This window comes from Oncorhynchus tshawytscha, linkage group LG33, assembly GCF_018296145.1.
Source record: "Oncorhynchus tshawytscha isolate Ot180627B linkage group LG33, Otsh_v2.0, whole genome shotgun sequence".
Classification (NCBI taxonomy): Eukaryota; Metazoa; Chordata; class Actinopteri; order Salmoniformes; family Salmonidae; genus Oncorhynchus; species Oncorhynchus tshawytscha.
Window position 1 is genome coordinate 1,255,038 of NC_056461.1, and position 144,179 is coordinate 1,399,216.

Here is a 144,179-nt window from a genome sequence, read left to right on the forward strand (position 1 = left end):
TTCACATATAATTCCAGAAAATGATGTCATGACTTTAGAAGCTTCTGATAGGCTAATTGACATAATTTGAGTCAATTGGAGGTGTACCAGTGTATGTATTTCAAGGCCTACCTTCAAACTCAGTGCCTCTTTGCTTGACATCATGGGAAAATCAAAAGAAATCAGCCAAGACCTCAGAAAAAACATTGTAGACCTTCACAAGTCTGGTTCATCCTTGGGAGCAATTTCCGAATGCCTGCAGGTACCACATTCATTTGTACAAACAATAGTACGCAGGTATAAACACCATGGGACCACGCAGCCGTCATACCGCTCAGGAAGGTGACGCGTTCTGTCTCCCAGAGATTAACGTACTTTGGTGCGGAAAATGCAAATCAAGCCCAGAACAACAGCAAAGGACCTTGTGAAGATACTGGAGGAAACAGGTACAAAAGTATCTCTATCCACAGTAAAAACGAGTCCTATATCGACATAACCTGAAAGGCCACTCAGCAAGGAGAAGCCACTGCTCCAAAACCGCAATAAAAAAGCCAGACTATGGTTTGCAGCTGCACATGGGGACAAAGGCCGTACTTTTTGGAGAAATGTCCTCTGGTCTGATGAAACAAAAATAGAACTGTTTGACCATAATGACTATTGTTATGTTTGGATGAAAAAGGGGGAGGTTTGCAAGCCGAAGAACACCATCCCAACCGTGAAGCATGGGGGTGGCAGCATCATGTGGTGGGGGTGCTTTGCTGCAGGAGGGACCGGTGCACTTCACAAAATAGATGGCATCATGAGGTAGGAAAATTACGTGGATATATTGAAGCAACATCTCAAGACATCAGTCAGGAAGTTAAAGCTTGGTCGCAAATGGGTCTTCCAAATGGACAATGACCCCAAGCATACTTCAAAAGTTGTGGCAAAATGGCTTAATGACAACAAAGTCAAGGTGGCCATCACAAAGCCCTGACCTCAATTCTATAGAAAATGAATGGGTAGAACTGAATAAGCGTGTGTGAGCAAGGAGGTCTACAAACCTGACTCAGTTACACCAGCTCTGTCAGGAGGAATGGGCCAAAATTCACCCTACTTATTGTGGAAAGGTTGTGGAAGGCTACCCGAAACGTTTGACCCAAGTTAAACAATATAAAGGCAATGCTACCAAATACTAATTGAGTCTGTAAACTTCTGACCCACTGTGAATCTTCTGTTTACCACCCTTACCTTGTCACAACACAACTGATTGGCTCAAAGGCATTAAGAAGGAAAGAAATTTCACAAATGAACTTTTTAACAAGGCACACCTGTTAATTGAAATGCATTCCAGGGGACCAGCTCATCAAATCGAATCAAACGTATTTATATAGCCCTTCGTACATCAGCTGATATCTCAAAGTGCTGTACAGAAACCCAGCCTAAAACCCCAAATAGCAACGCAGCTGTAGAAGCACAGCTCATAAAGCTGTTTGAGAGAGTGTCAAGAGTGAGCAAACAGGTGGAGTGCTGATCTACCCTAATCTGAGACAGGTCGGTTTATGCCATTGCTTATGGACTGGCTAATGATAGTAGAGTGAATACGAGTCAAAGGTCAGTTTCCACCAAGGTTTGTGTGTGCCATAATTGACTTCCTCATAAGGTGTGTGTTTAATTTTTGTCTGTCATGACAACAATTAAGTTGGCCTCTAGAGTGGCGCAGCGGTTTAAGGCCCTGCATCTCAGTGCTAGAGGCGTCACATACACCCTGGTTCGAATCCAGGCTGTATCACAACCGGCCGTGATTGGAAGTCCCATAGGGCGGTGCATAGTTGGCCCTGCATAGTCCGGGTTTGGCCAGTGTAGACAAGAATTTGTTCTTAACTGACTTGCCTAGTTAAATAAAGCAGCACCAGTGGCCTCTCTTGAACTATATTCACTCCTGTGAAGTGAACGTTTATCCCTCCTGTCCTTTTTGTGATCTCACACCGTGTTTTGAGATAGTGTTTTTTTACCACACCTGAACCACCAATTGCCCCACCATGTCCCCAAAGCCAGAGACCCAGTGCCTCACCCACCAAGCGCCACCTAGTCACCCTCATCTGCTGCCATGGCAACTAGTCATTGGCTGAGTCCATGTTAGGGTTGATATCCTAGGGGACTGCAGGCTTGACGCTCTCTGGTGTGTCCCTCCTGCGGGTTCCACCAGGGACTCAACACATCTGTGGTAACCCATCAGGGAGCTCCGTGACTGGGCAGACTCTCTCCTATACCTTCCACAATCAGGCTCCAGCTAGTAGAGGGTTGGCCTGAGCTGTTGTTTTTTAATTAATCTTTATTTATCTGGGCTAGTTAGTTAAGAACAAATTCTTATTTACAAGGCCTAGGAACAGTGGGTTCCACATAACTGCCTTGTTCATGAACAGAACGACAGATTTTACCTTCTCAGCTCAGGGATTCGATCCAACAACCTTTCGTTTACTGGCCAAATGCTCTAACCACTAGGCTACCTGCCATTGTTGTAGCTAGTTCCTCATCTGAGCTCTCCTGGACACTGTTTCTGTCTCTCTCACTTTGTCTTTTTTTTCTCCATTACTGCCTCCCTCTACCATTCCACCTTATCTTCCTTTCCCCTCTTTTTTTCACATATCTCTGTTACTCATGGGACCACATGGGAAATATACTTTAAATTTACTCTCAATTTCTCACTTCTTTTAGTTTTTTTGTTTGTTTGTTTGTTTCTTTCTTTGTTTGTTTGTTTGTTTGTTTGTTTCTCTGTCTCTCTCTCTCATATATTCATTCATTCTCCCCCCCCGTCTGTCTTTGTTAGTTTCCCCTTAGTTTGTGTTGGGGGGCCGCAGCGGAGAGAGATGGAGGCAAGGCAAAGCCCTTGCCTGCCAGTCTTCAATCCGCTCTCGCCCTTTGCACCATGCTGATCCCCCCGGCCTTTCCAGTATTTCCCACCCACCCCACTATACCTGTTCCCCGCTGGTCCCCTTGGATCCCGCCGCTCGCTCCCATTTCACTGTTGCCCATAGCTTGGCAGCTCCTCTCTCTCCCCACCCCGTTAACACTACTCAGTCACACACACATTTTTATTTTTTTCCCTCTTATTTTCTTTTATCGCCAGTGCGATCGTCATTGATTGACCCACTCCCTATCTCCACCTCTTCCTCTCTCTCCTTCTCTTTTTCCTCATTTACACCTCAATAGATAAATTCCTTCTCCTCCCTCTCTGCCTTCACCTGTCTCTCGTTTCTCCAGCCCATGCCCTGTTATATGGTGTGGCGCAGTTATTACTTAGAATTAATGTATAGGCCCCTTTTTAGATGTATAAATGATCCCTCCCTCCCTCCCTCCCTCCCTCCCTCCCTCCCTCCCTCCCTCCCTCCCTCCCTCCCTCCCTCCCTCCCCCTCCCTCCCTCCCTCCCTCCCTCCCTCCCTCAGGAAACTCTTCAGACAGTCCCCAAGTTCTGCTTCCCCTTCAGTATGGACAGGTACGTTTGTTCTAAAGCACACACATACACTTACGCACACACTCCCCTCTTGTCGTTTGTAATGCTGCACAACCGTTTTTTGGGGAGTTTAAGGTCCAAGCCCCCCCCCCTCATCACACACACAGACACCACCCTCTAGGGTAGTCTTGTCTCTTTACCGTGTGATTCCCCAAACCCAGCTGGTGACTAGGCTCTCTCCTGTTCCCCCACTTTAAAATTATGATTACATCCTTTTTGTGTAAGAGCTGTTTGAAAAAAATGCCTGGAATATCAGTGTAACGTCACACGGCAGTCTGATTATTATAGACCAATGATTGTTCATCTGTTATATTAGTATTTCTGGATTTACTTCCTACTTGATAGAAATGAGCAAAAGTGAGAGAAATTGTGCCATCACTGGCTGCAAGGCAGCAAATGTTTCTTTGCACTTTTTCCCTCCAATCAACCTGATTTGGCGAGAAAAGTTCACTTTGCGTTTGACTGCATTGCAAATCAGGCTATATACACACGTTGATTTGCCATCAACTTGATCCTCCATCCCATCCCTCTTGTACCCGGCAGCGACAGCAACCATTGAAGAAGTAAGTGTCTAGATAGTTATTCTTCTATTATTAAAAGTAAAGGACATGCTATTCACATTATGTTTTGAACGTTCTTCAGAAGACTGATGCCCAACTGAAAGTTCTTCTCACGATTGGCGCTGATGTTGATTGTCAAAAGTGTGTTTTGGAATCACAATGACCGGGAGGCATATAATTAATAGGAAAACCTTTTGTCATCATTGTGATGTTGCCAGATTGACCAGCTAGTTAAGATTGAGGGGACTGCATTACATTTTAGCTAGCTAATGTTAGCATTGCTAGCTATTTTGGATGAACTCAGCATAGCTGGCTAGCTAGCTAACGTTAGATATGTCAATGCTTCATTGATAACCTGATGATTTACCGTTGCAGTCACTTAGTTCATTATTTATGTAATTAACCAACTTATCAATATTTAATGGGGGGGTGGTGGTGGTGGCTACCCAACCCTCTTGGACAGCCAAGTCTTTGTAATTTACTGAATAACTATGTTTACGTCACCACATTCTATAAGGCAAAAGGTGTAAGAGGGCAGTGAATATGTAAAAGGTGTCTAGTAAATTAGATATATTGCATCTCATATTTTGTTTGTCCATTCCTCTCTGCAGACAAGACACCAAATCCACACTGACCATTGTCAACCCCATTGTCTCTCAGTACCCCCCTCGCATGCAACCATGGCATCATCCTGGATTTCACCCTCTCCTTCGACCACCACATACAAAACCTAATTCTTCCACCTCCACAACATCTCCAGATGTCCTCCATCTCTGGGCTTGGGACTAAAACCCTCATTCATGCATTCATCTGCTCACAAGTAGACTTACTGTAACACTCTTCTCTCTGGCATCAACACAAGCTCCCTCTATAATGGTTCAAAACCCTGCAGCCCGACTCCTCACCCACACTAAGTCCTGGCAGCACATCACCCCTGTCCTATTGCTTTTCCCACAGACTGTAGCGGTTAAACCCGAAAACCAATTAGTAGGAGTTGTCAATGGGTAGGGCCTATGTTTATCTGTGTTCGACTGTGTGAGTGTTTGAAGACACCTAGTGGGTGTAGGAGCAGTGGTCACCAACCATCCTCCTGGAGATCTATTCAACACGTTGTTGGTGGAAAGCTAAGTGTAATTGTGTGTGTGCAACACTGTAACTCTTCTACTTTTTCTGTCGGGATGAGATTACAGTTGTGTATAGTAATGTCAGTGTTCAAGAAAGCTGGTGATAACAATGTACATAAAAGCACTTTATACCATCGATGACTACTCTGTTGCTGCCCTGTACCTCCTATCCGATTAGGTTTAGCTGACACCCTCTTACTTTCACCACCATCTGTTTTCCTCTCAGCCTTCCAGAGCTTGAGCACAACAAGAACTTGAAATATACTTACATGCCACGATCTGTTTATTATGTAAATCACTGGGGAGAATTTATGAAGAATGGTGTATTGTGTTTGGCCTCTGAGATGCAGAAGCCTATAGTCTGCCCTGTAGATAATCATTGTGTTCTGCAATGAATATATGGCAGACAGGGTATAGGCCAGGATGGTCCCCCACTCAAATAGGCTGATCTGGTCCTGCATCTTCTGGTGACCTATAGAAAACAGTACAACAACAATGGAACAAATTAAGATGCCTGATGTATTTTGATGACAAAACAAAGTAGCCTATACACCTACGGAAGTTTGTGAAGAAGTACTATAGTTCATCAAGAGAATTTCTCAGTCTGATGGCTCACGAGACTTGACTCAACAGCTACACAGTAACTTGCCCTATTCTGCTAGCCTGACGGAGAGGTGGTTATTTTCAAACTCAAAGTTTTCACATTTTACACATGTACAGAGGCTCCATTTACATTTGAGTCATTTAGCAGACGCGCTTATTCAGAGTCTATTGTCCTAGTTTCAGGGTAAAGCTGGTTCCACTATTGTTGTGCCAGGACAGCGAAGAGCTTTGACTGGGCTGAGCAGGAGGTGCCATCCTGTAAGGTTGGGAGGGCCACGAGACCAAAGGTCTTGGGGTGTAGGGTTTGAGCATACCCTGAAGGTAGGGAGGGGCAGTTCCTCTTGCTGCTCTGTAGGCAAGTACCATGCTCTTGTAGTGGATCCAAGCTTCTACTGGAAGCCAGTGGAGTGTGGATTCTCCACACAGAGTGAACACTTCTCCGTGCTAGTGTAGTCCCTGAGTGCTATCGCCATCTACAGGAGGTATAATAAACCACACACATTGACAGGGAGGCAGCGAGGGGGATGAAAGCGGTGTGTGTGAAGCAGTTTAACATTTCCTCCTGTGTCTGTCTCTCTCGACACTCGCTCATGTTGAGAAACATTGTTTATACTGCCAATGACCGGGCGGGGCTTGGCTATCATCTCCACACACACACACACACACACACACACACACACACACACACACACACACACACTGACCCAGCCTTTGGTGACACGAGAGCATGACACACACTGCCCATTATTCCGACCTCTTAGACATGGGGGAGAGGGGCTGTCCGCTAGGCTTCTACAGTCCCTTCAGAAAACATTCACATCCATTGACTTTTTTCACATTTACAGCCTACATTTAAAATGTATTACATTTGGATGTTTTGTCACTGGCCTACACAAAATACCACACAATGTCAAAGGGAAATTGTTTTTTGGCATTTTTACAAATTAATTTAAAATGAATATCTGAAATGTCTTGAGTCAATATTTATTCAACCCCTTTTGTTATGGGAAGCTAAATGCTTTCCTGGGTGAATAAATTCAACTAGCTCCAGTAGGCAAATCCTTTTGAGTGTGAAAAGTATTACTGTATTGCATTATATTGTATTATATGGCCCGGAATTATGCACTTTGTTCAAACCATGATAAAGCAGACGAGAACGTGCGGTAAATAGAAATGCCGCCAACAGAGAGGGCCGCCTCGCTTCGAATCCTTAGGAAACTTTGAAGGATTATTTTATTTTTATGTATTATTTCTTACGTTGTTAGCCCAGAAAATCTTAAGTGTTATTACATACAGCCAGGAAGAACTATTGGGAAAGGGGGATACCTAGTCAGTTGTACAACTGAATGCATTTAACTGAAATGTGTCTTGTGCATTTAACCCAACCCCTCTGAATCAGATAGGAGCGAGGGGCTGCTATAATTGACATCCACATCTTCGGCACCCGGGGAACAGTGGGTTAACTGCCTTGCTCGGGCAGAACGACAGATTTTTACCTTGCCTGCTCGGGGATTGAAATGAGCAACTTTTCGGTTACTGGCCCAAAGCTCTAACCACTAGGGTACCTGCCGACCTATTGGATATCAGAGCGGTGTCAACTTACCAGCACTACGACCAGGAATACGACTTTCCCGAAGCGGATCCGTTTTCCGCACCACCCAGGGCATTTGAACTGATTCCAGAGACAGAACTAAAGCAACGCCGCCGAAGAAGAGGGTGTCAGAGCGGTCTTCTAATCAGACTTCGGATGCACGCACACCACCCACCGCTTCCGAGTATATTACTCGCTTATGTCCAGTCCGTAGATAACAAAGTAGCCGAAATCAGGGCAAGGGTTGCTTTCCAGAGAGACATCAGGGATTGTAACATACTCTGTTTCACAGAAACATGGCTCTCTTGGGATATGCTGTCGGAGTCGGTACAGCCACCTGGATTCTCAGTGCATCGCACCGACAGGAATAAACATCTCTTTGGGAAGAAGAAGGGTGGGGTGTATGTTTCATGATTAACGACTCATGGTGTAATTGTAACAACATACAGGAACTCAAGTCCTTTTGTTCACCTGACCTAGAATTCCTCAGAATCAATTGCTGACTGTATTATCTCCCAAGCAAATTCTCTTTGGCTATTGTCACAGCCGTGTATGTCCCCCTCAAGCCGATACATTATTTTGACAGTTTTGGAAACTTTAGAGTGTTCTCTATCCTAATCTGACAATCATATGTATATTCTGGACCTGAGAAATAGGCAGTTTCATTTGGGTACGTTTTTCATCCAAACATCAAAATACTGCCCCCTACACTCAACAGGTTAAACAGCCATCACTAGCAGTGAAGCTGCTGCCTACATACAGACTTGAAATCATTGGCCACTTTAATAAATGGAACACTAGTCACTTTAATTTTGCCATTTAATAGTTTTTACATTTCTTGTATTACTCATCTCATATTTATATACTGTATTCTATACTATTGTATCTTAGCCTGTGCCGCTCTGACATTGCTCATCCATATATTTATATTTATATATTCTTATGCCATTCCTTTACTTAGATATGTATGTTAGGTATTTGTTGTGGAATTGTTAGATAGAAGCAAAAGCATTTTGGAACTAGATGCTCAAGCATTTCGCTACACTCACAATAACATCTGCTAACCATGTGTATGTGACCAATAAAATGTCATTTGATTTGTATCTGGTGCAGCACATGCGGCCTACAAAGTTACAAATATAGGTTAGCGAATGTTATTTACATTTTCTTGTGTAGAATTGTCTATTTGTATAATTAGTAGGCTGACGCATATATACCTTTCATAATATTTCCACTAATGTTATTAGCCTACCTTCTCTCTCTCTTTTGTTGCTTCATTCCTTCCTCGCTTTGAACAGTTAAATAAGTTTGGTCTTTATCTTCATTCTAATGACATCCTTGAATAATAGTAGAGATGTAGATGCAGATGCAGTAGTAGGAGTAGATGTAGATGTAGATGTAGTAGTAGGAGTAGATGTAGTAGTAGGAGTAGATGTAGATGTAGTAGTAGGAGTAGATGTACATGTAGGAGTAGATGTAGATGTAGGAGTAGATGTCGATGTAGTAGTAGGAGTAGATGCAGATGTGTAGGAGTAGATGTAGTAGTAGTAGGAGTAGATGTAGATGTAGTAGTAGTAGTAGGAGTAGATGTAGTAGTAGGAGTAGATGTAGGAGTAGATGTAGGAGTAGATGCAGATGTAGATGTAGGAGTAGATGTAGATGTAGGAGTAGATGTAGATGTAGTAGTAGGAGTAGATGTAGTAGTAGGAGTAGATGTAGTAGTAGGAGTAGATGCAGATGTAGTAGTAGGAGTAGATGTAGGAGTAGATGCAGATGTAGTAGTAGGAGTAGATGTAGATGTAGTAGTAGGAGTAGATGTAGATGTAGTAGTAGGAGTAGATGCAGATGTAGGAGTAGATGCAGTAGTAGATGTAGTAGTAGGAGTAGATGTAGGAGTAGATGTAGTAGTAGGAGTAGATGCAGATGTAGTAGTAGGAGTAGATGCAGATGTAGTAGTAGGAGTAGATGTAGGAGTAGATGTAGATGTAGTAGTAGGAGTAGATGCAGATGTAGTAGTAGGAGTAGATGTAGTAGTAGTAGGAGTAGATGTAGTAGTAGGAGTAGATGTAGATGTAGGAGTAGATGCAGATGTAGTAGTAGGAGTAGATGTAGATGTAGTAGTAGGAGTAGATGTAGTAGTAGGAGTAGATGTAGATGTAGGAGTAGATGCAGATGTAGTAGTAGGAGTAGATGTAGATGTAGATGTAGTAGTAGGAGTAGATGTAGATGTAGGAGTAGATGCAGATGTAGATGTAGATGTAGTAGTAGGAGTAGATGTAGATGTAGGAGTAGATGCAGATGTAGGAGTAGATGCAGATGTAGTAGTAGGAGTAGATGCAGATGCAGAAGGCTTTCACTTCACTTCTATAGCCTAACGCCATCGTGCGCTCGCTCTTCTTTCAAACTACCCGTGAGTTCTAAAGGCTGCTTTATGAGCTTGCATCCCTCTTTGAATAGTCTACTGGTATAAGAAATGCAAAAAACAATGTTCTGCAAGCTATTCTAGTCTAGCTTTTCCTGCATGGGACTCTATTTGCCAAGGAGTGTTTTTTAAGGAGAGGCCAGTGGAGCACAGGTGCTTGCTTATTGCGCTAAAGACAGAAGCTATAATTCAGAAGCTTATTATGCATAACCCATCATTAATTAGCTAAATATAAGGCTAATACTGCATGAGAGAGAGAGGGTTGATTTAAAAGCAACGATATTTGAGTAAATAAAAAAATAAAAAATATTTACAACTAAAAAAACTAAGAGGCCTCGAAAGCCAGATGGAGAGGAGTAAATTAGACACATTCAGTCTTTATATACAGTGGGGAGAACAAGTATTTGATACACTGGCGATTTTGCAGGTTTTCCTACTTACAAAGGATGTAGAAATCTGTAATTTTTATCATAGGTACACTTCAACTGTGAGAGATGGAATCTAAAACAAAAATCCAGAAAATCACATTGTAAGATTTTTAAGTAATTAATTTGCATTTTATTGCATGACATAAGTATTTGATCACCTACCAACCAGTAAGAATTCCGGCTCTCACAGACCTGTTAGTTTTTCTTTAAGAAGCCCTCCTGTTCTCCACTCATTACCTGTATTAACTGCACCTGTTTGAACTCGTTACCTGTAGAAAAGACACCTGTCCACACACTTAATCAAACAGACTCCAACCTCTCCACAATGGCCAAGACCAGAGAGCTGTGTAAGGACATTAGGGGTAAAATTGGAAACCTGCAGAAGGCTGGGATGGGCTACAGGACAATAGGCAAGCAGCTTGGTGAGAAGGCAACAACTGTTGGCGCAATTATTAGTAGATGGAAGAAGTTCAAGATGACGGTCAATCACCCTCGGTCTGGGACTCCATGCAAGATCTCACCTCGTGGGGCATCAATGATCATAAGGAAGGTGAGGGATCAGCCCAGAACTACACGGCAGGACCTGGTCAATGACCTGAAGAGATCTGGGACCACAGTCTCAAAGAAAACCATTAGTAACACACTACGCCGTCATGGATTAAAATCCTGCAGCGCACACAAGGTCCCCCTGCTCAAGCCAGTGCATGTCCAGGCCCATCTGAAGTTTGCCAATGACCATCTGGATGATCCAGAGGAGGAATGAGAGAAGGTCATGTGGTCTGACGAGACAAAAATAGAGCTTTTTGGTCTAAACTCCACTCGCTGTGTTTGGAGGAAGAAGAAGGATGAGTAAAATCCCAAGAACACCATCCCAACCGTGAAGCGTGGAGGTGGAAACATCATTCTTTGGGGATGCTTTTCTGCAAAGGGGACAGGACGACTGCACCGTATTGAGGGGAGGATGGATGGGGCCATGTATCCCAAGATCTTGGTAAGAGATCACAGTAAGAGCATTGAAGATGGGTCGTGGCTGGGTCTTCCAGCATGACAACGATCCGAAACACACAGCCAGGGCAACTAAGGAGTGGCTCCGTAAGAAGCATCTCAAGGTCCTGGAGTGGCCTAGCCAGTCTCCAGACCTGAACCCAATAGAAAAAGTTTTCTGTACCAAATATTAAGTTCTGCTTCTCTGATGTATCAAATACTTATGTCATGCAATAAAATGCAAATTAATTACTTAAAAATCATACAATGTGATTTTCTGAATTTTGTTTTAGATTCCGTCTCTCACAGTTGAACTGTACCTATGATAAAATTTACAGACCTCTACATGCTTTGTAAGTAGGAAAATCTGTAAAATCGGCAGTGTATCAAATACTTGTTCTCCCCAGTGTATATGGTAAAAAAAAATTACCTGGTAAAATACTGGATAAATAAAACATATTACAGTAGCATAGGTGCTGCAGCAAATGTAGACCTACCTGTCACAAGAACAAAAGTTACTATGATGAGATGATAGGTCTGCATGCATTGTGAACTGCGCTCCATACTGTGATGGATTGTCTCTCTCCACCCTGAGCATTGATTCATCACGTAGAGGCCGTGGGGAAGCCAGATTTAGACATCACATATCATTTAACAGTTCCATTTCACACCATGATATTCATATCAATAATTTATTATAATTTACCGGTTTCTCACAGTTATTTATCCTGGGAAAGGGGAGTGGTTTTGGGTGATAAATCCCGGTAAATATCAGTAACCCATCATTCAACCCTATTATGGGGTATTGTGTGTAGATGGGTGCATTTTTTCTTCTATTTAATCCATTTTTAATTCAGGCTATAACACAAGAAAATGTGGAATGCATCAAGGTGTATGAATACTTTCTGTAGGCACTGTATAGTTATCTGTGTGACACACTGCCAAACCATCCAGACGGCCAGTCACTTCTGTAGGGTTTAGCACAGACACTCAGCCACCAGCCCTCCTTAATGGACTGTGTACTCTACATGTGTAAAGATGATGCTCGTGTTACTATCATTATAAATATTAGCAATATTAATGATAGCTTTTTTTAGAAAGCACTTTAAAGGGCACCACTTTGGGTTAAACTAATAGCCATGTGTGAAAATGCTTCTTTGTTTCTGTCCTGTCTTGTCAGTCTGTTTCTTTCTTTCTCCTCCTGCTCCAACTCTACTTCTGTCTTCACAATGTGCTCCTGCTCCTGTTTGGTCTTAACTGCTGATGTAAAAAGTGCTTTATGGATAAATTTGATCGATTGATTCCCCCCTTCTCTGTGTGGCGAAGTCTGTTGGTGAGCCAAATGGGCCAGAATTTCACCTTTGTGCTGACAGATATCGAGAGCAAGCAGCGGTTCGGCTTCTGCCGCTACTCCTCAGGGGCCCACAGCTGCTACTGCATCCTCAGGTGAGACCCGTGTGTGTGTGTGTGTGTGTGTGTGTGTGTGTGTGTGTGTGTGTGTGTGTGTGTGTGTGTGTGTGTGTGTGTGTGTGTGTGTGTGAGAGAGAGAGAGTGGAGAGAGCTAGAGCGTGCGTGAGAGATACTTTTTTAAAATCAGCTCACTATGCCCCTTGGGGAAAGGTAGAGACAGAGCTGCATTTCCTATTAACTGTGACAAATACTTAAGAGAATCTTACTTTCCCCAAATTATCATTCATTACAAAGAATTGGAGAAGAATTTAAGAAAAATCGATTATTTTGGGGGTGGTTGAAAAGCCAAAATGTGTGGTCTCCTGCCACAACCCGAGGAACAGCCAGTGAAAAGCTGAAACGTAACAATAGTTTTTTTTTTTTTGGTACCATGAGGCTTTTCAGTTGGCTGGCCAATAATATTGCTTTCATACATTTTTATTCTCATTACCATTGTTGTTGTAGTTGCTTTTAATGTTAATTCCATATCCACAACTATTATTATTGTTTTATTATTGCTGTTGGTCCGACCACTTTTGTTATATGTGTACTTTGACAATATAAGTAATTTAACTCGCCATGTCGGTAAAGTCTATTGAATGGAGAGAGATCCATTCTATATGCCTGGCGCACCACAAGGTACACTGTCGGCACCATTGGATGTTTTTTCAGACAACAGAAGATTGTTGTTCGGTGGGGGTCATCATAATGCAGTATACAGGTTGTTTGTAAGTCAGTTGTTATAGTTTTATCACAGTAGGAAAAATGCTTTGGTCATTTGACCTGAGCCTAGAGGGAACCGACAGCATTTCAGGCCCCAGGGCGGACAGCCACTTCAAGAACAGAGAATGTGGCCTGAGTGTGTGTGTGTTCACGACCCACATGATAGGAAGAGTGAGGAAGTGTGTATTTATGAGCATCTCATTTTATCTGTGTGTGCGCGTACAAGCGTGTATGTTTGTGTGTGTGCTCTCATGTCACACGGGGAGCAGCAGCTATAGTATCCAGTGGTTAGCCAAGTCACCAACGATTTGGGCAAAGCCCGGAAAACATTCCCGGATATACGATCACTTGGGTGCTTCGAAATCCAATCACTCTAACCTCAATGTTTTGTCTCTGACTAGTAATTCCTATGTGTACCAGAGGCCACCCCATCTCCTCTGTACTAATTTGTATCTATGTGTATTAGGGCTGACCCCAATTAGTCGATTGGTCGATTGTTTGGTCGTTAGGCTGTTGGTCGACCAAGATTATTTTAGTCGAGCTGTAACAAATATATATATATATATATATTTATATATTCGCGCCCATCTCAGTGAACTAATCCATTCTGGAGGCCTAGCCTAAAAGCCAGTTCATGCTTAATTTGAAAATGTGGTCGGAAGCTCCATCTGGAAGGTGTGGTGCAATTGCGGAGCCTCCAGGGGCATGCAGAGGCCAAATCCAGCTCTGTGCCGCATCGCCATGCACCTCCCAAATTTTGTAACAATGCGGAGGGCGGTACATCCTGTATAAACACAAACTCACTTCCTTGACAACAGCTCTGTACTGCTTCGAGAAGCGAAAGAAGTATGAATGCCCTGACTTCTGTTGAGGCCATATCACCGTAAATGCTGCATGGCCAATGCAGATGTCAGATTGACCATGCTCCCAGATACACAATGCAATTCTCTCTCCAGAATGCACTCTCTCCTGCCAATTTGTGAACATTCATTGTTTCATAACTTCATTGTGTGAATTGTTTGCGTTTGATTGTTAGTGTATATTAATTCCCCATTGCCATTGGAAAGTATTCAGCCCATTGATTTTTTCCACATTAAGTTACAGCCTTATTCTAAAATGTATTAAAACATTGTTTTACCCTCATCAATCTACACACAATACCCCATAATGACAACGCAAAAACAGGTTTTTAGAAATCTTTGCTAATTTATTAAATAAATATTACATTTCCATAAGTAACCCTTTGCTCAGAACTTTGTTGAACCACCTTTGGCAGCGATTTCAGCCTCGAGTCTTCTTAGGTATGACGCTACAAGCTTGGCATGCCTGTATTTGGGGAGTTTCTCCCATTCTTCTCTGCAGAGCTATTTTCAGGTCTCTCCAGAAATGTTAAATCGGGTTTAAGTCCGGGATCTTTCTGGGCCACTCAAGGACATTCAGAGACCTGTCCTGAAGCCACTCCTGCGTTGTCTTGGATGTGTGCTTATGGTCGTTGTTCTGTTGGAAGGTGAACCTTCGCCCCAGTCTCAAGGATCTCTCTGTACTTTGCTCCGTTCATCTTTGCCTTGATCCTGACAAGTCTCCCAGTCCCTGCCGCTGAAAAACATCCCCACAGCATGATTCTGCCACCACCATGCTTCACCGTTGGGATGGTGCCAGGATTCCTCTACCATAAAGGCCTGATTGTTAGAGTGCTGCGGAGATGGTTGTCCTTCTGGAAGGTTCTCCCATCTCCACAGAGTAACTCTGGAGCTTTGTCAGAGTGACCATCGGGTTCTTGATCACAATCCTGACCAAGGCCCTTCTCCCATGATTGTTCAGTTTGGCCAGGCAGCCAGCTTTAGAAAGAGTCTTGGTGGTTCCAAATGTCTTCCATTTTTGAATGATGAAGGCCACTGTGTTCTTGGGGACCTTCAATGCTGCAGAAATGTTTTGGTACCTTTCCCCAGATCTGTGCCTCAACACAATCCTGTCTCGGAGCTCTACGGACAATTCCTTTGACCTCATGGCTTGGTTTTTGCTCTGAAATGCACTTATATACATTTGGTTTTTGCTCTGAAATGTCATTATATACATATGCCTTTCCAAATCATGTTCAATCAATTGGATTTGGAACAGATGAACTCCAATCAAGTTCTGGAAACATCTCAAGTATAATCAATGGAAACAGGATGCACCTGGGCTCAATTTCGAGTCACGTAGCAAAGGATCTGAATGCTTATGTGAATAAGGTATTTCTGTTTTTAATTAGTAATACATTTGCAAAATTGTCAAAAAACCTGTTTTCGCTTGTCATTATTTTTTAAATCCATTTTAGAAAAAGGCTGTAATGTAACAAAATGTGTAAAAAGTCAAGTTGTCTGAATACTTTCTGAAGGCACTGTGTGTCTATATATGGAAAAAAAAGTTTTTGAGCAATCGATTGGTCGAAAAAACAATATTTTTTTTAGGTTGATTGTTCCTTTTTTTGAAGGTTCATAAAATATTAATGTTGACAAAAATCCTTACACTGTGTGAATCTGTCTCTCTCTTTCAGTTTTACTGCTATTTCTCTTTTTCTTTCTCACTTGTTTGATATCTGCCGTTCTATTTTTAGCGTCATCTCGTTTCATCCCCCCTCTCCTAATATCTTTATCTTTCTCTCTCCCCCTCTCTCCCTCTCGTCGATATCCACAGCTGTTAGATGTCTAACCAGTCTCAGATGCAGGATCAACACACAGTCAGCCCTATAAGAACAAAACTTTGAAAATACGTATTTTTGGTTGAAAAGACGTCTTTCAACCAATTTTGCTCACTGAGAGACTATCCGTTCATATCTTTTTCATGTTGATTCTTAGTGTGCTAGTTCCACAATGTACACTAGACATAACAATTCAAACCCATGCATATACAGTACCAGGTAAAAGTTTGGACACAAGTGGGCCTCCCGGGTGGCGCAGTGGTCTAAGGCGCATTGCAGTGCTAGCTGTGCCACCAGAGACTCTGGGTTTGAGCCCAGGCTCTCAACGTCTTACTTCCAGGCAAATTAAACAACTTCTTTGTGTGCTTTGAGGACAATACAGTGCCACCGACGTGGCCCGCTACCAATGACTGTGGGCTCTCCTTCTTCGTGGCCGACGTGAGTAAAACATTTAAACGTGTTAACCCTCGCAATTCTACTGCCCCCGATGGCATCCCTAGCCTCTTCCTCAGAGCATGCGCAGACCAGCTGGCTGGTGGGTTTACGGACATATTCAATCTCTCCCTATCCCAGTCTGCTGTTCCCACATGCTTCAAGATGGCCACCATTGTTCCTGTTCCCAAGAAAGCTAAGGTAACTGAACTAAATGTCTATCTCCCCATAGCACTGACTTCTGTCATCATGAAGTGCTTTGAGAGACTAATCAAGGATCATATCACCTCCATCCTACCTGGCACCCTAGACCCACTTCAATTTGCATTCCGCCCCGATAAGTCCACAGACGATGCAATCGCCATCACATTGCACACTACCCTATCCCATCTGGACAAGAGGAATACCTATTTAAGAATAATGCTCATTGACTACAGCTCAGTATTTAACACCATAGTACCCTCCAAGCTCATCAACCCTGTGCAACTTGGTCCTGGACTTCATGACGGGCCGCCCTTAGGTGGTGAAGGAAGGAAACAACATCTCCACTCCGCTGATCCTCAACACTGGAGACCCACAAGGGTGCGTTCTCAGCTCCCTCCTGTACTCCTTGTTCACCCACGACTGCGGGGCCATGCACGCCTCCAACTCAATCATCAAGTTTGCAGATGACACAACAGTGGTAGGCTTGATTACGGCTGGTTGTGAGGGCCCTTGGAGTGTGGTGTCAGGACAATAACCTCTCACTCAATGTCAGCAAAACAAAAGAGATGATTGTGGACTTCAGGAAACAGCAGAGGAAACCCCCCTACCCACATCGAAGGGACAGCATTGGAGAAGGTGGAAAGTTTTAAGTTCCTCTGTTCATATCTCTGACAATCTGAAATAGTCCACCCACACAGACAGTGTGGCGAAGAAGGCGCAACAGCACCTCTTCAACCACAGGAGGCTGAAAAATGTTTGGCTTGTCACCGAAAACCCTCAAACTTTTACAGAGCATCCTGTCGGGCAGTATCACTGCCTGGTACGGCAACTGCACCGCCCACAACCGCAAGGCTTTCCAGAGGGTAGTGCGGTCTGCACAACGCATCACCGTGGGCAAACTACCTGCCCTCCAGGTCACCTACAACACCCGATGTCACAGGAAGGCCAACAAGTTAATCGAGGACAATAACCACCCAAGCCACTGCCTGACCCCGCCTCATTCCAGAAGGCGAGGTCATTACAGGTGCATCAAAGATGGGACAGAAAGATTGAAAAACAGCTTTCGATTTCAAGGCCATCAGATTGTTTAGCAGCCACCACTAGCACAGAGAGGCGGCTACCTACCTACGGATTTGATATCATTGGCCACTTTAATAAATGGAACACTAGTCACTTTAATAACGCCACTTTAAGAATGTTTACATATCTCCCATTACTCATATCATATGTATATTATGTATACTGTATCCTTCACTATCTATTCTATACTATCTATTGCATCTTAGCCGCTCTGTCACTGTTCATCCATATATTTTATACTTTTACATTCTTATCCCACCCCTTTACTAGATTGTGTGTATTATGTTTTGTTGTGGAATATTTCGATATTACCTGTTAGATACTGCTCTACTGTCGGTTCTAGAAGCACAAGCATTTCGTTACACTCGCAAAAAACATCTGCTAACCATGTGTATGTGACCTATAAAATTAGATTTGATTTTGTTCTGGTGCAACTCATGCGGCCTAAGACATAAAGGTTAGTCAATCCGGAAAATTCTAAGTACTTTGAAAGGTTATTCAAGTGCATTCACAAAAACCCAAGTGCTATGATGAAACTGACTCTCATGAGGACCGCCACAGGAAAGGAAGACCCAGAGTTACCTCTGCTGCAGAGGATAAGTTCATTAGAGTTAACTGCACCTCAGATTTCAGCCCTAATAAATGCTTCACAGAGTTCAAGTAACAGGTCGATTTGCTGCAAAGACACCACAACTAAAGGACACCAATAATATAAAAAAAGAGACTTTATTAGGCCAGGAAACACAAGTAATGGACATTAGACCTTTGGAAATCTGTCCTTTGGTCTAACTAGTCCAAATTTGAGATTTTTGGTTCCAACCGCCGTGTCTTTGTGAGACGAAGAGCAGGTGATCTCCGCATGTCTGGTTCCCACCGTGAAGCATGGAGGGGGTGGTGTGGGGGTGTTTTGCTGGTGACACTGTCAGTGTTTTATTTCGAGTTTTAGGCACACTTAACCAGCATGAGCACCACAGCATTCTGCATTCATCAGCCATCCCATCTGGTTTGCGCTTAGTGGGACCATCATTTGTTTAGAACTGGACAATGACCCAACACACTTCCAGGCTGTGTAAGAGCTATTTGACCAAGAAGGAGAATGATGAAGTGCTGCATCAGATGACCTGACATCCACAATCACCCGGCCTCAACCTAATTGATATGCTTTGAGATGAGTTGGACCACAGAGTGAAGGAAAAGCAGCCAACAAGTGCTCAGCATATGTGGGAACTCCTTCAAGACTGTTGGAAAAGCATTCCTTATCAAGCTCGCTGAGAGAATGCCAAGAGTGTGCAAAGCTGTCAAGGCAAAGGGTGGCTACTTTGAATAATCTCAAATATAAAATGAATTTGTTAAAATCATTTGTTATTTCATAGTTTTGATGTAGAATATTGTAAAAATAAATAAAAGCCCTTGAATGAGTAGGTGTGGCCAAAACTTTTGACTGGGACTGTATGTACAGTTGAAATCGGAAGTTTCCATACACCTTAGCCAAATACATATAAAAAGGAGGCTGCGAATTTTCGCAGCTTTTTGTTAAAAATCGCGCAACATTTCAGCGTCCTGCTACTCATTCCAGGAATATAGTATATGCATATGATAAGTGTGTGTGTATAGAAAACACCCTGAAGTCTCTAAAACTGGTTAAATTGTGTCTGTGGCTAGAACATAACGTGTTTAGGAGTCAAAATCCTTCGAAAAACTGCTCACCCAAAACACAAAAATAATATCCATCCGCCAGTCAATGTATTGTCTTTGGCTGAAGAAAATACTTATCAAGCCCCTGTAAACGCCTACACGATGTCGCCAATGCTGTCATTTTGGGGCTGGTTTATCCTTGGTTTGGTGACGTATAAGCACTTCCTTTCATCGAGTACACCACAGGATGTTATGAAAGTGAAAACATGGACGATGATTTCAAGACTTGCTGCTATCGAATACAGATCGCCCGTGATCAATCTAATAGACTATTAACGTTTATTAATACCTAAAGTTGGTTTAGAAAAGTAATTTGAAGTGATTTGTAAAAGTATATAGGTAACTTTTGTCATTTTAAAAAGTGACGTTGCGTCATGTAAAGGGGCATTTTTCTGGATCAGACCGGTCGTCAGCAAATCACATTTTGGGTATACAATGACGGATTTAATCGGGAAAAAGACCCAATTGTGATGTTTATGTGACATATAGGAGTGCCAAGAAAGAAGCTTGTCAAAGGTAATGAATGTTTTATATTTTATTTCTGCGTTTTGGGTAGCGCCGGCTACCGCTAAATCTGTTGTTTTGTTGACGGTCTGGTATTCTGGGGGGTGCATGCTATCAGATAATAGCTTCTCATGCTTTCGCCGAAAAGCATTTTACAAATCTGACTTGGTGGCTAGATTCACAACGAGTGTAGCTTTAATTCACTACCTTGCATTTGTGTTTTAATGAAAGTTTGAGTTTTATCGAAAACAATAAGTGGCGCTCTAAAATATCCGCTGATTTGATCCCGCCAGAGGAACATCCTCCCTAACAAGTTTAAACTCAGTTTATCACAATTCCTGACATTTAATCCTAGTAAAAATTCCCTGTTTTAGGTTAGTCAGGATCACCACTTTATTTTAAGAATGTGAAATATCAGAATAATCGTAAAGTCATTAACTTGTTTTTCAACCACACATTTTTAAACAAACTATAGTTTTGGCAAGTCTGTTAGGACATCCACTTTGTGTATGACACAAGTAATTTTTCCAACAATTGTTTACAGACAGATTAAGTCACTGTATCACAATTCCAGTGGGTCAGAAGTTTACATTCACTAAGTTGACTGTGCCTTCAAACAGCTTGGAAAATTCCAGAAAAGTATGTCAATGGCTTTAGAAGCTTCTGATAGGCTAATTGACATCATTTGAGTCAATTTGAGGTGTACCTGTGGATGTATTTCAATGCCTACCTTCAATCTCAGTGCCTCTTTGCTTGACATCATGGGGAAATCAACAAAATCAGCCAAGACCTCAGGAAAAAATTGTAGACCTCCACAAGTCTGGTTCATCCTTGGGAGCAATTTCCAAACACCTGAAGGTACCACGTTCATTTGTACAAACTATAGTACGCAAGTAAAAACACCATGGGACCATGCATCTGTCATACTGCTCAGGAGGGAGATGTGTTCTGTCTCCTAGAGATGAACGTACTTTGGTGTGAAAAGTACAAATCAATCCCAGAACAACAGCGAAGGACCTTGTGAAGATGCTGGATGACACCGGTACAAAAGTATCTGTATCCACAGTAAAACGAGTCCTATATTATTATTTTTTTAACCTTTTTTACCTAGGCAAATCAGTTAAGAACAAATTATTATTTTCAATGACGGCCTAGGAACAGTGGTTTAACTGCCTGTTCAGGGGCAGAACGACAGATTTGTACCATGTCAGCTTTCGGTTACTAATCCAACGCTCTAACCACTAGGCTACCCTGCCGCCTCTATATTGACATAACCTGATAGGCCACTCAGCAAGGAAGAAGCCACTGCTCCAAAACCGCAATAAAAAAGCCAGACTACTGTCTGCAACTGCACATGGGGACAAAGATCGTACTTTTTGGAGAAATTTCCTCTGGTCTGATGAAACTAAAATAGAACTGTTTGGCCATAATGACTATTGGGGAGGCTTGCAAGCCGAAGAACACCATCCCAACCGTGAAGCACTGGGGTGGCAGCATCATGCTGTGGGGGTGCTTTGCTGCAGGAGGGACTGGTGCACTTCACAAAATAGATGGCTTCATGAGGATGGAAAATTATGTGGATATTTATTTATTTATTTTTATTTACTTTACCTTTATTTAACCAGGTAGGCAAGTTGAGAACAAGTTCTCATTTACAATTGCGACCTGGCCAAGATAAAGCAAAGCAGTTCGACAGATACAACGACACAGAGTTACACATGGAGTAAAACAAACATACAGTCAATAATACAGTATAAACAAGTCTATATACAATGTGAGCAAATGAGGTGAGAAGGGAGGTAAAGGCAAAAAAGGCCATGGAGGCAAAGTAAATACAATATAGCAAGTAAAACACTGGAATGGTAGTTTTGCAATGGAAGAATGTGCAAAGTAGAAATAAAAATAATGGGGTGCAAAGGAGCAAAATAAATAAATTAATTAAAATGAAATACAGTTGGGAAAGAGGTAGTTGTTTGGGCTAAATTATAGGTGGGCTATGCACAGGTGCAGTAATCTGTGAGCTGCTCTGACAGTTGGTGCTTAAAGCTAGTGAGGGAGATAAGTGTTTCCAGTTTCAGAGATTTTTGTAGTTCGTTCCAGTCATTGGCAGCAGAGAACTGGAAGGAGAGGCGGCCAAAGAAAGAATTGGTTTTGGGCGTGACTAGAGAGATATACCTGCTGGAGCGTGTGCTACAGGTGGGAGATGCTATGGTGACCAGCGAGCTGAGATAAGGGGGGACTTTACCTAGCAGGGTCTTGTAGATGACATGGAGCCAGTGGGTTTGGCGACGAGTATGAAGCGAGGGCCAGCCAACGAGAGCGTACAGGTCGCAATGGTGGGTAGTATATGGGGCTTTTGGTGACAAAACGGATTGCACTGTGATAGACTGCATCCAATCCGATATATTGAAGCAACATCTCAAGACATCAGTTAGGAAGTTTGGTCGCAAATGAGTCTTCCAAATGGACAATGACCCCAAGAATACTTCCAAAGTTGTGGCAAAATGGCTTAAAGAAAATAAAGTCAAGGTATTGGAGTGACCATCACAAAGCCCTGACCTCAATCCTGTAGAAAATTTGTGGGCAGAACTGAAAAAGTGTGTGCGAGCAAGGAGGCCTAAAAACCTGACTCAGTTACACCAGTTCTGTCAGGAGGAATGGGCCATAATTCACGCAACTTATTGTGGGAAGCTTGTGGAAGGCTACCTGAAACGTTTTACCCAAGTTAAACAATTTAAAGGTATTGCTACCAAATACTAATTCAGTGTATGTAAACTTCTGACCCGTTAGGAATGTCATGAAAGTAATAAAAGATGAAATGAATAATTCTCTCTATTATTCTGACATTTCACATTCTTAAAATAAAGTGGTGATCCTAACTGACCTAAAACAGGGAATTTTTATGAGGATTAAATGTCAGGAATTGTGAAAAACTGAGTTTAAATGTACTTGGCTAAGGTGTATGTGAACTTCCGACTTCAACTGTACAGTTGAATAATACGGTCATCGTAAATATGGATATTTTGCAACCCTACAACTGCTCATTTGGATTTGTAGCTGTAGCTTCTCTGTCTTGGAGTGTTTGTTAGATCTGATTTTCCAGAGGAAGTGTTCATTAGAATGGATTACCACTGTGGTTCTCGGTCGAGTTTATTAGACTAAAGTACTTAACCATCTGCAGACTGAATGTTCCTGTGTAGTCTTCTTCTTCATCTTCGAGAGAGAGAGAGAGTTTCAGAGTTTCGTACCTTTCAGCTCACTCTGTCGATCACGTTGGTGTAATGTAGAGTCTAACCATTTTACCGTCCGTGTACTGGTCCCAATGGTTGATTATTCAGGGTACAGCTAGAACCGCTTTACACTCCCATAGAAACCCGGCAATGTACTGGTCTCAATTTAAATGGAAACCATTTCAACATGTGGCCACAGCTCCACGTTTTCTGGTCTGATGTGAATTTCGTCACGGTCCTTTTATACACCCTGGCAGAAGGGTGGTTCCATTACATTTGGCATAATGTCTGTGCTCATGTGGGTGTGGCCACTGACTGGGTAAACTTCATATGAAAAACAATTTAAAAAACAAGGATAAGATCACATTTCATCTTCTCACAAATAGTTTCATATTTAATCACATAAGATCCACAACATTTAGATGTAAATCTGATAACTGGGAAATATACACATTGAGATACAGTTAATTTGTTATACTGTCCTTAGTTACATCTCAAATTAGTAATGAATTCAACATGATTGTTCTTTAATTCCCCCACCATTTCCCACCTTATTTGTGTCAGGAATATTGTGTCATTCTCCACTTTTGGATGTCATAGTGTTGGGAGGAATCTCCTTGTAGCAAAAGGGTTCTTTACCCTCAATCCTGCAAAGCCCAAAGGCAGAGTTTCTGCAAAGTATTTCTGACCTTCATAAAACTGTCCAACTTCATACCTCTCCCCATCTGTGGGAGAGAGAGGGCGCTGTAGAACTGGCCCACTGTAACCTGATCCTTCGGATCCTCACAGAAGGTTCATGACAGTGTTGTCAACAGAGATGGGTGACTTAAATATTGACTTGCTTTCATCATGCTGCCCACTCAAGAAAAAGCTTCAAGCTGTAACTAGTGCCTGCAACCTGGCTCAGGTCATCAGTCAATCTAACAGGGTAGTTACTAACAGCACAGGAATTAAATCATCATCATGTATTGATCACATATTTACTAATGCTGCAGAAATTTGCTTTAAAGCAGTATCAAGAAATCCAACGGATGTAGTGATTACAATATACTAGCCATTTCTAGGAAAATCAATGTTCCAAAAGGCTGGGCCTAATATAGTGTATAAGAGGTAATACACTAGTTTTTAAGTGATTCCTATGTTGTTGATGTAAATAATATTTTTTGGGTCAGTGGTGTGTAATGAAGAGCAACCAGATGCTGCACTTGACACATTTCTGAAATTGCTTATCCCAGTCACTAATAACCATGCACACATTAAGAAAATTACTGTAAAAATGGTTAAATACCTATGGTGTGATGACAAATAAGTCTGTCTGCACAACCGATTGGCAAATTGAGAAATCATGTGACTGAACTGAATAAAAAGAAGAAGAAACTACACTATGAAACAATGTTAAATTAGATTATAGTAAAAAGCTTTGGAGCACCTTCAATGAAATTTTGGGCAAAAAAGGCAAACTCAGCTCTATCATCCATTGAATCCATTGATCGGTCATTCATAACAAAATTGATATTGCCAACTATTTTACAGATTTTTTTCATTGGTAAGATTAGCAAATTTAGGCATGACATGCCAGCAACAAACACTGACATGACACACTGACATGACACATATTATGTTATTATGTTATGAAAGACAAGCATTGTAATTGTTTATTCCATAAAGTGAGTGTGGAAGAGGTGAACAAATGATTGTTTTCTATCAACAATGACAAGCCACCAGGGTCTGACATCTTAGATGGAAAATGACTGAGGATAATTGCGGGCAATACTGCCACTCCTATCAGCCATATCTTCAATTTAAGCCTACTAGAAAGTGTTTGCCCTCAGGCCTGGAGGGAAGCTAAAGTCATTCCGCTACTTAAGAATAGTAAAGCCCCCTTTACTGGCTCAAATAGCCGAATAGCCAATCAGCCTGTTACCAACACTTAGTAAAACTTTGGAAAAAAATGGTGTTTGACCAGATACAATGAGCATGATGGCACCGGAGGTGATGGCTGCTGTTTTATGGGCTCTTAACCAACCGTTCCATTGGCCTTCATCCTGAAGCCCAGGAAGTTGTCCTCAGTGTTTTGAGCCAGTGGAACCTTCCGCCTCCGTAAGTCAAGGAGGAGGGAGGCTCTGACTAACTCCTTAACTGCCACATATTCACTGTTGAGCATGTTCAACAGGTGAGTCAGCAGTGTAAATCCACTCAATATTCGGGACACCTAACCCCCCCCACCCCCCTCTTTGCCTCAGGAAGGCATTGTCACCTGTGGTGTGTGTGTTTAAGCATAGCCACTTTCTCACCACATTAACAGTTTTGTTATTCATTTCCCTTAGAGCCTTCTTTGGGATATGCACATTTGCAAGCAGATGTTGAATCTTTGCAAGGACCACCTCTCTCACAGCTTCTAGCTTCATGACCACAGGCAGAGGGGAAATGTCAATCATATCAAGCCTTGTTGAATTCTCATGGACGAGCTCCTCAACTTACTCCCCTGAGATCCAGGGAAATGGAATAGAGTGGCAGGCTATTCTGAATGGAGCTTTCTACAGGAACGGCATCTTTTCTGCAAAACATTGCGACGGGAGACCCTTTGGTGCTCCAACTCCTGAAATTTGTTGGATCCTGAGAAAGTTCCCTACATGCGAGGATTGCCCAGCGGTGGTGACAGTGACCTCCCTCACAGACTGGATCGAGGCACAGCTGCACTTTATTCAGGATATATAGTACATACACCATAGACATACATCATTTACACCCCACCCCCCCCCCACACACAAACACAGCCTCACAGACACAGCTCTGACAGATCCATCAGATTCAAATGTAGAATGGAATGAATGTGTATGTATATGCAACAAATGTTAGTGTATCGCAACGAATCACATTGATTCTATCATCAATGATGTTCAGTATCAGTTTTTATCCTAGACTTTTTATCCACTGGGGCGTTTTCAATGGAGTTTTCAAGCTTTTTGGGGGTCGCCGCCATGAATCAGAAGTGTGACTAGTAAGAAAGAAAGTGACGCCCCCTTGGCAGCCTTTTGGTTCCTGCATCTCCCCACAACCGGAAGGGGGCAACAAGCTGGCCTTTGCTGCGTCACTGGGGACCTCAGTACTCAGTCGGCCAAAACTCCGGCCCTGAACTAGGCCATGTCTGTAGGGAAGCAGTTTTACGCCGCAGCAATGATCCTCTATTTCTCCTAAGGAAGGTAGGAAGGAGCGGACAACCTAGGACGCAGCCTTTGCGGCTGAGGAGGAGAGTATGCAAAACTCTATTCTCTGTGCCTCAGCTCACTTTTGTGACATGAGAAAATGGAGGAGAGGCACTTTTTTTGCCCCTGTACAACAAGGCAGGGGAACCCTAACCATGTCCGCTCGACCGTTCTACAGGAGTACAGGTTTCCAGGGCTCATTGGGAAACTCCCTAAGCCCTTTTTAGGATTCTGAGGGGCATTTTTTTCCTTTGCATGGCGAAGATGACTGCTTTCTCATGGAGAACACTATACTTTCTGGATCTTAGGGAAAAAGGGGGAGGCACTGCATGCTCTGCTTCCTCAACTTACTCGAGTGAGCAGCTGAGGAACTTTGCTTTTGACAACCCTCCACCATGGAGCAGGGAGAAGACATCTATAGTTTGGAAGGGGATCAACTCTTACAAGAACAGCAAGTTCAAGCTGTTGGTATTGTCTTGCTAATGCATTTGAAGTGAAGTGCTGTCTTTTACCTAGTAGCCTAGTGTCACGTCCTGACCTTAGTTCCTTTTTTACGTCTCTGTTTTAGGTTGGTCAGGGCGTGAGTTGGGGTGGGCATTCTGTGTTTTGTTCTATGTTTGTATTTCTATGTGTTTGGCCTGGTATGGTTCCCAATCAGAGGCAGCTGTCAATCGTTGTCTCTGATTGAGAACCATTCTTAGGCAGCCTGGTTTCGCCCTTGAGTTGTGGGTAGTTGTTTTCTGTCTCTGTCTCTGTACAGGACTGTTTAGTTTTTGTTATTTTTGTTCTAGTGTTCAGTGTAATTAAAAGATCATGAACACCACGCTGCACCTTGGTCCTCTCCTTCTTCCACCTACGACGATCGTTACACCTAGTTAATTATTACTGTTTGAACTGTCTGATTGCTCAGTACTTGGTAATTGTTGGGTTTTTAAGAGGGAGTGGCCTTACCTGTCTTCCCTGACTATTTAAGGAGCCTTACTTGTCCCAGTGCTGAGGCGAATTGTATTGTAAAGTGTGTTTTATTCACCTCAGCAGTCAGTGCTGAGAGGTGTGTCTTTCGCTTTTGTTAGGCGTTTAGTGCTAGCACTTCAGTCTCTTATGTTTTTTCTGCGACAGCTGTAAGCGGCAATATTGTCAAGTGGTGGTGTTGTCACCATAATGAAGACTGTTGCCGAAACAAAGGCATTCTGCTGACCCTCTTTTGTGGCTTTGTTTCCCATCCCAGTTTGCCCCTCTTCCCTGTAGGTTTTACAGACACTCCCCACTCCTTGGCCCCAACCCTTATAATTTAGTGTAGACTATGCGCATGTGGAAATCTTAGTCTACGGCAGTGTTTGGAACTGTCGATCTGCAGTCAATAAGGCAATTTCATCTCAACCTATGTTGTCCCTACACTTTTTGGTGCTGATGGAGACTGCTACTCCAGCTGCTCTCTCGTTATTTGACTATATGTGTTCTCATAGTCCAAGAGCATCTTGTTGTCGCGGTGGTGGCACAGAGCTACTAATTTTTCTCTTTTGCCCGTCTCTCACCTGTTCATCTCCTCATTTGAATTCCATGCTGTCCCTGTCACTTGTCCACTCAAGCTTAACATTGTTGTCCTCTATCGCCCACCAAATCAAATTGTATTGTTCATATACACGTAATTAGCAGATGTTATTGCAGGTGTAGTGAAATGTTTGTGCTTCTAGCTTCGACAGTGCAGTAATATCTAACAAATTACACAACATATACCTAATACACACAAATCTAAGTAGTAGATAGTATAGCATACTGTATATACATATGAGATGAGTAATGCAAGATATGTAAACATTTATTTTGGGAATGGGATACCATATAATAGTATAGAAAACTGTATATACATATTAGATGAGTAATGCCAGATATGTAAACATTAAGTGACTAATATACCGTAGAATAGTATAGAATACAGTATATACATATAAGATGAGTAATGCCACAAGGTGCCCTTAGAGAGTTCCTCAAGGAACTTAACACCTTGATAAGCTCATTTCCTGTTGATGGCTCACCACTTATTGTACTGGGCGACTTTAACTTCCCGACGCTTGACTTCAATTAATTTCTTTTCACCTCTTTCTTTCCACTCTTTTCCTCTTTTGACTTCACCCTTTTCCCGTCACCTCCCACTCACAAGGCAGGCAATATGCTTGACCTCATCTTCACTAGAGGCTGTTCGCCTACTAATCTCACTGCAACCCCCCACCATGTCTCTGATCAGAACTTTGTTTCCTTTTCACTCCATCTCTCCTCCAACCCTACCCACTCAGCCCCTACCCAGATGGTCATGCGCCACTGCAATCTTTGCTCTCGCTCTCCTTCTATCCCTCTCTCCCCCTACTCTATTCTATACTATCTATCCTCTCTTCCTGCTAAATCCTTCGCCCTCCTGAATCTGCCTCTTTGACCCGACTCTCTTCCCGTCCTGCATCCTTTAACTCTCACTGTCCCCCTTCCTCCCAGCTGCCCTGACCTTCCCCTCCCGCTCTGTGGCTGAGTGACTCTCTGCATGCAAAACAGGGCTGTGGTCTGAGTGGAAATTGGGGCTGAGCGGAAATGGAGGAAAACTAAACTTCCGGAGGACCTACAGTTTCTTCCATCCACTTTATCCTCTTTAGCTTTTCTTCCTCTGTATCTGCTAATAAAGCCTCTTTCTATCATTCTACACCTCAAGCTTCCGCCTCCAACCCTGGAAACTCTTCTCCACTTTCTCCTCCCTCCTTAATCCTCCACCTCCACCACCTCCTCCTTCCATCCACCCTCGCTGCGGATGACTTTGTCAACCACTTTGAAAAAACCATGACATCCACTTCTCTTTTACTCAGCCTACTGTGTCCACTGGTCCCACTACACCTTGACCATTATTCTCCCCTCTCTCTCCAGATGAAATCCTGTGACTAGTGATGTCTGGCCCCCTGACAACCTGCCCACTCGACCCCATTCCCCCTTCTTCCTTCTCCAGGCCATCTCTGGAGACCTTTTCCAATTCCTCACTTCCCTCATCAAGTCATCCCTGACCATTGCCTGCATCCCCTCTGACTTCAAGATGGCCAGATTTGCTCCCCTCCTCAAGAAACTACAAAAACTACAGACGGTTATCCCTTTCTTTTCCTTCCAAAACAATTGAATGTGCTGTCTCTGACCAACTTACTTGTTATTTCGCTCAGAACGATCTTCTTGACCCTAACCAGTCAGTGCTCTCACTACTAGTGTTCCCCAAGTCTCGGTTCCAGGCCCTCTCCTCTTTTCTCTTCACACCAAGTCACTCTGCTCTGTCATATCCTCACATGGTCTCCTATCATTGGATGACACTCAACTACTCTTCTTCTTCCCCCTTCTGACACCCAGGTGGCAACACACATCTCTGTGTAGCTGGCAGACATCTCAGCTTGGATGTCGGCCCACCACCTCAAGCTCAACCTCAACAAGACGGAGCTGCTCTTCCTCCCAGGAAAGGCCTGCCCACTCCAAGACCTCTCCATCACAGTTGACAACTCCACGATGTCCCCCTCCAGGAGTGCAAAGACAACACCTGTCATTCACTGCAAACATCAAAGCAGTGACTCGCTTCTGCAGGTTCATGTTCTACAACATCTTTCCTCACACAGGAAGCTGCGCTGGTCCTAATCCAGGCACTTGGTATCTCCTGTTTACACTACTGCAAATCTCTGTGGGCTGGGCTCTCCGCTTGTGCCATCAAACCCCTGCAACCTTTCCAGAAATCCACAGCCTGCCTGGTGTTCAACCTTCCTAAGGTATCACATGTCACTGCGCTCCTCCGCATATTCCACTGCCTTCCAGTCGAAGCTCGCATCATCTTCAAGACCCTGGAGCAGCAAGGGGAACTGCACCTCCTTACCTTCAGCCTATGCTCAAACCCTACATCCCAACCCGAGCATTCCGTTCTGCCACATCTGGACTCTTGGCCCTCCCACCCCTACAGGAGGGCTTCTCCCACTCAGCCCAATCAAAGCTCTTCTCTTTCCTGGCACCCCAATGGTGGAACAAGCTTGCCCCTAAAGTCAGGATAGCAAATTCCCTGCCCTCCTACCTCTTTGAAGAGTATCTTAAATAAATCTCACATCGCCCCGTGTGCACAATATGTAGGCCAGTTTGTGGAGCTATTTCTTCTGCGGAGTTGTCATCAAATAAAATATTTTAAATCTACAACATTTTATAGACGTTTCATATAATTTGACGTATTTCTGACACCTAGCATTAAGAGGTCACGCACAACTAAGAACCCAATACAAAACCCCAACAAAAAATAGAGAAATTCCTGGCAAAAAATTCTGGAAATAAGTAACAATCCAATTCTCCAGACGGTTGCCTAGAGACAATCCCCCAAGAACGGGGTCTCTGGACTATAGAGTGCTCCAGCGTGTGGCTCTTTCTCTGGGGATCCTATTTGCTTGAGCTGGGGGAATTAGAGCCGATGCTAGACCTCTGGCCCACCTCCGACACAAAAAAGGCAACCATTACAACCCCATTGGTCTTCTTCAACACAGTAAAGGCTGTGGCTATCACACACATCGGCAAACATCCACCTCCACCCCCACCTCCACCTCCACCATACGTGTGCACTGATATGAAGAAATTAATTATGGGATTCAATTAGTTTCCTTCTCAATGGGTTAAGAGAGACTGAAGGAGATGGGAAAATGGTGTTTGACGATTAAGGTCAACTGATTTTGTACGTTATGTCCTTGACAGGACACACTGTGTGTGGAGTTTCCACTTGAGAGCACACACTGATCACTATACAGGCTGGGAACCTCTCATTGATAGGGTTGAGATTGGTAGTGTATGGCAGCAGCAGTACACTTCCAGGACCTGCCCTAAGGGCTGTTTTTCACTGTACAAGGGATACAGCACTTCTGCCAAGCACACACTCCTACCCAGACACACACACACACACACTGTTGAATGATTGGTTTAGGGTAGGACACGGATGTCTAGAGGCCTGGTATATTGATGGAGAACCATATCGCTGATCCCCTTGTGACCACGCTCATGCATTTTTGTCTGTTTGTGTGTCTAACAGCAGCAGACCTGGCATAATCACTTCCCTTACCTGGGCCTTTTTACAGGGTGGGAGGAGGAACATTAAAGACCGAGTAGAGCGGAAGGGCCATTCAGGGAAGCACACAGAAGTCATTCACTCCCAGCCAATTAAAATGCTTGTTGATGCATTTATGTCTTGCCTGTCCCGTCCCCCCTCGCCTACTTCCATGACTCCCAACCTCCTCAACCCCACGTCTTGACACTGAAGAAAAACCTTTCTATTTTGTCAGAGATTGGAGAAGGGGATGTTAGATCGCCGGTCGATTACCAAGGCAGTGTTGCTAATTTAACGTATGTCTGTTTTACCCCTGGAGCTTAGTCTAACTGTAAATGATACTTATCTTTTCTTTATTTGACAAATATGTCCTTACTTGAGCAATAGTTGATACACTTTTGAGAGTGCCATTTCATTATCTCCTTTGTACGGGGATTGAGATTGAACCACATGGGTTGAACCACATTTACTGGGATGAGATTGACCACATTGTTTAACCAGGCAATTGCTGTGAAGCCTCTCATCTCATGGCTGGTCATGAAAAGCTTGCCAAACTGGCAGTTGTGATTAGCCAATGAGTTATATACATTTAACAGTTTCCCAAATGTCAAGCAAGGCCCAATGCCAGGAAATCCTCCCTTATTAAATTAACATCCTTCTAAAATGGTCCATCGTAAATCCCTACTGTGGTAGAGTTGTATGATATAGAAATTTAATTCAGCTACTATACCAGGTCATGTACCATCACTTTGCAAGGAGATGTAATCACTACAGCTGACAATCTAATTAACTCTGAGGACTGGGCTTTATGAAAGCACTTGTTAGATCGGAAACATGTCTAGTTCCAGTAGCCAGGCACTTGACACCAAATAAAACCTTCAACATTTAGCCAAGTCAGCTTGTATGTGATATACGTTGCTAAGTAAACGGAGCCTGGCCGACAGTAGCACTGAGATACATCCAAATTAAATTCAGTGGGATGTTTCACACTCCCCGTTCATTCCTTTTACTACCTCTCTAATCGGCCCCAGTCTCCTCCGCTCCCAGACACCTTTAAAAAGCCCCCCTGGCTTAAGACCCTGCTGCGGTCCCTGGGGGCCCGCTACTTCGTCCAGCTGTTTTACCTGAGCCTTTCGAGTCACTCTTCTGCCTTTGTTTAACCCCTGACCCCACGAAACAATGCTTCGCCAAAAGTTCTGAGGGGCCGACGGCGAGGAAATAGAGGAAGTGTTTGGTTACAAACGAAACAGGCACTGGCGCTACGTGATAAATTGTCGTGGAGCAGGAGTGCTGCCACAGCCAGCCTATGGCACGAGGGCGTCAGGCTCGTAAATTTTTAACACGGCCCAGTCTCTCTGCCAACAGTTTTTTTAAGGGGCTTGGGAGTGGTGTCTGACGCGGATGCGGGACAGTGGAGGGCTGTTATGTCGTGTGTGAGTGTGCATCAGAAAATACAGCTTATACAGTGCCTTGCGAAAGTATTCGGCCCCCTTGAACTTTGCGACCTTTTGCCACATTTCAATCTTTTTCACATTTCAATCTTTTTGTATCCAAATCCGGCTTTAAACTTCTTCACAACAGTATCTCGGACCTGCCTGGTGTGTTCCTTGTTCTTCATGATGCTCTCTGCGCTTTTAACGGACCTCTGAGACTATCACAGTGCAGGTGCATTTATACGGAGACTTGATTACACACAGGTGGATTGTATTTATCATCATTAGTCATTTAGGTCAACATTGGATCATTCAGAGATCCTCACTGAACTTCTGGAGAGAGTTTGCTGCACTGAAAGTAAAGGGGCTGAATAATTTTGCACGCCCAATTTTTCAGTTTCAGATATGTTAAAAAAGTTTGAAATATCCAATAAATGTCGTTCCACTTCATGATTGTGTCCCACTTGTTGATTCTTCACAAAAAAATACAGTTTTATATCTTTATGTTTGAAGCCTGAAATGTGGCAAAAGGTCGCAAAGTTCAAGGGGGCCGAATACTTTCGCAAGGCACTGTACACCTGGCATACCACATGGTACCGTGTCGGTGCCATTGCACTTTAAATTGTATGCGGACAAAATGGAAACTGTAAAAATGTCTTCCACAGTTTCTCTTCCCATTGGGCAATGGCCCCGTGACATTGTGTGGTTATTATAAGAAGGCCATGAACAAACTGTATATACAGAGAGCATGACATAAATGCAGGTAACTGCTCCCTTTCTTTGGCCTTGGCTCTTTCCTTCATTTTTTCCTCCATGTCTTCCTTGACTTCTCAAGTCTCTGGAGTTCTTATTCAAAATGATTTATTATCCCTTGACATTAAATATCACTGAATTAATGCATAGCACCCTTCTCCATCTTTCCATTGACTATGAGCTGTCGTAAAAATCTGCCCCCCCCAGTACCACAATCCCCCAAGATGACTCTGTGATCTTATGAAGGACTCCCATGTCTATATGCTTGCTGGGTATGTGTGATACACTTTTTCCTTTAATCCTTTGCCACACACACATCACAATTCCCTAGAAAAAAAACGTTTCCGACTCACAAACGAGGAACAGATGTTCCTGTTCAAATCAGTCAATGAACGTCCAATAACACTGTACCTTTGATTCCCTTGCATGGCATTCTTTAACACCCTCACCCATTAAGCTTTGATTCCCTTGCATGGCATTCTTTAACACCCTCGCCCATTAAGCTTAGATTCCCTTGCATGGCATTCTTTAACACCCTCGCCCATTAAGCTTAGATTCCCTTGCATGGCATTCTTTAACACCCTCGCCCATTAAGCTTAGATTCCCTTGCATGGCATTCTTTAACACCCTCGCCCATTAAGCTTAGATTCCCTTGCATGGCATTCTTTAACACCCTCGCCCATTAAGCTTAGATTCCCTTGCATGGCATTCTTTAACACCCTCGCCCATTAAGCTTAGATTCCCTTGCATGGCATTCTTTAACACCCTCGCCCATTAAACTTAGATTCCCTTGCATGGCATTCTTTAACACCCTCTTAAACCCATTTCTTTAACACCCTCGCTTAAACTTAGATTCCCTTGCATGGCATTCTTTAACACCCTCGGCTTAGATTCCCTTGCATGGCATTCTTTAACACCCTCGCCCATTAAGCTTAGATTCCCTTGCATGGCATTCTTTAACACCCTCGCCCATTAAACTTAGCAAAACAGATGTGTCTTGAAATCTGGACGGCAAATAAAAACATACCTTTCCAGAAAAGGAAGCTAATCGCAACAAATCAAATGAAAAAAACATCTAAATGGATTTGAATCTAAATGGACTGTTGCAGGGGTTTTTCCACCTGGTGCATTGTATTATTATTGAATCGATAGGTCAGTCAGGTCTGGGGTTGTCTCTGCAGTCTCCATCCTGTATACTATCAACAAAAGCACTGTATTGCAACACAGGGAGTGTTTTGTCTGTGGCTAATGCAATTTGGTCTACTGTGGCTTAGTGGTGTTGAAATTCACTATCTAAAAAGCAAGTGAGCGTTTTTAAAAAATTGACTCTCTTAGTCTTTTCATCAGCCACACTGTGTCATTATTGAAATAATGATTGATATTTCTATGTGATTATTTGGCAAAGTTTGCTCTGTTAAAGGCAGTTAAAATGGCTCCAGATCCATGTTATACAATCTTATACATCACATTACACCCGTACCACCTCAGTGCCATCGATAGGAGGAAAACATGACTTTATTCTATTTGCTGTCTATTGACATGCTAATTAGACACTCGACCATTCTGATGACTTGGCTGTTTCTTTATTTAGTGGAACGCTTCGTCCTTGAGAGTAATTTGCACCCTTAGGATTCAAATCTAGAATCCATCCCTCCATTTTTTCCCTATTACTGTTGCTAACATTTTGATATACAGTACCAGTCAAAAGTTTGGGGACACCTACTCATTCAAGGGTTTTTCTTTATTTTTACTGTTTTCTACATTGTAACTATGAAATAAACATAAACTATGAAATAATACATATGGAATCATCTAGAAAGAAAAAAAGTATTAAACCAATCAAAAAATATTTTATATTTGAGATTCTTCAAAGTAGCCACCCTTTGCCTTGTTGATAGCTCTGCACACTCTTGGCATTCTCTCAACCAGCTTCACCTGGAATGCTTTTCCAACAGTCTTAGAGGAGTTTTTTTGACCAAAAGTTTTGCAATGTTACGAAGATGGAAAAAACATGTCTTTGAAATGTTCTTAATATATTCGTCGAAAGAGAGATCAGGGTCAGTATCTTCAAGATTAGTGAAGTACACTGTAAAATCAGAGTTACCAGTTTAATACTGCAATTTTGTGTTACAGCAGAGATGCTGTAATATATTTTACAGTACTATTTTCCTTGCTGTAAAAACACATTACACATACCTGCTGTAAGTTTCCAGGGATGCTGTAATGTTTTACAGTGAGGAAAATAGTATTGTGAAATACAGTATATCATAGCATCTCTACTGTAAAGCAAATTACAGTATTAAGTTGGCAAAGCTGTAAATGTATTGTGAAATTCTCCCTGAAATCTAACCATACATCTAACCATACATCTAACCATACATCTAACCATATATCTAACCATACATCTAACCATACATCTAACCATACATTTGTACATAAAATACATAAAAATTGGTAACAACATGAACATCATAATTGACAATAGAAGTAACAACAGTTAACACATGCAACCAAATAAGAGCATCATTACACCAATAATCCTAAAACTATTGTGGGCCTGTGTGTGGAGTGTGGGTGAGGGAGAAAAAGAGGGAGATGGAGTTAAAATTGGGATTGGGAACAATCCTAGATCTATGATCACGGGCAACTCTATTTGGGGTAAGGGGTGGTGAAACACAATATAGGGCAGGAGAGCATCCAGGAAAGAGAAGTCAACGCAGCATCAGGTGTTCCTCAAGAGGCTCCGTAACAATCCTCAGTCCTCCTCAGTACCTACAGCATACAGTGCGTTGTAAAAGTATTCATCCCCCTTGGTGTTTTTCCTATTTTGTTGCATTACAACATGTAATTTAAATATATTTTTATTTGGATTTCATGTAATGGACATACACAAAATAGTCCAAATTGTTGAAGTGAAATAAAGATAATAACATGTTTTTTAAAAATTGACAAAATAAAAAAGGGAAAAGTAGTACATGCATATGTATCCCCTTTGCTATGAAGCCCCTAAATAAGATCTGGTGCAACCATTTACCTTTAGAAGTTATATAATTAGTTAAATAAAGTGCACTTGTTTGCAATCTAAGTGTCACATGATCTGTCACATGATCTCAGTATATATACACCTGTTTTGAAAGGCCCCAGAGTCTGCAACACCACTAAGCAAGGGCCACCAACAAAGAGACCAAAGATAACCCTGAAGGAGCTGCAAAGATCCACAGCGTAGATTGGAGTAACTGTCCATAGGACCACTTTAAGCCGCACACTCCACAGAGCCTTGTTTTACGGAAGAGTGGCCAGAATAAAGCCATTGCCAAAATAAAAAAATAAGCAAACACATTTGGTGTTCGCCAAAAGGCATGTGGGAGACTCCCCAAACATTTGGAAAAATGTACTCTGGTCAGATTCAGGTACTCTAACACCTCGCATCACCCTGAGAATACCATCCCATGTTTTTCATCTACAGGGACTGGGAAACTGGTCAGAATTGAATGAATGATGGATGGTGCTAAATATAGGGAAATTCTTGAGGGTAATCTTTTTCAGTCTTCCAGAGATTTGAGACTGGGATGGAGGTTCACCTTCCAGCAGGACAATGACCCTAAGCATACTTCTAAAGCAACACTCGAGTGGTTTAACCTGTCTAGGACTGGGGTTCCGCTAGAGCCAGTGAAAGTGCAGGGCGCCAAATTCAAAACAAACAAAAATCTCATAATTAAAATTCCTCAAGCATACAAGTATTTTACAACATTTTAAAGATAAAATTCTCGTTAATCCAGCCACATTGTCTGATTTCAAAAAGGATTTACAGCGAAAACACCACAAACAATTGTTAGGTCACCACCAAGCCACAGAAAAACACAGCCATTTTTTCCAGCCAAAGAGAGGAATCACAAAAAGCAGAAATAGAGATAAAATTAATCACTAACCTTTGATGATCTTCATCAGATGACACTCATAGTACTTCATGTTACACAATACATGTATGTTTTGTTTGATAAAGTTCATATTTATATAAAAAAATCTGAGTTTACATTGGCGCGTTACGTTCAGTAGTTCTAAAACATGCGGTGATATTGCAGAGAGCCACATCAATTTACAGAAATACTCATAATAAACATTGATAAAGACACGACTATTATACATGGAACTTTAGATAAACTTCTCCTTAATGCAACTGCTGTGTCAGATTTCAAAAAATCTTTATGGAGAAAGCAAACCATGCAATAATCTGAGTACAGCCTTTAGACAACACAGCACCCAAAAAGATACCATTCAAACAGTTTTATAAACTTCAGAGTGTTTTCTATCCAATACTAACAATAATATGCATATATTAGCATCTGGGACATAGGAGGCAGTTCACTCTGGGCACGCTATTCATCCAAAAGTGAAAATGCTGCCCCCTATCCCAAAAAGGTTAAGGGGAAATATTTAAATGTATTGGAATGGCCTAGTCAAAGCCCAGATCTCAATCCAATAGAGAGTCTGTGGTATAACTTAAAGATTGCTGTACAACAGCGGAACCCATCCAACTTGAAGGAGCTGGAGCAGTTTTGCCTTGAAGAATGGGCAAAAATCCCAGTGGTTAGATGTGCCAAGCTTATAGAGACATACCCCAAGAGACTTGCAGCTGTAATTTCTGCAAAAGTTGGCTCTACAAAGTATTGACTTCGGGGGGGTGAATAGTTATGCATGCTCAAGTTCTCTGTTTTTTTGTCTTATTTCTTGTTTGTTTCACAATATATATTTTTTTGAATCTTCAAAGTGGTAGGCATGTTGTGTAAATCAAATGATACAAACCCCCCCCAAAATCTATTTTAATTCCAGGTTGTAAGGCAACAAAATAGGAAAAATGCCAAGGGGGGTGAATTCTTTCGCAAGCCACTGTATATATAATATCCAATATAGTTTATATAATCAATTGAGTCATAATTTAACAAATAAAAATGCAACTGCCAGATACTTCATACTAGGTCTGGGCAATATATAGAATTCATTTGATGTTTTTGCTCTATATTCCAAATGCCTGCATTACAGAATCCAAGTTTTTTTGTATCTTTCTTTTTATGAGCATTGACATTAGCTTGTTATCGTGGTGTTTTTGATCTCGTCTCTTTCGCTCTTTCTATGCGGGGCTCCTTCCCAATTACACCAGAGATCTGTATATAATGAGGAGATGCTCATGTCTCCGCCCTAACAATGAGAGTCATTGTTCCAAAATTGGGAAGGCTGGCAACAAGCTTAGGTTCAAAACAAGCGCATAGAAACGCATTTGGTTTATTTTGGACAAATTTTGCAGAGAGGGAAACCCCTCGCTTGGCCTCTTTCTCCCAAACCCCTCCCCCTACCACTCACAACAACAAAGATGAGAGATCACTTCTTCCTCTCTGACAAACGGTTTCAAATCGCAGTTTTGTCCAACAGAATGGGTCAAATGGACACCGAAACACATGGAGACATTATTTTACTGTAATAGAGGAGAAGTTTACTTTTTGAACCATACCCTGTTTGTTTCAACTCCAGAGCAGACACTACTAAAATGGATGTACCAATGAGCATTCATGCTGGAAAATTAATGCTCAGTTTGTCGCATGTGCATTATGGTACCATGTATCGCTAGCAGCATTTTAGTCAAATACAGATTTTTATACTAGCTGTTTGGATGATTGTGTTTTATAAAGTGCAATAAGCATTAAACAGTTATATAAGGAGTTGGCAACTCATTGACATTCTGCGAAATAAGGTAGGTCACTTGATTTCAACATCTGAACGAAGTGGACAGGCTAGCATGCTGTTCAAACAGTTGGAGATGGACAGAAAATTGTGTTCATAACAATACAACTGTTTTGCCTTGTTAGTTGAATTCAGAGCTTGTGAAATTATACCCAGAAATGTTCCCTACGCACAAAAAGCTTATTTCTCTTTTTTTTTGCACAAATTTGTTTACATCCCTGTTAGTGCGCATTTCTCCTTTGCCAAGATAATCCTTGCACAAATGCGGAGGTACCGGTCCTGCTGCTGGGTTGTTGCCCTCCTACAGCCTCCTCCACGTCTCCTGATGTTCTGGCCTGTCTCCTGGTAGCGCCTCCATGCTCTGGACACTACGCTGACTACGCTTGCCACAGCTCGCATTGATGTTCCATCCTGGATTAGTTGCACTACCTGAGCCACTTGTATGGGTTGTAGACTCTGTCTCATGCTACCACTAGAGTGAAAGCACCGCCAGCATTCAAAAGTGACCAAAACATCAGCCAGGAAGCATAGGAACTGAGACGTGGTCTGTGGTCACCACCTGCAGAACCACTCCTTTTTTGGGTTTGTCTTGCTAATTGCCTAAAATGTCCACCTGTTGTCTATTCCATTTGCACAACAGCATGTGAAATGTATTGTCAATCAGTGTTGCTTCCTAAGTGGACAGTTTGATTTCACAGAAGTGTGATTGACTTGGAGTTACATTGTGTGGTTTAAGTGTTCCCTTTATGTTTTTGAGCAGTGTATATAAATACTCTTTGTATTCCAGTTATCATTGGCCATACCTATCATAGCCCTTTTCTATCATGGGCCATTGTTGATGTTCTCCATTACATTCATGAGAAATGAGGCCAGGCCTCATTAGGAGGCAGTAGCTGTGGACAAGTTGGTGGGATGCACAGCTTGGAATAATCATCGCTCCCAACACTGATCCCCCTTGCAGAGTCAAGGATGTTTAGCGTTCATCTAGGCTAATGAAATGCAGAATACTAAAGGACCTGCGAGCGGCTCCTTGTACATAGACTCTGCACCCAGAACAGAATCGGCAGCCGTTGCGCATGCAGGTCACATACTAACCTCGTACCCTCCATACCAAAATCCCCCTCTTTTTCTCGCGGTAAAAAAATGCATTGCATATTTTAGCGTATCATTTTTTTTAATGTAGGCCCAACCAGAGCACCTTGCAGCTTTGTACATGAAAAAAAAGAACACTTCTCCCACACTGCAATAAACAGATTTAGAAGCTGGTCTATAACCGGAGTTAAAGTCCCGGGGGAGAAACTGATTCGTACTCTATGTGGCTTCAGCTTGCCATGAGAGGTTTGAGCCAGGCCTTTTCCCTAGACACAGACAAATGCGGATGGACAGAGATGTACACACACACCCTCACAACCACCATACACACAGACCTCCCTGCCCACGCCGCTCCCTGAGGTGCATGGTGGCTTCTCGCTACCGCTGAGTGACGCAGTCAAGGTGTGCTCAATCTGAAGAAGGTCGCCCAGCAGCAGCCTCATCTCTTAGTCCCCCCTCCCAGTCCTCTCTCACCCCCCTGGGACAGACAGCGTCAATGGAGAACGCTGTCAGTGGTGTAACAGGATCGCCTAGGCCCAGCCGGGCCTCCCTGGGATGGAGGGAGGGAAAGAACACAACAGGAAAGTGTAGCTGGGGATACTTTGAGTTCCGACTTTTCGGCTTGAGATCTGATCCCCCCCAGAGCTAATGCCTAGGCTTTAGCTCGAAGGGCATCTAGTGTTGAGTCACACACACTTCATGCCCATTTGGTTATACCTACATAGGAATGCAATAGACACCTGCAGGGTACTTTAGTTTTTTTGCATGTTCATTCCCAAGTGTGTTTTCCAGTAAAGCCAGCCTGTTTTTGTTTATGGTAATAGTGTAGCTGATAAGGTCTTATTGCTATCTCAGATTTGCTATTAGTTTTTTTTATGTGGGTGAACCGACAATCTGCTTGGTCTAATTAATTTAGAGGCTTTTCTGATTGGTTGCTTTCATGCCATTGACCCCTGATACCAGGGATGCACTTAATGTTCTCCAGGGTTTATCTCAATTTTAGTGGTCAAGTCAACACATTACTGGTAATCTGTACCAAGACAGGTATGAAAGTATACCAATACTGGCAGAGCATGGAAAGAGCAAGAGTGTCTGGTTTTGAACCAACCTGAAACTTTAGATGCGAGAATTTGCATCAATAGATGGGCAAAACTAATTTATTCACCATTGTTTTCAGGAATCGATAAAATCTGAAGCCACACTTTTTTTGGCATAGAATTTGAATAGAGGCATATGATCCTTGAATAATACCTGGATGAAGGCCGAAGGAGGATTAAGCACAAAGTGGTTAAGCGTGGAACGGTCATAGGAAAGGCTCGTCAAGGAGACAGTTGGTGTCAGCCATGGGATCTCAAGCGAGGGGAATGGGTGGTGATGGGGAAGGGTGGGTTGGTAAAGCCTAGTGCCAATGTCCGCTACGGTAATGAGCAAGAGAACCCCTCTTGGCGGGCACATTCAAGGCCGACTGGCAGTCGCAATTAAATGCGACGAGGAGGTGTAGCCCCGCAATCAGCCACCTCGCCAGTCTCCGAATGTAAATAAAAATGGGCCCAGTCAAATTAGCCTTGCCAGCAGCTCGCCCGTTAAACCTGTCTCCATAATGAGGGAACTGTGGCATTTCAGCACGCCTCCAATCCCATCCTGGTCTCATTCAGCGAAGCAACAAGCGCTGGTGTGTGTCTTGTCAAGATATTATAAATAGCACTGAGGACATCAACAGCTTTGCTCGCAGGACCAAGATGTGTGGCAGAGAGAGAGAGAAATAGAGGGAAATATGGTTGCTGGGTCCTATCAGACATATTTATCCTCCTCTATGTCTTGCTCAATATCCACTCTCCCATCATTTTATGTTTGTCTCTTGTTTTTCCCCACATTTTTGTCATATGCCTTCCTCATGCACCCCTCTGCTTTTTCATTCACCTTTGGCTACCTCCCTCCCCTTTCACCCTCTTCTCTCTCACACTTCTCCCCTCTCCTCCCTTTACCCCTTGCACTTACCCCTCTCTAGCCCCTGTACCTCTCTTATCTCTTTCCCCTCTCTCTCTTCTCTCCCTCGTTCACCTGGTCACCCTCATGGCCAGAGGAGAAGAGAGAGAGCACGACTCCTGTTCTGTATTCTTGACGAGCCCACCTCCTAAAGAATACCCCCTGAATGCTCATTGCTGGCCACACACACACACAAGCACAGCTGCTGTCAGATAAATGACTTGGTGAGTGAGAACCAAACCATGTAGAGGAACCACTGGAGTTGACACACCACTGCTCACTGTGTCCACTCCCCCCTTCTCTCTTGCTCTCAGATATAACTGTCTTGATGACAGCTACTTCCCCTATTATTTACATTCCATGGGATGGGGTACAAAAACATTACGGGTGCCCTTGACATATTGGTAACAGGGTAATGTACAAGATAACCAATATAAGGATGTGTGTGGATGGAATGGTGATGGAAGGCACTATACATTCATTCATAATGCATTAGACACAGCAGTCTATAGTGTTTATCTGAAATTCTCAACTATGTGTTTCTTTTCTTACAGCTATCTGCCTTGGTTTGAGGTGTTCTACAAGTTTCTCAATATCCTGGCTGACTGCACAATCAAAGGCCAGGTCAGTGTGGACAAGATGCCGCCGACATACATGGTTGCCCAGTTCCCAGCTCTTAGCCAAGTTTGCAGTATTTTTTTTTATTTCTTACATTATTTGCTCAGAATATTTTTTGCATCATTACCTACAGCTGCAAATAACTTTGGGATATTAGATCGGCGGTCACTAACCAGCATTTCGACCAGAAATTAAACTTTTCTGAATTGCATCCTTTGTCTGTACCCACAGAGGAATTTCCACTCATCCCAGTGGCTACTCCTAGATGCCGCCAATGGAGAATAGGAATACGGAGTGGGCCTTTAGTCCGACTCAGGAGGCATGCATGCCACCCACCGCTTACGAGTATATTACTCGTTAATGTTCAGTCCCTGGACATATCCTGATTCACGGAATCATGGTTCTCTCCAGATGTATTGTCCCTGTCCATACAGCCAATGGTATTCTCCGTACATCGCGGACTGGGAGAAAGTACTCTCCAGGAAAAAGAAAGGTGGAGGTGGATGTTTTATGATTAACCATTCATGGTGTGATTGTGGTAATGTATAGGAACTCAAATCCTTTTGTTCTCCGAATCTGGAATACCTCACTATGAAATACCTCCCGCATTTACTTCCCAAGATAATTATCTTCGGTCATCGTCACGGATGTGTATATTCCCCCTCAAGCAGACACTGTGATGGCTCTCAAGGAACTACAATGGACACTGGAAACCGCATATCCTGAGGCGGCATTTATTGTAGCTGGGGACTTTAATAAAGCAAATCTGAGGAAAACATTACCAAAGTTTTGTCAACACTTCACCTGCGCTAGTTGCTCATCAAGAATGTGGACCATTGCTACTCCCCCTTCCGGGACAGCTACAAGGCCCTCCCCTGCCCTCCCTTCGGCAAATCAGATCACACCTCCATTTTGCTCCTTCTTTCCTATAGGTAGAAACTTAAACAGGAAGTACCCGCGATGAGGACTGTTCAACATTGGTCTGACCAATCAGAATCTATGTTTCAAGATTATTTTGATCACGCGGACTGGGGTATATTCCAATTTTCCTCTTTAATAATGTGTCCATACTGTTTTACCCACTTCATATTTATATACTGTATTCTAGTCAAGGCTCAGCTTACAGTGTATTTGGAAAGTATCCAGACCCCTTGATGTTTTCCACATTTTGATACGTTACAGCATGATTTTAAAATGGCATAATGGCAAAGAGAAAACAGAAAACAAAACATTTTTTCAAATGTATTAAAAATAAGAAACTAACACTTTATTTACGTATGTATTCAGACCCTTTGCTATGAGACTCGAAATTGAGCTTGTTTCTGCAGCATTGAAGGTCCCCAAGAACACAGTGGCCTCCATCATTCTTAAATGGAAGAATTTTGGAACCATCAAGAATCTTCCTAGAGCTGGCCGCCCGGCCAAGCTGAGGAATTTGGGGAGAAGGGCTTTGGTCAGGGAGGTGACTAAGAACTCGATGGAGTTCCTCTGTTGAGATGGGATAACTTTTCAGGACAACCATCTCTGCAGCACTCCACCAATCAGGCCTTTATAGTAGAGTTGCCAGACTGAACCCACTCCTCAGTAAAAGGCACAAGACAGCCTGCTTGGAGTTTGCCAAAAAGCAGCTAAAGGTCTCTTAGACCATGAGAAACAAGATTCTCTGGTCTGATGAAACCAAGTTTGAACTCTTTGGCCTGAATGCCAAGTGTCACATCTAGAGGAAACCTGGCACCATTCCTACGGTGTTTTTCAGCGGCAGGGACTGGGAGACTAGTCAGGATCAAGGCAAAGATGAACGGAGCATAGTACAGAGAGATCCTTGATGAAAACCTGCTCCAGAGCGCTCTAGACGAAGATTCACCTTCCAACCAGGACAACGACCCTAAGCACACAGCCAAGACAACGCAGGAGTGACTTTGGAAGAAGTCTCTGAATTTCCTTGAGTGGCCCAGCCAAAGCCCGGACTTGATCCCGACTGAACATCTCTGGAAAGATCTGAAAACAGCTGTGCAGCGATGCTCCCCATCCAACCCAACATATCTTGAGGGAATCTGCAGAGAAGAATGGGAGAAACTTCCTAAATACAGGTGTGCTAAACTTGTAGCGTCATACCCAAGAAGACTCGAGGCTTTAATTGCTGACAAAGGTGCTTCAACAAAGTACTGAGTAAAGGTTCTGAATACTTATGTAAATGTGATATTTCAGTTTTTCGCAAATATTTGTAAAATCCTGTTTTTGCTTTGTCATTATGGGGTATTGTGTGTAGATTGATGAGGAAAAAACAACAATTGAATCCATTTTACAATAAGGCTGTAACCTAACAATGTGTAAAAAGTCAAGGGGTCTGAATACTTTCTGAAGCCACTGTATATAATTACTGCTGTAATCACCTGTTCTAATCATATACTGTCCATAATGTCTATACACGCCATCATATACTTATATATTTATTTTCCGGGCTCTGACATTGCTTGTTCTAATGTTTCTTAATTTCTTAATTCCTTTATTTATATTTTTTGCATTTGTGTGTAATGTTTTGTATTGCTAGGTATTCCTGCACTGTTGGAGCTAGGAACATAAGCATTTTCCTACACCTGCGATAACATCTGCAAAATATGTGTATAAATGTATTTGATTTGTTTTCAATTATAGTGATAATTGTGGCTCGGGTGAACCTTGTTGATGGTAATAGATCATCACAACTGTTGATGTAAAAGGGGCTTTATAAAATATATTTGATTGAGTTAGGTAGAGAGGAGATTCAGCAAATCTTAAGAGAGTGGAAGTTATTTTTTTTTTTAAAGCTTGTTTATTTTTAAATGTATAACCAAAAGGTTTTGGCTCTTGGCCTTAATCAGAGTACAGTGCCTTCAGAAAGTATTCATACCCTTTGATTTATTCCACATTTTGTTGTGTTGTGCCTGAATTCAAAATGGATTAAATATTTTTTTAAATCCCATCTACACAATACCCCATAATGAAAAATGAAAATATTTTTTGAAGTCTTTGCAAATTTATTGAGAATAAAATACTGAAATATCTCATTTACATAAGTATTCACACCCCTGATTCAATACTTTATAGAAGTGCCTTTGGCTGCGATTACAACTGTGAGTCTTTCTGGGTACGTTTCCAAGAGCATTCCACACCTGGATTGTGCAACATTTGCCCATTATTGTTTTCAAAATTCTTTATGTTCTGTCAAATCGGTTGTTGGTCATTGCTAGACAACCATTTTCAGGTGTTGCCATAGATTTTCAAGTAGATTTAAGTCAAAACTGTACTCAAACATTCACTGTCTTCTTGGTAAGGAACTTCAGTGTAAATTGGGCCTTGTATTTTAGGTTATTATCCTGGTGAAAGGTGAATTAATCTCCCAGTGTCTGGTGTAAAACACTGAACCAGGTTTTCCTCTAGAATTTTGCCTGTGCTAAGCACCATTCCATACATTTTTTGGTTCTGAAACACTTCTCGGTCCTTAACGATTACAAGCATACCCAAACATGATGCAGCCCACCACTATGATTGAAAATATGGAGAGTGGTACTCTGTGATGTGTTCTATTGGACTTGCCCGAAACGCATTACTTTGTATTCAGGACAAAAATGTAATTGCTTTGCCACATTTCTTGCATTATTACTTTAGTGCCTTGTTGCAAACAGGATTCATGTTTTAGAATACTTGTATTCCGTACAGGCTTCCTTCTTTCTTTCCCTCTGTCAATTAGGTTAGTATTTTGGAGTAAATACAATGTTGTTGATCAATCCTCAGTTTTCTTCTATCACAGCCATTAAACTCTGTAACTGTTTTAAAGTCACCATTGACCTCACGGTGAAATCCCTGAGCAGTTTCCTTGCTCTTCAGCAACTGAGTTAGGAAGGACACCTGTAACTTTTGTATTGATACACCATCCAAATTTGAATGAATAACTTCACCATGTTCAAAGGGATATTCAATATCTGCTGTTTTATTTTTACCAATCTACCGTTAGGTACCCTTCTTTGCGAGGCATTGGAAAACCTCCCTGGTCTTTGTTGTTCAATCTGTTTGAAATTTACGGCTTGACTGCAGGACCTTACAGATAATTGTATGTGTGGGGTACAGAGATTCAAAAATCATGTTAAACAGTATTGCACACAGAGTCCATGTAACTTATTACGTGACTTGTTAAGCAAATGTTTACTCCTGAACTTTTGGGGACCCCCGAGTGGCGCAGCGTTCTAAGGCACTGCATCTCAGTGCTAGAGTCGTCACTACAGACCCTGGTTTGATTCCAGGCTGTATCACAACCAACCGGGATTGGGAGTCCCATAGGGCGGCGCACAATTGGCCCGGGTTAGTGTTTGGCCGTGGTAAGCCGTCATTGTAAATAAGAATTTGTTCTTAATTGGCTTGCCTAGTTAAATAAAGTTTAAATAAAATGCATTTAAAAAGTGTTTAGGCTTGCCATAACAAAGGGTTTTAATACTTATTGACTAAAGACATTTCATCTTTTAATTTTTAATGAATATCTAAACATTAAAAAAAAATGTAATTCCACTTTGACATGGGGTATTGTTTGAAGGTCATTTTGAATTCAGGCTGTAACAACAAAATGTGGAAAAAGTCAAGGGGTATGAATACTTTTAGGTAGTTAGAGGCAGACAGAGATTTTCACTGCAGGAGACTGTCACCTTTCTTTGTCTTTGCCTGTGTTTTTGGTGGCAGCCAATCCCATCTAATATTAAGGTGGTGTCCCCTCTGTCAGAGCTGCCACCCTACTGACAAACTTCTCGCACCCACTATATTCTGGCAACAGCTTTGTTCCTCATCTTTTCTTTCCTCTTTTGAAAAGAAAAGAGATTGCTTGACATTTAACTCTCATTTCCCCTGCAACTCTGTTTACTGTAAAACTATAATAATAAAATATTCTTATTACTACTCAACATATTAACAAACATATTACTCTCTGCACACGTAGTGATACTGATGTGAAAAGTGTATTGTCCAAAAAAATACATGAATAAGACATGTCATTCAGGGTAACAATCAAGTGGAGCTTAATGGTAGGAACTCAGGTATTTTTCGGAATGCATTCAGAGCACTTTGGCAAACAGCTGTTCAGTCCTCAGCCTTGCAGTATTGTTGTTTATGTGTGTAATTCGCTGTGCTCTCAGCACCCAGACAAAGCCCTATACCTGGGAGATAGTGAACAGAGAGTATACTGAGGGATAATAATTATTCCCGACATCACACATTTGTCTAAGTAATCCATATCAGAAAGTATTTGGTTTTTGTTTACCCATTAACAGGATAAAGAGACATTTTGTTATAAACTGGGAGTATGTTGTAAAATTGGATACCATAGGCCAGGGATGAGCAACTGGCGGACTGTGGCCCTCATTTTGTAGGCCCATGGATGAATTTCCCAAAAATGTTAAATAAAGACAGAGAACTCAGTCGGAGTCTCAAGTCTTAATGTTGAGAGTTAGAATAGTAGAATAAACAAGGTGCAATTTCGGAATGTGGTTGTGTATCGGCAGTTTTCCTTTGTTATATCAGTCACTGAGTGTCACTCAATTAGCCATGTCAGCTAAAAAAAATTGATTGACAAGTTAGTCTAGCCAGCTGTAGTAATCATTGTCAAATTACCACCTGGGGTAATCATGCCAAATAATGTCCCCCAGCCAGAAAGTGTCCCCCTCTGCATCACAATGGGATTCGATACAATATTAGCGTCCGTCGCTATATCAACGGTATGATGACCTAATGTGTTGAATTTTGGTGATCATTACAGCCTTAATGACTTTCTTTTCATCTCCGCCATGTTAAACAAAGCAGATTTCCGCGATGATAAGATGAAAACAATACTTCAAACCACTTTTGGGTTCCTTGTCAACATTTCAACAACATGAAATCAATCTCTTAAACGATGCTATGTTTCGGAAATAGCAAAGAAAACCTGTAATCTGCTCGACACATTAAAGTTACTTCCCTTACAGATCACAAAGTCAGCTAATTACCTTACAGATCAGGAAGTCAGCTCATTTCCACTCCATTCATATGCAAATCCATTTGATTCATACACTGGCTTGTCTGGCTGTCATGTTTATGTTTTAACCTGCACTTCCCTTGTTTTAAAGTATTATTTCAGTAGTCCTCTATTATGATTAATTTTGTTCTATCTCACATAGCTCATTAGTACACCCCTGTGGTTGAATATATATGTACATATAGGTCCAAGGATACATCTATGAATCATGTCACATTAACAAATAACATTTATTTTCACATATTTTTGTTGTACACTAACATGGCAATCAGTCTGCAATACTTAATTATAGTGTGTGAAATAGAAAGGTGTTTGCAGTGCTAGTGTTTTTAGTTCATCTGTGTAGCTCACATTATGTACCTAGTATGATATGGCTAGCAAACTTTATTAGCAGATAATTACAACATTACAATAACAGTGGCTTTAGATGATGTAATGAGATGGAGGAGGGGATGGGATGAGTGGGCAGATTGTTGGGCAATCAGATGCAGAATGTTGTCTGGAGAGAAAGAGTTAAAGGATAAGGAGAGAGGGGAGAGGCAGAATCCAGAGATGGGTGTGGCTAGTTCTTCCTGTCACTTGTCCTTGACAGGCAGCCAGTCTCAGTCAGGGGTGGTCAGGGGTTAGTTGGAAGCCCTCTCACCACGTAAAGGTACAGGCCGATATATATACACATCATTTTTTTGTTACATTGTTTTTTTTTACACAGTTTAATAAAGGCCTTTAACTTCTTATGGGCAGGTGGGACTGTAGCGTCCCACCTGGCCAACATCCGGTGAAATTGCAGAGCGCGAAATTCAAACTACAGTATGATAAATATTTAACTCTCATAAAATCACAAGTCAGAAGTTTGCATACACCAAGTTGACTGTGCCTTTAAACAGCTTGGAAAATTGTAGAAAATTATGTCATGGCTTTAGAAGCTTCGGATAGGCTAATTGACATAATTTGAGTCAATTAGAGGTGTATCTGTGGATGTATTTCAAGGCCTACCTTCAAACTCAGTGCCTCTTTGCTTGACAACATGGGAAAATCAAAAGAAATCAACCAAGACCTCAGAAAAAAACTGTAGACCTCCATAAGTCTGCTTCATCCTTGGGAGCAATTTCAAAACGCCTGAAGCTACCACGTTCATCTGTACAAACAATAGTACGTAGTAAGTATAAACACCATGGGACCACGCAGCCGTCATACCACTCAGGAAGGAGATGCGTTCTGTCTCCTAGAGATGAACGTACATCGGTGCGAAAAGTGAAAATCAATCCCAGAACAACAGCAAAGGACCTTGTGAAGATGCTGGAGGAAACGGGTGCAAAATTATCTATATCCACAATAAAACAAGTCTTATATCTATATCTATCTTATATCTAACCTGAAATGCCGCTCAGCAAAGAAGAAGCCACTGCTCCAAAACTGCCATAGAAATGACTATGGTTTGCAACTGCACATGGGTACAAAGATCATACTTTTTGGATAAATGTCCTCTGGTCTGATGAAAGAAAAATATAACTCTTTGCTCATAATGACCATCGTTATGTTTGGAGGAAAAAGGGGGAGGCTTGCGAGCCAAAGAACACCATCCCAGGCCGTGAAGCACGGGGGTGGCAGCATCATGTTGTGGGGTGCTTTGCTACAGAAGGGACTGGTGCACTTCACAAAATAGATGGCATCATGAGGTAGGAAAGTTATGTGGACATATTGAGCAACATCTCAAGACATCAGTCAGGAAGTTAAAGCTTGGTCGCAAATGGGTCTTCCAAATGAACAATGACCACAAGCATGCTTCAAAAGTTGTGGCAAATTTGCTTAAGGACAACAAAGTCAAGGTATTGGAGTGGCCATCACGAAGCCCTGACCTCAATCCTATAGAAAATGTGTGGGCAGAGCTGAAAAAGCGTGTAAGAGCAAGGAGGCCTACAAACCTGACTCAGTTACACTGGCTCTGTCAGGAGGAATGGGCAAAAATGCACCCAACTTATTGTGGGAAGCTTGTGGAAGGATACCCAAAATGTTTGACCCAAGTTAAGCAATTTCAAGGCAATGCTACCAAATACTAATTGAGTGTATGTAAACTTCTGACCCACCGGGAATGTGAATAAAATAAAATAAAATGCTGAAATAAATTATTCTCTCTACTATTAGTCTGACATTACACATTCTTAAAATAAAGTGGTGATCCTAACTGACCTAAGAAGGGGACTTTTTACTTGGATTAATTGTCAGGAAATGTGAAAACTTATGAAAACTTTAAATGTTTAAATGTATTTAAAAGTTTAAATGTTTTTGGCTAAGGTGTATGTAAACTTCAGACTTCAACTGTTGATAACGTTAACTAAATATAACTGTCTGGCTAGATAGCTAGCTCCCACCGTACCTTCTCCGCTGTGCAATCTGGTTTCCGAGCCGGTCACGGGTGCACCTCAGCAACACTCAAGGTACTAAACGATATCATAACCGCCATCGATAAAAGACAGTACTGTGCAGCCGTCTTCATTGACCTTGCCAAGGCTTTCGACTCTGTCAATCACCATATTCTTATCGGCAGACTCAGTAGCCTCGGTTTTTCGGATGACTGCCTTGCCTGGTTCACCAATTACTTTGCAGACAGAGTTCAGTGTGTCAAATCGGAGGGCATGCTGTCCGGTCCTCTGGCAGTCTCTATGGGGGTGCCACAGGGTTCAATTCTCGGGCCGACTCTTTTCTCTGTATATATCAATGATGTTGCTCTTGCTGCGGGCGATTCCCTGATCCACCTCTACGCAGACGACACCATTCTATATACTTTCGGCCCGTCATTGGACACTGTGCTATCTAACCTCCAAACAAGCTTCAATGCCATACAACACTCCTTCCGTGGCCTCCAACTGCTCTTAAACGCTAGTAAAACCAAATGCATGCTTTTCAACCGATTGCTGCCTGCACCCGCATGCCCGACTAGCATCACCACCCTGGATGGTTCCGACCTTGAATATGTGGACATCTATAAGTACCTAGGTGTCTGGCTAGACTGCAAACTCTCCTTCCAGACTCATATCAAACATCTCCAATCGAAAATCAAATCAAGAGTCGGCTTTCTATTCCGCAACAAAGCCTCCTTCACTCACGCCGCCAAGCTTACCCTAGTAAAACTGACTATCCTCCCGATCCTCGACTTCGGCCACCTACAAAATGGCTTCCAACACTGTGGATGCAGTCTAGTGCCATCCGGCACTGCACCTTATACCACCCACCACTGCCTGTATGCCTAGTCGGCTGGCCCTACATATTCGTCGCCAGACCCACTGGCTCCAGGTCATCTACAAGTCCATGCTAGGTAAAGCTCCGCCTTATCTCAGTTCACTGGTCACGATGGCAACACCCATCCGTGGCACGCGCTCCAGCAGGTGTATCTCACTGATCATCCCTAAAGCCAACACCTCATTTGGCCGCCTTTCATTCCAGTACTCTGCTGCCTGTGACTGGAACGAATTGCAAAAATCGCTGAAGTTGGAGACTTTTATCTCCCTCACCAACTTCAAACATCAGCTATCTGAGCAGCTAACCGATCGCTGCTGCTGTACATAGTCTATTGGTAAATAGCCCACCCATTTTCACCTACCTCATCCCCATACTGTTTTTATTTATTTACTTGCTCTTTTGCACACCAATATCTCTACCTGTACATGACCATCTGATCATTTATCACTCCAGTGTTAATCTGCAAAAATTGTAATTATTCGCCTACCCCCTCATGCCTTTTGCACACATTGTATATAGACTCCCCCCTTTGTTTTCTACTGTGTTATTGACTTGTTAATTGTTTATTCCATGTGTAACTCTGTGTTGTCTGCTCTCACTGCTATGCTTTATCTTGGCCAGGTCGCAGTTGCAAATGAGAACTTGTTCTCAACTGGCCTACCTGGTTAAATAAAGGTGAAATAAAATAAAAAATAAAAAATGGCTCACATCAACACCATCCTCCCAGACACCCTGGACCCACTACAAGTCGCATACTGCCCCACCAGATCCACAAATTCAATCTCTATTGCACTCCACACTTTCCTTTCCCATCTGGAGAAAAGGAACACCTATGTGAGAATGCTGTTCATTGACTACAGCTCAGCATTCAACACCATAGTGCCCTCCAAGCTCATCACTAAGCAAAGGACTCTCTGATTAAACACCTCCCTCTGCAACTGTATCCTGGACTTCCTGATTGCCACCCTCAGGTGGTGAAGGTAGTCAACAACACATCCGCCATTCTGACCCTCAACACAGGGTGTGTGTTTAGTCCCGTACTATACTCACGACTGCGTGGCCACTCATGACTCCAACACCATCATTAAGTGGTAGGCCTGATCCCCTATGATGATGACACAGCCTACAGGGAGGAGGTCAGAGACAACAACCTCTTCCTCAATGTCAGCAACACAAAGGCACTGATTGTATACAATAGGAAATGGAGGGTGGAGCATGACCCCATCCACATCAACAGGGCTGTAGTGGAGTAGGTCGAGTCAAGTTCCTCTGTGTCTACATCACTAAGGAGTCATCATGGTCCACACTAGGGCTGTTACGGTGACCGTATTCCCGCCACACTGTCAGTCACGAATCATGATGGCAGTCAAATTCCACGTGACCATTTAGTTACGGTAAGTAGGCTTCTCCAAGCTCTGATTCTGTTGATGGTCATTAGTAGCCTAACAAACTTGCTAACTGCCTGGTAGTCAGCACTCTATTGTCACTCTAATAACTCTGACATCAATGCAAATGTAATCAAAAATTGAATCAAACATTTCATGAGAGCCCATGGGCTCATGTTGCACAACATTTCTATAAGCTATGCAATTGCGTGAGAAAACAGAGTGATGGCCTCTTAAAAATAGGAGGATCCCATCAGCTCAACGGGTGTTGAGCCTATCTGGCATTTCAAGTTTAGGGAAGACAATTTCCTCTGTATAAATGTACCTGTGGTCACGCAGGAGACTGGGTTTAAATTTCCCTACGGGGAGGAAGGAGTAGGTTGTCCTTGTAAATAAGAATGTGTTCTTAACTCACTTGCCTTGTTAAATAAATCCTATTGCTTCTAACTTCAATATGCTCTTTAAATAAATAAGACCTACAACACTTTTAACAGCACATTACTCAACACTAGTGAGACTCATGTCGCCTACGGTAGGCCTACAGTATATCGAAAAATATAATGTGACTCTCCCCTAATATTTACGTATGGATGATTGGGGGATATTTCTGTAATTCATTGATATTTATACCCATAGTAATTCGGTATGGATCCATAACTAAATAAACATCTGCATTTTTTATCATTTTCTTATTAATAAAAGCATAAAGATGCCATTATTAGTTACATTGTTTTAGTTTGAACCTGCGACTGGCACTAAAAACAGAACAGCGAGAATGTTTCACTAGTCAGCGCCATCATTCGTGCAATGCCCCTTAAAGTGTTGCCAGTGCGGCAGGGTGGGGGTCCACCCCCTCCCCCTTCCTCCTCTCCCCTTCCCAATGCGCTAGGTCAATCTTCTGTGCGCGGCTTTGCGGCCCATCCCGTGCTCCCTGCCCTCGTGCCTTGAACCTTGCGCGCTTTCAGTGGATACAGCTGGAGAACTGCAAGGCAGTCCCATTGTGTGCCACTCGGGAGCCATGACCAATATGACCAATATATATTGTCCTGCTAATAACAGGGTTAATAATACACTGCTCAAAAAAATAAAGGGAACACTAAAATAACACATCCTAGATCTGAATGAATGAAATATTCTAATTAAATACTTTTGTCTTTACATAGCTGAATGTGCTGACAACAAAATCACACAAAAATGATCAATGGAAATCAAATTTATCAACCCATGGAGGTCTGGATTTGGAGTCAAACTCAAAATTAAAGTGGAAAACCACACTACAGGCTGATCCAACTTTGATGTAATGTCCTTAAAACAAGTCAAAATGAGGCTCAGTAGTGTGTGTGGCCTCCACATGCCTGTATGACCTCCCTACAACGCCTGGGCATGCTCCTGATGAGGTGGCGGATGGTCTCCTGAGGGATCTCCCCAGACCTGGACTAAAGCATCCACCAACTCCTGGACAGACTGTGGCGCAACGTGGCGTTGGTGGATGGAGCGAGACATGATGTCCCAGATGTGCTCAATTGGATTCAGGTCTGGGAAACGGGCGGGCCAGTCCATAGCATCAATGCCTTCATCTTGCAGGAACTGCTGACACACTCCAGCCACATGAGATCTAGCATTGTCTTGCATTAGGAGGAACCCAGGGCCAACCGCACCAGCATATGGTCTCACAAGGGGTCTGAGGATCTCATCTCGGTACCTAATGGCAGTCAGGCTACCTCCGGCAAGTACATGGAGGGCTGTGCGGCCCCCCAAAGAAATGCCACCCCACACCATGACTGACCCACCGCCAAACCGGTCATGCTGGAGGATGTTGCAGGCAGCAGAACGTTCTCCACGGCGTCTCCAGACTCTGTCACGTCTGTCACGTCTGTCACATGTGCTCAGTGTGAACCTGCTTTCATCTGTGAAGAGCACAGGGCACCAGTGGCGAATTTGCCAATCTTGGTGTTCTCTGGCAAATGCCAAACGTCCTGCACGGTGTTGGGCTGTAAGCACAACCCCCACCTGTGGACGTCGGGCCCTCATACCACCCTCATGGAGTCTGTTTCTGACCTTTTGAGCAGACACATGCACATTTGTGGCCTGCTGGAGGTCATTTTGCAGGGCTCTGGCAGTGCTCCTCCTTCTCCTCCTTGCACAAAGGCGGAGGTAGCGATCCTGCAGCTGGGTTGTTGCCCTCCTACAGCCTCTTCCACGTCTCCTGATGTACTGGCCTGTCGCCTGGTAGCGCCTACATGCTCTGGACACTACGCTGACAGACACAGCAAACCTTCTTGCCACAGCTCGCATTGATGTGCCATCCTGGATGAGCTGCACTACCTGAGCCACTTGTGTGGGTTGTAGACTCCGTCACATGCTACCACTAGAGTGAAAGCACCGCCACCATTCAAAAGTGACCAAAACATCAGCCAGGAAGCATAGGAACTGAGAAGTGGTCTGTGTTCACCACCTGCAGAACCACTCCTTTATAGGGGGTGTCTTGCTAATTGCCTATAATTTCCACCTGTTGTCTATTCCATTTGCACAACAGCATGTGAAATGTATTGTCAATCAGTGTTGCTTCCTAAGTGGACAGTTTGATTTCACAGAAGTGTGATTGACTTGGAGTTACATTGTGTTGTTTAAGTGTTCCCTTTATGTTTTTGAGCAGTGTATATCTGTGAGAATATCCAAAGGGCTTTTATGTAATTCAAAATTAATAATAAAAGTAATCACTTTGTTTAAAACATAACAATATTGTGGAGATGTTGTTTTCAAACAATGTAAAATTAGCGAGAAAAAGGCCATTCTTGAACATGGGGTGAGATATTGTTACTAATTTCTAAATAAAGCCAGTTTGTTATTTAGAATTATTTCTGTTTTTAGAGGGAGAAAAAACAAAAACCTGCAGTCATCTCATGGGTCTCCCAATCAAGCCTGCCACGGGTATAGAACCAGAATCTGTAGCAACACAGCTTGTACTGCTAATCAAATGTAGACCGCATTATCTACCAAGAGAATTCTCTTCGATTATAATCACAGCCGTATATATCCCCCCCCAAGCAGACACATCGATGGCTCTGAACGAACTTTATTTAACTCTCTGCAAACTGGAAACGATTTATCCGGAGGCTGCATTCATTGTAGCTGGGGATTTTAACAAGGCTAATCTGAAAACAAGACTCCCTAAATTTTATCAGCATATCGATTGCGCAACCAGGGGTGGAAAGACCCTGGATCATTGTTACTCTAACTTCCGCGACGCATATAAGGCCCTGCCCCGCCCCCTTTCGGAAAAGCTGACCACGACTCCATTTTGTTGATCCCTGCCTACAGACAGAAACTAAAACAAGAAGCTCCCACGCTGAGGTCTGTCCAACGCTGGTCCGACCAAGCTGACTCCACACTCCAAGACTGCTTCCATCACGTGGACTGGGAGATGTTTCGTATTGCGTCAGACAACAACATTGACGAATACGCTGATTCGGTGTGCGAGTTCATTAGAACGTGCATTGAAGATGTCGTTCCCATAGCAACGATTAAAACATTCCCTAACCAGAAACCGTGGATTGATGGCAGCATTCGTGTGGAACTGAAGGCGAGAACCACTGCTTTTAATCAGGGCAAGGTGTCTGGTAACATGACTGAATACAAACAGTGCAGCTATTCCCTCCGCAAGGCTATCAAACAAGCTAAGCGCCAGTACAGAGACAAAGTAGAATCTCAATTCAACGGCTCAGACACAAGAGGCATGTGGCAGGGTCTACAGTCAATCACGGACTACAGGAAGAAACCCAGCCCAGTCACGGACCAGGATGTCTTGCTCCCAGGCAGACTAAATAACTTTTTGCCCGCTTTGAGGACAATACAGTGCCACTGACACGGCCTGCAACGAAAACATGCGGTCTCTCCTTCACTGCAGCCGAGGTGAGTAAGACATTTAAACGTGTTAACCCTCGCAAGGCTGCAGGCCCAGACGGCATCCCCAGCCGCGCCCTCAGAGCATGCGCAGACCAGCTGGCCGGTGTGTTTACGGACATATTCAACCAATCCCTATACCAGTCTGCTGTTCCCACATGCTTCAAGAGGGCCACCATTGTTCCTGTTCCCAAGAAAGCTAAGGTAACTGAGCTAAACGACAACCGCCCCGTAGCACTCACATCCGTCATCATGAAGTGCTTTGAGAGACTAGTCAAGGACCATATCACCTCCACCCTACCTGACACCCTTGACCCACTTCAATTTGCTTACCGCCCAAATAGGTCCACAGACGATGCAATCTCAACCACACTGCACACTGCCCTAACCCATCTGGACAAGAGGAATACCTATGTGAGAATGCTGTTCATCGACTACAGCTCGGCATTCAACACCATAGTACCCTCCAAGCTCGTCATCAAGCTCGAGACCCTGGGTCTCGACCCCGCCCTGTGCAACTGGGTACTGGACTTCCTGACGGGCCGCCCCCAGGTGGTGAGGGTAGGCAACAACATCTCCTCCCCGCTGATCCTCAACACTGGGGCCCCACAAGGGTGCGTTCTGAGCCCTCTCCTGTACTCCCTGTTCACCCACGACTGCGTGGCCATGCACGCCTCCAACTCAATCATCAAGTTTGCGGACGACACAACAGTGGTAGGCTTGATTACCAACAACGACGAGACGGCCTACAGGGAGGAGGTGAGGGCCCTCGGAGTGTGGTGTCAGGAAAATAACCTCACACTCAACGTCAACAAAACTAAGGAGATGATTGTGGACTTTAGGAAACAGCAGAGGGAACACCCCCCCATCCACATCGATGGAACAGTAGTGGAGAGGGTAGCAAGTTTTAAGTTCCTCGGCATACACATCACAGACAAACTGAATTGGTCCACTCACACAGACAGCATCGTGAGGAAGGCGCAGCAGCGCCTCTTCAACCTCAGGAGGCTGAAGAAATTCGGCTTGTCACCAAAAGCACTCACAAACTTCTACAGATGCACAATCGAGAGCATCCTGGCGGGCTGTATCACCGCCTGGTATGGCAACTGCACCGCCCTCAACCGTAAGGCTCTCCAGAGGGTAGTGAGGTCTGCACAACGCATCACCGGGGGCAAACTACCTGTCCTCCAGGACACCTACACCACCCGATGCTACAGGAAGGTCATAAAGATCATCAAGGACATCAACCACCCGAGCCACTGCCTGTTCACCCTGCTATCATTCAGAAGGCGAGGTCAGTACAGGTGCATCAAAGCTGGGACCGAGAGACTGAAAAACAGCTTCTATCTCAAGGCCATCAGACTGTTAAACAGCCACCACTAACATTGAGTGGCTACTGCCAACACACTGTCAATGACACTGACTCTACTCCAGCCACTTTAATCATGGGAATTGATGGGAAATGATGTAAATATATCACTAGCCACTTTAAACAATGCTACCTTATATAATGTTACTTACCCTACATTATTCATCTCATATGCATACGTAGATACTGTACTCTATATCATCGACTGCATCCTTATGTAATACATGTATCACTTGCCACTTTAACTATGCCACTTGGTTTACATACTCATCTCATATGTATATACTGTACTCGATATCATCTACTGTATCTTGCCTATGCTGCTCTGTACCATCACTCATTCATATATCCTTATGTACATATTCTTTATTCCCTTACACTGTGTATAAGACAGTAGTTTTTTGGAATTGTTAGTTAGATTACTTGTTCGTTATTACTGCATTGTCGGAACTAGAAGCACAAGCATTTCGCTACACTCGCATTAACATCTGCTAACCATGTGTATGTGACAAATAAAATTTGATTTGATTTGATTTGATATGCAGTGTCTTAGACCATTGCACCACTTAGGCGCTATATAACATGACCGGTCGGGGTGGCCTACAGTACTACAGTGAGAGAGCAAAAATAATCCTAACAAAATAAAATAATAAAAACCTTTGTGTAACAACAGTTTTAGTAAGTAATACTGAAGTCGTGCACAATTATCAGTTTCTATTTAGGTTTATGTCTCCCATTCATTGTCAGTTAGAGGAAGCATAATCAGTGCTCGAACTCCCCCTTGATACTGTATTACCTCAACTACCTCTCACCCCTGCTCATTGACTCGGTAATGGTACTCCTCATTATTGTTGTATTGTGTTACCATTTCCTTGTTTTATTTAGGAATTATTTATATTTTTATCTCTGACTGTTGAGAATCGGCTTGTATTTCACTGTAAAGTTTATACCTGTTCTTTTTGGTGCATTTGAGCAATAACATTTGATTGGATTATTTTCCGGTTTTCGGTTCAGTTCCCTGAACTGGTTCCAACACTTCAGGGCCATTGATCAAGATGCCAAAAGCCGTAGGGTCACGGAAGAAAATATATTGAAACAGGAAAACAAAAAAGGCAGTATGCTAGTTTTTTCAGTGTATGGAATGTCTATACAGTATTATTAATAATAATACATGGGACTTGAATTGCCTTTGAAAAAAAACAGAGTATAAAACAAGAATAAGACAATAGAATGAATAAAATCTACTTAACTTTGGATAGGGCTGAGTAAGAGTGGGCTAAACTGAGGGGAGTGCCAGACTGAACAGATGTGTTAATCCTATTAGCGTATGTCTTTTGTCATGAACTGTGATGGCTTAAAATACCTTAATCTCTTCAATTTGACCTTTGACCCGCCATATTTCTTTGACCCTCTTTGCATTCCTACTTCACTGTGCCTGACACAAGGGAACTTCCCAGCATACCTGAAAGTGTGAGTATCTTCGGCCTTCACCCTACAGTTTCTGGTGTACATTCACAGCACAATCGGCACCACTGACAATATCCATTTGAGCTCATTGATGACATACCAAAATACATGACTCAATCTCATCTGATTTGATATGAGAGAACTCCCAGATTCACCCCCAAGGAGTTATCATTGTAGATCAAAACCATAACAAACCACACCAATGTTACTCCACTCTTCAATACCTCATTTGATTTCCCCGAATGCTCCTGGCATCCTTGGATGGTTAGTTTGCCATTGGGGGAAATCAGAAAGACCTTGCTAGACCTCTAAGGCTGTGAGCCCTCCCCAGCTACCCATCTCCCCATCTCTGGTGGGCCTTTAGAGAGACAGGCAGAACGCGGTGAAGGGAGAGCTTATATGTTAGCTTGTCTCTCTACTTTTGATATCCACGGCGTGATGGAGACAAGAAGGGAGCCGTCAGTGCAGTGGCTTTGAACTTGCCTGGTTACCCATCCACATGACTCTGGCAAAACTCCACACCCACACTAATGTTTCTTCTCTACTAGTCTGCATATAATCACCTCCCCAATGACATCTCAAATGCGAACACATTCAAACCGCTCTGATTGGACCGATAAACCGATTGATTAGGCCAGAGCCTGAACACACGTGGGTGTTTCAGAAATAGTAATTGGCTTTGATACTCTGCTTGGTTAGAGACAATCCAATCACTGATGACTTATTTTGTACAACGCCCCTCACTTTGATGACGGCAGTCTCAGGCTGAATGTATGTAGCGATAGATAGAGCAACATAATTTAATTGTGTGCAGTATGAGTCGTCAGGCAACCTTTGAACCCCAGTAAGCAGGGGGAGGGGTCGGAGGAGGAGGAGGCTGCAGTCTTCAGAAATAATGGTTGTGAAGGATTGGAGAATGACAGACAGATAGGCTCACACATACACACACTCCTGACTTCTACCTCAGTTTATTTCACTTAAATCTCTGGTGGAATGCCTACATATTTGTTTCAAGCATTCCCAGATATAAAGAGCATAAATGTATGTTTTTCACACTATTGTATTTAATTGTATAACACTCTGATGATCTCAATGAAAAGTTTGAGTTGAAACGGGGGATGTGTCTTCCTGTTACACTCTTCACCTGTTATACTTTTGTTATACCAATAAAGGCTATTGAATTGATGTTGATGCCTTGTACTATTCATGCACAGTCATTGGTCCTCCCTTGCCTTGTTTGGTTTTTGTTGTTTTTTGGCCTTTTTTTTTGCAGAGAAACCTAACAGAATATTTTGTAGCTGTAGATGTCAATAACATGCTCCATCTGTACGCTAGTATGCTTTATGAGCGTCGAATCCTCATCTGCTGTAGCAAACTAAGCACTGTAAGAACTGTAGATTCTTCATTCCCCCCTCCTCTTCCTCCTTTCTCACTCCTCATCTCTCCATGCATATCCACTTATTAATGAAAGTGTCCTTTTTTCACAGGATTGGCTTGGTACTGTTGCATAAATGGTTGCACACCCAACTGTAATGATTCATTTGTATCCAGCATCTATCTTTGTATCCAGCATCTGCTAAAAATATCTCCTTACACATACATTGAAGGAGCCCTCCTTTGTTGTACTGTACCATACAAAGAAAAGTGTTCCATTATGGTTCTAGTAACGGTCCTAACATGGAGTCCTGAGGCATTCCTAAGTCTTCCATTATGGTTCTAGTAACGGTCCTAACATGGAGTCCTGAGGCATTCCTAAGTCTTCCATTATGGTTCTAGTAATGGTCCTAACATGGAGTCCTGAGGCATTCCTAAGTCTTCCATTATGGTTCTAGTAACGGTCCTAACATGGAGTCCTGAGGTATTCCTAAGTATTCCATTATGTGATATCCAAGCGACACAATTAAGCCCCTCCCACTCTCTCGGCACCCTTAAAGTTTATAATGTCTGATTACAGAAGCCCAGTCTAAGTTCTGTTTTTTACCCATACAGTAGTTTGGATGCTCAATAAAGCTCACAAGCCCATTGGGAATTTCTATTCTTTAGATACTACACCTGAACATGGAGTAGCAAAGATGGCGACCTGTTAGAATGTGTGGTATAAAACGTACTTTGCCTTCCATCACAATGTGGCCATGTTCTTTGAAGAATATGGGGAGAACACACTATTCCTTTTCCATATCAGTGGTTATTGAGGAATAGAAATAAGGGACACATCTCAAATGTGACCATACCTATATAGTGCACTCTATATAGTGCACTACTTTTGACCAGATCCATGGGAGAAAAGCAGAAGGTTCCTCTAATTTTTTACCAAAACAGAGAAACAACACGTGTCCTCCACCATCCCTATAAAAAGATATATGATTCATTTCAGTGAAAAAATCTTTACCTGACATGGCTGTGGAAGAGCATTCCTCAAGGTCCCCCTTGATTGTCTATGGGGGGGGGAGAGAGAGAGAAAGGTTTTATGACCACTCACATGCCTTTTTGACAGCTCTTAATATAGACCAACACCCATGTCACATGTCTGAGACAAACGCTGTTATCCTGGGGAAAGGCTGCTCTGTTGTTTGTCGGGCAGCGCAACGTCACTATTATTGACACATCTGCCAGCGTTTGACGGCGCCATCTGAATTTGATCAGTCCCGTAGGCTGGCGCTACATTCGTCCTTCCTGACAAACAAAAGGGAGCTGGATTTGTCACGCTCGTATTAAGCATCAGTGATAGGAACTGTCAAGGGGAGAAGGAGTAGGGAATTATTTTATTTTTTAAATCTTCTTACTGTAAATGAAGTTACTGGTCTAATTTACGGTGGTGTAATTCTTTTAATTTCTGGTGTAGCTTTGATGCCATGAGTAATAGCCAATTTCCTCTTGGACTTCAACCCGTGTGTGCATGCGTGCTCGGGACTGTGACTGTCGGCTTTGGTTTCCTGGGTAGATGGTTACTGACATTTTGGGTGGACAAGAAGGTAATTAATAGAGTGTTTTAGCGCGCCATCTTTTATGGATGCTTCAATAACAAAAAGCTACCCACACAACAACACACTTAGTCTGGTCTTGTAAAACCAACCACACATGCAAACAGACACAGGCATGCTGTACACACATAGACTTTCTTGTGGTCCTTATATAGTTTTACATTTGATCATCCATCAAAAGGTTTCTCAGGTGTGAGTGAATGCATCACCAAGGCAAGAGAAGAGAGAACTATTACACTTTCGGAATAATCATTACCATCTTATGAATATGAATATCAAACGTTGAGAATTAGTTTGTTGTCATTAAGTTTGATGAGAGAAGCGTTTGAACTTACTGTGCTATAGCCATATTCCTGAAATGTTAACTATATTCTCATATGTATCAAGTTGAGAGGTATAGAGCATCTTGCACCCAAGGTTATAATGTATTTTTTCTCCGATAAGAAAATGCAAGAAATAGTGACTCTGTCAATATAATGTACACTACCGTTCAAAAGTTTAGGGTCACTTAGAAATGTCCTTGTTTTTGAAAGAAAGCACATATTCTGTCCATTAAAATAACATCAAATTGATCAGAAATACAGTGTTGACATTGTTAATGATGTAAGTGACTATTGTAGCTGAAAACGACAGATCTTTTATGGAATATCTACTTTTGAACGGTAGTGCATGTTTCAAAATTAAACTTTGAAAAATAGTTATGTTCTGTGGTGTTGTGGGTGATTGTCCTGTTTTGTACTTTCTCCTTCACAGTTAACGACGTGTGTTCATGGGTCGGCGGCCATGATGTACCCCATGTATTGGCAACACGTTTACATTCCCGTCCTGCCTCAGCACCTTATAGACTACTGCTGGTGAGTAACCACAATGGTCCTCTGTAGCTCAGTTGATAGAGCATGACACTTACAACACCAGGATATTGGGTTTGAATCATGGGACCACCCATTCATAATAAATGTATGGACATAAATTGGCATACACTACATGAGCAAAAGTAAAAGAAAAAAAAAGTTGAGCATTGGTTTGGAAGCTGGAAATACACTACATTGACAAAAGTATGAGGACACATGCTCGTCGAAAACCTCATTTCAAAATCATGGGTATTAATATGGAGTTGGTCGCCACCCTTTGCTGCTATAACAACCTCCATTCTTCTGGGAAGGCTTTCCACTAGATGTTGAAACGTTTCTGCAGGGACTTGCTTCCATTCAGCCACAAGAACATTAGTGAGGTCGGGCAATTAGGCATGGCTCGCAGTCTGCGTTCCAATTCATCCCAAAGATGTTCAATTGGGTTGAGGTCAGGACTCTGTGCAGGCCAGTCAAGTTCTTCCACACCAATCTCGACAAACCACTTCTGTATGGAGCTTGCTTTGTGCACGGGGGCATTGTCATGCTGACACAGGAAAGGCCATTCCAAAAACTGTTGCCACAAAGTTGGAAGCACAGAATCATCTTGAATGCTGTAGCATTTTTACTTATCTATTTTTTACTCATCATTTTTTACTTAACACTTGTTTTTCTTAAAACTGCATTGTTGGTTAAGGGCTTGTAAGTAAGCATTTCACTGTAAGGTCTACACCTGTTGTATTTGATTTGGTGAAGCGTGATTCATCACTCTAGAGAGTCCAATAGCGGCGTGCTTCACAACAATCCAGCCGACGCTTGGCATTTTGCGCATGGTGATCTTAGGCTTGTGTGCTGCTGCTTGGCCATGGAAACCCATTTCATGAAGCTCCAGACGGACAGTTATTGTGCTGACATTGCTTCCAGAGGAGGTTTGGAACATGGTGGTGAGTGTTGCAACCGAGGAAAGACGATTTCTACCTACTATGCGCTTCAGCACTCGGCCATCCCGTTCTGAGAGATGTGTGGCCTACCACTTTGCGGCTGAACCGTTGTTGCACCTAGACGTTTCCACTTCATAATAACAGCACTTACAGTTGACCAAGGCAGTTCTACCAGAGCAGAAATTTGACGAGCTGACTTGTTGGAAAGGTGGCATCCTATGACGGCGCCACGTTGAAAGTCACTGAGCTCGTCAGTAAGGCCATTCTACTGCCAATGTTTGTCTATAGAGATTTCATGGATGCAACACTCACTACCAAGTTCCAAACTGCCTCAATTTTATCCTCAATTTTATATTTACGAATTTGAAGGACTGTCCACATACTTTTGTATATGTAGAGTATGTACCTCAATTGCCTCGTACCCCTGCTCATCACCTTTTTTTATTTCTTTTTTTCAACACCAAAAATGTTTCTTTGCATTGCTTGGAAGGGAGCATTTCACTGTTAGTCTACACCTATTGTTTACGATGCATGTGACAAATAAATAAATTACAAAATGAAATGAAGGAAGGCTGTACAGAATAAAAACACATCAATGAGTACCACTCTTCATATTTTCAACAGTGGTGGTGGCTGCATCATATTATAGGTATGCTTATAATCGGCTATGACTAAGGAGTTGGTTTTGGGATAAAAATAATCGGAATAGAGCTAAGCACAGGCAAGATCCAAAATAATACCCTGCTTCATTCTGCTTTCCAACAGACACTGCGAGACAAATTCACCTCAGCAGGACAGTAACCCTTAAACTCAAAGCCAAATCTACACTGTAGTTGCTTACCAAGATGACATTGAATGTTCCTGAGTCACTTCATTAGTTTTGACTTAAAATCAGCTTGAACGTCTATGGCAAGACTTAAAATTTACTGTATAGCAATGATCAACAACCAACTTGACAGAGCTTGAATTTTTTTTTAAGAATAATGGGCAAATATTGTACAATCCAGGTGTGCGCATAGCTCTTAGAGACTTACTCAAAAAGACTCACAGTTGTAATCACTACCATAGGTGATTCTAACATTGACTCAAGGAGTTTAATACTTGTAATCAAGATATATTAGTGTTTTTTTGTTTTGACAAATAAAATTAAAATAAAAAGATTCTGTAATGGGTGCATGTTGGTGGCAGGGAAGTCAGGCGCAGGAGAACAAACTTGGTATAAACGGAGTCGTTTAATCAGTGCTTCACAAAACTCCAAAACCAAAATGACAAAATAATAAAAAGGGGGTATAAAACCCGTCGCGGGTTTACAATCAAACAATCTCCGACAAGGACATGAGGGGGAACAGAGGGTTAAATACACAACATGTGTACATAGGATTAGAACCAGGTGTGAAGGAAGACAAGACAAAACCAATGAAAAATGGATCAGTGATGGCTAGAAGGTCGGTGACGTTGACCGCCGAACACCGCCCGAACAAGGAGAGGGACCGACTTCGGTGGAAGTCGTGACAGATCCCTCTTTTACCTTACAGAATATTTTGTGTAGATCGTTGACAAGAAATTACATTTAAATTTGTAACACAACAAAATGTGGAAAAAGCCTAGAGGGTTGAAAACTTTCAGTGGTAACAAAAATTTGGGTCATTGTCCTGTGGAAAAACAAATGATAGTCCCACTAAGCGTCAACCAGATGGGATGGAGAATCGCTGCAGAATGCTGTGGTAGACATGCTGGTTAATTGTGCCTTGAATTCTAAATACAGTGGGGCAAAAAAGTATTTAGTCAGCCACCAATTGTGCAAGTTTTCCCACTTAAAAAGATGAGAGAGGCCTATAATTTTCATCATAGGTACACTTGAACTTTTTTGCCCCACTGTAAATCAGCGACAGTGTCACCAGCAAAGCACCCCCACACCAAAACACCTCCTCCTCCATGCTTTACGGTGGGAAATACTCATGCGGAGATCATCCGTTCACCCACACCGCGTTTCACAAAGACACGGCGGCTGGAACCAACAATTTGGACTCCAGACCAAAGGACACATTTCCACCAGTCTAATGTCCATAGCTCGTGTCTCTTGGCCCAAGCAAGTCTCTTCTTATTATTGGGGTCGTTTAGTAGTGGTTTCTTTGTTCAACCATGAAGGCCTGATTCACACAGTCTCCTCTGAACAGTTGATGTTGAGATGTGTCCATTACTTGAATTCTGTGAAGCATTTATTTGGGCTGCAATCTGATGTGCAGTTAACTCTAATGAACTTATCCTCCACAGCAGAGGTAACTCTGGATTTTCCATTCCTGTGGCGGTCCTCATGAGAGCCAGCTTCATCATAGTGCTTGATGGTTTTTGTGACTGCACTTGAAGAAACTTTTAAAGTTCTTGAAATGTTCCGTATTGTCTGACCCTCATGTCTTAAAATAATCATGGACTGTCCTTTCTCTTTGCTTACTTGAGTTGTTCTTGCCATAATATGGACTTGGTATTTTACCAAATAGGCCTGTCTTCTGTATACCACCCCTACCTTGTCACAACACAACTGATTGGCTCAAACGCATTAAGAAGGAAAGAAATTCCAAAATTAACTTTCATAGTTTTGATGTCTTCACTGTTACTCTACAACATAGAAAATAGTACAAATAAAGAAAAACCCTTGAATGACCAGGTGTTCTAGAACTTTTGACCAGTAGTGTACATACGGTGACTTTCGGAAAGTATTCAGACCCCTTAACTTTTTTCATATTTTGTTACGTTACAGCCTTATTCTAAAATTATTTAAAGTGTTTTTTTTTCTCCCCTCGTCAATCTACACACAATATCCCATAATGACAAAGCAAAAAGAGTTTTTTAAAAATTTTCTTCAAATGTATAAAAAATTAAAAACAGAAATATCACATTTACATAAGTATTCAGACCCTTTACTCAGTAGTATTCAGACCCTTTACTTAGTAGTATTCAGACCCTATACTCAGCAGTATTCAGACTCTATACTCAGTAGTATTCAGACTCTATACTCAGTAGTATTCAGACCCTTTACTCAGTAGTATTCAGACCCTATACTCAGTAGTATTCAGACCCTTTACTCAGTAGTATTCAGACCCTATACTCAGTAGTATTCAGACTCTATACTCAGTAGTATTCAGACTCTATACTCAGTAGTATTCAGACCCTTTACTCAGTAGTATTCAGACCCTATACTCAGTAGTATTCAGACTCTATACTCAGTAGTATTCAGACTCTATACTCAGTAGTATTCAGACCCTTTACTCAGTAGTATTCAGACCCTATACTCAGTAGTATTCAGACTCTATACTCAGTAGTATTCAGACTCTATACTCAGTAGCATTCAGACCCTATACTCAGTAGTATTCAGACTCTATACTCAGTAGTATTCAGACCCTTTACTCAGTAGTATTCAGACCCTATACTCAGTAGTATTCAGACTCTATACTCAGTAGTATTCAGACCCTATACTCAGTAGTATTCAGACTCTATACTCAGTAGTATTCAGACTCTATACTCAGTAGTATTCAGACCCTATACTCAGTAGTATTCAGACCCTATACTCAGTAGTATTCAGACCCTTTACTCAGTAGTATTCAGACCCTATACTCAGTAGTATTCAGACTCTATACTCAGTAGTATTCAGACTCTATACTCAGTAGTATTCAGACTCTATACTCAGTAGTATTCAGACCCTTTACTCAGTAGTATTCAGACCCTATACTCAGTAGTATTCAGACTCTATACTCAGTAGTATTCAGACTCTATACTCAGTAGTATTCAGACCCTTTACTCAGTAGTATTCAGACCCTATACTCAGTAGTATTCAGACCCTATACTCAGTAGTATTCAGACTCTATACTCAGTAGTATTCAGACTATACTCAGTAGTATTCAGACCCTATACTCAGTAGTATTCAGACTCTATACTCAGTAGTATTCAGACCCTTTACTCAGTAGTATTCAGACCCTATACTCAGTAGTATTCAGACTCTATACTCAGTAGTATTCAGACCCTATACTCAGTAGTATTCAGACTCTATACTCAGTAGTATTTAGACTCTATACTCAGTAGTATTCAGACCCTTTACTCAGTAGTATTCAGACTCTATACTCAGTAGTATTCAGACCCTATACTCAGTAGTATTCAGACTCTATACTCAGTAGTATTTAGACTCTATACTCAGTAGTATTCAGACCCTTTACTCAGTAGTATTCAGACTCTATACTCAGTAGTATTCAGACTCTATACTCAGTAGTATTCAGACTCTATACTCAGTAGTATTCAGACTCTTTACTCAGTAGTATTCAGACCCTTTACTCAGTAGTATTCAGACCCTTTACTCAGTAGTATTCAGACTCTATACTCAGTAGTATTCAGACAGACCTATACCTATACTCAGTAGTATTCAGACTCTATACTCAGTAGTATTCAGACTCTATACTCAGTAGTATTCAGACTCTATACTCAGTAGTATTCAGACTCTTTACTCAGTAGTATTCAGACTCTTTACTTAGTAGTATTCAGACCCTATACTCAGCAGTATTCAGACTCTATACTCAGTAGTATTCAGACTCTATACTCAGTAGTATTCAGACTCTATACTCAGTAGTATTCAGACTCTATACTCAGTAGTATTCAGACTCTATACTCAGTAGTATTCAGACTCTATACTCAGTAGTATTCAGACTCTATACTCAGTAGTATTCAGACTCTATACTCAGTAGTATTCAGACTCTATACTCAGTAGTATTCAGACTCTATACTCAGTAGTATTCAGACTCTATACTCAGTAGTATTCAGACTCTATACTCAGTAGTATTCAGACCCTGTACTCAGTACTTTGTTGAAGCACCTTTGGCAGCTATTACAGCCTCCAGTCTTTTGGGTATGACGCTACCAGCTTGGCACACCTGTATAGGGGGAGTTTCTCCCATTCATCTCTGCAGATCCTCTCAAGCTCTGTCAGGTTGGATGGGAAGTGTCGCTGCACAGCTATTTTCAAGCCTCTCCAGAGATATTCTATCGGGTTCAAGTCCGGGCTCTGGCTCGGCCACTCAAGGAAATTCAGACACTCGTCCTGAAACCACACCTGCGTTGTCTTGGCTGTGTGCTTAGGGGCGTTGTCCTGTTGGAAGGTGAACCTTCATCCCAATCTGAGGTCCACAGTGCTCTGAAAAGCAGGTTCTTTCTGTACTTTGCTCCGTTCACATTTCCCCTGATCCTGACAGGTCCCCCAGTCCCTACCGTTGAAAAACATCCCCACAGCATGATGCTGCCACCACCATGCTTCACCTTAGGGATGGTGCCAGGTTTCCTCCAGACGTGAAACTTGGCATTCAGGCCAAAGAGTTCAATCTTGGTTTCATCAGAACAGAGAGTCCTTTAGGTGCCATTTGGTAAACTCCAAGCGGGCTGTCATTTACTGAGTAGTGGCTTCCGTTTGGCCTGATTGGTGGAGTGCTGCAGAGATGGTTGTCCTTCTGGAAGGTTCTCCCATCTCCACAGAGGACCTCTGGAGCTCTGTCAGAGTGACCATCGGTTTCTTGGTCACCTCCCAGACCAAGGCCCTTCTCCCCCAATTGCTCAGTTCGGCAGTGTGGCTCTTCTAGGAAGAGTCTTGGTGGTTCCAAACTTCAGGTGGACTCCAATCAAGTTGTAGAAACATCTCAAGGATGATCAATGGAAACAGAATGCACGTGTGCTCAATTTAGAGTCTCATAGCAAAGGGTCTGAATACTTTTGTAAATAAGGTATCTGTTTTTTATTTGTAATACATTGGCAAAATTTCTGGGGGTTTACGCCACTGATCTGTTTGTGTTTTGCAGTGCGCCCATGCCCTAACTCATTGGAGTACATTCCAGCCTAATAGAGGTAAGTTCCTAACCACAGACAGGTTTATAAACTCAACTCATAAGTATGTTTGTGTATGCATGTCTGTTTGACTGCCTGTGTGTTTGTGTGTGTGTATTCGTGTCTGCTTGACTGTGTGTGTCTGTGAATATGAGTGTGCAAGTGTCAAGCCTTCTCTTCGTGTGTCTCTCTCTCCCTGCAGAAGGTGAGGGGGATGGCCCTGGATGATGTGGTAGTCCTCAACGTAGACAACAACACCATGGAAACACCCTTTGACGACCTCCAAAGCCTGCCTAATGACGTGGTGAGACACACACACTACATAGACGTGCGCATGCACACACAGACACGCAGGGCCGTGCACGGACTTTCATATCTCAAAGTTTTTTTTTGTTTGTTGCATAGGGCTATTTATTTCTGACACAAAACACTCACTCAGTGTAGCTTTTAAGAAAGCCACACTGAACAAAACTATAAATGCAACAAGTCAAGTGTTGTTATATGAGCTGAAATAAAATATCCCAGAAATGTTCCATATGCGTAAAAAGCAAATTTTGTGCACAAATTTGTTTACATCCCTTTTCGTGAGCATTTCTCCTTTGCCAAGATAATCCAACCACCTGACAGGTGTGGCATGTCAAGAAGCTGGTTAAACAGTATGATCATTACAAAGGTGCACCTTGTGCGGGGGACAAATAAAGGCCACTCTAAAATGTACAGTTTTGTCACACAACACAATGCAACAGATGTCTCAAGTTTTGAGGGAGCGTACAATTGACATGTTGACTGCAGGAATGTCCACCATGGAATAAGCCGCCTCTAACATCATTTTAGAGAATTTGGCAGTATGTCCAACCGGCCTCACAATCGCGGACCACATACAATCATGCCAGCCCAAGACCTCCACAGGCGGCTTCTTCACCCGCGGGATCGTCTGGAGACCAGCCCACCCGGACAGCTGATGAAACTGTGGGTTTGCACAACTGAAGAATTTCTGCACTATCTGTCAGAAACCGTCTCAGGAAAGCTACCTGTGTGCTTGTCGTCCTCACCAGGATGTTGACATAACTGCAGTTAGGCCTCGTAACCGACTTCAGTGAGGAAAGGCTCAACTTTGATGGCCACTGGCACACTGGAGAAGTGTGCTCTTCACAGATGAATCCCGGTTTCAAACATACCGTGCAGATGGCAGACAGCGAGCTGTTTTCTTATGTAAACGTTGTGAACATTGTGCTCCATGTGGTGGTGGGGTGATGGTATGGGCAGGCATAAGCTACGGACAACAAACACAATTGCATTTTATCGATTGCAATTTGAATGTGAGGAGATCCTGAGGCCCATTGTTTTGCCATTCACCCGCCACCATCACCACATGTTGAAGCATGATAATGCACCGCCCCATGTCGACATGTACGACAGCGTGTTCCAGTTCCCGACAATATCCAGCTACTTCTTTTCTGCCTCTCTCTGATGCATGTATCAGCCAACCAGACTATTGATGAGAATGTAGACTAAGTCAAGTTTTATCAAATGTTAATCAAATGTTATGCTGCTGTGGCAGTACTGTTGATATTGAAACTAGGTAGCTCACTACACATACTCGACCGGTGACCACATCTCTCAAGCCATGCATGCTTGGATACTGGGCACGCGTGAGCTCTGTTTTGGGCAGATAAACAGGCGCAAGCAACGGAAGGAGTGGGTGTGGCAAACTTGACGATGTCAGACTTGCGGGAAGTGGGTTCAATATCAAAAAATCTATACAACATTTGGGGGTAAATTATGCCACTACCCAAAAGGGCACTGGAGACTGGAAGGGGTGTGTAATCTGCACAAGTAGAGACATATCTGTGCACATGCCTGCAGACACTCACATACACGGTTCTTTCCGAATTGAATTTGATTGCAGGAATTTTTGGGGCAGCCACCTAAGCATTTTTTCACCGAAGTCCAAACTGTGTAAAAAAAAAAGAGAAAAAATCATTCTAAATTAATTTCTGGGATTGAAAAACTCTTTCAGTGTAAAATTAAATGACCGAAACCAGATATAAAGTTTATAGAAAAGATAATGGACCTTTGTCTTTCAATAATATAATCTTTAACAACTAACAATCACTAAACTAAAAGCTAGACAGTGAATTGACAATTACATTTTTTTTAAATTTAGCAGTATTGATTTTGTTATTATGTTTGAGAAAATGAACACACCATTATCCATGGCACAATGAATAGAATTGCAGGATATTAGCTTCACAACAGCAAAAATGGCTCTCAACTATGTGGAACAATGTGTGTAGAATTGCAGAAATTGATTTAAAAATGCAAAAATGTCTACACCGCCAAGATGAGGGCCTCTAAAATGTTTTGCCAGGTCCGACCACACCCATTACCATGCCCACCACCTAAGCCCCATTTTCCATTTTGATCCCCCCCAAAAAACTGGATTGGTACAAAATCTAAGAGTAGAGATGTGTATGTGATTCCCATTTCAAAGCCTTGCATATCTCAATTCACACAGGCTACTATCCCATGCAGGCCAAATGTAGTATATTATAAGCAAAAATATATAATATATATATATACAGTACCAGTCAAAGGTTTGGACACACCTACTCATTCAAGGGTTTTTCTTTCTTTCTTTTTTTAAATTTTCTACATTGTAGAATAGTAGTGAAGACATCAAAACTAAGAAATAACACGTATGGAATCATGTACTAACCACAAAAGTTTTAAAACAAATCAAAATGTATTTTAGATTCTTCAAAGTTGATGACAGCTTTGCACACTCTTGGCATTCTCTCAACCAGCTTCATGAGGTAGTCATCTGGAATGCATTTCAATTAACAAGTGTGCCTTGTTGAAAGTTACATTAGAGGGCAAAAAGGGCTCTCCAATAGTAGTACCAAAACATTGAAGGACGGTTTTCTCAAAAGTGAGTTTACAAGTTTATCAACTTTCAAAGCAGAATTACCTTCTCATTGTTTCCTCAAATGCAGTGTATGATATACCATGTTCTAGCTCTGAGTCTCTACTTTTATCCTATGTAAAAAACAGAAATTCAAATGCTGCTACATAAGACCGCATCCAGGTTGTGAGTCACAAATGCTTTACAGAGTTCAAGTAACTCTCAACATCAACTGTTCAGAGGAGACTGCGTGTATCAGGCCTTCATGGTCAAATTGCTGCAAAGAAACCACTACTAAAGGATACCAATAAGAAAGAGAGACTTGCTTGGGCCAAGATACACGAGCAATGGACATTAGACTTGGTCTGATGAGTCCAAATGTGAGATTTTTGGTTCCAACCGCCACGTCTTTGTGAGACGCAGAGTAGGTGAACGGATGATCTCTGCATGTGTGATTCCCACCATGAAGCATGGAGGAGGAGGTGTGATGGTGTGGGGGTGCTTTGCTGGTGACACTGTCAGTGATTTATTTAGAATTTAAGGCACACTTAACCAGCATGTTTACCACAGCATTCTGCAGTGATAAACCATCGTAATCTGGTTTGTGCTTAGTGGGACTATCACCTCCAGGCTGTGTAAGGGATATTTGACCAAGAAGGTGAGTGATGGAGTGCTGCATCAGATGACCTGGCGTCCACAATCACACGACCTCAACCCAATTGTGATGGTTTGGGAATTAGTTTGGACTGCAGAGTGAAGGAAAAGCAGCCAACAAGTTGCCAACATATGTGGGAACTCCTTCAAGACTGTTGGAAAAGCCTTCCAGATTAAGCTGGTTGAGAGAATGTCAAGAGTGTGTAAAGCTGTCATCAAGGAAAAGGATGGCTACTTTGATTATTTTGATTAACACTTTTTTGGTTACTACATAATTCCATCCATATGTGTTATTTCATAGTTTTTATGTCTTCATTTTTATTCTACAATAAAGAAAAACCCTTGAATGTGTGGGTATCTCCAAACGTTTGACTGGTTTTGTATGTCTATTTACACACTACCATTCAAAAGCTTGTGGTCACTTAGATGTCCTTGTTTTTAAAAGAAAAGCACATTTTTTTGTCCCTTAAAATAATATGAAATTGATCAGAAATACAGTGTAGACATTGTTAATATTGTAAATGACTATTTTAGCTAGAAACGGCAGATTTTTTTATAGAATATCTACATAGATGTACAGAGGCCCATTTTCAGCAACCATCCCTCCTGTGTTCCAATGGCACATTTTGTTAGCTAATCCAAGTTGATCATTTTAATGGGCTAATTGATCATTAGAAAATCCTTTTGCAATTATATTAGCACAGCTGACAACTGTTGCCCTGATTAAAGAAGCAATAAAACTGGCCTTCTTTAGACTAGTTTTTTATCTGGAGCATCAGCATTTGTGGGTTCGATTACAAGCTCAAAATGGCCAGAAACAAAGAACTTTCTTCTGAAACTCGTCAGTCTATTCTTGTTCTGAGAAATGAAAGCTATTCTATGTGAGAAATTGCTATGAAACTGAAGATCTGGTACAGCGCTGTGTACTAATCCCTTCACAGAGCAGCACAAACTGGCCTATCCAGAATAGAAAGAGGAGTGGGAGGCCCCGGAGACCTGAATCCAATTGAGAATCTGTGGTATGACTTAAAGATACACCAGCGGAACCCACCCAACATGAAGCAGCTTTTGCAGTTTTGCTTTGAAGAATGGGCAAAATGCCCAATGGCTAGATGTGCCAAGCTTATAGAGACATATCCAAGCGACTTGCAGCCGTAATTGCTGCAAAAGGTAGCTCTACAAAGTATTAACTTTGGGGGGGGTGAATAGTTATGCCGGCTCAAGTTTTCAGTTTCTTTATCTTATTGTGCTTTTCATGCACTTATATGCATGTGTCTAAATAGGTGTCCGCATGCTTACATGACTCAATGGATGTGTGTACAGTATGTCTGTGAACTTACCCGAGCTGACTCCATGACTCAGCCAGGTGATACACGTGTGTCACATATTAGCCTAATGTAGCAGGCATAGAAAGACACCTGACCACTTCTCTTTTTCAGGGGAAATGGAAATTGAGTCGAAAATACTGTATCCCTGAAAACCAGAAACATCCACTTTATGCCAACGCCGCTAAGGTTGGTCACATATCTTCTTCATTATGAACTAAACAGCAGAACTGATCCTAGATCAGCACTCCTACGCTTTGTGGATACAGGACCAGTTCTTACACTGTTTAAAGGGGACAGTTCCTACAGTATAACTGATTTGAAGGGGGACAGTTCCTGCAGTATTACTGATATGAAGGGGGACAGTACCTGCAGTATTACCTATTTGAAGGGGGACAGTACCTACAGTATTATTGATTTGAAGGGGGACAGTTCCTATAGTATTACTGATTTGAAGGGGTACAGTTCCTACTGTATTACTGATTTGAAGGGGGACAGTTCCTACAGTATAACTGATTTGAAGGGGGACAGTACCTGCAGTATTACTGATATAAAGGGGGACAGTTCCTACAGTATAACTGATTTGAAGGGGGACAGTACCTGCAGTATTACTGATATAAAGGGGGACAGTTCCTACAGTATTACTGATTTGAAGGGTGAAAGTACCTGCAGTATTACTGATTTGAAGGGGTACAGTTCCTATAGTATTACTGATTTGAAGGGGGACCAGTACCTGCAGTATTACTGATTTGAAGGGGTACAGTTCCTATAGTATTACTGATTTGAAGGGGTACAGTTCCTATAGTATTACTGATTTGAAGGGGTACAGTTCCTATAGTATTACTGATTTGAAGGGGGACAGTACCTACAGTATAACTGATTTGAAGGGGGACAGTTCCTACAGTATAACTGATTTGAAGGGGGACAGTACCTACAGTATTACCTATTTGAAGGGGGACAGTACCTACAGTATTACTGATTTGAAGGGGGACAGTTCCTACAGTATTACTGATATGAAGAGGGACAGTTCCTACAGTATTACTGATTTGAAGGGGGACAGTACCTATAGCTTTCGGAAAAGCTGACCACGACTCCATTTTGCTGATCCCTGCCTACAGACAGAAACTAAAACAAGAAGCTCCCGCGCTGAGGTCTGTTCAACGCTGGTCCGACCAATCTGATTCCACACTCCAAGACTGCTTCCATCACGTGGACTGGGATATGTTTCGTATTGCATCAAACAACAACATTGACGAATACGCTGATTCGGTGAGTGAGTTCATTAGAACAGGCGTCGAAGATGTTGTTCCCATAACAACGATTAAAACATTCCCAAACCAGAAACCGTGGATTGATGGCAGCATTCGCGTGAAACTGAAAGCGCTAACCACTGCTTTTAATTAGGGCAAGGTGACCGGAAACATGACCGAATACAAACAGTGTAGCTATTCCCTCCGCAAGGCAATCAAACAAGGTAAGCGTCAGTATAGAGACAAAGTAGAATCTCAATTCAACGGCTCAGACACAAGAGGTATGTGGCAGGGTCTACAGTCAATCAAGGATTACAAAAAGAAAACCAGCCCCGTCACGGACCAGGATGTCTTGCTCCCAGGCAGACTAAATAACTTTTTTGCCCGCTTTGAGGACAATACAGTGCCACTGACACGCCCGCAACCAAAACATGCGGACTCTCATTCACTGCAGCCGACGTGAGGAAAACATTTAAACGTGTCAACCCTCGCAAGGCTGCAGGCCCAGACGGCATCCCCAGCGGCGCCCTCAGAACATATCCCAGTCTGTTGTTCCCACATGCTTCAAGAGGGCCACCATTGTTCCTGTTCCCAAGAAAGCTAAGGTAACTGAGCTAAACGACTACCACCCCGTAGCACTCACTTGCATCATCATGAAGTGCTTTGAGAGACTAGTCAAGGACCATATCACCTCTACCCTACCTGACACCCTAGACCCACTCCAATTTGCTTACCGCCCAAATAGGTCCACAGACGATGCAATCTCAACCACACTGCACACTGCCCTAACCCATCTGGACAAGAGGAATACCTATGTGAGAATGCTGTTCATCGACTACAGCTCGGCATTTAACACCATAGTGCCCTCCAAGCTCGTCATCAAGCTCGAGACCCTGGGTCTCGACCCCGCCCTGTGCAACTGGGTACTGGACTTCCTGACGGGCCGCCCCCAGGTGGTGAGGGTAGGCAACAACATCTCCACCCCGCTGATCCTCAACACTGGGGCCCCACAAGGGTGCGTTCTGAGCCCTCTCCTGTACTCCCTGTTCACCCACGACTGCGTGGCCACGCACGCCTCCAACTCAATCATCAAGTTTGCGGACGACACAATAGTGGTAGGCTTGATTACCAACAACGACGAGACGGCCTACAGGGAGGATTTGAGGGTCCTCGGAATGTGGTGCCAGGAAAATAACCTCACACTCAACGTCAACAAATCTAAGGAGATGATTGTGGACTTCAGGAAACAGCAGAGGGAACACCCCCCTATCCACATAGATGGAACAGTAGTGGAGAGGGTAGTAAGTTTTAAGTTACTCGGCGTACACATCACAGACAAACTGAATTGGTCCACCCACACAGACAGCATCGTGTAGAAGGCGCAACAGTGCCTCTTCAACCTCAGGAGGCTGAAGAAATTTGGCTTGTCACCAAAAGCACTCACAAACTTCTACAGATGCACAATCGAGAGCATCCTGTCGGGCTGTATCACCGCCTGGTACGGCAACTTCTCTGCCCACAACCGTAAGGCTCTCCAGAGGGTAGTGAGGTCTGCACAACGCATCACCGGGGGCAAACTACCTGCCCTCCAGGACACCTACACCACCGATGTCACAGGAAGGACATAAAGATCATCATGGACAACAACCACCCGAGCCACTGCCTGTTCACCCCGCTATCATCCAGAAGGCGAGGTCAGTACAGGTGCATCAAAGCTGGGACCGAGAGACTGAAAAACAGCTTCTATCTCAAGGCCATCAGACTGTTAAACAGCCACCACTAACATTGAGTGGCTGCTGCCAACACACTGACTCAACTCCAGCCACTTTAATAATGGGAATTGATGGGAAATGATGTAAAATATATCACTAGCCACTTTAAACATTGCTACCTAATATAATGTTTACATACCCTACATTATTCATCTCATATGTATACGTATATACTGTACTCTATATCATCTACTGCATCTTTATGTAATACATGTATCACTAGCCACTTTAACTATGCCACTTTGTTTACATACTCATCTCATATGTATATACTGTACTCAATATCATCTACTGTATCTTGCCTCTGCCGCTCTATACCATCACTCATTCATATATCTTTATGTACATATTCTTTATCCCCTTACACTTGTGTCTATAAGGTAGTAGTTTTGGAATTGTTAGCTAGATTACTTGTTGGTTATTACTGCATTGTCGGAACTAGAAGCACAAGCATTTCGCTACACTCTCATTAACATCTGCTAACCATGTGTATGTGACAAATCAAATTTGATTTGATAGTGTTTAAAGGTTAATTCAGCACATATTAAGCGTAGCTCTGGCAGTATCACTGGGGAACATCAGAGGCCACCTCACCCCAGCCTCTGCTCCTAGAAACGGCGTAAACCTTTAAGAGACTTCCATCCTATCATTACACACTCACCTCATCCTCTTATTCCCTTCTCTGTTTTTGTATTTGTTTTTCTTCATTTAACGTAAGGCTGTAATTCTGGATTTTTGGTGGGTCTTTTCATTTGTCTTGTAGTGTGTTTTGAGAAGGGGACATTACGTGTGTGTGTGTGTGTGTGTGTGTGTGTGTGTGTGTGTGTGTGTGTGTGTGTGTGTGTGTTGTGTTCTGGACAGGTAGAGGAAGTATTAAGGAAGCATTAGGAAAATGAAAGTTGTTCTACCTTCTGGACACACTGATTAACTTGAGCATTCACATTAGGATAGGATATGCTTTAATGTCCCAGACGGGAATTTTGTTTAAGACACAGTACTGCTGTATACAAAAATACACTGTACATTGAGCTTACATGTTGACATTTCAAAACCACTCTTTTCCATTTCCTCCAAATAAAAGTACTCATGCAAGCAAATGAGGGAGGAAATGACAACACCAATTAATTTGCATGTCTTATCGGTCTTGCCTCCGCTGTGGTAGAGAACAAACCCAGGTCATGGCGAATGCTGCTAAAATGCTGTATTCTTTCCTACTGTTCTTTTTCCAGTTGCAAGTTTTTTGGGGGTTTTGAGGGAGGCAAAAGTTATGCTAACAAGGTAACCAAGCGTCTTTAATAACTGGGGGAGCTCGCTGCAGGAGATAAGCGACAGGGGAAGAGAGAGAGAAGATGGAAAGAGAAAGGATTACTTCAGCCCCCCCGCACTTGCTCCCGGCTAGAGCATTAGCCTAAACGGCCGTCTCATGGAGTGTATTCATGTAGAATAACACTGTTGTTGACTTGCAGGGCGTTGCTGTGCGTATGGATGCATGAGAGGGACAAGGGAGAGAGGGGGGCCTGGGGAACGGAGTGACTAGTGGGGTCTAGATGCTACTAGAGGGGATGAGAGGCCTAAGGGCGAGAGAGACTATCTCTGGGGGTAAGGGGGAATGAAAGGAGGAAAGAGGGTTGAGATGTTGGTAGGAAAGGAGAAGGGGTATTGGGTAAAGGAATGGAGAGAGGGATAGATAAAGACACTGGTAAGGTGAAAGGGATGGATGGATGATGGGAGAAGGTATTAAGGTAGGGTGAAAGGGATGGATGGATGATGGGAGAAGGTATTAAGGTAGGTTGAAAGGGATGGATGGATGATGGGAGAAGGTATTAAGGTAGGGTGAAAGGGATGGATGGATGATGGGAGAAGGTATTAAGGTAGGGTGAAAGGGATGGATGGATGATGGGAGAAGGTATTAAGGTAGGGTGAAAGGGATGGATGGATGGATGATGGGAGTAGGTATTAAGGTAGGGTGAAAGGGATGGATGGATGATGAGAGTAGGTATTAAGGTAGGGTGAAAGAGATTGATGGGAGAAGATATTAAGGTAGGGTGAATGGGATGGATGGATGACGGGAGAAGGTATTAAGGTAGGGTGAAAGAGATTGATGGGAGAAGGTATTAAGGTAGGGTGAAAGAGATTGATGGGAGAAGGTATTAAGGTAGGGTGAAAGAGATTGATGGGAGAAGGTATTAAGGTAGGGTGAAAGGGATGGATGATGGGAGAAGCTATTAAGGTAGGGTGAAAGAGATTGATGGAGGGAGCCAAAGAGAAGGGATTGGGGTATGGATGGATTGAAATATTACCTCTAAATGCACCTCTGTTAAAGGTGAAAATGTTACACGTTGCTTATCACTCAATCACACTGTCCTCATGTAGACGTCATAAACAATAGTAAAGTGTAACTGTTTGTTTGTTTTCCCAGGTGTCCTCCTTAAAGGACCGCCTGAAGAAGGTTTCCACAACGACAGGAGACGGCGTGGCTTGAGCCTTTCTCTGAACACAGGCCGCTCTCTTTGGCAGCTACAGGAACGCACTGCAGATTGAGCCGGTGAGCCATACTGAGGGAGAACAAGAGAGAGAGGGAAGAGGGGAAGGAGGGAAGGAAGGTCTACAGTTAGGAGTGAGAGACAGAGAAATAGACAGTTTGTCTTTGTAGATGTGCTATAGAATGGTTACAGTGAGGCTTGAGAAAGAAAAACAGAGGGAGAGAGAAACACTCACACAGAGAGAAGAGTGACGTGTGTGTTTGTGTACTGTATGTATATGTGAGTGTGTCTGTGTGTGTGTGTCTGCCCACACGCTTGTGCACATGCACGCTCTGTCACTGGATAATAGCATTAGCGATGCAGATCCCCGTGACCCCCAGTGTAAAGGGAGGGAGAAGCCCCACAGGATAGTCCCCTTACGTGGGGCAGCAGTCCCCCCACCAGGGGAGACAGAGAGGGGACACACGTCCTAACAATGGCACAGCTTGTACCCCCGCACTCCGTATGGGGAAGCCGGTGCCTTCCAAGCTGTCACTGCCCTGTGGCTAACCCTCACCCCTACACTCTAAACCCCTAACCTGCACTCTCTCTGAACCAAGGACCCGTCTGCCTAGGAGACACTAGGGATTCCAAAGACTTTCCTGTGTGTGTGTGTGTGTGTGTGTGTGTGTGTGTGTGTGTGTGTGTGTGTGTGTGTGTGTGTGTGTGTGTGTGTGTGTTACCCATCAAGTACAGAAAACGATGGTGTAATTCTAGTCAGGACCCAAAATTAATCAAAGAAATGAACCGACACCCAGTATTAGGGAAATACTGTTCTCAACGTGACCATGAAGGTGGTCAGGATGTGATATAGCCTTGATTTTGCACCGGCTTTCATTTTTATAGTGTCTAGTGGGATAAAATATTCAAGGCCCTATCTTGGGAACTTTCTTACTTTCTTCCCATCTGTCTAGCTCTCTCTCAGGTCCCTGTATTTCTCTCTCTCTCTCTCTCTCTCTCTGTCTCTCTCTCTCTCTCTGTGTCTCGTGCCCATATCTCTCTCTCTCTCTCTCTCTCTGCTCTCTTGCTCTCTCTCTCTCTCTCTGAGTCTCGTTCCCATCTCTCTCTTGCTCTCTCTCTCTCTCTCTCTCTCTCTCTCTCTCTCTCTCTCTCTGAGTCTTGTGCCCATGTCTCTCTCTCGCTCTCTCTCTCTCTCTCTGTCTGAGTCTCGTGCACATCTCTCTCTCTCGCTCTCTCTGAGTCCCGTGCCCATCTCTCTCTCTCTCTCTCTCTCTCTCTCTCTCTCTCTCTCTCTCTCTCTCTCTCTCTCTCTCTCTCTCTCTCTCTCTGAGTCTCGTGCCCATGTCTCTCTCTCTCTCTCTCTCTCTCTGAGTCTCGTGCCCAGCGCTTGTTATCATTAAGTCTGAACTGCAGAACCAGTTTGATCCAGAGGGAATGTGATGTGCAGCGCTATGGACAGTGGGGATGTGGAGGGATGTGTGTGTTAGGGTTGGGTAATGTAAATCCTATCATGATTATGTACTCATAAAATATTGTGATTTACTATGGGATCGCCCCCTATTGGCCAACCCCCCCCACTCCCCCCAAAAAACAGAAAATGTCGCAGCTAAAAACCACCATATATAGCTATAGTGCAAATCACATGCAACAACTGGACGAAGTGCAGGCAAATATTTTCTAATATTCCTTCCTGGTGGAGCTTCAGTATGAAACAGGTTTGTTTGTGGGTCAATATCACTAAAAGTGTTATTTTTTGTCCTCAAGATAAATCATTCCAAATTGTATATAAAAAATATACAAGGATCCTTGTGTGTATACCTTCATGATAATAGAAGCATACTGACATAGTCTTGTACATTTTATACCTTTAGGACTATTTTATTTCAGTGGAAGGAGGCAATGTTTCAATGTCCCAGGTGCTGCTCAATCAACTTCAACAAGAACAATTAGGAATTAAATTATACATTTTTTCCTTAAATGTTATCTTATGTATAGTCATTTTATGTGAAATGCTGCACCTTTTTATAAGAACATTGGCTATTTTCTGTACATCCTCAGTCGTTGTCCACCCTGTTATATTGTGGTTACTGGCACTTTAAGAAAATATATATGGTCTACAATGACATCACAAACAGGAAATGATGTCACTTCCTTGGCAGGAAAACAACTGTGGTTAGCCTGGTGAGTATCTAGATTTCATACTATTGCATTTTCATCATATGTTGGTGATGTGGGAAAGCATAACATGTCCACCCTGTTAAAGCAACATTTAAAAGACGTTAATCAAATTTCATCATTTCAAAATATATTTGTCAAACAATTGCTTTTCAATTGGCAGACATTATCCTAGCTTCATCCCGATCACTTGGAGCATAGTTGCTGATTTTATCTCAAAATGTCCACCCTGTTATTGTCCACCCTGTTATCCATGTACACGTAACAGTGTGGACATGCACTCAACAGAGTGAATAAATGGATATCATGCAGTAATGTGTTGCAAAATGTGATCTTGTTCATAAATAGTATTACATAATTACAGGATATATAGCATGTATAGTATTTAAAAAATAAATCAATATCGATTGAATCAGGTCTTTCCGAAGGAATGGCACCTCCTCTTAGTGCAGCTGAAAGACAGCGGCAAAACAGAGAACGACGTAATGCTGACCCGGAAAGAAGGAGAGAGTATCTAGAGAAAGAGAGGCAGAAATGGAGGGAAGATAGAGAGACAGGGAAGAAGGCAGTAGCTGAACTCAGTGACAGAGTGCAGTGTGCAGAAAGGAAGAGATGGAGAGATCCTAAAAGGATACTCAGAGCCAGGGCCAAGGCTAGTGGGTTTCTGCAGTCCCAAACACCCCCTTAAACTCCTGAAAATCAGCCTGGGCCTTCAAGGTTAGAATATGCTTAAGATAAGGCATTTGCTAAACTTTCTACTAACTCTAACCGTAATCCCGAACCATAACCCATAACCCTAATCCCAATCTACTAACCGTTATCCTTAACTTTATCTCTGACTCTACCCCGAGAATCCTAACCATGCATTTAATGTGTTTTAGGCAACGCCAGCAAGGGGAACGCATTAGAAAAAAACACAGAAGAGAGAAAAGAGAGAGAGCATTTAAAATCAGACGTGGCAGAGGAGAGGGGAAAAAGAAAAAAATACAGGAAGAGGTGTGCAAGGATTAGGGGAGAACGGGCATCTGTATCTCCTCATTCAACAGTCAAAGCATTGCAGAGACGTCAGAATGTGACATCACCTATTAACAGGGCTCTTCTCTTTCACACATCTCTCATTAAAGATATCAAAACAAAATACAGAAATGCAAGGAATCAGAAGAACAAGCAAATCATTGCGAAAGTGACCTCTGTGAAGAAGTATAAACTTCAAAAGACGGTGTTGGGCTTTTCAAATAATGAGAGCAAAGGAAGGGGAAGGGGACCTGTGGGGGACCTGTGGGGGACCAGTGGGGGACCTGTGGGGGACCTGTGCTCTCTTGATGAGGAAGGGAAGCAGAACAGAAACAGATATAAAAAGGAAAGTGAAGGATTTTTTTCTCAGTGATGATGTAAGTAGTATAACGACCGGCCGCAAACAAACCATGACACGACTAAAGAACAAAATGCAGAAGAGGCTTCTGACTGACAGAATGAAAAAATCTGCACAGGAAATTCCTGCCTGACGAACTAGGTCAGTTGTCCAATACCTCCTTCTGCCACCTCAGGCCATTTTGGGTTGTTACGCCCAATGACACTGATCGTGAAACTTGTCAGTGCAAAACCCATGAGAATTTACAGTTCATGATGAATTCTCTTCACAGTCTTGGTCTTTTGTCCACCAAAAACCTTGAGGACATGGTCAAATCAAGAATGTGTGACCTGAAATCGAAGCTATGTGCTCATGGTGAATGCAATGATTGTTTCCTCACCAGTCATCCAACTCTAAAACCTCCTGGGAATGTAGAAGTTCCTCTGACACAATGGACCTTGGAGAAGATCCAAAAAGATGTCGAGAAGTGCTCCATGATAACCGTGAAGAGGGAGGTCACAATAACAGAAACTCAACTGGTCAGTCAGTTTCAAGATAGGCTCGCTAAGTTTTAGGCAACACATCTTTAATATCAAGTGGCAATACAGGGCCTATAGGGAGCTTAGGGAGAGTCTGAAGAACAATGAGTGCTTGCTGCACATTGACTTCAGCAAAAACTGTTCATGCAAATACAGTCAAGAGATCCAGTTCTTGCATTTTGGAGGATCTCACCAGCAAGCCACTCTCCACACTGGAGTGATCTACACTGTTGCAGACCATCCACCGATTGCTTTTTGCTCCATTTCACCATCACAGAGACATGATCCACCTGCCATTTGGGAACACCTTGATCTTGCCATGTTGAAGCAGAAATACCCTGAAGTCAGCTTCATTTCTTTACTGACGGGCCGGCTACACAATACAAGCAAAAAGGGAACTTCTACCTACTTCCCACAGAACCACACAAACAAGGCTTTCAAGAGGTCAACTGGAATTTCTTTGAGGCCAGCCATGGCAAGGGGGCACCAGATGGTATTGGAGATGCTCTCAAGAGATCTGCAGATAGAGCAGTGCACCATGGAAAGGATATCCCAGATACACAGGCCCTGTACAATGTCCTAAAGGGTCTTAACTCCTCTGTGGAGATGTTCTTCATTACTGAGAGTGATGTTGAGGCAAGAGCAGAGGTAACCCTCCTTCCTCCCCGTACATACATACATTGAGTATTGGTTGAGTATTGAAATGTTTAAGGTGTTTGTTACTCTTTATATCTTATCATATGCTATCATATCATATGCTAACATAACATTAAGGTGAACTGAATGACATCAACAAATTCTTCTGGCCAAGTCCAAAGGAAGATATTTGTTGGTACTTTGATGGACAGATAATTTGTCTGATGCCAGAGCCACTGGCTGTCAATAAACGCTCTTTGCAGAGGGAAAACTCCACCTGGAAGTATGTGGAAGAGCATTTGGGGTGAAAGGGGAGAGCGAGGGGGAGAGGAAGAGAGGGACAGGAATGTGTTTTAATGCTAATTCCAATGATTTTGTACCTGCAATGTATTTTTGTATTGTTGTTTTCACAATGAATATATAACTAAATAGCAGTTCCAATGTTGTTACTACATGTATTACTATGTAGATATCTCCTCAGTGTTCAGTATTCAGGTTTCAGGGTTTAATTTATGTTCTGTCCCGCTATAGTTGTCCACCCTGTTATCTTGGCATCTTTTTCAAATGAATTCAGTCACATTGTCAAATATCAAGAATTTGTGTAATGTATTTTAAAGGGTAAGACATGGCCGACACCAGAGAATTATAAACGTGGATAAAATATAACTGATACCTGTCTTAATTTAGAAAGATAAGGTGCAAATTAGATGAAGTTCAGTATAAAACCACACATTGTATACAAAATCTGTTATTTCTTTATAATTCGACCAGAACAAATGAACAGGGTTGATTATGATTATTGATTATGATTATATGATTAAAATAGTCATATGAAAGTAATTAAAGACAGGTAAGTGCATGTCTGTAACAGGGAGGACATATCTTATGGCTGATTCACTGAAAATGGGTTTATAATTACATAACTCTAAGTGCTGGAGCTTTGGCCAACATGTTTTTCTAAAAGTCTAATATTTATTTTTATAGTAAATCATAAAAGGAATACAAATTCTGAAATAAAAATGTAAAATGTTGCGTGTTCCAAATGTTATGTGATATTGACCCTTGTGTCTATCTGTGTGGCGCGCACATGACATTAATATTGTCTGTTCAATGTCTCATAAAGCTGTGATTGAGAATAGCCTAGGCCTATAGTCTGACATTTATTCTTTTTGAAAGCAGCAACTTTTGGACACCTTAGGCTATTACAATATTTGGGGAAATAGGCTACGTTTAAACAATTCTAGACAGTTTCTTCACAGGGGGAATCCATATTTATGAACAGAACACAAGAATGTTTCTTAAGTTTTGCCACAATAAATTCTAAGTTGGGTCCTCAAATATATTTTTGTAGCTATTTTTAGAACACAAGGCCAGAATATGTGTGCACATACAGTGGTGGAAAAAGTACCCAATTCTCAAACTTGAGTAAAAGTAAAGATACCTTAATATGAATCGACTCAAGCAAAAGTGAAAGTCATCCAGTAAAATACTACTTGAGTAAAAGTAAAAGTATTTGGTTTTAAATATACTTAAGTATCAAAAATACATGTAATTGCTAAAATATACTTAAGTAGCAAAAATGAATGTATAAATAATTTAAAATTCCTTATATTTAGCAAAGCAGACTCCACAATTATTAATTTAAAATGCATTGATAGCCAGGGGCACACTCCAACAAGACATCATTTACAAAGGAACCATTTGTGTTTAGTGAGTCCGCCAGGTTAGAAACAGTTGGGATGTTCTCTTGATAAGTGTGTGAATTGGAATTCAGTGTGTGAATTGTCCTGTCCTGCTATTAGGCATTTGAAATGTAATGAGTACTTTTAGGTGTCAGGAAAAATGGATGGAGTGAAAAGTACATTCTTTTCTTTAGGAATTTAGTGGAGTAAAAGTAAAAGTTGTCAAAAACAAATAGTACGGAAGCTGTACTTTTTAAAGTATTTTCACTTAAGTACTTTACACCATTGCACATATGTGACCTGATTCAGGAAAACTGTCGCAAGTCACGACTTCACAGGGGAGCTGTTTGAACATAAACATTTTTGGGCAGGAATGCCTTCTGGAACATGTGAACTTTCATGTGCCTTAATCACAAACGTGTATGCCATCTGTAAATACAAATATAATTTTTAAAATTATGAGCCTAGTTGGTTTAGCCACAGAAAAAGCAACCAACCTTCCCGCTAGCCATGATCGACTGAGATAATGAGTGGGCTGGACATGCCAAGAGATTCGTTCGGATTGGTCTGCCATGTAGCACGCTTCTGTGGCTTTTTTCAGAGATACCACGTAGTAGAACTGCATATGTGTTGCTCTCCACTTTCTGGAGGACCGAGTTTTGAAACCAGTGGAATTAGAGAATGATAGCTAAGGAGATGGAGAAATTCTGGCGTTTGATTGCAAATATGCAGATAGAGTCGAAAAGAGAACACACAGAAAGAAGGCTATTGTATAAAACACCTGTCTCCGGATTACATATTCAAACTAAGGGCAAGAGGGAGAAGCGTCCATACATGTATAGGTAACTATTTCAATGGAATGTTTATGATGTCACTGCGACAACTGTCGATAGACGTAGCTGGTAAATTTGCTTTGGCTATCTACTCCGATTTCAGAGCACGCTCACCTGATTGTGCGAGAGTGTAGAGTAACCGACAAATTGACGAACCCTGAATATGGCCAGTGCCAGTAAACGTTTGCAAAAAAGCGTATTTAAATTGTTGCCAGAAGCACAGTTGCAGTCAGCAATGCTCTGGATAACATAACAAATGCCTAGCCAGCTCTGCTAGAGTAAAATGGTCAGAGTGAGGTGTTCTCTCATTTTTGTCTGGAAGTAGCTAGCGTTAGCTAGCGTTAGCCAACGTTAGCCAGTTAGCTTGGGTGCTTGACTGCTGTTGGGTCAGAACGCTCGGATCAACCCTACTTTCCAGCCAGAGTGTCCAGTGTGCACTCTGAACGCCCCCGAGAGCAAAACGCTCTGAAATTATGATTGTCCAATCTGACAACCCTCTGAGTTTACGAACGCCTAAATTTACAGACACCGCCGTAGTATAAGCCAGCCTTTAGTCTTGAAATCTTTGGTTTTTTAATGCATCGCATCACATGTGAATCCTTAAAGAGATGGGTGGGGCTAAAACTTAAAAGGGTGTGAATGATGCTGAATGGGTTTGGACAAAGAAGAGCTCTCCAATAGGTACCAAAAGATTCAAGGGCCATTTCTCAAAAGTGAGGTTACTAGTTTATCAACTTTCAAAGCAGAATTACTTTCCCATTTGTCCTCAGCTATAGTGTATGATATACAATTTTCTAGCTCTGAGTCTCTACTTTTATCCAATGTAAAAAAGCACCATTTCAATTTTTGCTACATCAGACCGAAACGAGCCGGTCGGTCACATTATTGGTCATTCAAACTTTATTTTTACCTGGGAAATAGGATTACTGTGCGGGACGTAAAAACAAAACACACCTCAAACTTGTATCTTCAACATACCTTTAGAAAAATGCATGCAGTTTCCTCATTGAGGAGGATGTCATTCTCCCGAGGAGGATGAGCTGGCCATTAAAGTACTTAATTACTATTTTTTGGAAGGAAAACAATTGTATGCATATCATTGCATTATTTGTAATATTTTACAAATAAAATAAAAACACTGGACAGTTAACTTTTAAATATAAAGGTCTTCTCTCTGTCTCAAGGCAACATGTGTTGAATTGCAGGATATTAGCTTTAAAGATGCCACAACAACACATTGCTCTGACCCATGGCAAAATGTGTTGAATTGCAGGAAATTTACATGAAAAATTCAACATTTTGAGAGGAGGGCCTTTGAAATCTTCCTTCCCAGGGCCCGAGAATAGGTTTGTCCAGCCATGCGCTGTCGAAGTCGTGGTAAAACTCCTTCTATGCTATTTTTATGTGTTCTGATTATGGTCCCTGGTGAATTTGCTATCCCAAAAGGGGTCCTGGCCCCAAAATGTTTGAGAACCACTGGTCTAGTTCCTCTCCTGCTGTCTGTTGACTTTCACAGCATTGCCATCTAGAGGTGAAAATAGGCTCTACCACTAAATAACACTATCTTTATTGCATTTACTGTAGTTCTGTTTCCAATTCATCTTATTTGATCAAAGGTTGGGGTTGATGGCAGGATGGATATGGGTGGTGACATCTGCCCTCCTCTTTCTGTTTACCCTGTCCTTGTTCTGTATATCTTATTTTGTATTGTTCATTATTTTTTTACCTAGAACTCTGGGTCTTTCTATATCTGTCTGCTATTTTATGTTTATATAATAATTGCATACTTTTCTACAAAGTACCTATACACCTTTCCTGTGTGTGTTCAATAATTTGGGCTCCCGAGTGGCGCAGCGGTCTAAGGCACTGCATCTCAGTGCTTGAGGCATCAAACCCTGGTTCAATTTCAGGCTTTGTCACAACTGGCCATGATTGGGAGTCCCATAGGGCAACGCACAGCTGGCCCAGCATAGTCCGGCTTTGAAAATTGCAGGCCTCTCTCATCTTTTCAAGTGGGAGAACTTGCACAATTGGTGGCTGACTAAATACTTTTTTGCCCCACTGTACATGCACGATAACAGGCACACATACACACACAGAATAAGTGTGATGCAATAGAAAAAGTTAATTAATATTAATCAATGAAAGAAACATTCCGTGTATAACTGGGATAAACCTTTCTCCCTCTCTGTAGTTCATCGATGGCCGCTTGGACCTTCTGAATGCCGGTGAGGGCTTCAGGGATATTTTCGAGGATGAGATCAACATGGGAGAGTATGCAGCTGTGTTCAGCACACATTGAATACAATGATATAAAACATTTCTACTAGGTAATTTCACTTGGTCTCCAAGCACTTTAGTTAATCGTCGGGTAATGGCAGACGTTTGGTGTGCCACCATGCACGCTTACCACAAACCACAGTCGTGTTCAGTAGGCAAGAAACTGTAGTCAGCGTCTTGAAACTGAGGTAGGCTACGTCTTTGGAACAGCGTCTTGAAACTGGTCCAACAAGAATGCTCATTGACGTTCTCCGTTTTGAAATGACAAATTTTTCGAGCCTACTGACCACAAACTAGTTACTGCAGTGGGGGTGTCAATGGCCCTAATGCTAACCCATGTCCCATGACTAACCTATATAGAATGCCCACTGTGTTGAGGCATTGACCTTTCACCACAGGAGGCTGGTGGCACCTTAATTGGGGAGAACAGGCTCGTGGCAATGGCTGGAGCGGAATAAGTGTAATGTATCAAATACATCAAACACATGGTTTCCATTTGCTCCGTTACAGACATTATTTTGAGCTGGTCTCCCCTCATGAGCTGCCTGTGCCTTTCACCCCTGTGACCTCACCTCTGTGTTAACTCCACAGGCAGCGACAACAACTACCACCAGTGGCTATTCACTGTCAAGGTAGGTCTTCAAAGACGAGTGCTGCATTTGAACCCATCTTTCATGCTGTTCAAATTATACAGGGGGCGGAGCTATCTTCAACACAGTGAGGACCAAGGCTAACCCTGCCATGAAAACGGTCTATAAGTTTGTAAGTGTCCTCCTATCATGACTATTACACCATGACACTCACAAAATATTTCACTACTGTTCACTTAGTCTCATATTGATGCCACTTTAAAGGTAGACTCTACAAGGTAGACTCTACAAGACTCCCTACTTCAACAACAACAGAAACAAAATCTGTTTAGTAAACCCGTCTGTGTTTTTCCTCCAAAGGCTAAAGATCATGCCAGGATGGGGATAAAGGAAGTCAAGAGTCGGCTAAAACAAAAGGTACGTTGTGTGTTAAATTTGATCTAAATAAAATTGAAATTTTTCTTTTGCCCAAATCGCAGGCTGAATAATAACTTTACAGAACACAACTGTCACACACACACATGCACAAGCAGACACGCATGCAAACACACAGACACACGCTGCGTCAATAGGTGGAATTATTCACTCACTGATGTTTTTTTTTTTTTTTTTCACTCTTCCCTCCACTGTGTGTTCACCTTTCAAACTAACCCTCTGTTGACCTCTCAACCTGACCCTTTTTACTCCTCAAATCTCTCACTCTTTTTTTTTCTCCTTTTAATGCTCACTCCAGTGCACTCATTCACTCTCTTTTCACGCTCGCTCACTCACTCAAACTCTTTTTCCATATCTGGCCCTATTCTGTTCCTTAAATCCTTTTTGGCACTTTATTTGTTCTATTTTCACCCTCCTTTGGCCATCCACTTACCCCATACCCCTCACCTATGCCCCCTGGCACTGACCCCCTCCACTATAGCCCTGTAGGGCCTCCTCCCTCGACCTCCCCTTTCCCTCCACAGAGACCATCACCACCACTACCCCCTCTGGCCATGCCAACCTCCTCCGTCTTCTTCTTCCCCTCTCCAGGAGCTGGCAGAGAATGGATACTCCTCGACAGCAGACACAGGTGGCACAGGAGCGGGTACCGGGGAGGAAGACAATACGACCGGGTCGCCCCCCTCCACCTGCAGGAAGGACAGTGTCCGCACCTGGGATGAACGGCAGCCCATCACAGCGCACTTTGGACAGGTGGCCCGAGAGGGACGGGAGGGAGGGAAAGAAGGGGGGGGATGAGTTTCTGAGGACTCTGAGGATGTGATGTCCTCCTTATGCTACTGTGCTGTCTGTTCAATCATTCCATCTCTATCATTCACACTGTGTCACTATCACTCTGTCATTGTCATTCCATCTCTGTCATTCCATCTCTTCTGTTGCACTCATTCCTTGTCATGTTGTTTCACACGCTTTGTCTCCACTCCGCTCTTATCCGTCATTGTTCCTTTCATTCCTTTGTTCCTGCTTTTCATTTCTGCCTTGCACATGTCTTTGTTCAGTTTATCTAGTATGAAATCACATGGACATTTCTAAAAGTAATAATAATAGCATTGCTTCTCAGTTACACCACTCCACTAATTAGTGTCTATCAACCCTAAGCTGGAGTGAAGAAAGCGTAATACTATACAGTCGACCTCCAAAACATAAAGTACTATTAAAGCTATAGAAAAATACTTAAGACACCCCAAGAGAGGGGGCGGGGGGATAAAGATGATACAGGGAGGGAGAGAGAAAGGTGGTAGAGAAGAGAGATGGGAGAGGTAGAGAGAGAGAAGAGAGATGGGAGAGGTAGAGAGAGAGAAGAGAAATGGGAGAGGTAGAGAGAGAGAAGAGAAATGGGAGAGGTAGAGAGAGAGAAGAGAAATGGGAGAGGTAGAGAGAGAAGAGAAATGGGAGGGAGAGCGATGGAAGAGAGAAGTGAGACGATGTTTTTCAGCTGTTGCTCCCAGGACCATTCATCCATCCATCTCTCATTTCTCTCATTAGAACGCTGAATAATTAGGACACACACACACACGTCCTCTCTCTCTCTTATAAACATACACACACACACACATGCACACACATCAGGACAACGTTCTGGAAAGACGTTGTGATTGGCAATGGGGATACAGTGTCAATTACCTGATACGTTGTAAGAGGAAGGCCTAGCTACAACTGTTGTCATGAAGGAAGATATTGTGGTGGCTCGTTTGTGTGCATATGGTGTGCAGTTGATGTTGTTGTGTACATCATCATGTCCTTCCATTGCTATGTGTGTGTGACCCTTGAGTGTCTCTGGTGCAGCCCCTCCGAGCCCCTCCCCCTCAACCCCATCCTCCCGGCTCCAGCGCGGCGACTCGCAGCCTGTGAGTACCTCCCCCTTCTACCTCTCATCTCTGGCCTTGGCACCTGAAGTTTGTGGTTAGGAGTGTGTGTGTGCGTACGTGCGTGTGTGTGTGCAAGCTCAATGACTGGCATACTGTCTGACTATGCGCTGTGGATATGTCCCATCTTTCAGACTGTTCTCTCAGACATACAGGATGACCAGGATCACATTACATTGACTGGCGAGACTAATCCACGCACACTCATTATCCTGAAACTTTCTTCTGTTTGACTGTGTGTGTATTACCTCCTTTGAGTGTGTGGATGGCTGTCCACGTATGTTTATACCTGTGTGTGCACATGCACACCTGCGTTACTGCGTGTGGTGGGTTTGCCGTGTCCACCAACCACTGCCACACAGCTTTTTTTAACAGTTATTTAACCTCATAGCTGCTGGACGGGGATATTGGACATTTAACCAGGGTTTATTGACTGACACTATTTTATTAACAAAAACGATGGAATTCGTAAGACTTGTTCTGGCACAATACATGTTCAGCGGACCCACTTATCGTATGTGATGCCTTTTAATGTGCGTTTAGAGGCCATTCAATTACAAGTATTGGTCTACAGAGAATAGACCAGAAATAGAAAATGTAATATTACATGCCAGTGGAGTTGAGGAATGTCCTACAGATGCACTGAATAATCTTCATGCAAAACAAGTTTGAGGAACTTATTTATGAAAGAATGGGTTTTCATACCCAAAAATTGGATGGATAAGAGCAAAGGTTTTCCTAAACATTCAATATAGAAACGCAACCAAATATATAGTTTTACAAACTATGGAGAAATCCTTTTTTCACCAAAGGAGATTTTGAAAGAGGAAGTAAAATATTTTAACAGAAGTTCCTCCAACCACACTTGACGATTATTTTTGTGATATCTATTTCCCCAAAAATCATGTTAAACTATACTGAACAAAAATAGAAATGCAACATGTAACAATTTCAAGGATTTTACTGAATTACAGTTCATAGAAGGAAATTAGTCAATTGAAATACATTCACCTGTGTAATGATATATTTCACATGACTGGGAATACAGATATGCATCTGTTGGTCACAGATACCTTAAAAAAAGACCAGTCAATATCTGGTGTGACCCCCAAAAGCCTCATGCTGCGTGACACATCTCTTTTGCATAGAGTTGATCAGTTTCATAGAGTTGATTGTGGCCTGTGGAATATGGTCCCACTCCTCTTCAATGGCTGTGCAAAGTTGCTGGATTTTGGTGGGAACTGGGACACGCTGTCGTACACATCGATTCAGAGCATCCCAAACAGCTCAATGGGTGATATGTCTGGTGAGGTTGCAGTCCATGGAAGATTGAGACATTTTCACCTTCAAGAATTGTGTACAGATCCTTGTGACATGCATTTGTCATGTCTTTGGCTATGCCGGCTTAAGTGATATGACATGCTATTCTATAAAATAATTTTTCTGTAATTAATATTACCTGATTAAGCTAATCAGGTAAATAATTAACTAGAAAGTCAGGGCACCACGAAATAATGTTTATAGACCTGTTATCTTCAGAATAAACTCTTAAAAACCTAGTAATCTTTTACCTCAATAGCCGTCAATATTTAATTGTCACTTTATTTAGTCTCATCTAAAAGTTGTAAATTCTTGGTTATCTTCACGAACCCTGGCTAACAAGTTGAATCAGCAATACAAAATTTGGTTTAATTATTTATTTACTAAATATCTAACTAATCACACAGAATGACATATACACAGAATGAATCATACATTGATGGACCTGGTGAACGGAGCCGATATAGCGGCTGGTTACACAAAGAAAAGGGGGGATTTGAGTGAAAGAGCAAGAAGACTGAGGAACAAAGGGAGATGCTATGCTATCGTAAATACAGTATTTTATGCATTCTAAATTACCGCCCATTTGGAAAAGGAAAATGCAATAAATATTCACTCTGAGCTGCGCTTCGATCGGTTGGTCGTAGATGGGAGGCCGGGTTGTCCTTTGAAGAATGTCTGATGGTAGAATGGATACTTGGTAGTACAGTCATCTTGTGGTAGAACACATACTCTGTCCATCCTCTCCTAGCCCACATCCACAGTTGCTGCGCTAACGCGACGGCTAGGAGGTATCACTTCTTTAGTGAATAAGAGTTCAAACTTCATACCAAGTTGCCATGCTATATGCTCATGCTATATTCTGGCTGGTATAGTCAAAATTCATCCTTCCTGTGTGTAGGTTGTCACCTTCACATTGACATTCAATGCCAATTTCGTTAGGTCCTTGCTGATGTTGGCTTAGTTCTGTAGGTGGTGTTTGTCATTCCAACGTGGTGACTGCCAGTCCACACGTCCTTGGAACAGGTTATTATCTGAGCCCTTTTAACGTAGGACCGTCGCCCTAACGTCCTCGGAACAGAAAGTTACATTTTCATCAAGGGGCTTATATAGGATTGGAAGAGAGGGCCCTGTTATATATATAGTTTACAACCACTGTCTGTTCACATGGGCGGGGCCACTGAGTTGATAGAGTTTACTCTATGACAAACCGTTCTCTCATTAACCTCTCTAGTGTATGTGGGACGCTAGCGTACCACCTGGCCAACATCCAGTGAGATTGCAGAGCGCCAAATTCAAATACAGAAATAAAAATTCAGAAAAGGTACAACTATTTTACATAGGTTTAAAGATGAACTTCTTGTGAATCCAACCACTGTGTCAGATTTCAAAATGCTTTACGGTGAAAGCATATCTTACAATTATTTGAGAACACAGCAGACAAATCATTACAAACAGTAACCAACCAAGTAGATGAGTCAGAAATAGAGATTACATTAATCACTTACCTTTGATGATCTTCATATGGTTGCACTCAAAAGACGTTCATTTATTCAATAAAAAGTAATCCACAGGCTCAAACGCAGTCACAACAGGCAGACAATAAAATCAAAATTGTATCCGTAAAGTTCATAGAAACATGTCAAACGATGTTTATATTCAATTCTCAGATTGTTTTTAACCTAAATAATCAATAATATTTCAACTGGATAATAACGTTGTCAATATAAAAGGTAAACAAGAAAGGCACTCTCTCAGTCGCGCGCATGAAAAACTCTGTGACACGGCAGGGTGCACTCATTCAGACTGCTCTTACTCCCTCTTACTCCTGAAACAATTTCTAAAGACTGTTGACATCTAGTGGAACTGCAAATTGAGTCCTAATTCAATGGATACTGTAATGGCATTGAATAGAAAACTACAACAACAAAAAAAAACATATTTTTTCAGGTTTTCGCCTGCCAAATCAGTTCTGCTATACTCACAGATATTATTTTAACAGTTTAGGAAACTTTAGAGTGTTTTCTATCCAGATCTACTAATTTTCTGCATATCCTATCTTCTGGGCCTGAGTAGAAGGCAGTTTAATTTGGTCATGCTTTTCATCCAAAATTCCAAATGCTGCCCCCTACCCTAGAGAAGTTAAGGACAACAAGGTCAAGGTATTGGAGTGGCCATCACAAAGCCCTGACCTCAATCCCATATAAACATTTCCTTATATGGCTGTGAATGAGCTACGAATGAGCTTACGTTTTCCACGTATTCCCCAAGGTGTTTACAGCATTGTGACGTCTTTTTACGTATTTCCGTAAAAGAATAGCCGTAAGGGACCATATTTAGCAAGTGGTCACATGGTGGCTCCCACAGAAAATCTTGCGTAAAATACTGAGGTAGCCATTTTTCCAATCGCTTCTTATGAGAAACCAACATATATGTTAAAAACACCTTGAGGATTGATCCTAAACAACGTTTGCCGTGTTTCTGTCGATATTATGGAGCTAATTTGGAAAAGAGTTTGGCGTTGTAGTGGTAGCATTTTCCGGTCGATTTCTCAGCCAAGCATGATGAACAAACGGGAGCTATTTGGCCTACAAAAATAATATTTTGGGAAAAAAGGAACATTTGCTATCTAACTGGGAGTCTCCTGAGTGAAAACACCTGAAGTTCTTCAAAGGTAATCTTATTTTCGTGAAAATGTTGCCTGCTACCAGCAGAGCCTAGCATAGCATTATGCCATGATAAACTTACACAAATGTTTGTCTAGCATTGGCTGTAACGCATATTTTGAAAATCTGAGATGACAGTGTGATTAACAAAAGGCTAAGCTTGTGTTTGAATATATTTCATTTGCGATTTTCATGAATAGGAAAAGTTTCTAGGGGTATTTATGTCGGCTGCTTTATGCTAATTTGTTTGAGGCTATGATTACGCTCCCGGATCCGGGATTGCTAATCATCCGTACCAGTGATTGTCCCGGAGTTGACTTTATCGTCTCTACCTTGTGTTGAGATTCAGAGTTCCAACGACTTTAAACGTGAGCTGCAGCTCTACGTCTCCCTGGTCTGGTATGTTAACTTTGTTACCCATCATTTATGCAGTTTGTTCGAGAGGGGCGTTTCCGTCAGACTGACGCTCTCTGACCTCACTCGGGGCGTGACTTGTCACTTGTGCAAAGTTATGTAAAACTAATATTTATATTTCTGTCTGATGCACTAGAATGTTATCTATCAATACATATTTGTTTACCTTTATTTAACTAGGCAAGTCAGTATAGAAAAATGTGTTATTGTCTCTTATTTACATTGACGGCCTACCCCGGCCAAACCCGAACCCGGACGACGCTGGCCCAATTATGCGCCGCCCAATGTTGACTCCCAATCACAGCCGGTTGTGATACAGGGTCTGTAGTGACACCTCTAGCACTGAGATGCAGTGCCTTAGACCACTGCGCCACTCAGGAGCCCCTACATGCTTCTATATAGAAGGGATATGAGGTATTGATTAGAAAGACACATTATGTTGTTTAATACCTAAATGTAAGTCTTAGAGCTTCCACAGTGAAGCACATCATATTAACCAATCAGTTGTGGTGGTGTGTATTCACTCCACAATGGAGTGTTCACTCCTAGTTCTAAGGACCTTTATTAAGAAAAAGGGACATCATTCGTGGTGCAATGACGAACAAGCTAGCTCCCCCTAATACATATACACACACACACATGAACACACACACACAACTCCCCTCCATGACTCCCCATGCTCAGGATTAATTAAGCAAGCCTTTCACTTTTCACACCCCTCTCTTCCTGTCCTCCCTTTTTCCTCTCCTCACTCCCTTCCTCGCTATTGTTCCCCAGACTCTTAATAGGGCCAGCTGATGGCCACACACCCACCTACCTCCCTTTAATTACCCTGTACTTCTCCCTCTACCTACCTGAGTTTGACCCCCTGGGTACAGGCAGCTAGAAATATCAGATGACCTTTTACCTCTGACCCCTCACTCAAGCCCATGAACTCCGCTGACCCCAACTGGTCTCAGGTGGTAGCTGTAGGGTTGCGCTGTCATGACACGTCCTCCCCCATCAAAGTTTTACTGCTTATGGTTCACTACGTTTTTGTGGAATGTCTTTGGTGTTAGATCACTATATTCTTTATGTAAAGGACTTTTTATCTGTCTCTCAACTGATATTGACATACGGGCCAATGTTTATGCATGTGAATTGGCATATGAACGTTGCATATAGACTAACATATGTGGACAAGGTTTTTGTGCCTGTTTGTGTAACTTGCCTCAGGCTGGATGAGAATAGGTTGTTTGATATATATATATATATATATATATATATATATATATATATATATATATATATATATTTTGTGATATTTATTTTGGATATTCCCACAGGCCCGTCCATCCAGGCTACTGGTGGCCAAGAGACCTCGCAGCAACGTGGGCCTGGAGAGCAGCCCTGAACAGTAAGACCACCTAGCTACATAATACACACACTGAAAACACTAATCATCATCATCACTGAGCTCAACTTAAGCTACAGTCTCACCAACTCCTATACTAGAGCTCACCAACTATAACACACTGTTTTAGTTTGCATTAGTACAGGGTTCCCAGACTCCATTCCTGGATATATACTGGGTGTGCAGGCTTTTGCTCAAATCCTTGCCGTAATCTAAAATATACAGTACCAGTCAAAAGTTTGGAAACACCTACTCATTCAAGGGTTTTTCTTTGTTTTTACTATTTTCTACATTGTAGAATAATAGTGAAGACATCAAAACTATGAAATAACACATATGGGATCATGTAGTAACCAAAACAGTGTTAAATAAATCAAAATATATTTTAGGTTGTCAAAGTAGCCACCCTTTGCCTTGATGACAGCTTTGCACACTCTTGGCATTCTCTCAACAAGCTTCTTGAGTTAGACATCTGGAATGCATTTCAATTAAAAGGTGTGCCTTGTTGAAAGTTCATTTGTGGAATTTCTTTCCTTCTTAATGTGTTTGAGACAATCAGTGGTGTTGTGACAAGGTAGGGTTGGTATACAGAAGATAGCCCTATTTGGTAAAAGACCAAGTCCATATTATGGGAAGAACAGCTCAAACAAGCAAGGAGAAACGACAGTCTATCATTACTTCAAGAAATGATGCTCAGTCAATCCCGAAAATGTCAAGAACTTTGAAAGTTTCTTCAAATGCAGTCACATAGGCCTCCATACTCCATTTTGCTTGTATCAATTCCCATTTCCAAAGAGCGTCTCTTGTCCGGATACCAAAGACTCGCTGCTCCAAACATATTCAAATGTTTATGTCCTATATTGCAAAATCAACGGTGCATAGGCCTATATCTTTCTCATCAGAGTGTGCAGCTGAATGCTAGAAACACTCGGCTACTCGGTTTGTTGTTTTTGACTAAATTTGAGTATAAATACTGCACTTGTTTTTGCACGGATTCTGTAAAGACTTTAGCTTTTATCAGGTAGGACCACTATTTCGTGTCCCAGAAGTCCCGCAAACTGAGAGTTTGAAGCCTGCTTGACAAAGCCTCTAAAGTTGGCTAGCTTGCTATGAGCTGCTAGCTAAGCTGGTAGCCATCAAGCTAACTAAGATAGCTGCTTAGATCTTCCTGATTTGGGACTGCCTCTTCTCATGAGGAAGAGATGAGTGCTTCCTGCATTGTAGGAGTTATGTTTACTATGCTCTTTTCCGGGACACTGGACGACCAGATTTTCAATGCAACAACTGCCGATTTGCGGAGGACTATAGGACCGAGCTGTCTACCCTAAGCAAACAAATCTCGGCATTGCACAATTTGCTGGTGAAACCACGGCCGCCTACCTTCTCCTTCTCTACACCTCAGGCTGGACTTCGTTCTGATATGCTAAGAGTATCACAGCCATGTCACCACTCTGTGACTGACTGACCAGTGCTTCTCCCCACTTGTGGAAATTGGAACAGGGCCGACTAACTGATTCTAGCTCTGAAAGACTCTAAAAAGCAACCGATTAATTCAGGCCATGTACCATCACTGGGCCACGGCTGCAAAAGATTCAGCAGACTACTGGCATTACACATCTGGCTAAAAGACTGCTGTAACTCTTTTGGCATAACTTTCATAGACAACTTGGATACCTTTTGGCGAAAGATGCTCTACAGGAATGACAGAGTCCATCCAAATCCTCTTGGTGCCTAGACCCTGTCTACGCATTTCACCTTGAAACAATGACTTATCAGTGACTCAAGCCCTGGAAACCCCTGGGAATACAGACATGCATCTGTTGGTCACAGATACCTTAACAAATATGGGCCTCAGAATGTCCCTCAGGATCTCATCAAAACATTTTTGCGCATTTCAAATTGCCATCGATAAAATGCAATTGTGCTTGTTGTCCATAGTTTATGCCTGCCCATACCATAACCCCACTGCCACCATGGGTCACTCTGTTCACAACGTTGACATCAGCAAACCTCTTGCCCACACGATGCCATACATGTGGTCTGCAGTTATGAGGCTGGTTGTACGTACTGCTAAATTTTCTAAAACAACATTGGAGGCGGCTTAAGGTAGAGAAATTAACATAAGATTATCTGGAAACAGCTCTGGTGGACATTCCTGCAGTCAGCATGCCAATTGCACGCTTCCACAACTTGAGACATCTGTGGCATTGTTTTGTGTGACAAAACTACACATTGTACTGGCCTTTATTGTCCCCTGCACAAGTTTCACTTGTGTAATGATCATGCTGTTTAATCAGATTCTTGATATGCCACACCTGTCTGCCAAGATAATCCATCCACCTAAGGCAACATTTTCACTAACAGGGATGATTGGCACACAATTTGAGAGAAATAAAGCTTTTTGTGCATATGGAATATTTCTCTGATCTTTTATTTCAGCACATGAAACATTGGACCTACACTTTACATGTTGTGTTTATATTTTTGTTCCGCGAACATTGTCCCAGGAGTGTAGGCAGTCGAAGTAAATAACAGAATTGATGTTCCTCTAACTCCCCTGAATGCCTCTTTCAATCCTACACTGAGGCGGTTTGCACTAGTATGAAGCCCACTGTGTGCAGTTCACCCTCCACTATCAGCTCAAACATAAACATCACTGTCATGTCTACATATAATATAAATAATATGCGGTTTAGCAGACGCTTTTATACCTCTCATAAGCCTCCCAGTAAAGCAATAAAAACAATCAAGCATCCCAGAAAAGCGCTAAACATAGCCCACATTAACTTCTTGGTGACAGAGGGCAGTATTGAGTAACTTGGATGAATAAGGTGCCCAGAGTAAACTGCCTGCTACTCTGTACCAGATGCTAATATATGCATATTATTAGTAGTATTGGATAGAAAACACTCTGAAGTTTCTAAAACTGTTTGAATGATGTCTGAGTATAACAGACCTCATATGGCAGGTGAAAACCTGAGACAAATCCAACCAGGAAGTGGGAAATCTGAGGTTAGTAGTTTAATTTAAGTGATTGCCTATCCAATATGCCTATCCAATATGCTGTGTCTATGGGGCCAGATTGCACTTCCCAAGGATTCCAGCAGATGTCAACAGTCTTTAGAAAGTTGTTTGAGGATTCTATTGTGGAAGGGTATCGAATAAGAGCTGTTTCAACAAGTGGACTAGGCTGAGGCCAATCAGTTGTTTACTGTGCGGTCACGCGGGCACGCCGTTCCTTCTTTTTCCTCTGTAATGAATACGCTATTGCCCGGTTGGAATATTATTGAAGATTTATTATAAAAAGATTGATTGTTAACATCATTTGACATGTTTCTACAAACTGTAATGGAACTCTTTTGACTTTTCATCTGGATTTTGCGCTCGCACATTGTGCCTTTGAAATACTGAACTAAATGCGCGAACAAAACGGTATTTGAACATAAACATGGACGTAATCGAACAAAACAAACATTTCTTGTGGGAGTTCTGGGAGTGCATTCCGACGAAGATCAGTAAGGGAAGATTTATAATGCTATTAATGACTTCTGTTGACTCCACAATTTGGCGGGTAACTGTATGGCTTGCTTTTGTGGCTGAAGGCTGTTCTCAGATGATTGAATATTGTGCATTTGCCGTAAAGCGTTTTTGAAATCTGACACAGTGGTTGCATTAAGAAGAAGTTTATCTTTAATTCTATATAAAACATGTATCTTTCATCAAAGTTTATGATGAGTATTTCTGTTATTTGATGTGGCTTTCGCCCGAAAAGCCTTTTTGAAATCGGACACTGTGGTTGGATTAACGAGAAGTGTATCTTTAAACTGGTGTAAAATACTTGTAATGGTTGAGGAATTTTAATTTTGAGATTTCTGTTGTTTTGAATTTGGCGCCCTGCAATTTCACTGGCTGTTGGCAAGGTGGGACGCTAGCTTCCCGAACGATCCCAGAGAGGTTAACATACAGAGTATACCAAACATTAGAAACACCTTCCTAATAATGACTTGCACACAAGAGGTTCATTTGCATATATGAGATCAAGAGATTTTGTAGTGAAGTTAGTTAGTTGAAGATGTTTGCTGGTCAGCGGAGTGTACATAACATGGCGCTGACAGAGAGGTTTACACTACAGTAAATACTACAGCAATGTTCCCAAAAACACTTCAGTAAATACTACAGCAATGTTCCCAAAAACACTACAGTAAATACTACAGCAATGTTCCCAAAAACACTACAGTATACTACAGTAAATACCAAAGTATACTACACTACAGTCTGCAAAAAGACTACAGTAAATACTACAGTCCGCAAAAAACTACATTAATTACTAGTATATTATTAGTATATATTACTCTTTATTTACTACTGTATAAATACTATAGTTAACTGTAAATATATAGTATACTGCAATAAATACTACAGTACTACAGACTATTTTTAATGTGGTATATTGTTTGGGCTAAAGGAGGTTGGTTGTGGACCTTCAAATGGGCATCTTTAATTTGTCATGTCTGCTACTGCAATCATTCAGGTGAAAAACATTTGATAATCAAAATCAATTCCTATGTAGTAGGAATCATTATCATGTTTTCTGTGTCTGAGGACAGTGATTACTTACTACTGAGTCACTGGCTGCTTGCTGAGTGTTTTCTCTTTGTTGATTTAGGATTATTATCATGTTTTCTGTGTCTGAGGACAGTGATTACTTACTACTGAGTCACTGGCTGCTTGCTGAGTGTTTTCTCTTTGTTGATTTAGGATTATTATCATGTTTTCTGTGTCTGAGGACAGTGATTACTTACTACTGAGTCACTGGCTGCTTGCTGAGTGTTTTGCTACTATGTGTGCAAGATTGTAAAAGTACATTCTGAAAAAATGGGTACCATTGTCAGTTACGATTGCAATTGCTTGCCAGTGCACTTCCGGTTTGACTGAAATCAGGACCTACACTAGTCTGTGACACTTTCTTAAGCATGGTGTTAGTGGCATATTGATTAACTAGTCAGAAATTACCCAAAGTGTCGATATTTAGCTGTCTATTCACCTAGCTATATCTAGACGTACTTAAGTATTAATTGTATTTATACTAAAAGAAACCTTGGTTTGACCAGAACCAAGAATCATTAGTACTGCGCTCACCCCTAGTATTCATTCAATAACTTCAAATGTTTCCACTCTCCATGGTTTGTACGTACCTTTCTTCAGGGCTATGGTTACTTTTGATCGACAATACATTGTAAGTGTGCGTTAAGAATCAGAGCAATGCATTAAATTAAATCTCACTCACACTTGATCAAGACACTAGCAGTATTTTATTGAATCACTGAGCTTTCAAATAACAGTTGTTGCCTTACCGTAAAGGATAATCCATGATGTTTTGATCCATATCTACGTTGGAAAAATACCTTTGTGTGTCTATTTGTTGCTGATGTAGATTGTGTCCATACCCCCACCTCCCCTCCCTTCTCAAAGAGTGTTTCCTATAGAAATGTGATGATATTTTTTTTACAATTGAGCTCTTTTTTTGAGTTTGGATTGATTTTGTTGTGTTTTCTTTTCCTCATTTGTGTATCCCTCACGATTAAAAAGAGCACAGTCACACGATCACTGCCTGTCTTATTTTGATTCACTTCTTGGTAGCCCTGGTCGTTGTACTGACTTTGATTTGCTGCTTAATGTTCTGTTTAAGCTCAAATATTTTCCCCTGTTTCCACTCATCTGTCTGTTATTTAGTTGACAAAACTCTCTCAATTCAATGTAATTGAAATGGGCTCTCTCTCTCCCTTCTCTCTAGCCATGTTTCTGTCTCTCACTCTTTTTGGGATTTGCAGTGTGGTCTGGTCATTAATCCCTGAAGTCCAGGACAAGTGTAACTATTCTGGGGGTAATGGCTCTTCTAAAGCCCCTTTGTGAAACAGTCTAGCATAGTGTCTCTTGGACCATTCTCACCCCACACAGATCCTGTTGGCATGGGTCCATATCAGAAGAGCGGCAAGACCCAGATATTCAGGTATGCTATCTATAGTATATTCTTGAGTTTATACAGTACGGGTGGCATTTCCTTCGCACATCTGAACCAACAAAATTACAGGTTTTACTAAGTTCAGCAAAGCTAGGCTGATGCTAAAAGCCAAGCTAGGCTAACGCTAACTAACTTCAAAAGTCCTCGTTAAGTTGAAGTGACACTTGAGTGACCCATCGACTAAAATGTGTTGACTCAGATTTCCCTTCAGTGTTTTATTACAAGAATCTACACATTTTGACACATTTTTACAGTTTAATAAAAACAAGGTTATGTTTGTGTAGAATCCTCTACAGTGCTGTCTTTATTGGATATTTTGAATGCTTTTAATGCGAAACCTATGAACAGTCTCAATATTTGAAACGGCCAGCGTTATTGAGGCTCGAATGCCAAAACAGTGTAAACTAATGCAGATATTGAACAACCCAGCAAATAACGAGTCATATCAATTCACATTCACGTGTGAACAATGAAATACAAATGTTTAGCTTTCGCTCAGTAGTTAAAAGAACAAGGAAATATGTGCAGTCGTATTTTCTGTTTACAGTTCATATTTGTGTCACGCTTTTCTCTAAGAGATTTGATGGAACTCATGCCTGTTATTCTTCAATTGGTCTTGCTGAGATTTGATGTTTGCATTAAGAAACAGTGAAGGAAACATGTTTCATACGAGACAGTCAGAGTATGACAATGTTTGAGAATGGGACAAGAAGATAAAGGCATAGTGGAGTTTGGCTTACTTTTGTCATTTCCAGTCACATACAGTACCCTATAATTTTGGTGAAAGGAACAATTTTAAGCCAAACTCCAAATAAGGACAGATTAATTTACTGTACCATCGCAGGCTTTATCACAGATATCTACAGCACCAGTTTGAGTGCCATAAAAAAATGTATTCTAAATCAGAAACTTTCATCAAGTTATCTAGCTGCTCAGATACACGGTTGTCTTATCCTATGTTTGGAAACAAAAGTGAGCATGCCGCGTTAAGACGTCTAACCAAAATTGGGTGGAAGAGTTCTCTCTGTGAGGTACTTAAAAAGTCAACCTATAATCAAATATAAAATTATAATCAAACAACCAAAATTTGTTGATTGGGATTGTAGAATGTGACAGAACGATTTCTCGTAAGGCTTCATTTATTCTACAAAATGCATACACTGCCATTTTTGCACTGGTTGTAGAACTGTGTAACTTTGAGTGCATAGAGATACCACAATTTCACACATTGAGGATAAATGAGTCTTAGGAGCAGAGTTTTGGGGGGAGGAAACATGTCCTTACCAGGCAGTGCATCATGGGGTATATTGTTTGCTAGCAGAGACTAAAGTTAGCTGACGTTTGTAGTGGCTGTTTAAAGAACCATGGATTACAGTTTCTCTTGAACCATAGACTGTAAAATACTGAACCTCCCCTTTAAGATTGTTGCCCTACCTAGAGTAAAAATGTTTTTCAAACATGAACCAAAAAGTGTAAGGGTGGGGGTAGTGGGTGCCCACTGTTCATGTATTTCTTAAAAAAGAAAAGTCCATCCAGTCCATCTTCAACGCTCGATCGAATGGCATATGCCAGTGTTACACTGGAGCCTCCTCTGTCTATCGGAGACCAAAGGTTGTCCTTGGACCTTTGACTTCCCGCCCAGTCTTTCAATGACGTTGGAACGCCCCCACCACCAACCGGGATGCTCCTTCAGACATCCAACTCAATTCTTTACCAACCACCCCGCACTGCCCACCCCCACTTCTCCAACCTCTACTCCCTCCCCAAGATCCTCCAAACTACTCACACATAAGATTAGGGCAAACAAAACACAAAAATACGGCACCACTGGGCCAGTAACATATTCATCCAGCAGGGGGCAGCAGCTCATGTCGTCTCCCCTGTGTCTCCCTCCAGCGAGCTAGACCGACTATAGAGTCTATTGTCTCAGTGAGTCTTGCGCACCTGCCAGCAGTGCTGTGCTCTCAGATGAGCTTTTGCAGATTTTTGCGTGACGCAGCCTAGCCACATGTCCCGAGCACAGTTCTTGGATCAGATCTAGACTGATCAGATGAGTTTCCCCTCAGGGGGGACATTAAGCATGCTGTCCGTTTCCAGGCGCCCCCCGGCCACCTCCTGAGCGCTGGGGCTGTAGGATCCCCCCGACTGGCGCTTCTTGCGGGCTGTGAACACCATCAAGGTGAGGTGATGACTGCTAGCAGAGCACCAAGGCACACCAGGGGGATGGCTATCACCAGCCACGGCACCCGCTCTTTCTGGGGCTGTTACTGCAAGGAGAAAACAAGCAAGGAACCAAGGGAGAAATGTCAGTGATGAGTGACTAATTTTAAAATTACCGTAATGCTAAAAATATACATTACATATCTTAATAGTCTTCATGAATAAACCAATATAAATCCAGAGATTTGAATGAATAACTATAAATGCATTGGAAAGACAATAATATTTGTTGTTTACTAATGTTTACTAATAATTAAATATTTTTTTATTGTGTATACATAGACGATGAAATGACTTGGAAGAGGAGGAGAAGAATGAAGAAGTCAATAGTTCTTACTTTTGTATGGCAGAATGGGCCGCTGTAGCCAGGTAGGCACACACACCAGAACATATTGAGTCGATCGATACAGGATCCACCATTCCGACAGGGGTTAGACTTTATCTCTGTTTCACGCCTGAGGAGGAAAACACAATGAGGACATTTTAAACAGACAGAACAAGCATGATATTCATTTTATTTTATTTCACCTTTATTTAACCAGGTAGGCTAGTTGAGAACAAGTTCTCATTTGCAACTGCGACCTGGCCAAGATAAAGCATAGCAGTGTGAACAGACAACACAGAGTTACACATGGAGTAAACAATTAACAAGTCAATAACACAGTAGGAAAAAAAGGGGAGTCTATATACATTGTGTGCAAAAGGCATGAGGAAGTAGGCGAATAATTACAATTTTGCAGATTAACACTGGAGTGATAAATGATCAGATGGTCATGTACAGGTAGAGATATTGGTGTGCAAAAGAGCAGAAAAGTAAATAAATAAAAACAGTATGGGAATGAGGTAGGTAAAAATGGGTGGGCTATTTACCGATAGACTATGTACAGCTGCAGCGATCGGTTAGCTGCTCAGATAGCAGATGTTTGAAGTTGGTGAGGGAGATAAAAGTCTCCAACTTCAGCGATTTTTCAATTCGTTCCAGTCACAGGCAGCAGAGAACTGGAACGAAAGGCGGCCAAATGAGGTGTTGGCTTTAGGGATGATCAGTGAGATACACCTGCTGGAGCGCGTGCTACGGATGGGTGTTGCCATCGTGACCAGTGAACTGAGATAAGGCGGAGCTTTACCTAGCATGGACTTGTAGATGACCTGGAGCCAGTGGGTCTGGCGACGAATATGTAGCGAGGGCCAGCCGACTAGAGCATACAAGTCGCAGTGGTGAGTGGTATAAGGTGCTTTAGTGACAAAACGGATGGCACTGTGATAAACTGCATCCAGTTTGCTGAGTAGAGTGTTGGAAGCAATTTTGTAGATGACATCGCCGAAGTCGAGGATCGGTAGGATAGTCAGTTTTACTAGGGTAAGTTTGGCGGCGTGAGTGAAGGAGGCTTTGTTGCGGAATAGAAAGCCGACTCTTGATTTGATTTTCGATTGGAGATGTTTGATATGAGTCTGGAAGGAGAGTTTACAGTCTAGCCAGACACCTAGGTACTTATAGATGTCCACATATTCAAGGTCGGAACCATCCAGGGTGGTGATGCTGGTCAGGCGTGCGGGTGCAGGCAGCGAACGGTTGAAAAGCATGCATTTGGTTTTACTAGCGTTTAAGAGCAGTTGGAGGCCACGGAAGGAGTCCTGTATGGCATTGAAGCTCGTTTGGAGGTTAGAATAGCACAGTGTCCAAGGACGGGCCGGAAGTATATAGAATGGTGTCGTCTGCGTTGAGGTGGATCAGGGAATCGCCCGCAGCAAGAGCAACATCATTGATATATACAGAGAAAAGAGTCAGCCCGAGGATTGAACTCTGTCTGCAAAGTAATTGGTGAACCAGGCAAGGCAGTCATCCGAAAAACCGAGGCTACTGAGTCTGCCGATAAGAATATGGTGATTGACAGAGTCGAAAGCCTTGGCAAGGTCGATGATGACGGCTGCACAGTACTGTCTTTTATCGATGGCGGTTATGATATACAGTGGGGTCTGAAATGATTGACACCCTTGATAAAAATTTGTGAAAATTACTGTATAAAATAAATTATTCAAATACCTTTTGTATATTGTTGGGAAATTATTTTATTCTAATACAATTGCTCAGAGAACGAGATATTGTTTAACAAGTAATACTTTTCTTCTCTCAAAAAGGTACTGTAGTGGGTCATAATTTCCAATGCCTTTCAATACTTCACCTTTCAATGATAATGGCACTGAACCTTTTTCTAAAATGTTTTATGAGATTGGAGAACACGTTGGGAGGGATCTTAGACCATTCCTCCATACAGAATCTTCCCAGATCCTTGATATCATTTGTCTGTGCTGGAAGTGCCAATGCCGTTTTTTAAACTCCCGACGGTGCTATGGTCAGATGACATGACATGAAAATCATCTAGCAAGACAATAACCGCAAGCACTAATCAAAATCCGCAAAGAAATCAATATTTTTCTCCAGACTTTAACCCCATTGAAAACGTATGGTTTGAATTGAAGAGGGCAGTGCATTGTGGGGTATATTTTTTGATAGCGGAAACTAAAGTTTGCTGAAGTTTGTAGTGGCTGTTTAAAGAAAACCAAACCATGGAAACCATTTCCACGTACGGGAACATAAGAGCAGACAAAGGATATCAAGGATCTGGAAAGATTCTGTATGGAGGAAGGGTCTAGGATCCCTCTCAATGTGTTCTCCAACCTCATAAAACATTTTAGAAAAAGTTTCAGTGTTGTTATCCTCACAAGGAAAGGGTGCCAATAATTTTGACCACTATTTTTTAAAAGATTTTGTTAGTGCTAGCTGTGCCACTAGAGATTCTGGGTTCGAGTCCAGGCTCTGTCGCAGCCGGCCGCGACCGGGAGACCCATGGAGCGGCACACAATTGGCCAGCGTCGTCCGGGTTAGGGGAGGGTTTGGCCGGCAGGGATGTCCTTGTTCCATCGAGCACTAGCGACTCCTGTGGCGGGCCGGGCGCAGCGCACACTGACAAGGTCGCCAGGTGTACAGCGTTTCCTCCGACACATTGGTGTGCCTGGCTTCCGGGTTAAGTGGGCATTGTGTCAAGAAGCAGTGCAGCTTGGTTGGGTTTCGGGGGACACACGGCTCTCGACCTTCGCCTCTCCCGAGTCCGTACGGGAGCTGCAGCGATGAGACGAGACTGTAACTACCAATTGGATCCCACTAAATTGGGTAAAAAAAATATAAAAAATGTATGTCTTTCTCTAAGAAATTGTATTAGTATAAAATAATATGATTTCCCCATTATTTTGAGCATACAATATAGCTCAGTATGTATTATTTATTTTATAGTATTTTTTGCTAATCTTTATCAAAGGTGCCAATAATTATATTTATATATATATATATATATTCTGGTATCCATCCCTACAGTACCATACCAAGCAGTGTTTCCCAAACTGTGGTACACTGTAATGGCTGATTTGTAAACAGCTGTGTTATTTTGTGCATACAAATTTAAAATGTGTCGCTCTCTATTGAGAGGAGCTCCGAGAACTTACCTCTCCCCTGCGAAACCGGGCACACAGAAACATTTGGCCCCCCACAGCCCGTCATGGCAGATTCCATTTTCACACTGACTATCCTCTTCGCACATCAATGGCAGGTAGGTCCACCTGTGGGTAATGTACAGAATTACACCCTCTTCACAATGGTGACTCAAAGCCTTGAAAACTACCCAATGTCCACAATAGGTATTCTAGTGAAGGGTTCCTGTTCATCAAAAAATATTGAATCATGCAACTTATATTTATAATATCTGTTTTTCACTTCAATTAGGTATGCTGTATTTGATATGATAGGTTAAGCAACTCAATATAAAACTTGGTATAAAACCTAAATATGTGCTAGCTAGATACAAATGATGTGAGAATCTATTATTCCACATCAATGGTCCCTGACCACTTACTGTGACACTAATTGGTTGGCATAAAGAGGCTCCTCACTGGCAGAGTGGGCCGGCAAAGTAATCTGTGCACTCACATCCACACAGGTGCCCCCGTTTTCACAGCTGTGTTCCTCGCACTTATTCAGGTCCTCCTCGCAGGTATCACCCCCGAACCCCGGGTCACATGCGCACTTGAAACCTGCCAACTCATCAGTGCAGATGCAATAGACGCAGGGCCCGGACACGCACTCATCTGTGTGCACCTCGCACTGCACTCCCTCCCAACCCGGCTTGCATACTCAGTCAAACTTGTTAAAGAGATCCTTGCACGAAGCTCCGTTCCGGCAGTGGTCCAAATGGCATACATCAGCACTCATACAATCCGTTTGGATATCCTTGTCGCCTGTTCTGTGGAAGCGGGCAGGCTGCAGCGGGTGTTGGGCATCCACAAATGGTAGATAGACCCCAGCGACTCGCATGGCGCCCAGGCAGCCCAAGAAGCTCTCGCCGATAGCAACCTCTGCCCCTACCTCGTTGAGGAAGTGCAGGACACCCGCCTCCTCAGGGGTGCTGCTGGAGTCGGTGATGCCATCCACGGTGATAACCCAGTGGGAAGTCTCGCTGTTCGGGCATGGATATGTGCAAGCGGTGCCATCGGCCCCATGGCGCACGTCAGAGAAGGTCAGCACCTCCACACTGAGCCTCCCATGGATCTCAACAAGGATCGAGGAGTCCAGCAGTCCCATCAGCAGGAGCTTCAGAACAGCACAGTCTTCTCTGAGCGGGTGCAGAGCTCCAGGTACTTGGGTCAGCGGCAAGACCAGGGAACCCTCTGCACTGAGCTGCACTGGGTTGATCTCGAAGGTAGTGTTGGTCACACCTGAGGGTTAACAGACAGGTTAGACATTAGACAACAAAAAACTCACTATATAACGTAAACTCACTCCATTCCGTACAAATGTGCACAACCGCGACATTCAAACGAGGCTGCAAAGAAAACTAATGGGACTGTAGTGACTGTTTTGACTTCAAAATCGGGGGTGTGAACTACGTTTCTATTCAAGCGTTGATCAGCATGGCTCTATAGTATTGGAGAAAAGTTGAAAAAAACGGACCCTCTGTTACATCATGACGTGTGATGCCGTAACTTACAGCACACTTAAAGCAACTATTTCTGTCTTAAAATCTCTCTCCACCAGGTGTAGCACTTCTCTCATCATTTAAAAACAAGAAATGGACAGTGACGGGGGTAAGGGGGATACCGACTCATTTTTTCCTTCATCACTGCAAGCATCATGACTCTCAAAGCCGCTGTTCACTTCTGAAGATCACTTTAGCACCGCACTAAATGCCCGATTCAAATTCAACACAAACCTTCAAATAGGTATGTAATGACACATTATATAAACTCTTTATCGTGTTTTATTTACATTTTAGAGGCAATAAGGTGATAAATTGGACAGATCGAGTGAAAAAAATAAGTTTTCCCACACGATATCTGTCCTTCTCATGAGTTTTTCTTCCCCACCCGCCATTTTTAAAAAGACTCGACGGAGCTCATTGCCTTCTTGAATTATGCAGAAACGGGCAGCGGGAGCTCATGTCATTGATTTTGTTGGAAAGGGGAGAAATTGTGCTTTATAATGGTATTGACATTACGTTTTTGGGGCGCTAAAATAAGGTAAATTGTACAGACCAGGCGATGTACAAAAGTGAGTGAGTTTACGTTATATAATATACTAATAAACCTATCTAATATACATTTTGTGCGTGTGGGAATTGTTTCATTCATGCAAAGACAGATACACACATTTTTATTTATTTTTAAGGCTTTTGCAAGAAAGCAAATGTGAAGAAACCCTAAAGCGCTTTTCTGACAGCCAGCAGAATATTGCAGAGTACTCCCCTAGTACACTACTTGTCACCCTAGTCACACACAAGGCGACAGCACACAGTCTATGCGAAAGTCGGTGGTGATAATAGCAACAAAATAAACAAAAGAATATCACTATAAAACCCTAATCATGCATACAAACGTAATTACATACAACAGCAATTGTTAATCCAAAAATGGATTAACAATCATTTTTATTGTTAAACGTAACTCTGTAAACTGATAGTATTAGCCACCTAGCTAGCTAGTGGGCAAGTTAGCTGGTCCTGCTGTTGTTTCGTTCCCCACCCCGTCCAGTGATGCCAACTTAGCAATTTTATTTACTTTTCAGACTATCCTGGCAACTTCTATTTCAAACAGCACCTAGCAACAAATTTTGCTACTTTTAAAAATGTATTTGGAACTTTTAGCAACTTTTGAACAGTGACTCAAACACTAAAATGCATGCATTTTCCCTCTAAATGACACAAAACTATTTTCTCTGTCACACACACCTGGCTGCAAAAATACATTGTGAGTGACGTCAGCAGCAGGCGCTCAGCTCGTGCACAGGCAGCAGAAGGCCAGCAGCAATTTCAACAAATTGCAAATCATTGTACGGGTTCGACTTGCCAAACCCAATGAATATAGTTGGTCACGAATGCTTGAACTTACAACATCAATCAACATGTCTCAGTCAAAATTGTACAGCCAGAAGTACAGAAAAGAGTCGGAGTCTGTACCTGAACAAATGTAAAATCATATTTTTTGTCGAGATTGGCCAGTCAATTTGAGCAACGTTATTGTGTATTCTCCGTAATGACGTAGACTTACGTTATCACACAATGACATCACAACGTCATTTAGCAACTTTTAGCAACAAATCAACCTGCCTCTTAGTAACTAACCCTGAAAATTAGTTGGCAACACTGACCCCGTCCACCATGCACTGTCAGCACCCTAAGAAGTTTTGCTAGTCTTGAGTTATTTTCTTTCAACCTAAGAATTTGCTTAATATTTACTCACACTCATATCCGTCAGCCAGGTCCACACAATGGCCACCATTGACACGTGTCTCGCAGGTCTTCCTGGTGAAAGCAACACAAACACACAAAGTAATTCCATGTAGTAGTACACTCTCCTCCGTTCTGGCAATACTCCGCCTTTAGACCAAAACAACATTTAGTCCATTATAGCCCAGTCACACCCACTGACTTGTCTTCATTTGCTACTGACCATGTCTTTCCATTTTATTATTCATCTGAATTTTGATACAGTTGACATTATTTACATTTACTGCCTATGCCTAATGTCTGTAAATATTTCACTCTAATGTTGATAATCATAGGTCAGTATGGAATATTAAAACCTCTTAGAGCTACCCCCTACTTTTTTCAATTTACGCCTGAAGACATACCCAAATCTAACCGCCTGTAGCTCAGGCACAGAACCAAGGATATGCATATTCTTGGTACCATTTGAAAGAAATCAAATCAAATCAAATCAAATTTTATTTGTCACATACACATGGTTAGCAGATGTTAATGCGAGTGTAGCGAAATGCTTGTGCTTCTAGTTCCGACAATGCAGTAATAACGAGCAAGTAATCTAACTAACAATTCCAAAAAAACTACTGTCTTATACACAGTGTAAGGGGATAAAGAATATGTACATAAGGATATATGAATGAGTGATGGTACAGAGCAGCATAGGCAAGATACAGTAGATGATATCGAGTACAGTATATACATATGAGATAAGTATGTAAACCAAGTGGCATAGTTAAAGTGGCTAGTGATACATGTATTACATAAGGATGCAGTCGATGATATAGAGTACAGTATCAACGTATGCATATGAGATGAACAATGTAGGGTAAGTAACATTATATAAGGTAGCATTGTTTAAAGTGGCTAGTGATATATTTACATAATTTCCCATCAATTCCCATGATTAAAGTGGCTGGAGTAGAGTCAGTGTCATTGACAGTGTGTTGGCAGTAGCCACTCAATGTTAGTGGTGGCTGTTTAACAGTCTGATGGCCTTGAGATAGAAGCTGTTTTTCAGTCTCTCGGTCCCAGCTTTGATGCACCTGTACTGACCTCGCCTTCTGGATGACAGCGGGGTGAACAGGCAGTGGCTCGGGTGGTTGATGTCCTTGATGATCTTTATGGCCTTCCTGTAGCATCGGGTGGTGTAGGTGTCCTGGAGGGCAGGTAGTTTGCCCCGGTGATGCGTTGTGCAGACCTCACTACCCTCTGGAGAGCCTTACGGTTGAGGGCGGTGCAGTTGCCATACCAGGCGGTGATACAGCCCGCCAGGATGCTCTCGATGTGCATCTGTAGAAGTTTGTGAGTGCTTTTGGTGACAAGCCGAATTTCTTCAGCCTCCTGAGGTTGAAGATGGCGCTGCTGCGCCTTCCTCACGATGCTGTCTGTGTGAGTGGACCAATTCAGTTTGTCTGTGATGTGTATGCCGAGGAACTTAAAACTTGCTACCCTCTCCACTACTGTTCCATCGATGTGGATGGGGGTGTTCCCTCTGCTGTTTCCTGAAGTCCACAATCATCTCCTTAGTTTTGTTGACGTTGAGTGTGAGGTTATTTTCCTGACACCACACTCCGAGGGCCCTCACCTCCTCCCTGTAGGCCGTCTCTCGTTGTTGGTAATCAAGCCTACCACTGTTGTGTCAAACTTGATGATTGAGTTGGAGCGTGCATGGCCACGCAGTCGTGGGTGAACAGGGAGTACAGGAGGGGGCTCAGAACGCACCCTTGTGGGGCCCCAGGTTTTTTTTTTTTGGTCGCTGCATGTGATCCACTCGGTTACACTGGTTGTAAGGCAGAACTCAGGATCCGCATCGCGAAAAACATATTCTTGGTCGTACTGATGGTGAGTTGACGCTGATCTTATATTCAGTAGTTCTTGTCGGCTGTATGTAAAGAAACCTAAGATGACCTGGGGTACTAGTGTAAGAAATAACACGTAAAAAAAAAAAAAAACTGCATAGTTTCCTAGGAACGCGAAGCGAGGCGGCCATCTCTGTCGGCGCCGGACAAACGCCATCTCTGACGTTTGTGTAAATGTGAACTGAATGTAGGAGAATATAACACAATAGATCTGGTTTAGATAATACAATGAAAAAAAACATACGTTTTTTATTTTTATTGTTGTATCTTTAAAGTGAACAAGATAAAACAAACATTCAGATAGGATGATGGGGACAATTTCAGTGAAAAATACAAGAGGGCAACAGTACTTGTGCAAAGTTTCAGAATGATAACTTCCAAAATGAGTGTGCTACATGACATTTATCATGAAGTCACCCAGGTGTCCCACACAAGTAGCCCAAATGTACCCAAGTGGCCAAATTGGTGAAGTTATACATTTTGAATGGAATAACTATATACAAAATACCAAAATGGTATTCTAACACACCCCCTCAAAAAATTGAGAAAAAACAAGAAAAATAAATAGACATTTACAAAATAACACTTTCAATATTTGGAAGACCCTCAGTCCTCTACACAATATTATGCTGCTGATGCCAGGTGCCATAGCAGTCTCTTCTGCTGTAAAGCAGAGGGTCACCAAGCATGTGGTGCAGGTGATGGAGGACTTCATTTTGCAAAGAACACAGCGACGCCTCCATGCTGTGCCCTTTTGGCCCTAAGGCACATCTATGCCTGCAGAAATACATTTGGGCAGATGAACACCACTTGTGGCAGGAGCTGGATGAACCAGCTTCAGTGGGGGATGGACACCTTGGCACTGGGGGCTCCCATTCGGAGTCAGTGTCACTGTGAAAGAAAATGTTCAGTTAGAATATTTTCACATATGAGCCCTGTATAAACAAATATAATAAACAGATATATATAGAGTACAGGGAACATAAGGTTGAATATATTATTATAGACCTGCTAGATCTACTGTCTCATTTATATTATGACATTTCAGCTAGATCTACTGTCTCTATTATATTATGACAGACCAGCTAGATCTACTGTCTTTATATTACAACAGACCAGCTGTATCTACTGTCTCCATTTCACTTTGGCCATTGTTGTGGGCCTGCCCTCCCCTCAACAGCCTCAAATAGGCTATTTCATTTCACAACTAATATTTTATATTATTAATTTCAAACAACGGCATTAGCATGAGAAGAACTTACCAGTCCAAAACAATGTCCTCTCCCTTCAAAAAATATTCCTCCATTTGGGAATCGCTAAATGAATCGTCGTCGATCAATTTGTGTGTACATCTGTATATCTATACTTAGATTTAGCTTTCCCTGACTTAGTCGCCATACTGATTGATATTTAAACAGCTGAATATGCGCTTTACCAAAACAATGCTGTGCGTAACAAGCGTTGGTCCTTCCGGTATGAATCGTCAATGGCGAATGAACCTCTTTACACTGGAGGTTACTACATGGGTTGGTCTTCCAACACATAAACATTACATATTGCCGTTTACCTCAGCTCATTGGCTATCTACCCAGCTAGATTTCAAGACGATCAGTGGTCATTGGGTTAAAATACAGTCAATCAACGAAACAGCGGTCTTATCATTGGTGCACAATGATGTCATTACTTGATGTCTTCAAATCGGTTTCTTTCAGTCAATACGTCCCGCGAAATGACCCATCAGGTTTGGTTGTGTTACAAACAAACCAGTTGATTGCAATGAAACCAAACATGGCTGGAAAAGTCATGTTTTGTGTGTGTATTTACCTCTAATGTGTCGTCGAAAATAGAATGAGATGGAATTCACGACACAAGCGGTTCACAAAATGTTTCGTGTTCGGCTATAAAATTGGATTTTATCAAACAAAAGACCATTCATTGTATAACAATGAACATTAGGATTGCAAACAGAGGAAGATCGTCAAAGGTAAACAATTTATTTTATTGCAGTTTGTGATTTTGTTACGCCTGTGCTGGTTGAAATAGTTGTTTTTATGGGACTCTATCCTCAGATAATCGCATCGTATTCTTTCGCAGTAAATCATTTTTTCAATCTGACAACGCAGTTGGATTAGCAAGATTCTAGGCTTTCGAAACATGTAAGACACTTGTATTTTCATGAATGTTTAATATGACTATTTATGTAGCAATCACCGGGTTCTGTGCGCAGAGAGGTTAATATGTTAATAGGTTAATTCTCAGCATTGGTGGGGATGTACAGTTATTTAGTGTGCTGTTCCACACATCCATGTCCAGATGCACCCCGTTCAGACGCAGGTCCTGCGGACAGCCCTTGAAGTGTCCTTCCCATGCCTGCGTCTCCTTTTCCTCCCCGGGGAGACACCTACATAGGCCAGGTCTCCATTGTGCACCTCCACCTCAGGCACCTCGCTTATTCCGTAGCGCAGGCCGGTGTGCCCAAAGAACACTCGTCCATACTGGACCTCGATTTGGAGAAGTTGCTTCTTGCCCGTGGTCACGACGATGGGCAACGTCAGTGCATGGCTTTCGGTCAGGGAAGGACTCTCCCCTTGCCTACTTCTCCGTCCTCCCTGGGTCGCCTCAGCTGGAAGAGAGGGCCTTTGGGCTTCAGTGAGAGCAGGAAAAAAGGAGATACTGAAGTTGGTGCCGTGGAAGCTCCCGATGTCGTAGGCTCTGTAGCTCACAGTTTTCTTATGACGGTACATCCAGGAGGGGACCTCTGTCAGAGTGGAGATGGAGTTGTTATAGAAGGAAAGCAATACTATGGATGACAATCAAGCAGTCATGTGTACCTATTTCAAACAGGGTAAATCACAAATCTAGCAGTGAAGACAAAAATATTTGACAAAGAAAAATGCTTTGACAAACCCAACCACAGCCCTCAAACAAAATTGCAAATGTGGTTCCACTTTGCACTTTCCCACCTGGACAAAAGGAACACCTATGTGAGAATGCTGTTCATTGACTACAGCTCAACGTTTAACATCATAATGCCCACAAAGCTCATGACTAAGCTAAGGACTCTGGGACTAAACACCTCCCTCTGCAACTGGGATCCTGGATTTCCTGACAGGCAGCCCCCAGGTAGCAAGGGTTGGCAACAACACGTCTGCCACTGCAGGACCTGACTCCAGGGATGAGAAGCAGGTACGGGGAGTCAAACATTTATTCAGGAACAGACATAGAACACGACAGCACATGGGTAAACAAGGACATATGACAAACAATCCCGAAGCATTGAACAGAGCTAGGAAACAGACAGGTATATGGAAGGAAATTACACAAGCAATTGAGTCCACATGAGTCCAATCAAATCAAATTTTATTTGTCACATACACATGGTTAGCAGATGTTAATGTGAGTGTAGCGAAATGCTTGCTGACGCACGTGACGGGGAAAGGCAAGTGTGCTTATTGAAGGTGGCTTGAGTGCGTAATTTTGGGGAGTCTGGCGCCCTCGAGCACCAGAGGGAGGAAGAGCGGGAGCAGGTGTGACAGCCACACTGATCCTCAACACTGGGGCCCTTCAAGGGGTATGTACTTAGCCCCCCTCCTGTACTCCTTGTTCACCCACGACTGCGTTGCCGAACACGACTCCAACACCATCATTAAGTTCGCTGACGACACAAGAGTGATAGGCCTGATCACCGACAACGATGAGACAGCCTTCATAGATCTGTAGGATTTTTAAAATTGTAATCCCTTTTTAGATTACATTTTAAGGCAACAAAATGTGACAACTGTGCAAGGGGTGTGCACACATTTACTAGGCTCTCTATCTTCGACAGACTTGAAAGCATTTAAATCCCAGCACTTGACCACTGTATCTGTTTGTCAATAACTCATCTCTGCTCTTAGGATAACACTGAAAGAACGTATAGTGGACAGTAAATACAAGAGTGGTCCATTTGTACTCTCTGGTGTTTGTTTCTCTAACTAGAAAAAGGCAGTAGCATGGAGACTATTTGTGGATGCCTCTAGATAGCACAGTTGCTAATATAAAGATGCCTAGTTCATCATTTTAACCAGTTCCTTGAAAATCTCCATCAGCACTGTCATGCTGACAAAGGAATGCTTTACTGCTGACCTTTCCCAACCCATTAGAGATAATGATGAAGCCCCTAGACAGACCAGGCCTGCTGAGAAAATAAAGGAGCGTAAGAAAATAAGTACAAGAGGTGGAGTGTTTTCTCTCACACAGCGGGAGACCTATCCACAGGAGCAGAACTGAAGCTAAGGCTTAAACCAAACACTTAGTAAGGTGGTACAGTTAGTAAGGTGGTACAGTTAGTAAGGTGGTACAGTTAGTAAGGTGGTACAGTTAGTAAGGTGGCACAGTTAGTAAGGTGGTACAGTTAGTAAGGTGGCACAGTTAGTAAGGTGGTAAGGTGGTACAGTTAGTAAGGTGGTACAGTTAGTAAGGTGGTACAGTTAGTAAGGTGGTACAGTTAGTAAGGTGGTACAGTTAGTAAGGTGGTACAGTTAGTAAGGTGGTACAGTTAGTAAGGTGGTACAGTTAGTAAGGTGGTACAGTTAGTAAGGTGGTACAGTTAGTAAGGTGGTACAGTTAGTAAGGTGGTACAGTTAGGTACAGTTAGTAAGGTGGTACAGTTAGTAAGGTGGTACAGTTAGTAAGGTGGTACACTTAGTAAGGTGGTACAGTTAGTAAGGTGGTACAGTTAGTAAGGTGGTACAGTTAGTAAGGTGGTACAGTTAGTAAGGTGGTACAGTTAGTAAGGTGGTACAGTTAGTAAGGTGGTACAGTTAGTAAGGTGGTACAGTTAGTAAGGTGGTACAGTTAGTAAGGTGGTACAGTTAGTAAGGTGGTACTGTTAGTAAGGTGGTACACTTAGTAAGGTGGTACAGTTAGTAAGGTGGTACAGTTATTAAGGTGGTACAGTTAGTAAGGTGGTACAGTTAGTAAGGTGGTACAGTTAGTAAGGTGGTACAGTTAGTAAGGTGGTACAGTTAGTAAGATGGTACAGTTAGTAAGGTGGTACAGTTAGTAAGGTGGCACAGTTAGTAAGGTGGTACAGTTAGTAAGGTGGTACAGTTAGTAAGGTGGTACAGTTTAGTAAGGTGGTACAGTGGGTGGTACAGTTAGTAAGGTGGTACAGTTAGTAAGGTGGTACAGTTAGTAAGGTGGTACAGTTAGTAAGGTGGTACAGTTAGTAAGGTGGTACAGTTAGTAAGGTGGTACAGTTAGTAAGGTGGTACAGTTAGTAAGGTGGTACAGTTAGTAAGGTGGTACAGTTAGTAAGGTGGTACAGTTAGTAAGGTGGTACAGTTAGTAAGGTGGTACAGTTAGTAAGGTGGTACAGTTAGTAGTGGTACAGTTAGTAAGGTGGTACAGTTAGTAAGGTGGTACAGTTAGTAAGGTGGTACAGTTAGTAAGGTGGTACAGTTAGTAAGGTGGTACAGTTAGTAAGGTGGTACAGTTAGTAAGGTGGTACAGTTAGTAAGGTAACAGTTAGTAAGTGGTACAGTTAGTAAGGTGGTACAGTTAGTAAGGTGGTACAGTTAGTAAGGTGGTACAGTTAGTAAGGTGGTACAGTTAGTAAGGTGGTACAGTTAGTAAGGTGGTACAGTTAGTAAGGTGGTACAGTTAGTAAGGTGGTACAGTTAGTAAGGTGGTACAGTTAGTAAGGTGGTACAGTTAGTAAGGTGGCACAGTTAGTAAGGTGGTACAGTTAGTAAGGTGGTACAGTTAGTAAGGTGGTACAGTTAGTAAGGTGGTACAGTTAGTAAGGTGGTACAGTTAGTAAGGTGGTACAGTTAGTAAGGTGGTACAGTTAGTAAGGTGGTACAGTTAGTAAGGTGGTACAGTTAGTAAGGTGGTACAGTTAGTAAGGTGGCACAGTTAGTAAGGTGGTGGTACAGTTAGTAAGGTGGTACAGTTAGTAAGGTGGTACAGTTAGTAAGGTGGTACAGTTAGTAAGGTGGTACAGTTAGTAAGGTGGTACAGTTAGTAAGGTGGTACAGTTAGTAAGGTGGTACAGTTAGTAAGGTGGTACAGTTAGTAAGGTGGTACAGTTAGTAAGGTACAGTAAAGGTGGTACAGTTAGTAAGGTGGTACAGTTAGTAAGGTGGTACAGTTAGTAAGGTGGTACAGTTAGTAAGGTGGTACAGTTAGTAACAGGTGGCACAGTTAGTAGTAAGGTGGTACAGTTAGTACACTTAGTAGGTGGTACAGTTAGTAAGGTGGTACAGTTAGTAAGGTGGTACAGTTAGTAAGGTGGTACAGTTAGTAAGTTGGTACAGTTAGTAAGGTGGTACAGTTAGTAAGGTGGTACAGTTAGTAAGGTGGTACAGTTAGTAAGGTGGTACAGTTAGTAAGGTGGTACAGTTAGTAAAGGTACAGTTAGTAAGGTGGCACAGTTAGTAAGGTGGTACAGTTAGTAAGGTGGTACAGTTAGTAAGGTGGTACAGTTAGTAAGGTGGTACAGTTAGTAAGGTGGTACAGTTAGTAAGGTGGTACAGTTAGTAAGATGGTACAGTTAGTAAGATGGTACACTTAGTAAGGTGGTACAGTTAGAAAGGTGGTACAGTTAGTAAGGTGGTACAGTTAGTAAGGTGGTACAGTTAGTAAGATGGTACACTTAGTAAAGTGGTACACTTAGAAAGGTACACTTAGTAAAGTGGTACAGTTAGTAAGATGGTACAGTTAGAATGGTACACTTAGCAAGGTGGTAAATTTAGAAAGGTACACTTAGCAAGGTGGTACATTTAGAAAGGTGGTACAGTTAGTAAGGTGGTACAGTTAGTAAGGTGGTACAGTTAGTAAGGTGGTACAGTTAGTAAGATGGTACAGTTAGTAAGGTGGTACAGTTAGTAAGGTGGTACAGTTAGTAAGGTGGCACAGTTAGTAAGGTGGTACTGTTAGTACATGTTAGGTGGTACACTTAGTAAGGTGGTACAGTTAGTAAGGTGGTACAGTTAGTAAGGTGGTACAGTTAGTAAGGTGGTACAGTTAGTAAGGTGGTACAGTTAGTAAGGTGGTACAGTTAGTAAGGTGGTACAGTTAGTAAGGTGGTACAGTTAGTAAGGTGGTACAGTAAGGTTAGTAAGGTGGTACAGTTAGTAAGGTGGTACAGTTAGTAAGGTGGTACAGTTAGTAAGGTGGTACAGTTAGTAAGGTGGTACAGTTAGTAAGGTGGTACAGTTAGTAAGGTGGTACAGTTAGTAAGGTGGTACAGTTAGTAAGGTGGTACAGTTAGTAAGGTGGTACTGTTAGTAAGGTGGCACAGTTAGTAAGGTGGTACAGTTAGTAAGGTGGTACAGTTAGTAAGGTGGTACAGTTAGTAAGGTGGTACAGTTAGTAAGGTGGTGGTACAGTTAGTAAGGTGGTACAGTTAGTAAGGTGGTACAGTTAGTAAGGTGGTACAGTTAGTAAGGTGGTACAGTTAGTAAGGTGGTACAGTTAGTAAGGTGGTACAGTTAGTAAGGTGGTACAGTTAGTAAGGTGGTACAGTTAGTAAGGTGGTACAGTTAGTAAGGTGGTACAGTTAGTAAGGTGGTACAGTTAATAAGATACAGTTAGTAAGGTACAGTTAGTAAGGTGGTACAGTTAGTAAGGTGGTACAGTTAGTAAGGTGGTACAGTTAGTAAGGTGGTACAGTTAGTAAGGTGGTACAGTTAGTAAGGTGGTACAGTTAGTAAGGTGGTACAGTTAGTAAGGTGGTACAGTTAGTAAGGTGGTACAGTTAGTAAGGTGGTACAGTTAGTAAGGTGGTACAGTTAATAAGATACAGTTAGTAAGGTACAGTTAGTAAGATGGTACAGTTAGTGGTACACCTGGTAAGGTGGTACAGTTAGTAAGATGGTACAGTTAGTAAGGTGGTACAGTTAGTAAGGTGGTACAGTTAGTAAGGTGGTACAGTTAGTAAGGTGGTACAGTTAGTAAGATGGTACAGTTACAGTTAAGATGGTACAGTTAGTAAGGTGGTACAGTTAGTAAGGTGGTACAGTTAGTAAGGTGGTACACTTAGTAAGGTGGTACAGTTAGTAAGGTGGTACAGTTAGTAAGGTGGTACAGTTAGTAAGGTGGTACAGTTAGTAAGGTGGTACAGTTAGTAAGTACAGTTAGTGGTACAGTTAGTAATGGTACACTTAGTAAGGTGTACAGTTAGTAAGGTGGTACAGTTAGTAAGGTGGTACAGTTAGTAAGGTGGTACAGTTAGTAAGATGGTACAGTTAGTAAGGTACAGTGGTACAGTTAGTAAGGTGGTACAGTTAGTACAGTTGGTACAGTTAGTAAGGTGGTACAGTTAGTAAGGTGGTACAGTTACACTTAGTAAGGTGGTACAGTTAGTAAGGTGGTACAGTTAGTAAGATGGTACAGTTAGTAAGATGGTACAGTTAGTAAGATGGTACAGTTAGTAAGATGGTACAGTTAGAAAGGTACAGTTAGAAAGGTACACTTAGTAAGGTGGTACAGTTAGAAACGTACACTTAGTAAGGTGGTACAGTTAGAAAGGTGGTACAGTTAGTAAGATGGTACAGTTAGTAAGATGGTACAGTTAGTAAGATGGTACAGTTAGAAGGTTAGGGTACAGTTAGTAAGGGTGGTACACTTAGTAAGGTGGTACAGTTAGTAAGGTGGTACAGTTAGTAAGGTACAGTTAGTACAGTTAGTAAGGTGGTACAGTTAGTAAGGTACAGTTAGTAAGGTGGTACAGTTAGTAAGGTACAGTTAGTACAGTTAGAAAGGTACACTTAGTAAGGTGGTACAGTTAGTAAGGTGGTACAGTTAGTAAGGTGGTACAGTTAGTAAGGTGGTACAGTTAGTAAGGTGGTACAGTTAGTAAGGTGGTACAGTTAGTAAGGTTAGGGTACAGTTAGTAAGTATTAGGTACAGTTAGTAGGTGGTACAGTTGGTACAGTTAAGGTGGTACAGTTAGTAAGGTGGTACAGTTAGTAAGGTGGTACAGTTAGTAAGGTGGTACAGTTAGTAAGGTGGTACAGTTAGTAAGGTGGTACAGTTAGTAAGGTGGTACAGTTAGTAAGGTGGTACAGTTAGTAAAGGTACAGTTAGTAAGGTGGTACAGTTAGTAAGGTGGTACAGTTAGTAAGGTGGTACAGTTAGTAAGGTGGTACAGTTAGTAAGGTGGTACAGTTAGTAAGGTGGTACAGTTAGTAAGGTGGTACAGTTAGTAAGGTGGTACAGTTAGTAAGGTGGCACAGTTAGTAAGGTGGCACAGTTAGTAAGGTGGTACACTTAGTAAGGTGGTACAGTTAGAAAGGTGGTACAGTTAGTAAGGTGGTACAGTTAGTAAGGTGGTACAGTTAGTAAGGTGGTACAGTTAGTAAGATGGTACAGTTAGTAAGGTGGTACAGTTAGTAAGGTGGTACAGTTAGTAAGGTGGTACAGTTAGTAAGGTGGTACAGTTAGTAAGGTGGTACAGTTAGTAAGGTGGTACAGTTAGTAAGGTGGTACAGTTAGTAAGATGGTACAGTTAGTAAGGTGGTACAGTTAGTAAGGTGGTACAGTTAGTAAGGTGGTACAGTTAGTAAGATGGTACAGTTAGTAAGGTGGTACAGTTAGTAAGGTGGTACACTTAGTAAGGTGGCACAGTTAGTAAGGTGGTACAGTTAGTAAGGTGGTACAGTTAGTAAGGTGGTACAGTTAGTAAGGTGGTACAGTTAGTAAGGTGGTACAGTTAGTAAGGTGGTACAGTTAGTAAGGTGGTACAGTTAGTAAGGTGGTACACTTAGTAAGGTGGTACAGTTAGTAAGGTGGCACAGTTAGTAAGGTGGTACAGTTAGTAAGGTGGTACAGTTAGTAAGGTGGTACAGTTAGTAAGGTGGTACAGTTATTAAGGTGGTACAGTTAGTAAGGTGGTACAGTTAGTAAGACAGTTAGGTACACAGTTGGTATGGTACAGTTATACAGTTAGTAAGGTACAGTTAGTAACAGTTAGTGGTACAGTTAGTAAGGTGGTACAGTTAGTAAGGTGGTACAGTTAGTAAGATGGTACAGTTAGTAAGATGGTACAGTTAATAAGATGGTACAGTTAGTAAGGTGGTACAGTTAGTAAGGTGGTACAGTTAGTAAGGTGGTACCGTTAGTAAGGTGGTACAGTTAATAAGATTGTACAGTTAGTAAGGTACACTTAGTAAGATGGTACATTTAGAAATGTACACCTGGTACAGTACAGTTAGTAAGATGGTACAGTTAGTAAGATGGTACAGTTAGTAAGATGGTACAGTTAGTAAGATGGTACATTTAGTAAGGTGGTACAGTTAGTAAGGTGGTAGGTGGTACAGTTAATAAGATGGTACAGTTAATAAGGTGGTACAGTTAGTAAGGTGGTACAGTTAGTAAGGTGGTACAGTTAATAAGGTGGTACAGTTAGTAAGGTGGTACAGTTAGTAAGGTGGTACCGTTAGTAAGGTGGTACTGTTAGTAAGGTGGTACAGTTAATAAGATTGTACAGTTAGTAAGGTACACTTAGTAAGATGGTACATTTAGAAATGTACACCTGGTAATGTGGTACATTTAGTAAGATGGTACAGTTAGTAAGATGGTACAGTTAGTAAGATGGTACAGTTAGTAAGATGGTACAGTTAGTAAGATGGTACAGTTAGAAAGGTACAGTTAGAAAGGTACACTTAGTAAGGTGGTACAGTTAGAAAGGTACAGTTAGAAAGGTACACTTAGTAAGGTGGTACAGTTAGTAAGGTGGTACAGTTAGAAAGGTACACTTAGTAAGGTGGTACAGTTAGTAAGATGGTACAGTTAGTAAGATGGTACAGTTAGAAAGGTACACTTAGTAAGATGGTACAGTTAGTAAGATGGTACAGTTAGAAGTTAGGTACACTTAGTAAGGTGGTACAGTTAGTAAATGGTACAGTTAGTTAAAGATGGTACAGTTAGTAAGATGGTACAGTTAGTAAGATGGTACAGTTAGTAAGGTGGTACAGTTAGTAAGGTGGTACAGTTAGTAAGGTGGTACAGTTAGAAGGTGGTACAGTTAGGGTACACTTAGTAAGGTGGTACAGTTAGAAAGTTAGGTACACTTAGTAAGGTGGTACAGTTAGTAAGAGGTACAGTTAGTAAGATGGTACAGTTAGGTGGTACACTTAGTAAGGTGGTACAAGATGGTACACTTAGTAAGGTGGTACAGTTAGTAAGGTGGTACAGTTAGTAAGGTGGTACAGTTAGTAAGATGGTACAGTTAGTAAGATGGTACAGTTAGTAAGGTGGTACAGTTAGTAAAGGTACAGTTAGTAAAGTACAGTTAGTAAGGTGGTACAGTTAGTAAGGTGGTACAGTTAGTAAGGTGGTACAGTTAGTAAGGTGGTACAGTTAGAAAGGTACACTTAGTAAGGTGGTACAGTTAGAAAGGTACACTTAGTAAAGTGGTACAGTTAGTAAGATGGTACAGTTAGAAAGGTACACTTAGTAAGGTGGTACAGTTAGTAAGATGGTACAGTTAGTAAGATGGTACACTTAGTAAGGTGGTACAGTTAATAAGGTGGTACAGTTAATAAGGTGGTACAGTTAATAAGGTGGTACAGTTAGAAAGGTACACTTAGTAAGGTGGTAGAGTTAGAAAGGTACACTTAGTAAAGTGGTACAGTTAGTAAGATGGTACAGTTAGTAAGGTGGTACAGTTAGTAAGGTGGTACAGTTAGTAAGGTGGTACAGTTAGTAAGGTGGTACAGTTAGTAAGGTGGTACAGTTAGTACAGTTAGTAGTTAGTAAGATGGTACAGTTAGTAAGGTGGTACAGTTAGTAAGATGGTACAGTTAGTAAGTAAGGTGGTACAGTTAGTAAGGTGGTACAGTTAGTAAGGTGGTACAGTAAGATGGTACAGTTAGTAAGGTGGTACAGTTAGTAAGGTGGTACAGTTAGTAAGGTGGTACAGTTAGTAAGGTACAGTTAGTGGTACAGTTAGTAAGGTGGTACAGTTTAGTAAGTTAGTAAGTGGTACAGTTAGTAAGGTGGTACAGTTAGTAAGGTGGTACAGTTAGTAAGGTGGTACAGTTAGTAAGGTGGTACAGTTAGTAAGATGGTACAGTTAGTAAGGTGGTACAGTTAGTAAGGTGGTACAGTTAGTAAGGTGGTACAGTTAGTAAGGTGGTACAGTTAGTAAGGTGGTACAGTTAGTAAGGTGGTACAGTTAGTAAGGTGGTACAGTTAGTAAGGTGGTACAGTTAGTAAAGTGGTACAGTTAGTAAGGTGGTACAGTTAGTAAGGTGGTACAGTTAGTAAGGTGGTACAGTTAGTAAGGTGGTACAGTTAGTAAGGTGGTACAGTTAGTAAGGTGGTACAGTTAGTAGGTGGTACAGTTACAGTTAGTAAGATGGTACAGTTAGTAAGTGGTACAGTTAGTAAAATGGTACTGGTACAGTTAGTAAGGTGGTACAGTTACAGTTAGTAAGATGGTACAGTTAGTAAGATGGTACAGTTAGTAAGATGGTACAGTTAGTAAGGTGGTACAGTTAGTAAGGTGGTACAGTTAGTAAGGTGGTACAGTTAGTAAGGTGGTACAGTTAGTAAGGTGGTACAGTTAGTAAGGTGGTACAGTTAGTAAGGTGGTACAGTTAGTAAGGTGGTACAGTGGTACAGTTAGTAAGGTGGTACAGTTAGTAAGATGGTACAGTTAGTAAGGTGGTACAGTTAGTGAAGTTAGTAAGGTGGTACAGTTAGTAAGGTGGTACAGTTAAAAGGTGGTACAGTTAGTAAGGTGGTACAGTTAGTAAGGTGGTACAGTTAGTAAGGTGGTACAGTTAGTAAGGTGGTACAGTTAGTAAGGTGGTACAGTTAGTAAGGTGGTACAGTTAGTAAGGTGGTACAGTTAGTAAGGTACAGTTAGTAAGGTGGTACAGTTAGTAAGGTGGTACAGTTAGTAAGGTGGTACAGTAAGATGGTACAGTAGTAATGGTACAGTTAGTAAGGTGGTACAGTTAGTAAGGTGGTACAGTTAGTAAGGTGGTACAGTTAGTAAGGTGGTACAGTTAGTAAGGTGGTACAGTTAGTAAGGTGGTACAGTTAGTTAGGTGGTACAGTTAGTGGTGGTACAGTTAGTAAGGTGGTACAGTTAGTAAGGTGGTACAGTTAGTAAGGTGGTACAGTTAGTACAGGTGGTACAGTTAGTAAGGTGGTACAGTTAGTAAGGTGGTACAGTTAGTAAGGTGGTACAGTTAGTAAGGTGGTACAGTTAGTAAGGTGGTACAGTTAGTAAGGTACAGTGGTACAGTTAGTAAGGTGGTACAGTTAGTAAGGTGGTACAGTTAGTAAGGTGGTACAGTTAGTAAGGTGGTACAGTTAGTAAGGTGGTACAGTTAGTAAGGTGGTACAGTTAGTAAGGTGGTACAGTTAGTAAGGGTACAGTTAGTAAGGTGGTACAGTTAGTAAGGTGGTACAGTTAGTAAGGTGGTACAGTTAGTAAGGTGGTACAGTTAGTTACAGTTAGTAAGGTGGTACAGTTAGTAAGGTGGTACAGTTAGTAAGGTGGTACAGTTAGTAAGGTGGTACAGTTAGTAAGGTGGTACAGTTAGTAAGGTGGTACTTTAGTAAGGTGGTACAGTTAGTAAGGTGGTACAGTTAGTAAGGTGGTACAGTTAGTAAGGTGGTACAGTTAGGTACAGTTAGTAAGTGGTACAGTTAGTAAGGTGGTACAGTTAGTAAGGTGGTACTGTTAGTAAGGTGGTACAGTTAGTAAGGTGGTACAGTTAGTACACTTAGTAAGGTGGTACAGTTAGATAAGGTGGTACAGTTAGTAAGGTGGTACAGTTAGTAAGGTGGTACAGTTAGTAAGGTGGTACAGTTAGTAAGGTGGTACAGTTAGTAAGGTGGTACAGTTAGTAAGGTGGTACAGTTAGTAAGGTGGTACAGTTAGTAAGGTGGTACAGTTAGTAAGGTGGTACAGTTAGTAAGGTGGTACAGTTAGTAAGGTGGTACAGTTAGTAAGGTGGTACACTTAGTAAGGTGGCACAGTTAGTAAGGTGGTACAGTTAGTAAGGTGGTACAGTTAGTAAGGTGGTACAGTTAGTAAGGTGGTACAGTTAGTAAGGTGGTACAGTTAGTAAGGTGGTACACACTTAGTAAGGTGGTACAGTTAGTAAGGTGGTACAGTTAGTAAGGTGTTAGTAAGATACACTTAGTACACAGTTTAGTAAGGTGGCACAGTTAGTAAGGTGGTACAGTTAGTAAGGTGGTACAGTTAGTAAGGTGGTACAGTTAGTAAGGTGGTACAGTTAGTAAGGTGGTACAGTTAGTAAGGTGGTACAGTTAGTAAGGTGGTACAGTTAGTAAGGTGGTACAGTTAGTAAGGTGGTACACTTAGTAAGGTGGTACAGTTAGTAAGGTGGTACAGTTAGTAAGGTGGTACAGTTAGTAAGGTGGCACAGTTAGTAAGGTGGCACAGTTAGTAAGGTGGTACTGTTAGTAAGGTGGTACACTTAGTAAGGTGGCACAGTTAGTAAGGTGGCACAGTTAGTAAGGTGGTACTGTTAGTAAGGTGGTACAGTTAGTAAGGTGGTACAGTTAGTAAGGTGGTACAGTTATTAAGGTGGTACAGTTAGTAAGGTGGTACAGTTAGTACAGTTAGTAAGGTACAGTTAGTAAGGTGGTACAGTTAGTAAGGTGGTACACTTAGTAAGGTGGCACAGTTAGTAAGGTGGCACAGTTAGTAAGGTGGTACTGTTAGTAAGGTGGTACACTTAGTAAGGTGGCACAGTTAGTAAGGTGGCACAGTTAGTAAGGTGGTACTGTTAGTAAGGTGGTACACTTAGTAAGGTGGTACAGTTAGTAAGGTGGTACAGTTATTAAGGTGGTACAGTTAGTAAGGTGGTACAGTTAGTAAGGAGGTACAGTTAGTAAGGTGGTACAGTTAGTAAGGTGGTACAGTTAGTAAGGTGGTACAGTTAGTAAGGTGTTAGTAAGGTGGTACAGTTAGTAAGGTGGTACTGTTAGTAAGGTGGTACACTTAGTAAGGTGGTACAGTTAGTAAGGTGGTACAGTTATTAAGGTGGTACAGTTAGTAAGGTGGTACAGTTAGTAAGTTAGTGGTACAGTTAGTAAGGTGGTACACTTAGTAAGGTGGTACAGTTAGTAAGGTGGCACAGTTAGTAAGGTGGTACTGTTAGTAAGGTGGTACTGTTAGTAAGGTGGTACAGTTAGTAAGGTGGTACAGTTATTAAGGTGGTACAGTTAGTAAGGTGGTACAGTTAATAAGATGGTACAGTTAATAAGATTGTACAGTTAGTAAGGTGGTACAGTTAGTAAGGTGGTACAGTTAGTAAAGGTGGTACAGTTAGTAAGTGGTACAGTTAGTAAGGTGGTACAGTTAGTAAGGTGGTACAGTTAGTAAGGTGGTACAGTTTAGTAAGGTGGTACAGTTAGTAAGGTGGTACAGTTAGTAAGGTGGTACAGTTAGTAAGGTGGTACAGTTAGTAAGGTGGTACAGTTAGTAAGGTGGTACAGTTAGTAAGGTGGCACAGTTAGTAAGGTGGTACAGTTAGTACAGTAAGTGGTACTGTTAGTAAGGTGGTACAGTTAGTAAGGTGGTACAGTTAGTACAGGTGGTACAGTTAGTAAGGTGGTACAGTTAGTAAGGTGGTACAGTTAGTAAGGTGGTACAGTTAGTAAGGTGGCACAGTTAGTAAGTTAGTAAGGGTACAGTTATTAAGGTGGTACAGTTAGTAAGGTGGTACAGTTAGTAAGGTGGTACAGTTAGTAAGGTGGTACAGTTAGTAAGGTGGTACAGTTAGTAAGATGGTACAGTTAGTAAGATGGTACAGTTAGAAAGGTACACTTAGTAAGGTGGTACAGTTAGAAAGGTGGTACAGTTAGTAAGATGGTACAGTTAGAAAGGTACACTTAGTAAGGTGGTACACTTAGTAAGGTGGTACAGTTACAAAGGTGGTACAGTTAGTAAGGTGGTACAGTTAGTAAGGTGGTACCGTTAGTAAGGTGGTACAGTTAATAAGATTGTACAGTTAGTAAGGTACACTTAGTAAGATGGTACATTTAGAAATGTACACCTGGTAAGGTGGTACAGTTAGTAAGATGGTACAGTTAGTAAGATGGTACAGTTAGTAAGGTGGTACATTTAGTAAGGTGGTACAGTTAGTAAGGTGGTACAGTTAGATAAGATGGTACAGTTAGTAAGGTGGTACAGTTAGTAAGGTGGTACAGTTAGTAAGGTGGTACAGTTAGTAAGGTGGTACCGTTAGTAAGGTGGTACAGTTAGTAAGGTGGTACAGTTAGTAAGGTGGTACACGTTAGTAAGGTGGTACAGTTAGTAAGATTGTACAGTTAGTAAGGTACACTTAGTAAGATGGTACATTTAGAAATGTACACCTGGTAAGATGGTACAGTTAGTAAGATGGTACAGTTAGTAAGATGGTACAGTTAGTAAGATGGTACAGTTAGAAAGGTACAGTTAGAAAGGTACACTTAGTAAGGTGGTACAGTTAGAAAGGTACAGTTAGAAAGGTACACTTAGTAAGGTGGTACAGTTAGAAAGGTACACTTAGTAAGGTGGTACAGTTAGAAAGGTGGTACAGTTAGAAAGGTGGTACAGTTAGTAAGGTGGTACAGTTAGTAAGATGGTACACTTAGTAAAGTGGTACAGTTAGAAAGGTACACTTAGTAAGATGGTACAGTTAGTAAGATGGTACAGTTAGAAAGGTACACTTAGTAAGGTGGTACAGTTAGTAAGATGGTACAGTTAGTAAGGTGGTACAGTTAGTAAGGTGGTACAGTTAGTAAGGTGGTACAGTTAATAAGGTGGTACAGTTAGAAAGGTACACTTAGTAAGGTGGTAGAGTTAGAAAGGTACACTTAGTAAAGTGGTACAGTTAGTAAGATGGTACAGTTAGAAAGGTACACTTAGCAAGGTGGTACAGTTAGTAAGATGGTACAGTTAGTAAGATGGTACAGTTAGTAAAATGGTACAGTTAGTAAAATGGTACAGTTAGTAAGGTGGTACAGTTAGAAAGGTGGTACAGTTAGAAAGGTGGTACAGTTAGTAAGGTGGTACAGTTAGTAAGATGGTACAGTTAGTAAAATGGTACAGTTAGAAAGGTACACTTAGTAAGGTGGTACAGTTAGTAAGCTGGTACAGTTAGAAAGGTACACTTAGTAAGGTGGTACAGTTAGTAAGGTACACTTAGTAAGGTGGTACAGTTAGTAAGATGGTACAGTTAGAAAGGTACACTTAGTAAGGTGGTACAGTTAGTAAGATGGTACAGTTAGTAAGATGGTACAGTTAGAAAGGTACACTTAGCAAGGTGGTACATTTAGAATGGTACACTTAGTAAGGTGGTACAATTAGTAAGGTGGTGCAGATGGTACAGTCAGTAAGGTGGTACAGTTAGTAAGGTGGTACAGTTAGTAAGGTGGTAGAGTTGGTAATATGGTACAGTTAGTAAGATGGTACATTTAGAAAGGTACACTTGGTAAGGTGGTCCAGTTAGTAAGATGGTACAGTTAGAAAGGTACACTTAGTAAGGTGGTACAGTTAGAAAGGTGGTACAGTTAGAAAGGTGTTACAGATGGTACAGATAGTAAGGTGGTACAGTTCGTAAGGTGGTACAGTTTGGTAGAGTTAAGATGGTAGAGTTAGTAAGATGGTACAGTTAGTAAAGTTAGTAAGGTGGTACAGTTAGTAAGGTGGTAGTTAGTAAGGTGGTACAGTTAATAAAATGGTACAGTTAGTAAGGTGGTACAGTTAGTAAGGTGTTACAGATGGTACAGATAATAAGGTGGTACAGTTAGTAAGGTGGTACAGTTAGTACGATGGCACAGTTAGTAAGATGGTACAGTTAGTAAGATGGTACAGTTAGTAAGGTGGTACAGTTAGTAAGGTGGTACAGTTAGGTACAGTTGGTACAGTTAGTAAGGTGGTACAGTTAGTAAGGTGGTACACTTAGTAAGGTGGTACAGTTAGTAAAATGGTACAGTTAGTAAGGTGGTACAGTTAGTAAGGTGGTACAGTTAGTAAGGTGTTACAGATGGTACAGTTAATAAGGTGGTACAGTTAGTAAGGTGGTACAGTTAGTACGATGGCACAGTTAGTAAGATGGTACAGTTAGTAAGATGGTACAGTTAGTAAGGTGGTACAGTTAGAAAGGTGGTGCAGTTAGTAAAGTGGTACAGTTAGTAAGGTGGTACAGTTAGTAAGGTGGTACAGTTAGTAAGGTGGTACAGTTAGTAAGGTTGTACAGTTAGTAAGGTGGTACAGATGGTACAGTTAGTAAGGTGGTACAGTTAGTAAGATGGTACAGTTAGTAAGGTGGTACAGTTAGTAAGGTTGTACAGTTAGTAAGGTGGTACAGATGGTACAGTTAGTAAGGTGGTACAGTTAGTAAAATGGTACAGTTAGTAAGGTGGTACAGTTAATAAAATGGTACAGTTAGTAAGGTGGTACAGTTAGTAAGGTGGTACAGTTAGAAAGGTGGTGCAGTTAGTAAAGTGGTGCAGTTAGTAAGGTTGTACAGTTAGTAAGATGGTACAGATGGTACAGATAGTAAGGTGGTACAGTTAGTAAGGTGGTACAGTTCGTAAGGTGGTACAGTTAGAAAGGTGGTGCAGTTAGTAAAGTGGTGCAGTTAGTAAAGTGGTGCAGTTAGTAAAGTGGTGCAGTTAGTAAGGTGGTACAGTTAGTCAGATGGTACAGTTAGTCAGATGGTACAGTTAGTAAGGTGGTACAGTTAGAAAGGTGGTACCGTTAGAAAGGTACACTTAGTAAGATTGTACAGTTAGTAAGGTGGTGCAGTTAGAAAGCTGGTACAGTTAGTAAGGTGGTACAGTTAGAAAGGTGGTACAGTTAGAAAGGTGGTACAGTTAGTAAGGTGGTACAGTTAGTAAGGTGGTACAGTTAGTAAGGTGGTACAGTTAGTAAGGTGGTACAGATGGTACAGTTAGAAAGGTGGTACTGTTAGTAAGGTGGTACAGTTAGTAAGGTGGTACAGTTACTAAGATGGTAGAGTTAGTAAGATGGTACAGTTAGTAAGATGGTACAGATAGTAAGGTGGTAGAGATAGTAAGGTGGTAGAGATAGTAAGGTGGTAGAGATAGTAAGGTGGTAGAGATAGTAAGATGGTAGAGTTAGTAAGATGGTACAGTTAGTCAGGTGGTACAGTTAGTCAGGTGGTACAGTTAGTAAGGTGGTACAGTTAGGTGGTACAGTTAGTAAGGTGGTACAGTTAGTTAGATGACATCATCAACAACAGGACAATAAACATAATCATTCAACTCTGCCAAAACTCATTAGCTCTGCACAATTTTCACCATTATTTTTGGCACGCCCACATTGAATAAAATGAAATCGTCCCGCTGTGTATGATGTCACCTTGCTTAGTGCACCTTTAATGTGAACAAATTATGGCATAGTGAATGAAGTACAGTGGTTCTTCCTTCAAAAGTTACGTGTTTGTCGTGACCGTTTGTGGAAGATGGTGGCATTCTGTCATTGCACCACACTATCACAAGGGGGAGTTAGAATGCTGATCTATCGGTAGTCTGAACTGTGGCAATTAATGGAGGTGTTTTCAGTCTGAGAGTCTCTCTTCTCTGGCACTGAAGTCCTGCATCAGGCAACAACAACAAACAGTCGGTGGTCCTGGAGTTGAGAGAGAACTTGGGTAAATACAATGGGGGAAATTCACTTGACATGTGGACTGACGATTTTACAAAAAATAGGCACGGTGGGTTTTTGGTTTATCTCCCTCTAAAAATAGAAATAAATCATTATAAATAACAAACTGGCTTTATTTACACATTAGTAAGACTCTCCCCCCATGTTCAAGAGAATGTAATCTGAATAAAGGGAAAAAGGCCAATCGCTCACTTTTGGTTGTTTGTAATGAAATAATCTCCAAAATATTGTTATTTTTTAAACAAAGCGATTATTATTATTAACCCTGCATTATAATGATATAAAAGCCCTTTAGATATTCTCACAGATCAGATTTGCTCTAGCGAAAAAAATGTAGAATCCTCCAATCCTCTAAATGTAATTATTGGCGGAGAGTCAGGTCATTGGCAGAGAGTCAGGCGGCATTGACGGAGTTGAAGAGGGCGAAAAACGAGATGGATTAACAATCCATGCCAGGCAAACATGCAGATTATTATTTCAACTACATTTTACTTGCAACAAGTTCGATTGGGTTTAAATCAGGAGAACAACATGTAGAGATTTTGAACATATTTTTAGATATACTGTAGACCTACCGTAGGTGACATGAGACTCATTAGTGTTGAGTATTGTGCTGTTAAAAATGTTGTAGGTCTTATTTAATTATTTAGTTTACTCCATAAAGGTCTACTTACTCTGCTGGAATCTTGACCCAGTTTATGCCCTCATTTGCAATGCAAACCATAATGAATGGTAATAAATGGAACTGGTAATGAAACTGGTAATAAATGGAAGTGTCAGAGTCGTGTGTATAGGTGGCAGGGAAGTCTGGCGCGGGGGAATCAAACTTAGTGGAATGGAGTTGTTTAATGACTTTAAACAAAACATAACTCCAAACTATGAATAATATAAAACAAAGTGGATACGAGGACATGTCGCGCACCAATACAAACACAAAATCTGAACAACAAACAATCTCTGACAAAGACATGAGGGGAAACAGAGGGTTAAATACATAACAGGTATTGAATGGGATTGAAGAGGTAAGTGGAACGGGGAAAAAGTTAGGAACTTCTGTCGTCCCTGGAGGCCTTTTGAAAACACGTTTTCACAAGGGCTATTAGCAGGACAATAGACATGATGTGGTCTCAAAAACACCTCTCTGACATAGGGTCCAGTATATCTGTTGATGATGAATGTGCTCGGGCTGATTCCGGTGTGAGTATCTGGCCCAAATCTGCCCCAAATATATTACTTGGGCCGATTCCGGTGTCAGTTATCTGGCCCAAATGTATTACTCAGGTCGATTGTGGATACTCTCTGGCAGATGATTACAAGGGCTGTTTTATATAATTAACATTTTATTATTTATTTATTTTTGCTATTTTCTCATTGTTTCTGTGATTAAAAAAATACAATTAACATTTAAATTAAATTCCTGTTTAAGTAGTATTAATATCACTATAATAATAAATAAATATCACTGAATGACAAAGCATGGAGACTAGACTTGATAAATCAATCAGATTTTATTTTAAAATGTTAGGATTATTTTGCTCTTCACTCGCAGTCAATTAATAACCTAGGCCTACTCCCGGCCGGTCCACACAAGTTTCTTCAACTCTCTTCTGTCTGTGATTAGAGCGATGTTGATTGCCTTTACAGATCGCTCATCTTCAACCATCATATATATATTTCATTAATCATATGTTTATTTCATGGATCCATAACGAATTACTATGGGAATAGTATCACTGAATGACCTGTGGTCAATTATTTCAGCACCGTTTCACGCTGATCTGAGACCAGCATGGAGACTTGTCTTGATAAAGAAATCAATGAGATTCAAAACAAGAGGACACACATGGTTAATGTTCTGGAATTTAAAAAAATATTGTAACAATGATATATATGTCTTAACAAGCCTTTCCATAAGTCTACTAAAGGTTCTTCAACTGTCTTCTGACTGTGATTAGAGCGACGTTGATTGCTTTTGCCGATCGCTCATCATCTTCAACCATCAGTGAGTTGATCTCAGTGTCCAACAAATGCATTGTTTTAAGTACTCTAAATCCAGATTTACCGCAACAACAAAAATGCATCAACCCCTACAAACATTTACATTTTTATTAACCCTGCATTGTAATTGTAATGCAGATGTTTATTTCATTATGGATCCATCACGAATTACTAGGGCAATAAATATCACTGAATGACGTGGTCAACTATTTCAGCACCGTTTCCCGCTGCTCCGAGATGGCAGGGGCTGTAGGTAGCCTAGTGGTTGGGGCGGCGGGTAGCCTAGTGGTTAGAGTGTTGGACTTGTAACCGAAAGGTTGCAAGATCGAATCCCCGAGCTGATAAGGTACAAATGTGTCGTTCTGCCCCTGAACAAGGCAGTTAACTCACTCTTCCTAGCCATCATTGAAAATAAGAATTTGTTCTTATCTGACTTGCCTAGTAAAATATATATTTTTTTAAAGCATGGGGACTGGTATTGATGAATCAATGAGATGTTTATTTTCCTGAGTGTTTCCTTTTTGTTGGAATAATTCATGAATTAAAATCAATCCCATATGCTATGTTATAGTAGTACATTCTCTCGTACAGCCAACATTAAAAAAGTCAAATGCTTCTCAAAGATGCCCTCTGGTGGTCAAACTAGCACTAACTAGCATTAATGGCTGATACTTAAATAACGTGCCATAGAATTCTGCAGCACCATGCAAGCTGGGCTGCAGTATGACAACTTTTAAAGGAAGAACCACTGTACTATGAGACCTGAATCTTGCTGATACATTTAGTTAAGAAACATTAACATGCAAAGCCTCAGATCTCCCTCCACACTGGAAGAAGTGTTAGGCAGAGGTGTGAATGATGAAAAGGCGGAACAGCGTACCTGTGAAACCTCACTCACTTCGTACTGGTCCTTCTTATTGATGCAGGTTCCGTTATTCTCACGGGGCCATGAGGCACACTCATTGATATCAATCTCGCAGTTGTAGCCCTGGAAACTGAGCCAAGCCCATCCATGTAGATAGCCCCATTCTGGCGAGGGTGCGATGCAAACGCGTCCACGTCCTCTTCACAAGGATCCTCTTCGAACCTCAGTGGCAGTCGAATCCAAGTCCCATTGTTTAGACATGGCTCGTCAATGCAGTCGGTCACTTGCTGTTGGCAGTCCTCTCCTCCGTAGCTGAGCATACGTCACACAGTTTGTCGCAGTCTTTGCCCATGTAGCGGACCTCGTCGCGAGGAGAGCAGAGGTACGTGTAGTTATCCATGGTGTCCACACAGGTATATCCCTGAGGAGAAGAATAGGAGATGGTTATTGTTGTGCAAAATGATGGGACAGTTCTGGATGGCAGCAATGCTTGATTGAAACATTATACAGTATAATAATACCCTAATACAGTTGAGATGGCATAACAAGTCATTCCAACTTTTATTTGTCATAAGTCACATTTGAGAGCCGTTTACATGTTTGGAGGGATAAGTTGGTGTGATGGTCTGTTATGACATCATGATATGGGGTGACGTCAGTGCACTTCTGAATGTCTCCCATAAAGCCACACTGTGCTGGCACAATGTTGTTTATTGAGTTTCACTCTTAATGTGAATCACAACCATCTTTGGTCCACATTGTAGGCCATTTGGTTTTGATACAAAAACATTGGCAAAAACAATACATATTATTGTTATATATACAGTACCAGTCAAAAGTTGACACACCAACTCATTCAAGGGTTTTTCTTTATTTTTAGAATGTTTTATATTGTAGAATAATAGTAAAGACATCAAAACTATGAAATAACACCTTTTGGAATCATGTACAGTAGTAACCAAAAAAAGTGTTAAACAAATCAAAATATATTTTGATTCTTCAAAATAGCTTTGCCTTGTTTGCTAAGTAATTGTTGTGCTAAAGCTCCAGGAGAGGGGAGAGGTGTCTGGCTTGAATTCCAGCCATGAACCCTTGATGGGTAGAGCAGATAAAACGCATATCAGATGCGTGGTCTGCAGGCTATCAAGTAGAGCAGATAAAACACATATCAGATGCGTGGTCTGCAGGCTATCAAGTAGAGCAGATAAAACGCATATCAGATGCGTGGTCTGCAGGCTATCAAGTAGAGCAGATAAAACGCATATCAGATGCGTGGTCTGCAGGCTATCAAGTAGAGCAGATAAAACGCATATCAGATGCGTGGTCTGCAGGCTATCAAGTAGAGCAGATAAAACGCATATCAGATGCGTGGTCTGCAGGCTATCAAGTAGAGCAGATAAAACGCATATCAGATGCGTGGTCTGCAGGCTATCAAGTAGAGCAGATAAAACGCATATCAGATGCGTGGTCTGCAGGCTATCAAGTAGAGCAGATAAAACGCATATCAGATGCGTGGTCTGCAGGCTATCAAGTAGAGCAGATAAAACGCATATCAGATGCGTGGTCTGCAGGCTATCAAGTAGAGCAGATAAAACAGATGCATATCAGATGCGTGGTCTGCAGGCTATCAAGTAGAGCAGATAAAACGCATATCAGATGCGTGGTCTGCAGGCTATCAAGTAGAGCAGATAAAACGCATATCAGATGCGTGGTCTGCAGGCTATCAAGTAGAGCAGATAAAACGCATATCAGATGCGTGGTCTGCAGGCTATCAAGTAGAGCAGATAAAACGCATATCAGATGCGTGGTCTGCAGGCTATCAAGTAGAGCAGATAAAACGCATATCAGATGCGTGGTCTGCAGGCTATCAAGTAGAGCAGATAAAACGCATATCAGATGCGTGGTCTGCAGGCTATCAAGTAGAGCAGATAAAACGCATATCAGATGCGTGGTCTGCAGGCTATCAAGTGTCCAGTCCACAGGTGAGATATATGGGGGTGGATAACTACTGGTTAGCGTGCTTCTCCAGGTTGTTAGCTTGGCTAAACATGATCCATTACTACCTCTTCCTCTCATTTAACACTTCAACACTTTCTTCTCAGGAAGTGTGTCAGAGAGCTCTGACAAAAAAAATCGAATCCCACATATTCTAATCCATGTTTACTACAGTACATTACGTTCATTCACACAATGCAGTTTTTATGATGCACATTGTCATTGACTGGCAAGACTTTTTCACAATCATGCAATTATCACATAGGGATACATCCAGTACAATGATACTTGTATGATCACAATCACTATCAAAACTCAACTTTGGCAGTTAATAACTTGACTGTCATCAAGTTTGAATTGGTTGTGTTTTCTACAGACAACGGAAAGAAAATCTGCATCACTGAATGTATTGTGCTCGACCCATCTCCAGCCAGACCCCCCTCCTGGCTGGGGCTTTTGGGGCCCTTTGTATGTACATGGAACCGAATGGAACAGGAAGCTTTGGGAGGGGGTATTTTCTGTCCATCTATCTCCCTGCACCAGCCAATCGTGTGAGCCCAGTGTGAAATCAGTCCCCATTCCACAAATTGAACAGATCCCAATCCAAACAAATTCCCCCCATCCCCCACCTCCACCGGCCAACCCACCATCCCAACCATTCCATGGCCTCACATCCATGCCCCACACTTTGATCAGTGTTCTGTTCCGAAATGAGAGAGGGAGGAATGTTGCAGACACTGGTGGTGTGGAACATGAGCTAAGATATTTACCTCGTCTCGCACACAACGTTAGTGATGTTGGCTAGAAGTTGGCCAGATTGTCCTTTGGGACAGAGTTATACAGTAGGTGGATCAACCCAACAACGTTTGGCTGGGAGCACGGTTGGAAACGGTTTGAGCGTCATTCTTTTTATAGCTGCGTCTGACAAATGGCCTTGGACATAAGCTCTTAAAATCCATGCCAGATGAATTGAGGCCGCTCTGAGTGCAAAAAGGAAGGGTGCAACTCAATATTAGGAAGAACATCCTGATCATCCTAATTGTGTAAATACAGACATTTTCATTTTGAAAGGACTGTGGGTCGGTAGCACTATGTTGTGTTTTTTAAATACAAGAATGTAAGGAATGCTGTAAGTAACACTGATGACTTTCACTACAAGTTTTCAAGCCTCAAAAAGGTGAACCTTTTAAAAGTAGCATGAAAGCTGAGTGAGAGTTCCCCACACCACCTTCACTGAGCTCTATTCTCTATCAGCACCATGGACCACTTGATAAGAATCATGGTACCATGGACAGAACCACACCACTTGATAAGAGTTAAGTTCTGTGTCTTGGGTTGTGTTCCCCTGCTCAGACGTTACCAGATCTTACAACGCCTGAATAGGTACAGTGCCTCGCAAAAGTATTCATCCCCTTGGCGTTTTTCCAATTGAAATGGATTTTTATTTGGATTTCATGTAATGGACACAAAATAGTGAAATGAAAAAAATAACTTGTTCAATAAAATTCAAAACAGAAAAGTGTTGCGTGTATATATATGTATTCACCCCCTTTACTATGAATCCCCTAAATAAGATCTGGTGCAACCGAATAATTCCACCTGTGTGCAATCTAAGTGACACATGATCTGTCACATGAGTTCAATATATATATATACACCTGTTCTGAAAGACAGAGGCTGCAACACCACTAAGCAAGGGGCACCATCTGGTTAGATGAAACTAAAATTGAGCTATTTGGCCATCAAGGAAAACGCTATGCCTGGTGTAAACCCAACATCTCTCATCACCCAGAGAACATCATCCCCACAGTGAAGTACTGTGGTGGCAGCATCATACTGTGGAGATGTTTTTCAGCGACAGGGACTGGGAAACTGGTCAGAATAGACGGAATGATGGATGGCGCTTAAATACAGGGATATCCTTGAGGGAAACCTGTTTTAGTCTTTCAGAGATTTGAGACTGGGACGGAGATGCACCTTCCAGAAGGGCAATGACCCTAAGCATACTGCTAAAACAACACTTGAGTGGATTAAGGGGAAACATTTAAATGTCTTGGAATGGCCTTGTCAAATCCCAATCTGTGGTATGACTTAAAGATTGCTGTACACGAGCGGAACACATCCAATTTGAAGGAGCTGGAGCAGTTTTGCCTTAAAGAATGGGCAAACATCCCAGGGGCTAGATGTGCCAAGCTTATAGAGATACCCAGAGACTTGCAGCTGTAATTGCTGCAAAAGGTGGCTCTACAAAGTATTGACTTGTGGGGCGAATAGTTATGCATGCTCAAGTTGTGTTGTCTTATTTCACAATATAAAAATATTTTGCATCTTCAAAGTGGTAGGCATGTTGTGTAAATCAAATGATACAAACCCCCCCAAAAATTCATTTTAATTCCAGGTTGTAAGGCAACAAAATTGGAAAAATGCCAAGGGGCTCTGTATTTTAGCTAACTACATATGTTCAGTGAATTTTTGCATGTAAATCTTGGTGGGGCAAGCACATTTATTTTTAAGCATGCCAGCAGTCATTACACTACACAAATGTGGTTTCTACTGATAATTGAGATGTACGAACTATGGTATAAGAGGACGAAAAGCGGATAAGAGGCAATCGGTAATTTTGATCAAGCACTAGGACAGACGTAGTCATTACCATTTGTTCAGGACTTTTTAAAATGTACAGCGACAGAATTCAGAACATGGGCCGTTCTTACAGACACCAAGTCAGAACCGTAGGATAAATAAAGGGGGCATAAGCAGACAATGATCTCTTACAATATTCTATGACAGACTATAGGCCACATGTGCACCACAAAGTCAAATCAAATTTTATTGGTCACATACACATGGTTAGCAGATGTTATTTGGAGTGTAGCGAAATGCTTGTGCTTCTAGTTCCGACAGTGCAGCAATATCTAACAATTCCACAACAAACACCTAATACACACAAATCTAAGTAAAGGAATGGAGTAAGAATATATAAATATATGGATGCGCAACGTCAGAGCGGCATAGGCTAAGA

General features: G+C 42.0%; 2 pseudogenes; one reads left to right on the forward strand and one right to left on the reverse strand.

The window, feature by feature from the left end:
- The first annotated feature begins 3,399 nt into the window (after positions 1-3,399).
- Positions 3,400-99,745, forward strand: LOC112247259 (annotated as a pseudogene).
- An 8,061-nt stretch (positions 99,746-107,806) lies between these two features.
- On the reverse strand, positions 107,807-141,835 carry LOC112244573 (annotated as a pseudogene).
- Positions 141,836-144,179: the final 2,344 nt, after the last annotated feature.